At 44.4% G+C, this 132,204-nt stretch overlaps 3 protein-coding genes, 1 long non-coding RNA gene and 3 other non-coding genes across 9 annotated transcripts in view; 6 read left to right on the top strand and 1 right to left on the bottom strand.

The window, feature by feature from the left end:
• LIPG (lipase G, endothelial type) overlaps positions 1–5,691 on the bottom strand; it is a 39,655-nt gene extending 33,964 nt beyond the window's left edge. The window contains exon 1 of the mRNA XM_032212693.1: positions 5,520–5,691. Within this exon, the coding sequence (XP_032068584.1) occupies positions 5,520–5,610 (91 nt within the window). The 5' untranslated portion in view covers positions 5,611–5,691. The remainder of the gene's footprint in view (positions 1–5,519) is intronic.
• Positions 5,692–32,880: 27,189 nt separating this feature from the next.
• On the top strand, positions 32,881–43,226 carry LOC116506075 (60S ribosomal protein L17). Of its 3 annotated transcripts, none has more exons than XM_032213681.1 (7): positions 32,881–32,938; positions 34,647–34,699; positions 34,791–34,831; positions 37,259–37,393; positions 38,413–38,511; positions 41,525–41,716; positions 43,132–43,226. In XM_032213681.1, exons 2-7 carry the CDS (start codon positions 34,660–34,662, stop codon positions 43,177–43,179), a joined length of 555 nt encoding a protein of 184 aa, XP_032069572.1. In that variant the 5' UTR covers positions 32,881–32,938; positions 34,647–34,659; the 3' UTR covers positions 43,180–43,226. The 3 variants fall into 3 exon arrangements, with proteins under 3 accessions (XP_032069572.1, XP_032069574.1, XP_032069573.1); XM_032213683.1 differs by lacking the exon at positions 32,881–32,938 and adding an exon at positions 33,040–33,064; XM_032213682.1 differs by lacking the exon at positions 32,881–32,938 and adding an exon at positions 33,768–33,792.
• LOC116506889 lies at positions 34,495–34,562 on the top strand. Its single transcript, XR_004255097.1, has one exon. It is a non-coding gene; the product is annotated as a small nucleolar RNA SNORD58 (small nucleolar RNA).
• On the top strand, positions 36,788–36,856 carry LOC116506886. The gene has a single exon (XR_004255095.1). It is a non-coding gene; the product is annotated as a small nucleolar RNA SNORD58 (small nucleolar RNA).
• Positions 38,277–38,342, top strand: LOC116506884. Its single transcript, XR_004255093.1, has one exon. It is a non-coding gene; the product is annotated as a small nucleolar RNA SNORD58 (small nucleolar RNA).
• Positions 43,227–59,833: 16,607 nt separating the features above from the next.
• Positions 59,834–81,932, top strand: LOC116506076 (UPF0729 protein C18orf32 homolog). Its single transcript, XM_032213684.1, has 3 exons — positions 59,834–59,908; positions 73,330–73,578; positions 81,108–81,932. Exons 2-3 carry the CDS (start codon positions 73,360–73,362, stop codon positions 81,180–81,182), a joined length of 294 nt encoding a protein of 97 aa, XP_032069575.1. The 5' UTR covers positions 59,834–59,908; positions 73,330–73,359; the 3' UTR covers positions 81,183–81,932.
• Positions 81,933–85,156: 3,224 nt separating this feature from the next.
• Positions 85,157–116,777, top strand: LOC116505378. The gene is made up of 3 exons (XR_004254932.1): positions 85,157–85,592; positions 104,347–104,393; positions 116,590–116,777. It is a non-coding gene; the product is annotated as an uncharacterized LOC116505378 (long non-coding RNA).
• Positions 116,778–132,204: the final 15,427 nt, after the last annotated feature.

The raw sequence follows: 132,204 nt of genomic DNA on the forward strand, positions 1-132,204 counted from the left end.
TCACTAAGTGAATTGTTGTAGGTCGAGGATTACCTGCACTCGATAATATTATATTATTGATTATATATTATATTAGGAACACTTGATCCACATCAGGGCTGTGGTTGATCTCAGGGAGGCTAGGTGGGTGTGTCCAACTGGGTGGGTGTGGCCAACTGGATGGACCACTCCCCAAACTGCTGGCATGTTTCCTCTTTGCATTAGGTTGATCAGGCCGAAGCCAGGCTGGCTCATAGTTTCCCCTTCGCATTGGGTAGACCGGGCGAAAGCCATACGGGCTGGCCCCTTACATTTCCCAGGATGGCCCCAAGGGCCGGATGTGACCACATCGTGGGCCGGTCCCGGCCCACGGGCCTTGAGTTTGATACCCCTGATCTAGATAGACTTGCTTCTGACCAATGCCGGTTCTCCTCCTTTTGAGCCGAGGTGGCGCAGTGGTTAGGGTGCAGTACTGCAGACCACTTCAGCTGACTGTTATCTGCAGTTCAGCGGTTCTAATCTCACCGGCTCAAGGTTGACTCAGCCTTCCATCCTTCCGAGGTGGGTGAAATGAGGACCCAGACGGTGGGGGCGATATGCTGACTCTATAAACCGCTTAGAGAGGGCTGAAAGCTCTATGAAGCGGTATATAAGTCTAACTAAGATTAAGATTAAGATTTAGTTTACCGTATATACTCGAGTATAGGCCGACCCGAATATAAGCCGAGGCACCTAATTTTACCACAAAAAACTGGAAAAGTTATTGACTCGAGTATAAGCCTAGGGTGGGAAATGCAGCAGCTACCGGTAAATTTCAAAAATAAAAATAGATACCAATAATGTTTTTGAATATTTATTTCAAAGAAAAACAGTAAACTAGCGGTGTATTCAATGAAATACTTCACTCACCTCATGATGCTGATGTCCCGCTGTGATGATGATGTCCCGTGCAGCCGCGGGAGCGATGTCCCGCCTCCTATGACACACGGCACAGTGATTCCTATCATTGGATCACTGTACCAGAGGAGGTGGGACATCGCTATGTGGCTGCTTGCCATAACAAGGAGGAGGTGGGACATCGTTGCAGAGCGGCAGGAGGGGGAGGAAGGGGAATCGTAAGACAGCCCTGCATTACATTAGAACGTGAGGAGGGGGGATGGTGCGGTGCGCACTGCGCGGCAAACTGACACAGAGGGAGGGGAAACTCACAGGGGCACTGGGCCATTCACGAGTGTCACCCAGCGGCATGGCCCCGCCCCTTTTTCTCCTCCATTTCGGGCAAATTTTTCACTGACTCGAGTATAAGCCGAGGCGGCTTTTTTCAGCCCAAAAAGTGGGCTGAAAAACTAGGCTTATACTCGAGTATATACAGTATTTGTATGCCGTCCTTCTCTGGGAGGGACTCAGGGCGGCGAACAACTCAAAAGGGGAAAAGGGGATACAAACACAATACACGTAATTAAAATACACAAGAGTCATACAACCATACAAGTCGAGAGGGGAGGGGAACTCATCAAGCCCAGGCCTGCCGGCACAGCCAGGTTTTGACGGCTTTCCGGAAGGCCTGGAGAGAGGTGAGGGTCCGGATCTCCGCGGGGAGTTCATTCCAAAGGGCCGGAGCTGCTACAGAGAAGGCCCTCCCCCGGGTAGTAGCCAGATGGCATTGGCTGGTAGACGGAACCCGGAGGAGGCCGACCCTGTGCAATCTAACGGGTCTATGGGAGGTAATTGGCAGCAGGCGGTCTCTCAAGTACCCAGGTCCAATACCTGCTATTGCTATTGCTATTTGAGCAAAAGTCGAAGGCAGTCTTTTTTGTGACTTTGAGCCTGAGAAGCGTCACGTGGATTTCTTAATTTGCAAATAGATAACAGAAGCTGAAATAGCAATTTACAACTGCAATTAAGGGTTATTACACTATCTTATAGTTGCAGCTGGATTTTCTGTTGCTCTCCTACCCCTCATGCTTACAAAACCTGTTGAACAGCCTCGACTCAACCCACATCAGAAGAGGCAATCTTTCCTGAAGGTGACTTCTCCAAAGTACTCTCACAATCCCAAGAATACAGGTAGCCCTCGACCAGAATGGAGTCCAAAATTTCTGTTCTTAAGTGAGACATTGGTTAAGGGTTTCTCCCACACCCCACACCCCAATTTTACAACCTTTCTTGTCATAGTTGTGGGTTTTTCTTAAATTTGAAAAAGGGCTGCAACTGAAGCCACTTTATTTTAATTCACCTTCCTCTTATTTTTTTTTTTAATAAAAGTACATATTTTAAACACATACACCCATAAACAAAACAGAAATGTGGATTAAAACAACAAAGGAACCAAACGTTCTAACTAACTTTTAACTGCTATGTCTTAATTTATCTTAACTATATCTTATCTTATCTCTCTCTCCTAATGCTTCTATTACATCACTGTTTTAGGTTTCCTTAATTCTTGTTTCTGTCTTCTAACCATTTGTTCCACGTTGGATAATATTCTGATTCCTCCCTTCCTTGTATTTCTTTCGTCAGTTTGTCCATCTCCGCACATTCTAAAATCTTCCTTTGGTACCAGATTGTTTTTTTCCTATTTTGGGCATACGTTATTCTCGCCGCAGTTATAATTATGCAGGATCTTGTCATAGTCGTTAAGTGAATCACAGCAGCTGACAAAATGAACAACCCAGTTGTTAAATGAATCCTGCTCCCCCATGGACTTGGCTTGTCAGAAGGTTGCCAAAGGGGATCGCATGACCTCAGGACAGAGCGACGGTCATAAATATGAACCAGTTGCCAAGCATCTGGATTTTTGATCACACAAATCATGGGGATGGCTGCCAAGTGTGTAACTGTGAAGAATGGTCATACATCACTTTTTTCCACTGCCGTAACTTTGAACAGTGACGAGATGAACTGTCGTAAGTCGAGGACTATCTGCAGCGAGGCCAATAGAAGGACTAACCAATGACGCATGAAGTACACTTATTCCCTGGGGCAACACTTTAAGTACAGTTAAGCAACAGTATAAATCAGTGCACTCTAATAAAACCCCAAGGGAAGATGTGTCAGGCCAGGGGTGTCCAACTCAATTTCATTGAGGGCCACATCAGGTTGTGTTTGGACGGGAGGGGGGCAGGGGGCGCGGCCAGCTTGACATCACTCATGTGAGGTGGGGCACCAGTGGTGAGCTGATACTCTGCCATTAAAAATGGGCTTCCAAGCTCCGTTTTTGGCTGCAATGGCCTCCTGCAAAAGTGGAGTGGCCCTCCCGAAATCCGTTTTCACTGGCCTAGGCACTGTGGGCCCGTCCTTTACTGTTTTCAGGGCAGCCCCATGGGCCGAATCCGACCCCCAGGCTTTAAGTTTGACACTCCTGTATTAGGCTCAATTGGCAAAGGAATCCACCCTCATCTCAATCTCAACTCAGTTTTCATCTAAACCATGGTTTATGGCACTAATAATGTGGTGGCTATGACATTGCAGACCATCAACTGCAGAATTTGTTCAAGCTGATCAAGCCCTACACGAGCCAAAAAAAACCAAAACATTGTGGAATAGCATGCATTAGAAATGCATTAGAAATCTACATCTACATCTCTCCAAAATTCTGAATTTTGCCGCAAGACACTGCATTTGCCAATAGCCCTGCACTTCTGAGGATCTGCTGAGAACGAATAAAATGAATGAAATGAAATGAATGAATGAATTCCAATGGGGAAATAAAAACACCAGGAGAACCTATTGAGCAGACCATTGAATTCAATGAGAGTTTGTTTGCCATAAGACAATTTAAAAAATGAGGCATCGCTCACGGTTTTTTTTTTTGCTATTGTTGACAACGCAATTTAACGCCTCTTCCAAAGGAGCTTAAACTACCCTTTCGCTACCCTTTCTAGCTATAGTTGGGTTGATAACATCTCCAACTATTTGAAATCCTTGAATCTATTACTATAAATCAAGCGGGGGGATCAGCCAAGGTCACCAAACACCTGACTAAAATAAGACCACCGCTAGCGTTACCCTATATTTAGACGCGATCGTATCATTCTGCTTGTCACATCGTCCGATTTGCTTGCTCGGGTCTTAGGGCAACTACTCTATACTCTACTCTACTCCACTCTATAGCGGTTGCTTCCCTTAAACGTGGTTTGACCTGGGCTTAGCGCACAGGCAGCGCATTCAATGACTCTTTAACTCCCAAGACGGGGTACAGAATCATGGCCTTTGCGCTCCCATCCCCCCCCCAAAAAAACCCATACAAAACCCACCAAGAGTTTGAAGGGGGGGGGGGCAATACTGTATAAATGGCACATCAAGGACACGTGGCTTCAAACGCTTAACAAAAAAAAACCCCAATCTTGCAAACCTTTCCTGGTCAAAGTGGCAGAAAAATTCCCCTTCTACTTTGTCTAAGGAAGAGATTCGCCGCGAGTGGGTCCGAGCGGGGAGGTTTTACGCCAAAGGCGGCTCCATCCAACCCCGCCGTTCTCCAAGGGGGGGGGGGGTGTTCCTTCGCCCGGTGATCAAACCCGGGTTGGCTCGCGTTCTCACGCGCATCGCGCGCGCCTCTTCTCCCAGGTGAGGAGTCACCGATCTCTTGACCGCTCCCCTCCTCTCCATCTCCCCCACCCTGACGCCCCCCCCCCAAGGATCCCTTGTGGGGTGGGGTGGGGGAAATAGCCTCAAGTTGTGACCAAGCGGGGACTCACCCACAGAACCCTCGATCCGCCTTGCCTTCCCCCTTCCTGCGTCCACCGGGTGCCTCGCTGTGGACTGGCGACCCCCTCGCCCTCAATTCCCACCTCCATCTGCCCTCCCTCGACCGCCAAAGGATTCCTTGTCGGGGGGAAATAGCTTCAGGTTGTGATCAAGCGGGGACTCATCCACAGAAGCCCCGATCCGCCTTGCCTTCCCCCTTCCGCGCCCACCGAGTGCCTGGCTGGGGACTGGCGACCCTCCTCAATTCCCCCTCCATCTGCTCCCCTCAAAGGATCTCTTGTCGGGGGGAAATAGCTTCAAGTTTTGATCAAGTGGGGACTCATCCACAGAAGCCCCGATCCACCTTGCCTTCCCCCTCCCGCGTCCACCGAGTGCCTGGCTGGGGACTGGCGACCCTCCTCAATTCCCCCTCCATTTGCCCTCCCTCGACCCCCAAAGGATCCCTTGTCGGGGGGAAATAGCTTCAAGTTTTGATCAAGTGGGGACTCATCCACAGAAGCCCCGATCCGCCTTGCCATTCCCCTTTCCTCGCCCACCGGGTGCCTGGCTGGGGACTGGCGACCTTTTCGGAGGACCCGCGAAGGGAGAGAGAGCGCAGGCTGGGATCCGTTCCGACCTAACCGGGAAGCCTTCCCAATGAACCGTGCCTGACCGTGGGTCTCCCACCACCACCACCTCCAGCCTGGCCGGGCGGGGGCATCCGAGGACACGCGGAGCTTCCCCGCAAGCTCTCCCGGGACGCGCGGCTGGCCGACGGGCATCTCCTCCCCAACCCCCAGGCAGGGCTTCCAAGGCGCCCGATCGCCCTGGGCGACGCCGCGGCTGCAGGTTACCTTCGCTGCGCTCCGATGCGGCTCCGGATGGGTCGCCGGCGCCGCTCCAGAGGCTCAGCCAGAGGTGCACCAGGGACAGCCAAAGGCGCATCGCTCCTCTCCGGGCGCCGCGAGGGCTTCGTTCGGCTGGCGGGACTGGGCTGGGCTGGGCTAGCGATCAGTCCCGGAGCAACGTGGGCAGCGCGAGGGGAAGAGGAGCCGTCCGCGCGCGAGATCGTCCCCCGGAGCAAGAGCGGCGGCAGCCCAGGCGGAGGCTCTTTCTTCGGCGGGGCTGCAAGAGGAGGCGGGGGTCTTTTCTAAATAACCGAGTGGGGGCGTCACCTGACCCATGGCCAGAGGGGGAAGGGACTCCCGAGGCTTCGGCTCCCGGGCGCTGATTGGTCACGCCTCCCTGACGTCGAGCGAAAGCCGGCCAAAAGTCTCAATGGAGCTGCACACACCCACCGGCAGGAGAGGGGGGGGGGAACCGGGCCGGGAGAGAGGGGGGACGTGAGACGGGGAGGCGAGATCAGCCCCTTCAACCGGGGAGAAGCAAGGCGTGTCTGTGGAGGATCCGGTAGCTCTGGGACTGTCGGTGAGATCTCTCTCTCTCTCTCTCTCTCTCTCTCTCTCTCTCTCTCTCTCTCTCTCTCTCTCTCTCTCTCTCTCTCACACACACACACACACACACACACACACACACACACAGAGCGCACAAGAAACAGGGGGCCTCTGGGACTGTCGGTGGGACACTTCTTGGAGGCGATTCAGTTCACACACATACACACACACACACAAAGGGAGAGAGAGAGAGGGAGAGAGAGAGAGAGAGAGAGAGAGAGAGAAGCAGGGGGTCTCTGGGACTGTCAGTGGGACACTGCTTGGATGCCGGCTCATCGTTCACGCGCACACACACACACACACACACACACACACACAGAAAGACACACGCACACACAGCGTGTGTGAGAAATGCTTGCAGGAGGGGTGGTCCCCCATCCACGACTTGTTGGGGATCTAGTGGGGAAGTGTGAAAAGGTGGATAAGAGGGACTTTCATCTGAAGCTTAGAGATCTTCAGATGAAGGTCCAGAGGGCTTTGGTTGGTGGAAGTGCGGGGGTCCCATCCCTGAGCAGTGAGCAGAGGGAGGGAGTGAACTCAGGCTCCATAAAGCCAACACAGTTCTGGGCTGCATAAAATTAAGAGGGATAGAATCAAGATCACGTGAAGTGTTAATACCACTTTATAATCCCTTGGTAAGGCCACACTTGGGATAATGCATCCAGTTTTGGTCACCAAGATGTAAAAAAAAAGATGTGGAGACTCTAGAAAGAGTGTAGAGAAGAGCAATAAAGATGATTAGGGGACTGGAGACTAAAACATATGAAGAACAGTTGCAGGAACTGGGTATATCTAGTTTAATGAAAAGAAGGACCAGGGGAGACATGATAGCAGTGTTCCAATATCTCAGGGGCTGCCACAAAGAAGAGGGAATCAAACTATTCTCCAAGGCACCTGAGAGTAGAACAGGAAGCAATGGGTGGAAACTAATCAAGGAGGGAAGCAACTTAGAACTGAGGAGAAATTTCCTGGCGGTTAGAGCAATTAATCAGTGGAACAACTTGCCTCCAGAAGTTGTGAATGCCCCAACACTGGAAGTCTTTAAGAAAATGTTGGATAGCCATTTGTCTGGAATGGTATAGGGCTTCCTGCCTAGGCAGGGGGTTGGACTAGAAGACCTCCAAGGTCCCTTCCAACTCTGCTATTGTATTGTATTGTATTGTAGCTTTTTGGAGCTATTCTCCAAAGCACCTGAAGGCAGGACAAGAAACAATAGATGGAAACTAATCAAGGAGAGAAGCAACTCACTTCACAGATGTCTCACAGGGACAGCAATTTTGGGCTCAATTATGGTCGTAAGTGAGGAATAACTACTTTTTTTAACCAGTAGTATGGGACAGGGTTAAAGTTTCCTTTTGCCCACTTCTGGGGCATTTCTTTGAACTTTCCATCTTAGCCTGGGATGCCTTGGTTATCTCTGTCCAAGAACAAGCTGCCCCACAGCCCTGCTTAGTCAAGGTCATCCAGCTGCAAGGGAATCCAAAAGAGACTGGGTTATCATCACACTCCTGTCCCTGCAGATAATGTTGGTGCCACTCAAGTAGATTAACTTCCACCAAGGTCCTCCTGGTTTTTCTTCAAAGTTGAAAGAAAAAGATTGGGGCAGAGGGGAGAGAGAAAGAAAGAGGGGGGGAGAGAAGAGAAGGAGAGGCTAGAAGAAAAAAGCCAGGGAGGAGAGGAGAGAGAAGGAAAGAAAGAAAGAAGAGAGAGAGGGAAGAGGGGAGGGAGGGAGGAAAGAGAGAGAGAGAGAAAGAAAACATTAGACAGGAGGCAGGGAAAGAGGGAAGGAAGGAAGGAGAGAGAAAGAGAAAGAGGGAAAGGGAGGGTGGTGGGGAGGGAGAGAGGGAGACAGAAAGAAAGAAAAAGAAAGAGGGAGAAAGAAAGAAAGAAAACTAGACACAGAGATAGGAGGCAGGGAAAAAGAGGGAAAGGGGAGAAAGAAAAATGAGGGAGAACAAAAGGTAAGGAAGGAAAGGAAGAAGGAAGAAAGGAAGGAGAGAGAGAGGGAAAGGAAGAGAGGATGGATAGGGAGAGAGAAAGAAAGAGAGAGAGAGAGAAAAGAAAAAGAAAACTAGATACACAGACAGGAGGCAGGGAAAGAGAGGGAGAGGGGGAAAGAAAGAAAAGAGGGAGGGAGGGAGGGAGGGAGGGAGGGAAGGAAGGAAGGAAGGAAGGAAGGAAGGAAGGAAGGAAGGAAGGAAGGAAAAAATAAATAGCAGGAAGGGAAGGGAAAACCCTGTATGTGGAAATCCAAAGAGCATTTTGGTCAAGGTCACCTCAACCCTGGTAGTGTTCTTTACAATGGCTTTTCATCCATCCATCACACTACTGGAGACCCAGTTTCTGACACAGGTGGTTTCCATTGATGTGCATTCTTTTTTCCAGCAAGGCAACCTGCTTTCAACAGGGCCTTTCAATGCTATTTATGACACGGTTTGCTTCCATTCTTGTTCATTTGCAAGCCAATTAAATTCTACTTAAAAAGTGCCCCACATCTTTTCTTCCCATGTTTGCTGGGGAAACTGCGTAATAGGATATTAGGTTCCTGACACTGAGCTGTACGGCTGCAAAAGGTTTTTTTTTTTTTTAATTCTTATAATGGATTAGAAAGGGATGTGGTGACTCAATGGCTAAGACACTGAGCTTGTCAATCAGAAAGGTTGGCAGTTCGGCGGTCCGAATCCCTAGCATCACGTAACAGAGTGAGCTGCCGTTACTTGTGCCAGCTTCTGCCAACCTAGCTGTTCAAAAGCATGTAAAATTAGAAAAGTAGAAAAAATAGGAACCACCTTTGGTGGGAAGGTTCCGTGCGCCTTCAGCATTTAGTCAGGCTGGCCACATGACCATGGAGATGTATTCGGATAGCGCCAGCTCTTCGGCTTTGAAACAGAGATGAGCACCACCCCCTAGAGCAGTGTTTCTCAACCTTGGCAACTTGAAAATGTCCGGACTTCAACTCCCAGAATGCCCCAGCCAGCATTCGCTGGCTGGGGAATTCTGGGAGTTGAAGTCCAGACATCTTCAAGTTGCCAAGGTTGAGAAACACTGCCCTAGAGTAAGGAACGACCTGCACATACGTTCGAGGGGAACTTTTACTTTTAATGAACGAGAAACCTTCCATTTCTTCCAAGTAAAACATACAAAGAAGTGTCAATCTTTTCAAAAAAATACTGTACTCCAGTGAACACTGAAGGTGGAGATCAGGAGGAGGTGCTTAGAGGGAATGCTGGTTAAATTTGGGGGACAGTGGATGGAAAAGGAAACTGGAAAAGGAGCCCTTTATGATTTATTTTGCTGATGTCTGAATCTGGGAATGCAACTTCCGAGAGCGATTGCTTTCAGATCTAATTTTCAGATGTAATTTTTTAGGGCTATAACCTGGGAAAATGCATCTCCAAATACAGATGGTCAGTCCTCAACCTATTGCCACAATTGAGCGCAACATTTCCATTGCTAAGCAAGACATTTTAAAGTGGGTTTTTGCACATTTGGGTCACAGCCGTTCAGCAAGTCACTTCAGTCATTGAGTGAATCATACGATTGTTAAGCAAATCCATTATTCCCCATTAACTTTTCTTTTTGTCCAAAGGCAGCTGGGAAGGTCACTTACCAGGGGCGTTTGTGAAAGATGGCTCAGTCACTAAATGGCACAGTCATTAAGTGAGACATCGTGTGACCGTGCTTGACTTCCAACGTTAGTTCTTCTAAAAATCATTAAATCACCCACAGTCTCTAAGCCCCTCGTGTGACCATGACTCACGACTTCCTGACGGCTTCGCCTTTGATCTGCTCGTCCAAAGCCAGTGGTGAAGATTGCAAATGGTGATCAAAAGACTGGGGAACATTGCAACCCTGATAAATATGTGCCAAGCACCTAAATCACACTCATGTGGGTGCGGGGACATAGCAACAGTCACGAGTTCTAGGAGTGATTGAAGAACTGACAGGATAACAGAGTTGGAAGGGACCATGGAGGTCTTCTAGTACAACCTTAGTATTGGGCACTATCTAATAAAATGAAATTCAGTGGTGAAAAGAGTAAGGTTCTACATTTAGGCAAGAAAAACAAAATGCACAGGTACAGTATATGTGGAACCTTGCTCAATAGTAGTAACTGTGAGAGGGATCTTGGAGTCCTAGTGGACAACCATTTAAATATGAACCAGCAGTGTGCAGCAGCTGCCAAAAAAGCCAACACAGTTCTAGGCTGCATCAACAGAGGGATAGAATCAAGATCACGTGAAGTGTTAATACCACTTTATAAGGCCTTGGTAAGGTCACACTTGGAATACTGCATTCAGTTTTGGTCGCAACGATGTAGAAAAGATGTGGAGACTCTAGAAAGAGTGCAGAGAAGAGCAACAAAGATGATTAGGGGATTGAGGGCTAAAACATATGAGGAACAGTTGCAAGAACTGGGTATGTCTAGTTTAATGAAAAGAAGGACTAGGGGAGACATGATAGCAGTGTTCCAATATCTCAGGGGTTGCCACAAAGAAGAGGGAGTTCAACTATTCTCCAAGGCACCTGAGGGTAGAACAAGAAGCAATGGGTGGAAACTAATCAAGGAGAGAAGCAACTTAGAACTGAGGAGAAATTTCCTGACGGTGAGAACAATTAATCAATGGAGCAGCTTGTCTCCAGAAGTTGTGAATGCTCCAACACTGGAAGTCTTTAAGAAGATGTTGGATAGCCATTTGTCTGGAATGGTATAGGGTTTCCTGCCTAGGCAGGGGGCTGGACTAGAAGACCTCCAAAGTCCCTTCCAACTCTGCTATAGTATTGTATTGTATTGTAACCTTCTGCTCAAGCTAGAGACCCTATACCTGTGATAGCTGACCTTTTCCGGACCGAATGCTCAAAGCACACACAATATACAATCCATGCGCAGCCCCACACATGCGCCCTGCCCCCCGCACATGCGTGTGTGTGCCCCGCATGTGCCCCACCCTATGCATGCACAACAGAGACCCAAAGACCAGCTGGCCCATGGGAGGTGCATGCGCATACGTGGCGGAGCTGAACTGAGGCAACAGCTCACGTGCCCACAGAGAGGGCGCTGCATGCCACCTCTGACACATGTGCCATAGGTTCACCATCATGGCCCTTTACCATTTCAGATAAGTGGCTGTCCAGTCTCTTCTTAAAAGCCTCCAATGATGGAGCACCCACAACTTCTGGAGGCAAGTCGTTCCGCTGGTTAAATTGTCCTCACTGTTAGGAAATTTCTCCTTAGTTCTAGGTTGCTTCTCTCCTGGATTAGTTTCCATCCATTGCTTCTTGTTCTGCCTTCAGGTGATTTGGAGAATAGCTTGACTCCCTCTTCTCTGTGGCAATTGTTAAGCAAGACGGTTGTTGAGTGGGTCACACACAATTTTACAACATTTTTGCCATGGTTGTTAAGTGAATCACTGCAGTTGTTTAATGAGTCATGCAGTCATTAGGTGCATTCAGCTTCCCCCACTGATTTTGCTTGTTGGAAGCCAGCTGGGAAAGTCACAAATGAAGAATTCTTTGGAAAAATGCACAGAAAGATAATAGAATATGAATATGAAGACGTATGTATACTAGGAGACTTTAATGCCATTGCAAACAATGAATTAGACTACAAATCCACAAAAATGAACAAGAAACCAAGGAAAACCCTCCCCAAAATATTCCTCACAATGGTGGATGAATTAAATTTGCAAGATGCTTGGAGAATAAGACACTGGAAAGAAAGACAGTGTACATTTTACTCAAATAGACACCTGTCGTGGCTAAGAATAGATATTATGTGGATGTCAACACATAAGATTGACATAGAAACAAGCCCTTGGGCTGATGATAATCCAATAACAGTGACCTGGAAGGGATAGAGGAAAAAGGCGAGATGAACATTAAACTCAAATATATTGAATAAAAAAGCTTCCAGCAATATATGGAAAAAGAACTGACATACTTTTTCAAAGAAAATAGAAAAGAAGACACAACACTGTGAAACATATGGGATACATGTAAAGCATATATCAGAGGACTTGCAATACATATCTAGGAAAAAAGAACAGATAGAAGAGACAAGTGCAAAAGAAATTGGAACAGGAGTATATAAGAGGCTGGAGACAGAGTTACAGAGAAATCCACAAAATAAAAAGGTCAAAAATATGATGGAACTACAAAAACATAAACTGAATTTGATAAAATGAAGATTTGGCAAACAAAATAAAATTGACAAGACAAAACGTCTTCGAAAATGCAAATAAGCCAGGGCGTTATAACTCTTATACCAAGAGAAGAGTTCCGATTTACAGCAAGTAAAGAACTATAGACCAATTTCATTATTAAATGTGGATTACAAAATTTTTGTGTCAATAATGGCGGAAAGAATGAAGAGACTTTTAAACAAATTTATACATATAGACCAAAATGGGTTCCTACCTAAGAGACAGATCAGAGATAATGTGCAGATTGTACTGAACACTCTAGGGCAGTGGTTCTCAACCTGTGGGTCGGGACCCCTTTGGGGGTTGAACAACCCTTTCACAGGGGTCGCCTAAGACCATCGGAAAACACATATTTTTGATGGTCTTAGGAACTGAGACACCAATTTTATGGTTGGGGGTCACCACAACATGAGGAACTGTATTAAAGGGTCGCGACATTGGGAAGGTTGAGAACCACTGCTCTGGAGTACAATGAAGCTCATCCAGAGAAACAAACGGCGCTGCTATTTTTGCATGACCCGTCAAAACCGCGGTCCACAAAAGCGCGATCGACGAAAGCGCGCATTTGACGTCATCACAGCGCGACGAAAAAAATTAAAAATTGAAATAAAAATAAAATTAAAGCAAGCCGATTCACATAAAGGTAAGGGTTAGGGTTAGGGTTAGGGTTAGGGTTAGGGTTAGGGTTAGGGTTAGGGTTAGGGTTAGGGTTAGGGTTAGGGTTAGGGTTAGGTTAAGGGTTAGGGTTAGGTTTAGAGCGTTAGGGTTACGTTTAGCGTTAGGTTAAGGGTTAGTGTTAGGTTTAGCATTAGGTTAACGGTTAGGTTTAGGGTTAGATTTAGGCTTAGGTTAAGGGTTAGGTTTAGGGTTAGGTTTAGGGTTAGGTTTAGGGTTAGGGTTAGGGTTAGGTTTGGGGGGGTTAGGGTAAGGTTTTCGCTTTATTTTTACATTTTTCGATCACAGCGCGATGTTTTCGTCGCGCTGTGATGACATCAAATGCGCGCTTTCGTCGACCGTGATTTTGTCCTCCACAGTTTTGTGGTGGAACCCTATTTTTGAACATGCAAAAGGCTTTTGATAACGTAAGCTGGCAATTTATGATAATGCAGTTACAAATGATGGATTTTGGTGAGGGGTTTATGCATATGATCAAAACTATTTATAATGATCAATCAGCAAAGTAAATGGTGATATAACTGAAAAAGTGGTAATCACGAAGGGAACTGGGCAAGGGTGTCCATTATTGCCACTACTATTTATATTGACATTAGAGACCCGGAACAGAGAAATAAGACAGAGCAAAGAAACAAAAGGAATGAGAATCAAAAAGAAGAATATAAACTACAAGCATTTGCTGATGATTTAGTGTTTATTATGGAGGATCTGATAGAAACAGGGCTGAAACTAATTGAAACAATAGAGGAATATGGTGAACACATAACAGAAAAACAGAAAAGAGAATTAATGGGAAAATTGGATATACAACACAAGAGCCGAGGTGGCGCAGTGGTTAGAGTGCAGTACTGCAGGCCACTTCAGCTGACTGCTATCTGCAGTTCGGCAGTTCAAATCTCACCGGCTCAAGGTTGACTCAGCCTTCCATCCTTCTGAGGTGGGTAAAATGAGGACCCAGACTGTGGGGGCGATATGCTGACTCTGTAAACCGCTTAGAGAGGTCTAAAAGCCATATGAAGCGGTATATAAGTCTAACTGCTATTGCTATTGCTATTGCTATTGCTAACACTGGTGAGTTGCAGGCGGTACACTCCAGTACAAGAGTACCAGTGCCTGCCAGGAGCACTGGGTACCATTCTGGTATGGTGCTCCGGAGGACCCACCTACCTGCCCTAGTTCCTTACCTGTATTTGAAGGAAACGGGCCATCTGCGCACACACATGCAGTGTACAGTGCCTGCGCAATGCTCCGCTGAATAGCTGGAGCATTGTGGCGGCGTCGCGGACCATTGCAGGAGTAAGGATGCATGTGTGCACTGCACATGTGCATGTGCTGCACGCGTGCATGCACTGCCATGTGTGCGCATGATGTGCATATGTGCATGCTGCACATGTGTGCACACTGCACATGTGCACACATGCTACACGCATTCATATGGTGGCTGCCAGGCCCCATTGTACCCGTGACCCGTCAAAACCGCGCTCGACTAAGCCGCGCCCGATTAAACCGCGTCGCTGACATCATCAACAGGGCGACAACAGCCAGCGTGGAGAAAGAAGGGCGCTTTAAATATCGCTTTGAAAGAAAGCCGATTCAACTTAAGGTAAGGGTTAGGGTTAGGGTTAGCTTTAGGGTTAGCTTTAGGGTTAGGTTTAGGGTTAGGTTAAGGGTTAGGTTTAGGATTAGGTTTAGGATTAGGTTTAGGGGGGTTAGGTTAGGGTTAGGGGTTAATTTTAGGTTTAGGGTTTACAGCGTGCTTCTGTCTCCGTGCTGTTGTCGCCCTGTTGATGACGTCAGCGACGCGGTTTAGTCGGGCGCGGTTTAGTCAGGCGCAGTTTTGTGGTGGAACCCATTGTACCATACTGGTTGCAACGGGATCCAGAATCCACCACTGATATACAGCTACTGAAAAATGTGAAATATCTAGTTATTCAATTGACATCAAGATGTGTAATAATAAAGGAGGATAATTATTATAAGTTGAGAAAACAAATAGAAGTAGACTTGGAAAGATTGGAGGAATCTGCAACTATCATTAATGGGAAGAATAGCTGTAATAAAGATGACCATATTACCAAGAATTTTATATCTATTGCAAACAATACCAATAAAGTTAAGAGAAAACGAATTCTGAAAATATTAATAAAATAGTGTGGAAATACAATGGCGGGGGGGGAGGGAAGCAAGAATTAATATAACAATTTTACAAGTAAGTATCAGAGGTGGGTTTGGATTAACAAATCGGGAATCGTATTATCAAGCAGCAGCATTAACTTGGATGAAAGAATGGATTTTATTGAAAAACACAAGATTATTGACTTTGGAGGGACATGATTTACAATTAGGTTGGCACGCATTTTTGTGGCACGGTAAAAGTAAGGTGCATGGCTATTTCCAGACACACTGTGTAAGGAATGGATTATTAATATCATGGAAAAAAGTAAAAGGAAAACACTACTTAGAAATACCAATGTGGCTTTCAACAATGGAAGCATTGACACACCCAAATATCAGTAGTACAAAGAATATTATTAGATACAAAGTTATTTTAACAGAAAAGGGGGAATTAAAACAAAAAAAAAGAGTTAGAAGAACAAGGGATTGATATAGATTGGTTTTCACAATTGCAAATGCAATCAAGATAGGAAAAAGACAAGAGGGAGTTTGGCTTTAATTAAGATAGCTCAGAGCTGGATAAGATACTCATTGGAACCAGTGGTGGGTTTCAAATTGTTTTAGAACTTCTTCTGTAGGTGTGGCCTCCTTTGTGGGAGTGGCTTGCCAGCCATGTGACTGGGGTGGGGGTGGCTTGCCAGCCATGTGACCGGGTGGGAGTGACTTGCCAGCCATGTGACTGGGTGGGCGTAGCCAACTTGTAAAATGTGGTGAAACTCACTTAACAACGCTCTTGCTTAGCAACCAAAATGTTGGCTCAGAAACTCTGGCATTTGAAGTGTGCAAGTCTTAAAGCTGTCAAGTTACAGGACCCTTGCACTCCTAACCCTTTAGAAAAAAAAACCCAGGGGTGTTCAAATTTGACAGCTTTAAGACTTGTGGAGTTCAACTCCCAAAATTCCTCCTCCAGTCATGTTGGCTCAGGAACTCTGGCATTGAAGCATGCAAGTCTTAAAGCTGTCAAGTTACAAGACCCTTGCACCCCTAACCCTTTAGAAAAAAAAACCCAGGGGTGTTCAAACTTGACAGCTTTAAGACTTCTGAACTTCAACTCCCAGAATTCCTCCTCTCTCTCTTCATCTTGATGATGTGCGGATGGACGGGGGGAGGGAGCTGGAACCGGTTCTAAACGGCACTGTAGATTTGTGGAACTTCTTCTATAGAAGAGTTTAGAACTGGCAGGAACCCACCCCTGATTGGAACAGAAGAAAGAATGGTTAAGAGATTATACAACTATCTATTAAGAATTAGATTAGAAGAAGAAGTGGTTAAGGATACAATGATAGCATGGGCAAATAATTTTGGTTACACGATTGAGCTAGAACAATGGCAACAACTATGGGAAAGGAATTACAAATTAACTATGTCAACAGCATATAAAGAAAATTTATACAAAATGTTTTATAGATGGCACATGCCACCTGAAAAATTAGCAAAGATGCTTAAAAGTAAATCAGAGAAATGTTGGAAAAGTCAACCTTGTACGGGCTCATATTATCATATGCAGTGGACGTATGCAGAAGCAAGGAACTATTGGACTAAAATAAGATCATGATTAGAGAAAATGTTACAGCAAAATATAGAGTTTAGACCGGAGACATTATTATTGGGTATATTTCCAGATAAATATAATAAAGAAGACACCTATTTGGCAGCGAGAATTGTATTTGCACAACATTGGAAATTAAATAAGATACCAACGGAAGAAGAGATAATAAAAAAATTTTAGACTGTGCAGAGATGAACAAATTAACTTTGAGAATAAAGAATAAAGAGGAATCGGTGTACTTCAAGACATGTGGAAGATTCTATGGCTGGTTAGAGAAAGAAATCTAGAAAAGAAAGTAAGACAGAGATAGAGAACCTAGATGAAACACTATTAAATGAAAAAGGGGGGAAGAGGAGGAAAATAGAAAAGAATGTATTAACACACAAATATATGTTCAAGAATGAGACATAGATAAAAAAAATAGTTAGGACATGATAGTGAAGAAAAGAGAATGGGAAATGATAAGTATAAAACTGTAATTGGGCTTGCGGGAATACCATCCCCAAAATACACCAGTTGTGAGATGAAAAGAGAAAACCACAACAACAGAAAAGGAAAGGAAGAGAGGAGGAGAGGAGAGGGAAAGAGAGGGAAGGAAGAAAGAGGAAAGGAAAGGAAGGTTGGAAGGGATAGAAAGAGAAGGAGAGAGGGTAGGAAGGGGAAGAGGAAAAGAGAAGTATAGGAGAGGCAATGGAAGAAGGAAAGGGAAAGGAGAGGAGGAAGGAAGGAAGTAGAGAAGGGAGGGAGGGAGAAAAGAAAGGAAAAGTAGAGTGGTGATAATACAAAATAGGTACATGGGATGGTAAGCAAAACAACCCAGAATGTATATTTTAACCTTTCATATGGAAAATAATGTGTAAAAGTGGTAAATATAAATAAGAATAATAACTATGTGACTGTATACCTGTAATTGTATGTAAGATTAAAAATAAAAATCAAACTTTAAAAAAAGAAAGTCACAAATGGTGATCCCATCACCCCAGGACACAGCAGCCATCATACGTATATGCCAAGTGCCAGAATTTTGATCATGTGACCATGGGGAATGCTGTGACAGTCATAAATGTGAGGACTGGCTGTAAGCCACTTTTTTCAGATTGTTACTAAACAAATGGTTGTAAGTCAGAGAGAGAGAGAGAGAGTTACAGATGAGAGATAGATCGAGAGATGATAGAGAGCAAAAGAAAAAGAAAGAAAGAAAGAAAGAAAGAGGGAAGGAGGGAGGGAGGGAGGGAGGGAGGGAAAGACAAGGTAATGTGTCATCAAACCTCTGCCAATTGTGAATGTGAATTTGTAAAATGTGAATGTTTAGGGTTTTCTGCCTAAGCAGGGGATTGGACTAGAAGACCTCCAAGGTTCCTTCCAACTATTCTATTCTATTCTATTCTATTCTATTCTATTCTATTCTATTCCATTCCATTCCATTCCATTCTATTCTAACTTCTGGTCCCAACTAGGGGGTCAACCATGGTTGATTACTTACTTTAATCTGTACTCAAATTGATCGATTGATTATATACTATCAAGCCATTTTCAACTGAGACCAATAACTCACCGGATTATCTATATATCAATATATTTTCTAATTATTAATATATCCTGACTCCATTCCCTATACTGAGCAGGTGGTTGGGCAGGATGAACCCAGAAGCAAATTCTAAAATATTATGATTCTCTGGTTAACAACTGCATAGTTTTATGCTTTGGGCTTTTATAATCTAAAATAATTAGAACTTGAAAATAGATGTATTAAGATTAATCAACCTATTTTCAATCTGTAAATAATCCAACGCAGTAAAAGCTTGGCGCTTAAAGCTGCTGATTGTTAATATTTAGCTGTCCAATCTGGGGATACTCTGAAAAACATAATAGGTGGGGAACTTTTAATATCTGAGTTTTTATTTAGAAGGGATGATTCCCCCCCCCCACTGTCTTTGAACTGACTTCAGTGTACATTGATTTTTCCAAAGATGCTGCGTTTTCCCCCTTTTCCCTCTCTCCTTTCCCAATGTTTTTGTTTTCTCCCAAGACAGACAACGAGGAATAAAGAGCACATGAGGATTTAGGCAGCCTGGTTGCCAAGCAAACCGTCTATCGTCCCTTTCTACCCCACCTAATCTGGTTTTCAGAAAGATGGAAAGAAAGAATTTTACAGCCAGGAGCAAGAGGCTGGAGAATGAATGGGGGGGGGACGGGACGGGGACAGAGAAGGCTGGCTTTGACTGCAAATAACCCCAGACAGACATAAAGTGAGGTCTTCAAAAGGGCAGCGAGAGGCTTATGCTGGCTCAGAAGTAAACTTATTCTGACTGCGAAAGCATTGTTTTTTAAAAAAAAAGCCGGGGAGAGCAGAAATTTGACAGGGTCTGTTAGCTGCAATTTATTTATTTAGCGTATGGCAAATACATGGACTTATACTAGTTCAAATGTTAATGTCCAGTCCATGCAGCCATTCAAGGACAAGGTAGTCTATGCAGGAGTGGGATTGAAAAGTTTTAGCAACCAGTTCTCTGCCCGGTAGCTGGGTGGGCATGGCCATGGGGGTGTGGCCTAGTTGGCTTCCTGCACCACATTTTCACCCTCCCCAGGCTCCAGAGGCTTTCCTTAAGCCTCCGGGAGGGTGAAAATAGCCTCTCCCAGCTCTGGACGCCCATCAGAGGCTGGAAATAGGCCTGTTTCTGGACTTCTGGTACTTCCAGCAAGCCCATTTTTTGCCGTCCTTAGGCCTTGGAGGCTGTCTTTGAGTCTCCGGGAGGGTGAAAACGGTTTTCCCCGGGCTCGGGAGGCCGGAAACAGGCCAGTTTTGGACTTCCGGTACTTTCAGTAGGCCGTTTTTTCACCCTTCTTAGGCTCTGGAGGCTTTTCTTAAGCCTCCGGGAGGGTGAAAACAGCCTCTCCCAGCTCTGGATGCCCATCAGAGGCTGGAAATAGGCCTGTTTCTGGACTTCCGGTACTTCCAGCAAGCCCATTTTTTGCCGTCCTTAGGCCTTGGAGGCTGTCTTTGAGTCTCCGGGAGGGTGAAAAGGGTTTTTCCCGGGCTCGGAAGGCCGGAAACAGGCCAGTTTTTGGACTTCCGATACTTTCAGTAGGCCCGTTTTTCACCCTTCTTAGGCTCCGGAGGCTTTCCTTGAGCCTCCGGGAGGGTGAAAAAGGACTTCCCTGGGCTCCAGACTGGAAAAAGGCCAGTTTCCTGACTTCCAGTACTTCTGGTAGGCCTGTTATTTGCCCTCCCAGAGCCTCCCTGTGTGCCCTGCACTTACCTGGCACCCAAAATGGGCCGTGTGGAGGGGAGGCGTAGGCGGGGGTCAGCCAGTCTTTGCAACTACCGGTTCGGTGAACCAGATTAAAATTAACATCCAGTTTGCCCGAACTGGTCCGAACTGACTGAATCCCACCCCTGGGTCTATGTTGAAAAAAATCAGACATTGGGCCAGTGATGAATGTATTTTAATCTCCTTATGTACACGGAGAGCAAATACACCAAAGACAAATTCCTTGTGTGTCCAATCACACTTGGCCAAAAAACTATTCTATTCTATTCTATTCTATTCTATTCTATTCTATTCTATTCTATTCTATTCTATTCTATTCTATTGGGCTTTCCACTATGTGTTGATGTCAAAGTTGTTAAGCAGCTGTTGAGCGAGTGCCAGAGAGGGCCTCCTGGATATAAACCTGTCAATTGATAAGATGAGGAAGATCAGCGTGCACAGCAGTGGTTGCAGGCGGTACGCTCCAGTATGGGCGTCCCGGAGCCTGCCCGGAGCACCGGGTACAGGGGTGGGTTTCAACCGGTTCACACCGGTCCCTGCGATCCGGTTGGTCGCCGAACCCGGAAGTAAGTAACTTCCGGGAACGGCGAAGCTCCCCCCCCCCGCGCCCGCGCCCGCTCCTTACCCGTTTTTTACGAATTCTGCGCTTCCACGCATGCGCAGAACGCATACAGCGCCTGCGCGATCCTCCAGGAGCAGCTGGAGCATCGCGCAGACGCTAGTACACATGCGCGCGCCGCGTGCGTGCGTGAGGATGGCGTGTGCGTGCGCGAGGACGCCGCACGTGTGCGCGAGGACGCCGCATTCGTGTGCCAGGACGCCGCACACATGCGCGAGGATGCCGCACGTGTGCGCCAGGACGCCGCACGCGTGCGCGAGGACACCGCCGGCCTCGTTCCAACCGAACCGGTTGGAACGGGGCGAGAAACCCACCCCTGACCGGGTACCATTCCGGTATGGTGCTCTTGAGGGCCCACCCGCCCACCCGCGCTCCTTACCTGACTTTAAAGTCTTCAGCGCTTCCACGCATGCGCAGGGTGTGTATAGTGCCTGCGTGATGCTCCGCTGAGCAGCTGGAGCGTCGCGGAGGCTCGCGGAGGCGCCGCTGGACAGTACAACGCATGCATGCGTCCATGTGGATGATGCTGGGCCCATTCCAACCGGTTCGGTTGGAACGGGATACGGAACCCACCACTGGTGCACAGGAAGAAGTAGGTAACATGGAAAAATAGTACAAGTAGGAGAGCAATTGAGCCCCAAATTTTGGTTGCTGAGTGAGACATTCATTAAGGAATTTTCTTTGCCCCATTTTGCAACCTGTCTTGCCACTGTTGTGAAATGAATCACTGCAGTTGTTAACTTGGTAATATGGTTGCTAAGTGACTCCAGCTTCCCCATTGGTTTTACTTGTCAGAAGGTCATAAAAGGGGATTACATACCCCGGGACATTGCAACCCGTCATAAGTATGAACCAGTTGTCAAGCGTCTGAATTTTCATCCTGTGATCATAGGGATGCTTCAACAGTTGTGAAAGACGGTCACAAGTCATTTTTTTTAGTGTCATTGTAACTTCAAACGGTCATTAAATGAACTGTTATAAATCGAGGACTATTGGCTGAATAAACAACAATATACACAATGATGTTCCTGTACCAGTCTCCAAGCTGATGCCATTCAGATCTACACCAGCATGACAGGAGAGAGGCCAATTTTAGCCTAGCATGTCTGAATGGTGTCCACACAGGGAAAAGCTGGAATAATGGAAGATATTTTCCATGGATTTGAAAACACAGGTAGTTCTCGACTTACAACAGTTCATTTAGTGACCATTCAAAGTTACAACATCACTGAAAAAAGTGACTTATGACCATTTATCAAACTTACAACCGTAGCATTCCTATGATCATGTGATCAAAATTCAAATGATTGGCAACGGGTTCCTTCTTATGACCGTTGCTATATCCCAAGGTCATGTGATCATCTTTTGCAAGCAAAATCAATGGGGAAGCCAGACTCACTTAACAACTACAGTATCTTAGTAACTTATCAACAGCAATGATTCACTTAACAACTGTGGGAAGAAAGGTCCTAAAATTGGGGAAAATTCATTTAACAAATGTTTCACTTAGCGACAGGAATTTGGGGCCCGATTGTCATAAATCAAGGACTGCCTGTACAGTAAGGAATTTCCCAATGGACATCATTAATTTGGGCTGGATTGGACCCTTTAAAAAAAATTAATTTATTTTTATACAGTATAAATAATCCATTTTGCATTAACCAGTGCATCATCTGGGGATACATATTTTGCACCAATATTCAAATACAATCTTATTCATAATTTAATCTCATCTTAGCTTAATTTCCAATACCTTAAGTATCTAATATTATAACAACCCCATTGTAATTTTTTTAAATCTATCCTTGAAGGGCACTTTTTTTACTTTATTCAGAAATAAAAACCACCAAAATCATCCGAACCTTTTGCTATAATGAAAGGACCTTCTTAGTTTGCAAATCGCAAATAGGTATCCAAATTTGGACAGAAAGGGAACTGTATGGGACTAGATGGAAATATGAGGCTTACCTCTGCGGAAAATATGTTGGAATACGTTCAGAGAACATGCTAAATTCATAAACTCCCTCTTTTTATTTCAACTTTCCCTGAGAGGTCATATAATCATACCAAGTAATGTTGAGACAAGCCAGGCATGCTTTAACAAGGATTTTTGAAAAATGGATTCAGGGGATTCCTAGGAAGTGGGAATCTTAAAAAGCTTTTCAAATTTGGATTGGCGGTACGGTAAACCTGATTTATCCCAGCAAAGGGTGTGCCTTCCCTGATATTTGCTCATGCTCTTTGCTTTACTGTCTCTCCTTGAACGATCTTGAATTTCCTGAAATGGTTTAGGGAGAACTGACAAACCTGGTTCTCTGTCTATTGTCATGCCTGTGTGTTCAGGTGCGCCGATGAAATTCTCTTGACCCAGAGACCTCCTTGGGGGGAAAAGGAACATCACATCAGCCACTGTGACTTTCAAGAGCCTCCGTAAATCCAGTAAACACAGATGGATGTGAGGGGGAGGAGGAGGAGGAAGAGGAGGAGGAATAGATTGAAGATATATAAAAAGGTAAAGGTAAAGGTTCCCCTCGCACATATGTGCTCGTTGTTCCCGACTTTAGGGGACGGTTCTCATCTCCGTTTCAAAGCCAAAGAGCCAGCACTGTCTGAAGACGTCTCCATGGTCATGTGGCTGGCATATCTTAATGCGAAGGCACACAGAACGCTGTTATCTTCCTACCAAAGTTGGTTCCTATTTTTCTATTTGCATTTTTGACGTGCTTTCGAACTGCTAGGTTGGCAGAAGCTGGGACAAATAACAGGAGCTCACTCCGTTATACGGCACTATGCAGTGGAGCAGAGGTGGATTCCTATTGGTTTGGACTGGTTCGGTCAAACCGGTACTAACTTGGCAGCCTGGGTCACTGGAACCAGCAGCGACCCATGCCTGCCACGCCCACAAACCAGTTCCCCTTCAGCAGCGCCATCTTGATTTTTGGTTCTGTGCATGTGCAGAACAATTTTCGCTGTAAAAATTTATTTTTTTCCTTTCGTAACATTTTGCGCATGCACAGACCTTTTTAGATGCGAATGCCCATTTGGCATGTGCACGAGCGAAGTGATCACGCGCACACAAAATTTTTTGATCGTGCAAAATTTTTTGATCGTGCAAAATTTTTTGCACGCGGAATGCCAGCAGTAACCCACCCTGGAACAGAGGGGAAAACAAAAGACTACTACAGGTGGTCCTTACAGCCATTTGTTTAATGACCGTTTGAAGTTACAACAGCACTGAAAAAAAGTGACATATGACCATTTTTCACACTTATGAATTTTGCAGCATCCACACAGCATGCGATCAAAATTTGGTCGCTTGGCAACTGGCATGAACAATATTTATGACGGCTGCAGTGCCCTATGGTCATGTGATCCCCTTTTGCGACCTTCTGACAAGAAATTCAATGGGGAAGCAAGATTCACTTAACAACCGAGTTATTAACTTAACATCTGCAATGATTCTCTTAACAACTGTGACAAGAAAGGTTATAAAATGGGAGAAAACTCACTTAACACAAAAATTGTTTTGTCATGACACCAACTGACCTCATGTAGTTCTTTAAAATATAATATGGTGTACTAGGTTTTTGGTGATATAAATATATTAAAATCCTTGACTTACAACCACAATTGGGCCATAGTTCTGTGGCTAAGCAAGGCAGTTGTTAAGTGAGGAGCACCTGATTTTATGACCTTTTTGCCATGGTTGTTAAGTGAATCACAGTAGTTGTTAAGCGACCCACACAGTCACTAAGCAAATCCAGCTTCCCTCATTGAGGTTTTTTTTGTCAGAAATTGATTGGGAAGGACGCAAATGGTGATCATGTGACCCTTGGGCACTGCCGCCATCTTAAAGACATGCCAGTTGCCAAGCAACCAAATTCTGATCATGTGACCCATGGGGATGCTGCAACAGTCATAAGTGTGAGAACCGGTTGTAGGTTGCTTTTTTTCAGTGCTGTGATAACTGGTCACAATGAATAAGTTGGGGAATATCTGGGTATGAAATCAGCCTTTACTGATTATAAACCATGATTTATTGCTTTTTCATTCAAGAGATCCATGATAGCGAACCAATGGCACACGCGCCACAGCTGGCATGCGGAGCCATTTGTTAGGGCACGCGAGGCGTTGCCCTGTCAGCTCCAGTGTTCATGCGCACGCTGTCCAGCTAACTTTGGCCTTCTTTTAAGGCTGTTTCTTTTAAGCGCGAAAAACATGCCCTACGGGCAAATCGGAAGTTCAGGAACGGACTTCCGGTTTGCTTATAGGGCCGTTTTTTGCCCTCCAGAGCCTTCAAGAGGCTTCCCTAAAGGCTCCGGAGGACGAAAAACGACCCTATGACAAAACCGGAAGTGACGGTTCCCGAACTTCTGGGTAGTCTATAAAGCCATTTTTCGCCCTCCAGAGGCTTCAGGGAAAGTCCTGAAGCCTCCAGAGGGCCTCTTGTGGGGTGGGGGGAGGCTGTTTTCTCTCTCTCCAGGCTCCTAGAAAGCCTCTGGAGGCTGGGGAGGGCAAAAAAAGCATGGCAAAAGGAAGGGGGTAGCGCTGTGGAAGGTCTCACACATAGCATTATGGGTGTGGGCACGCTTGTGCATGACACCCCCCCGCCCCCCCACCCCCCCGCTTTGGGCACACAATCCAAAAACAGTTAGCCATCACTGCAATAGATCATGAATAACTAAGCCAATGCTTCGTCTGACAATTAATCTTGGTTTATATGTGAAAATAACCTGTGTATGCCAGTGGTGGATTCTGGATCCCGTTGCAACCAGTACAGTTGCAACATGGCCTAGCGTCCATTACATGAATGCGCACAGCAGGCGCATGCATCCTTACCTCTTGTGATGCCTCCGCGAACCTCTGCGACACTCCAGCTGCTTGGTGGAGCGTTGCACAGCACCATGCGCTCCGTGCACATGCATGGAAGCGCCGAAGAGCTCAAATACAGGTAAGGAGCTCAGGAGGGCAGGTGGGCCCTCCGGAGCACCATACCGGAATGGTACTCGATGCTCCGGGCAGGCACAAGTATGCCCATACCGGGGCGTACCGCCTGCAAGCCACCACTGGTGTATGCCGAACATCTCATAAGTCTTCAGAATTGTACAAGTCGTCCTCAACTTACAACAGTTCATTTAGTGACCGTTCGAAGTTATTTTTTGCACTGCAAAAAGTGACACAGCCATTTTTCATATATGCGACCATTGCAGCATCCCCTTGGTCACGTGATTTACATTCCGGCATTTGACAACTGGTTCATATTTGTGACGGTTGCAGGGTCCCACATGATCCCCTTGCGTGACCTTTTGACAAGCAAAATCAATGGGGAAACCAGATTCACTTAACAACCATGTGATTCACTTAACCACTGCAGTGATTCACTTAAGGACTGTGTCAAAAAAAAGTGAGACAAAACTCACTTAACAAACATTTCACTTAGCGACAGAAAATTTTGGGCTCAACTGAGGTCGTAAGTCGAGGACCAGCTCAATTTGAAGCCATCCCAAATTCTCTTAACTGGAAATTTGGGGTGGCTTCAGATACAAGTAGCTTAAGGCAGTGTTTCTCAACCTTGGCAACTTGAAGATGTCCGGACTTCAACTCCCAGAATTCCCCAGCCAGCTGGCTGGGGAATTCTGGGAGTTGAAGTCCGGACATCTTCAAGTTGCCAAGGTTGAGAAACACTGGCTTAAGGGACTTGAATCCCGATGTTCTCGTGCTCTGTGAAAGCGAAATGAGAGTTTATAAAATGATCCTGAGAGAGAACGAGGGAGGGGCACTAGAATCCAGAAACAAAATTCTGAATTAACCCCAAAAGATACACAAAGAGATCCCGGAGAGGACTACAAGTACAGCGATGGCATGAAAAGGCTTGCCTTCTGCCACTCCTAAGGCAGGCCCAACAGATCCACCCCTTGGAATTGAGAATGATTGATAATTAACTTCGGTTAGCTAACACGGATTCTCACTGGAGCTCGAAGCTGTGTTATTCCCAGATTGATTTGCGTCAATCATTCCTTTGTGAAGTCAGTGGCGTGCTTAATTTTTCTTAGAAATGCAAACTTGCCCCCAGCGGTAGGAGCCTTTGAGGGGTGTGTGTGAGGGGATGGAGGGGGGAGGTGGTCAATAGGAAATCCATGGAAGGATTGGATGTACTACTAGAACACGACAAATTTGCCATTTTAGTATGGAAATTTGTATGGAAATTTGAGTATGGAAAAGAACATGAGGCAGACCCAGAATAAGATGGAGAGACAATATCAGAGAGACACTACAACAGCATCAAATAACAGTGATTGAGGCCACCAGATATGGGGGGAGGAGGAGGAGGAGGAAGAGGAGGAGGAGGAAGAGGGGAGGAGGAAGAGGGGAGGAGGAAGAGGGGAGGGGGAGGGGGGGAAGGAGGAGGAGGAAGAGGGGGAAAAGGAGGAGGGGGAAGGAGGAAGAGGAAGAGGGGAGGAGGAGGAGGGGGAAGGAGGAGGAGGAAGAGGGGGAAAAGGAGGAGGAGGGGCGAAGGAGGAGGAAGAGGGGGAGGAGGAGGGGGAGGAGGAGAGGGGGAGGAAGAGGAGGGGGGAGGAGGAGGAGGGGGGAGGAAGAGGAGGAGAAGGAGGAGGAGGAATAGAAATTTGATTCTTGAGTTTCTCTCCCTAACAGTTACTTAGCTTTGTCTAACCTGGTAACTTCCAGAATGTTCTTCTAGATTAGGAACTCTTGTTATTTCCAATCGACAGAACCAAACGCAGATGTGGCTGGGCAATATGGGATTCGTAGTCCAATGCCTGGTTTCCAGAAAGCTGCATTACACTTTATTACAGTATAACTGAATGGCAATAAGACTATTTCTTTTTTTTTCTTTTTTTTTTTTTAGTTTTCTTTAATTTAAAAAAATTATTTCTCTCTCCTGAGAGGAGAGGATTCAGGATTCTGTAGTGACACCTGTCCCGCCATAAGCTACAAATAGTCCTCGGCTTATGATCAGTCACTAAGTGGCCATTTGAAGTTATGATGGACCTATCCAGGGCTATTTACAATTTGGTTCTGAAGTTCCAATAGCAAGTTTCCCTCATAGTCGAGTGAATATATTTTGTACACTCAGCAACTTAGCCCTTATTTATGGCTTTTTGTAGCATAGCACAGTCACAAGATGGCATTTTATGATGTTTTTGGCAAAAACCATCATTTACTTCCAGTTTTGGGCAAAACTAGCCTATGGTTTTTTTTTACAACTGTCAACATAAATGATTTACACACACACACACACACACACACACACACACACACACACCATAAAAGCAGGCTGGTCACATGACAAGCCACTTTTCGACCCATCATGGCTGGCTCCATTATGGTCACAAGTTGAGGACCTACCTCTATGTAGCCAGCCAGCTACATTGTAAGAAAACAATTTGAAGCTTTAATGGCACAGTGGTTAGAGTGCAGTATTGCAAATAAACTCTGCCCGCTGCCACAAGTTCAATCCTGACCGGGTCAAGGTTGACTCAGCCTTCTATCCTTCCGAGGTTGGTAAAATGAGGACGCAGATGGTTGGGGGCAATAGGCTGACTCTGTAAACCACTTAGAAAGGGCTGTAAAAGCACTGTGAAGACATATATTAGTCCTATTGCTATTTCATGGTTTTCCTTTGAAGTGCCATTAAGGTAGCCCAAGGGGTCGGAGCCCTATCTCCCTCCATCAGCAGGGTTACATGGAGGACCACAGGTAAAAAGCATCCTTAGAAGAGAGCTACTGGCAATTGAAGGTAGCAAACCAGATACTTCAAGGGGGTGTCTCCAGGGCATGGAGACCTTGAGGGTTTCTGGGAGACAGAGATTGAGATCAGCTATCTGTCCTATAGCCTCACGTGCAAATTGCATGCCACTCTTTAACTAAAGCAATTTATTGTACCCTATTGTTTGGTTCCAGGTTACAGCGTAAAAATAATCTCCTTTGGAAGTTTTTTTTTTTAAATGAATGTATTGATTAGATTTGTTATCCTGCCTTTGTTACTTTATAAGTAACTCAATGAGACAAACATACATAAATAATGCTCCTTCCTTCTCCTATTTTCTCAACAACTTTATTTTAGATATGTTAACTCAAAGGACCATCACTTATTATCAATGTGTCTGCAACTGCAAATATTTATTTTTATTTCCCTTCTGCATTTTTTATATATAATTCAAGGTGGCAAACCAAAGTAATATTTCTTCTTCTTCCCATTTTCAAAAACAACCGCCATCCTGTGAAGTGGGTTGGGTTTGAGAAACAGTGACTGGCCCAAAGTCACCTAGATGGCTTTCATGCCTAAGGCAAGTCTAGAACGCACCGTCTATTAGTCTAGTGGTAGTTTAATCATTAAATCAAAATATGCTCTACAAAATATAAACAATATATATACAACAGTAGTGCTATTTAGCCGGTTCTATCTGGTTTGGGCGAACTGGTAGCGGTAGAAGTCGGAGCAGGGGTGAAATTCAGCAGGTTCTGAGAACCGGTAGCGGAAACTTTTAGTAGTTGAGAGAACTGGCAAATAGCAGTAATTCCAGCATTAACCCACCCATGATTGGGACCCTTGCTCTACGGATAATTGAGCTGGGCCAGAGAACAGAAGCTTCAATATCAATCATTAGCTGTTCAATACAGGGATGTGCAGTCAGGGGAGGCAGAGCCTCACCACTGTCATCATGAAAAGAAAAAAAAATGTAAAGGGAAAAAGGCAAGAGCTGAGGTCAGGCTGAGCTAGTTGCTGCCAGAGTCACCATGGAGGACTTTGCTTAGTGCTTAACTGTTTAAAAAAAGCCTCTAAAAAAGCATCATCCACGGTGACTCTGGCAGCAACTAGCCGTGCCTGACCTCAGCTCTTGCCTTTTTCCTTTTACATTTTTTTCTTTTCATGATGACAGGCAGGAGCAGAGATGAAATCCTCTCTGAAACAGCTGGAAAAGGTAAGTGTGGGTCGGAGGGAGGGGGGAAATTTAAACTTCATCCTCCTGGTGCAGGTGTGGGTGTGTGTGTGTTTGAGAGAGGGGGGAGGGAGGGAGAGAGGGAGGAAGGAGGGGAAGGGAGAAGAAAAAGAAAAACTTATTTAGCAAAGGAAAAAAAAACCCAAATGCTGTCACTTTAAATCGGAACTGAGCATGCCTGGCTGTGGAATTCTGGGAGTTGAAGTCCACAAGTCTAAAAAAAATTGCTGCCTCACCAGCCATAAACCTCACCGCACGTCACTGGTTCAATACAAGGAGAAGGGGAATGTGTAAAATAAGGAAATGAATACCCTTACCTTCTGTAAGTTGCATTACAGCTGCCCACAGCTTGTAGTTCAGTTTGTTATGATACAGCATCACACACCCCCATGAACAGAGACCAGCTGAGCGCGCACACTGCAAAATTCTATGGTTTGCTCAACCATGATTCGCTAAATAAATCATGATTCATAACTTCACATTAAAGCATAAAACAGAGCTTCTGGGCCACAATGGTTGGATTCACACTAAGTGACGCCAAACTAAAAAAGGCAGGTTATGGTGAGTCCATGTCAAGGGGGAAAAAAATCCATTCCTGGCATTCTAATGAAATTGTGTGGTTTCCATAATGCAACTAAAGGCAATTTTTAAAAAGAAGTACACGTTTAATGAATCAGAAGAAGTAAAATTAATGCAGATCTATTTACTGTACGGTTTCCGAGATTTTTAGAATGGAAAAGTGAGAGTGCTGTAGAAGTAGAAAGTTTATTGTTAGGGGAACAATGACAAAATGACAAATTCATAGTAAACACCGCCATCCTGTGGCAGATTGTTAATTGACTCATGTCTGAAAAAAAAAATTGCAATAATTAAGGTGACCAGATTTTCAGATTGGTAAAGAGGGACACCTTTGACTGGGGGTGGGGGCTTGATTAAAAAATTTATACGGAGCAACAAAAATTTTCATACAATGCAAAAATAGTATTGTAATTTTTTTTTATTTCAACATAAGTACAATTTACAAATATAAATTGTAACTGTTGCCAAACATCAAAATTTTGATCACGTGACCATGAGGATGCTGCAACGGTCGCTAAGTGTGAAAATGGTCGCTAAGTGTGAAAAATGGTCATCAGTCACTTTTTTCAATGCCATTGTAACTTTGGTCACTATACCACCTTTCTTGCCACAGTTCTTAAGTGAATAAATGCAGCTGGTAAGTTAGTAACATAAGTGAATCTGGTTTCCCCATTTGACTTTGTCAAAAGGTGATTATATAATGGCAAGTATACAAATATACTTTGTATATTTCAAGGTTCAGCGGCTAAGACATAGTTTGGCGGTTTGAATCTCTAGTGCCACATAATTGAGTGAGCTCCCGTTATTTGTCCCAGCTTCTGCCAACCTAGCAGTTCAAAAGCATGTAAAATGCAAGCAGAAACATAGAAAAATCCTTCGGTGGGAAGGTAACAGCGTTCCATGCGCCTTCTGCGTTTAGTCATGCCGGCCACATGAACACGGAAACGTCTTCAGATAATGCTGACTTTTCAGCTTTGAAACTGAAAGAAATGTCCTTCTGGGTTTGGCTCCAAGTGGGGAAAAAGACACTGGAGACATGGAGGCTGCTTGGAAAGATGGTTTATTGGTGGACAGGACCACATGGCTTGAGCCCTGAACAGAAAAGGTGATCACATGCTTCAATGTTGGTGGAGAAGAAGAGAAGGGAGAGAAAGAAGAGCTGAGATGCTGAAAGTCCCTGGTTTTATGCCCTCTCTGGTCTTTGATCTTGAGCTTGTATTCTGATTGGTTGTCAGACTCCCATGGGGCCATGCAGGGACATCTCTCTAGGCTGCGTTTTGAATCCAGGTTTGGTTCTGCGTTTTGAATCCAGGTTTGGTTGAGTTGTCAGATGCCATGTGGTCAGTTGAGTAAAGGGCCAATATTATCATGCCTTAATCCCATCCCCCTGGAGCTGAAGTGGAGAACTCTTTATTATGTAAAGGGACTAGCTTGGCCTTCTTAATGGCCCATTGACAAAGGGGGGGGGGGAGGAAGGAAGCTGCAGTAAGTTTCTCTTTAAAACGTTTCTCCCTTTCACATCCAGGGAAATATAATATTCTGCCTTTTCAACATTTCCTAGGATATTTCATTTCTCTGGGAGAGGGCTGGGTGATAACTTTCCACACTGTGATGAATACCATCCCCCAGAGTCAGGAACGACTAGCACATGTGTGCAAGGGGAACCTTTATCTTACCTATACAAATATATTTCTGTTGCACTTTCAAGGCACTTAATTGAAGGAACAAATCATAGTTGAGTAAAGTGCATATTACCTGGCTTATATATCAGTTTTATCCTATTATTTTAAAAACCTGTTTACTATTTAATTAAAAAAAGCTTCCAAAGAAGGTTTAGACTGGATCCAAATAGTAGAATGAACAATAATTTACTTTGCATAAAAAGTGGCATGCAATGGCGTTATTTGTGTAACAGCAGACATGTGAGATGGTTGGATTCATTAACTGGCCTGCTACAGTTTAGTGAGTCATATTCTGAGTTAGAGTTAGCTGGGGAATTCTGGGAGTTGAAGTCCACAAGTGTTAAATTCACCCAGGTTGAGAAACACTGCTCCACATCAATACAGGTAATCCTCAATTTAAAACAGCCCATTTTAATGACCATTCGAAGTTACAACAGCACTCAGAAAAGTCAAATATGCCCATTTTCCACACTTACCACCATTGCAATATCCCCATGGTCATGTGATCAAAATTCAGCCGCTTGGCAAAAGATTCATACTTACGACGGTTGCAGTGTCCTGTGGTCATGAAATCACCTCCAGCGACTCTCTGACAAGCAAAGTCAATGGAGTCACTTAACAAGCATGTTGCTCACTGAACAGCTGCCCTGATTCACTTAACAACTGGGGCAAGCAAGGTTGTAACATGGAGTAAAACTCACTTAACAACGATTTTTCACAATAGCAGAAATTAGGGGCTCAATTATGTAGTTGAGGACTACTTATATGTTCTAATTTTTCTAACAGTTTTCCTGATTTCATTACAGCTTAATTTTTTCTTTAGAAACTGTACTGCCAGGGAAGTTCATCAGAGAACAGCAAACAATGATCAATTCAGTATCAATGCAACAACTTCCGCCATTGATATGCATTCCCATAAAGAAGCTACACGACCCCTGGAAATCTTCTTCGCTTCATTCTTGATAAGGGAATTTCTCGACGGTCCCTTTCTAGTCCGCTTCGGCGGAGTAATGACGTCAGCTCGGGGAGACTCGGAAGTGACGCATACGCCACCCAGAATCCTCTGCCCTTCCTTTTTCCCGGCGGTGGTGGCCGTCTTAAGGTGAGCATTACAGCGCTGCGCCGGGCCTTCGGTTTTATCCGTGGTCGTGGGGCGCCATCCACTTATGAGCCCCTCTGAAACCGGCCCGTACCGAGAAGGGAGGGCTCAAGATGGACGACCGTTGCGGTATTTCCACGTTTTGGGAACGGGGAAGAGGGAAAGTGGACGAATGGAAACGGGAATGGGGGGAATGTTGTGAACAAGTGCCCCGGATGTAAGTCGATGGAAGAAACCATTCCGTTTTGGATAAAAGGGAGGGTGGCATTTCTGCATATCATTTTTCCTCCCGCGGAGGAATAATTTTGCAGCCGTCGAGAGGGTGGGATGCAGGCGTATCTTCTGTTTGCGTTGCCCCAAAAGCAATGGACGTTGACGTTGGCATCTCTAGGGTAAAGCTAGGGTTCTCCACGTGTTGTTGAGTTGCAACTCCTAGTAGGGCTCATCCTGGAGTTGGCTGTCTGGAAGCTCCTGAAAATTGCAATTTAGGAAGGGAGGGGGAGGAGAGGATGCTGTCATTGTATCATCCTTTTCCCATAGAAAAGGGTTAAAGATGCATAAATGCAATCTTGAGGTTACACGGGTCGTTACTTTTATTGATTCTAAGAATTTGGGCCTTTTAAAGTTTCTCGTGTGATGATTTGCAGGGCTGAGAGATTATAGATGCCACGGTCTTAAATTGGAAAGACTAAATTTCAAGGAAATCTGGGTGAGAAGAAAATACTAGTTCAACACACTTTTTTGGGGAATTGGTACCTTTTGCAATGCAGATCTCTCCGATATTGAACGGATTTCCTAAGTAGAAAAAGGACTGGTTTGTGGAGAGAAGAGGGAATGTAAACATTTTGGGCTGTAATGTATGTATACAGTATGTTAAATCTGAGCTAATCAAACACAGATGGGTCTTTGTATAACAGACCACAGAGAGTTAAACTGTATTATAACGAGTGTACTAGGTTGGGTCACAAAAATGCTAAGACAATGCTGAGTTTCCTCAATCATAATTTATTCTGACATTGACTCAGGGTACTGTAGTTTTTACCTTGCTGACCTCAAAAGGTGAAGCAGGAATGGACTTAATACTCAAATAGGAGGCTTCAAATAAATAGCAAGACTGATTAATTTTTTTATTAAGTACCAAAGAAAAAACTTTGAAGATATTGGCAAAAAACCTGCCTCTTTCAAGGAAATTATATAGACGGATCCATCAAATCACCAGAATCCAAGTTCAGTTTTGCACATTCCACTTTCCCTAGTAGAATGTGCCAATCAAGCTGTCTTATAATTTTAATTCTATTTTGTGTTGGCTTGACATTTAAAATAGGAACAGAAAAATAAAAAACTATTTACCATTGTTTTAATAACCCATCAGTGTAACATTTTAATTCATGGCATTTAATTAAAACCTTCTGATTCTAGGATAATCCAATCGAGATATAACAAGGATGAAATTTTACAGTTTTGCAATTCTTTTATAAATCTTACAATTTTATATGTGACTCGTTAAGGGGAAAGGGACACTGGGTGGGATAGGGTGTTCTTTAGGGTGAAACCAGAAGCTGCGGTGATGACTATCTTAGGACACCTTTGGATGTAAATAATGAAAATACTATCAATTCTGAGCAGCTTTTTTTCTAGCAGCATAGGAAGGCATACATCAGTTACTATTTCAAGTCTGAAACACATTGTTTTGTTTCCAAATTTTGCCTAGGTGAGCTTTGAAAATGGTCCGCTACTCACTCGACCCAGAGAACCCCACAAAATGTAAGTAACTTTCTCAAGAGTTTATTTCACAGGTTTCGGTCACAGGATCAAAAAAAAAAAGTTTTAACTTTTGCTTGTTTTCTTCTTGTAGCATGCAAGTCCAGGGGTTCCAACCTCCGGGTCCATTTCAAGGTGCGTAATTTGGGTCTTGCCTCTGGCAATATGAGGAATGGGTAGAAGTGTAAACAGGTAGTCCTCAACTTGGAACAATTTGTTTAGCGACTGCTCAAAAGACAAAATGGGACTGAAAAAAGTGACTTATCACCTTTTCTCATGCTTACGACCGTTGCAGCCATGGTCAGAATTTAGATGCTTGCCAACTAACTTATATTTACGATGGTTGCAGTCTTCTAGGACCATGTGATCATTTTTGCAACCTTCTCACAAGCAACATCCATGGGGTCAATTGTGCTACTAACTTAAAGTTACAGTGGCACTGAAAACAGTAACTGATGACCTTTTCTTCATACTTAACAATTACTGCAGCATCCCCATGGTCATAATTTGGACGCTTGGCCAACTGGCTTATATTGATGACGGTTACAAGTCTCCCAGGATCGAGTGATCATGTTTTTTTAAGCTTCTAGCACAGGGGTGTCCAAACTTGGGAACTTTAAGACTTGTGGACTTTAACTCCCAGAATTCCCCTTGCTGGTTGGGGAATTCTGGGAGTTGAAGTCCACAAGTCTTAAAAGTTCCCAAATTTGGATACCCCCTGTTCTAGCAAGCAAAGCCACTAGGGAAAGCAGAATGACACTTAACTATGTTACTAACTCAAGACTTCATTGATTCTTTTAACAACTGTGGCAAGAAAGATTGTATAATGGCGGCCCCAAACTCACTTAGCGGCTGTCTCGCTTAGCAACAGAAACATTGGGCTCGATTGATTGTAAATTGAGAACTACCTGTATTTTAATAGGGAGTTCATTGCCTTAGATCAGTGGTGATGCCATGACCCTTTAATACAGTTCCTCATGTTGTGACCCCAACCATAAAATTATTTTATGTTTTCCATATTTTTTTGAAAATATATGTTTTCTGATGGTCTTAGGCGACCCCTGTGAAAGGGGCATTTGACCCCCAAAGGGGTCCCGACCCACAGGTTGAGAACAACTGCCTTAGATTGTGTTCAGTCTCAGGAGTAGTAACTTTCTAATTCCGTTCTCATTTGCCGGAAGGCACTATATGCTCCCTGTCCATAGAGACTTCACTAATTAGCAGTTCTGGTTTTTGTTCCTCAGAGATCTCATCGGTGGGAAAGCTCCATAATACTGGTAGTCCTCTACTTACAACCGCAGTTGAGCCCAACATTTTTGTTGGTTCAATGAAACATTTGTTAAATGAGCTTTGCCCCATTTTACGATTTTTCTTGCCATAGTTGCTAAGTGAATCACTGCAATTGTTAAGTTAGTCGCATGGTTGTTAAGTGAATCTGGCTTCCCCTTTGACTTTGCTTGTCAGAAGATCACAAAAAGTGAACACATGACCCTGGGGATGCTGCAACCGTCATAAATATGAGTCGGTTGCTAAGCATCCGTATTTTGGTTACATGACGATAGTGAAAAATAGTCATAAGTGACAAACGGTCATAAGTCACTGTTTTAGTGCTGCTATAACTGAATGGTTACTAAATGAACTGTTATAAGTTGAGGACTTCCTGTAGATGCATTCCCCCCCCTTTTTCCCCCCATTGCTTTTCTCACTTACACTTTCCTTATATCTTTCATGATTATTGTTGTTTTGGGGGCAAAATAATTGGGGTAGTGCTTAAGGCACTGGCCTAGAAACCAGGAGATTGTGAGTTCTAGTTTCACCTTAGGTATGAAAGCCACAGTGCTGTTGTTAGAGGGGAAAAAGAAGAGGAGTGTTAATGTACATTTGCCTTCAGTTATTTTTAAAGAATTAAAAGTGAGATCAAATTCTAATAAAATAAAACTTGTCTTAATATGACACTTCCTTCATTGATTTTCCCATGGTAAGGCAGCCAGTTAATAATGGTTCTTGGATTGCCTGTTTGAAATTCCTGGGATCAACTAATATGGAGCATAATTGTTTATTTTGAGGAGCAGAGGGGAACTTATGTCGTAACTGCAGTGATGACCATCTTAGGACACCTTTGGATTTGTCATGAAAACAATTAAACTGGATCTGAGCAGTTGCTTCTTAACAAAATTATTTTGCACTTTCTCTACAGCATCATTTAAGGGGACTTTAAGGTTATAAACTTCACCCATATGGCAACAACCACTTGATCAGCTTCCTTTGGGGTTACCAGACCCACTGACAAAAGCATGTTTTTGGGGCTTTTCAGAAAAGTTTTTAAAAGGGTGGAGCCCAACTGTACTTCAGCAAGAAGGATAATTCCATACAGAAGGGGCCACCACTGAGAAGCCTCACAATCCTACCAGATGTACATCCCTAATCGATGGGCCGCATAAAATACCCTGCTTTCCCATTCTGGTGGGTTGGGTGGATGTAATAATTGTTGTAGTGCGATCCCAAGCCATGTAGGGCTTTAAAAGTGATAATCAGCACCTTGAATTGTTCCATTTTCTTTAGAACACGCGTGAGACTGCCCAAGCTATCAAGGGGATGCACATCCGGAAGGCCACCAAATATTTAAAGGACGTGACTCTGAAGAAGCAGTGCGTTCCATTCCGGCGTTACAACGGGGGTGTTGGCAGGTGTGCACAGGTATGGCTCTGAAACAGCTTAGGTGTGTGTGCGCAGATCTGTGCGAATAATATAGATTTCAGGAAAAATTCTTAACGAGCAATTATTTCAGGTCTAGAGAGGAGAATAGCAATAAATGACACTAAATTTTTCGTATCTTGTTGGAGTTTTGAGTTTAGAGATTGGAGTTTTGATGTGTCCCCAAAGTTGCTTTTGTGGTAGGAAATAGAGGGTATTTCTTTAGTGCAGGGTTTTCCCAACCTTGGCGATTTCTAAGATACAAGACTTCAATTATGCTGGCTGGTGGATTCTGGGAATTGAAGTTCCTGCATCTTAAAAGTTGCAAGGTTGGGAAACCCTGATTTAGTGCATGTGGTAAAAAGTATCTCTGGATTATATTGTCCTTTGTTTTTGTAGGCTTTCATTGTTTATATCTGGATGCCTGAGCTGGAAAGATAAAGGCAGATATATTATTTGGATTTTATATAAAACCTTGGTAAAATTTAAGTACTGTGTTTTTTGGTCTGTAAGACCCCACCTTTTGGTTTTGATCACCACCACCTATGGCTGTCTCTGTGTGCCCCATTTTCAGCCTGTTCCAGATGGTGGCAATCCCCACAGCCTGGAACAGCTGATTGTTGGTATTTCGGGATGCTGATCCAACCGCCCATCAGCTGCTCGCGCTAAATCGGACTGTGCTGAAGCTGACCAGGCTGTTTGCTGCAAGGAGGCAAATTGCTGAGAGGCAGAGGCAGATTTTCTTTATTTTTTTCCTCCCCAAAAGCTAGGTGCATCTTATGGCCCAGAGGGTCTTATAGTGCAAAAAATATGGTAGATTCTCAAGTTGTTTGGATGTGATGTAGTATTTAGAATCTTTTCTGTGTTCCCTCACTCATTTTTAGGGTTGCTGTGATGACTTTCTTAGGACACCTTTGGATTAACCATGAAAATAACCTTGATTCTGAGCAACCTGTAAAAGCTGAAAGCTTGAGAACGTCTTTATTGACAGGGAAATTGACGTTACTTTTCTCCTCTTGCAGGCCAAGCAGTGGGGTTGGACCCAGGGCCGTTGGCCAAAAAAGAGTGCCGAGTTCCTCCTGCACATGCTCAAAAATGCAGAGAGCAATGCTGAGCTGAAGGTAAAACATTAAATGCTGGATTTCGTGTAATGTTAACTATATCAGAGGCCTGCTCGACCTTTGGGGCACCAGGGACCCAATTCAGTGGGGAGAATTTTTTCCCGTGGTTTCTCATGCTGCCTGCATCGCACGGATGGGAGCTTTGTTTGTTTGTGTGGCCCAGTTTCTGGCATTCCACGGACCGGGGATTTGGAACCTCTGAACTATATTGTGACTATATTGTGGCGTTTGCTACTCCCAAGTCCATTTTTGTAGAGATAAAGATACTTTTACAGATTATGAAAAGAAAGCAGCAAAAGGAAAGCAAGATCTGAGCCAAAAAGGCGCGAACATATCAAATGTTTGCCCAGCACCCTCACCCCAACCCAATGACCAATCTGCAACTCCTTAAGATGTTGTGTGGGGTGCATCTTCAAAAAGCCTCATTCAGTTGGTATGCAGAGATGGTTGACCTTCACCAAGCCCAAACACGGGGCCATCAGCCTGCACGGAAGATCTTCTGGTGGGAACCAAACTCCCTCCTGATAATTCCTTCAGCACCATAAATTCCTCATCCCAAATACCTCAACCCCCCTCCCTCCCTGTTTCTATGGCAGCCGAAAGGAAGCAAAGTAGAGGCTGGCACAAGTAATTGTGTGAATTGAGTTTCTAGCAAGTGTTCTGAGTTCTAATGGAAATCCCCTCCGTTTTGCATTCATTGGGGAATGGTTAGCAAGGAAGAACAATGTTATATGGGCAGTCCTTGACTTATGACCACAATTGAGGCCCAAAGTTGTTTTTAAGTGAGACATTTGTTAAGTGGGTTTTGCCCCATTTTACGACCATTCTTGCCTCAGCTGTTAAGTGAATCACTACAGTTAACATTAGTAACCCACCCGGTTGTTAAGTGAATCTGGCTTCCCCCTTGACTTGGCTTGTCAGAAGGTCGCCAACGGTGATCACAGGACACCACGACTGTCATATATTTCAACCCGTTGCTAAGCATCCGATTTTTGCTCTCAGAGATCATTGGGATGCTGTAAAGGTAAGCGTGAAAAATGAGTCACTTTTTTCAGTGTTGTTGTAACTTTCAACAGTCACTAATTGAACTGTTGTAAGTTGAGGACTACCTGTAATCAACTCAAGAGCAAAGAGAAACTTAAGAGGCTTATTCTTTTCCAGGTCTTTCTCAGCTGTGGTATCTGAGATTCTAACTGCAGTGCTTAAAGCTAGGACATTATAGGTCAGTGATGGCTGACCTTTTTTTGGATCATGTGCCAAAAGTGGGGGGAGCGCAGAGGGGTTACACGCGGGCGTACCCACACCCATAATGCTGTGTGCACAAACCTCCCACCCCCCCGCCAACTCCAGAAGCTTCCTAGGAGCCTGTAGAGGGTGAAAACACACACGCACACATATGCCCTCTGGAGCCTTCAGGGGAGCCGCCTAAGGGCTCCGGAGAGTGAAAAATGGTCCTACAAGCAAACCGGAAGCCTCCAGAGGTGAAAAACGGCCTTAAAAGATGGCTGAAGTCAGCTGGCCAGCGCATGCATGCGTGCTGGAGCTGACAGTGCAACACCTCGCGTGCCCTAACAAATGGCTCCACATGTCACCTGTGGCATGCGTGCCATAGGTTCGCCATCATGGTTATAGGTAGTCCTCAACTTACAACCATTTGTTTAGCGACCAAATATACAATAGCATTTTATAAGAAGTAAGTGCAACTTCGCACACCAAACATCTGTCAGGCCCCCAGAGTCAAGTGATGAGAATTCGGGCAGTTCGCAACTAGCATGTATTTACAATCGCGGCACCATCGTGTGATTTCCCAACCAGCTTTCAACAAGCCAAATCAATGGGAGAAGCTGGATTCAGTTAACAACCACACGATTCACTTAACAACTGCAGGGATTTGCTTCAGTGGCAGAACAGCTTGTAAAACTGAGCACAACAGCTCACTTCACGACAGAAATCCTGGCCCCCCAATTGTGGTTGTAGATCAAAGGCTTACCTGTACTTTAGATTTTTGCTCAATGGAATAAAGTGAAATAATTCCAGAAGAGGATGGTGACCATGTTGAATGGGAAGCAAAGATACAGGTGAAGCTTGAAAAATTAGAATATTGTGCAAAAATTCATTTATTTCAGTAATGCAACTTAAAAGGTGAAACTAATATATGAGATAGACTCATTACATGCAAAACAAGATAGTTCTAAATGGTGATTTGTCATAATTGTGATGATTATGGCTTACAGCTCATGAAAACCCCAAATCTACAATCTCAGAAAATTAGAATATTGTGAAAAGGTGCAATATTCTAGGCTCAAAGTGTCCCACTCAAAGTTGCGTTAACTTTTGCATGATATTCTAATTTTTGAGGTTCACCTATGTATATTTTATTTATAATATAAGGGAGAAGGGAAGATCTTGTAGAGTAGAAGAGACTTTAAGGGAAGGATTGCTGAATATGAAATTGAAGGGAAACTGCCTTCAATGTTAGAGGCAACCATGGTCATTTATTGGAATAATTGGCATAAATATGGATTATACTACATTATAATTAAAAATAAGAGTTTTGGTCCTTTCTCTAGGTAATTGTGACTGGGATTTGAGAAAAGATATGTAGACCAGGAGCATCAAACTCGATTTCATCAGGGTTGTGTTCAGCTCAACGTGTTTGAGGGGGGCTGTGGTGGCCCAAGTGCTCTGCCAGCAAAAACAGGCTCCCAAGCTCAATTTTCGACTGCGAGGGTCTCCTGCAACCCTCTGCCAGTGAAAACGGAGCTCAGGAGGGGCGCATGAACTTGCAGAAGGTGGCAGGAGGCCATGGCAGCTGAAAACAGAGCTTGGGAGTTTGTTTTCTCTGGCAGGAGCATTGCGGGCCCATCCTCCACTGTTTCCAGGGCAGCCCCGTGGGCCAGATCTAAGTACCCCGCTGGCCGAATCTGGGCTTTGAATTTGACACCCCTGATTTAGACTGAACTGTTGCAAATTGTGTTGTAAAACGAGCTTTCCAAAATGTTTTCCCCTCCAGGGTCTGGATGTCGATTCTCTGGTAATTGAGCACATCCAGGTTAACAAAGCCCCCAAAATGCGGAGGCGCACTTACCGAGCTCACGGGCGCATCAATCCGTACATGAGTTCTCCCTGCCACATTGAAATGATCCTCACAGAAAAGGAGCAGATTGTCCCTAAGCCAGAAGAAGAAGTTGCTCAAAAGAAGAAGGTAAGGCACCCCCTCCCTCCCACCAAGATTTGATAGAGAGCCACCGAGAATTTGTTTTAAGATGGGCAGCCATAAAAATGTTTTAATGAATAAACAAACCTTTTTTAAGTGAGCGGAGGGAGCCGCTTTGGTGCATTCAATAATTAAAACTTTTGCCAGTCATCCCAATTTGGTCACTTAGGAAAGAACGACTCCTCGACTCAGTGAAAGTATGCTTTTATTAACGCAAGTATTACTAATGCAAGTACTAATTACAAGTAGTTACAATGTGGCAAAGCTCCCTGGTTAAATTTTCCTTTTCACATCTTTCCCCCTGCTTATCTCACGTTGTCCAATAAACATTCAAATTGTTTTGGTTACAGCCCATCTTGGCAGCCTGATAGGGTTGCATTCCGTTCCCAGGCTCTTGACCTTGAGGCAGCCACTTGGTGTGGCAGGAGGGGCAGGAAGAGTAGTTTCGATTCCCCCTAGTGCCCTTCCCCCATAGGCTATGTGGCAGATTGGCTTCTGGCGAAGCATGGCTGGAGCACCCAGATGACAGTCCTGGCAACTTGTTTAAATATTTTATTTTAGACATGTTGACTTAGGTCAATCTGTTAAAAGGGCCATAATTTATTATCCGTGTCCTTGCAACTGCAGATATGCATACACAAACACACACACACACACACACGTATTTCACCTTTATTATTTTTATCAATAATTGCAAGATGGCAAACATACCTAATACTCCCCCCTCCTCCCTTTTTTCACAACCACCACCCTATGAGGTGGGTTAGGCTGAGACAGATTGACTGGCCCAAAGTCATCCAGCTTTCATGCCTAAGGCAGAAGTCAGAGGCTCAGTATCTTTCACACTCAACAAAGTGTTTCCATGTATAAAGTGCCTTGCAATGGGATTCATTATCCCAACAGCCTAAAGCGGTGCTGCCTAATTGTAGCCATTTTATCATGTGTGAAGTTCAACTGTGCTAGCTAGGGTTTTCTGAGAGTTGAAGTCCGTATCTTAAAGTGGATAAGGTTTGGAAACACTGGCATAAAGATTCAAAAATATAGTGATTTATGAAGTCTAATAGGAATTTTAAAATATCTAATTTCATACAATATCAAAAAGGGAATCTTAATTTCCTTTTTTTTTTTAAATTCTCCAGCATATTCATGCCTTGTTTGTAGCAAGAATCAAAAGCTCCTTTGCATATAAACACATGAATTACCCTGCTGTGTGTATGTTTTACGGCTTGCATGAAAAACTAACTGGGATTGATTGCCTTCATGCTTGCTAAAAATGTGAATTCTGGCTTGATGTGATGCGTAAATGCATTTCATGGCTGATTAGTGACTTATTGGAACATTCTGCAAATGTATTATGATTGTGGCAAATTGGTACTGATTTGTTGCATTATCTTTTTTTCCAGATATCCCAAAAGAAATTGAAGAAGCAGAAACTAATGGCTCGGGAATAAACATTGATGCAACTTACAAATAAAACTGCAATTTTATTTCAAATTTCTGCAACTTTCTCTGTAATTTTTTGAGAAGACTATACTTCACAGTTGAGCTTAGTTTTAACTGAGCTTCTTTTAAATATGACATAAATGTAACAATATTTTTTCAAATATAACTGCTCTGGGGCAGATATCAAATTCCATTTTCTTGCTTCTTGGGTTGCTTGGAAATGTGATACATTGGCTGGTGAATTAGTTGTAATATTTGGCCATTCAACTTATCATTTCTTTCTCCGTAATACAGCAGCAATATTTCCCAAAGCTAGAATAATGCAGGTAATCTTCAATTTAGAACTATTCATTTGAAATTACAGTGACATTGAAAAAAGTTATTTATGATCATTTTTCACACAATAGTTGCAGCATCCTCATGATCACACATGATCAAAATTTGGAAGCTTAGCAAATGATTCATGTTTATGACGATTGCAGTGTCCTGGGGTCATGGGATCCCCTTTTGTGACCTGCTGACCAGCCAAGTCAATGGAGAAACCCGATTCACTTAAGTAATTATGTTACAAATTTAACAACTGCAGCAATTCACTTAACCACTGTGACAAGAAAAGTCCTAAAATGCGCCAAAACTCAAGGACTGTCTCAGCAACAAAAATGTTGTGCTCAATTGTCATAAGTCAAGGTCTATCGTACCACAATTCTGAAAAAGAGAAATGAGTAGCCTTTCCATAGGAGTGATAAGAGTATTCCTCCTTTTAATTAATAAAACAACTGAATTTAAATGTTAGTTTTGCAAACAGTGGCTGTAAAACTCTTTTTCCCTTAAAAAAAAATCCAGCAGCAATTGTTTCCACAATGAGGCACAACTTAAGAATGTTATTTAGAACAGACCTGCTGACAGAAAAGGTTTAAAAGATTTTTCTCACGTGAAAACCAGGTGATGGAACAAGCAGTTCAGCCTGTTAGTAGGTCATTATTAGGACTTCCCATTGATTGACATCCAACCTGTCAAAGAGTTGAATCATTTAAATTTGCTGTTCAATGAATGCACAAGGCAGCTGTTTGTCCTAAGGGAAGAGCTTATTGGATAATTTTCTGAACAGGTGTGTACAATACAAACATGTTTTTTCTTGGCAACATTCTGAGAGGAAGTTTGGTCTAGGACTAGGTGGTTTAAGGCACTGGGCTAGAAACTAAGAAACTTGAGTTCTAGTCCTGCCTTAAACATGAAAGCTGGCTGGATGACTGGTGACAGTCCAGTTTACAGGGTGGTTGTGGGGAAAAGAGAAAGAGTAAGAGTTATGTTTTCTGTCTTAAATTTATAATAAAGCACTTTTTAAAAAAAAAACACAAACCAGTCCTCCCAGAAATAATCTGGTTTGCATATGCAAATGGCATGTTCAAAAGATAAAATTAACAGGCCTACTAAAGATTGTTAATAATAAATATGCAAGATTTGTTTTGGTACATTCCGCAGTATGAAAGGTCCTTCGGGATTAAGACTTGAATGGTGGCTAGCTGTAATCCCAAAGGCTCATAAACATACTATATGTGTGGCCATTAATAGAGACATTGCTTGCTAGGGATACTGAATCTGTAGTAATTCAAACAAAAATATCTCTTTGGTGCCTTTTATTGGTCAGCTGCATTTTGCATCCCAGACGCAGCTGAAAACAGGGCATGCTTCCCCTATTTGGAACGCTGTCTAAATCGGTGTTTTTTTCAAATGCTGGTTATGGGATTCTGGGAGTGGAAATCCATTTTAAATTTCCCAGGAACACTGGTTAAATTAAATAAGGTTGCAGGGATGTTGCTGAAGCTTTGATCTAACACTTAACAGTGATACATCGATAACTCAAAATAGCCATAAAAGTTAACAGCCAGCTATGGTGACTAATGTGAAGAGCCTAAGGAAGGGATCCATTTTCCAGATACCGTTTCCCCAAAAATAAGACCTCCCTGAATAATAAGCCCAATCGGGCTTTTGAGCGCATGTGCTAAAATAAGCCTTCCCCTAAAATATTTAAACGTATGCACAGGTGGTCCCCACCATTTCCTGGGGGGGGGGGAAGAAACATGGCGCATGCACCCCACATGCACCTGCCATCCACGTGGAACAGCCTCGTGGAGGCCGCTGCCGCTATCGCGCCCCTTCCCGCAAAAAGAGCGTGAGGTCCAGCGACACTAAGCCTGGCCAGAATGTGCCAGAAACTGAGACAGAACTTCCGGTCCTCTCTGGATCAGATGATCCGTGGGCTGAGATTAAGGGGCCTCCTGCACCTCAAAAATAATGAGACCTCCCTGAAAACAAGGCCAAGCTTATTTCGGGGGTCAAAAGAAAATAAGACCCTGTCTTATTTTGTGGGAAACACAGTATAATTTTCTTAGTGGGGCCCTAAAAATCCGTCCTTGAATTGTCTTACAAAAACTGAATTTATCTTTAAACGTACAATGATACGTAGCGATTCCACATCTGGGTATTTTGTTAAGTGTCAGGGCAGTGATCAAGTGTCCAAGCAATTGGTTCTATTTGATCCAGAGCAGTGGTGGGTACTCGTGCAAGCTGGGAGCAGCGGCCACCGTACCGGAACGGTGTTTTGGAGGCTTGCCCACCCGCCCCCGTTCCTTGCCTGTATTTAAGCCAACTGGGCCATTTGTGCACGCACACGCAGCGTACGGCGCCTGCACAACCTCCGTGGAGCTGCTGGAGCATTGCAGGACGTTGGGTGCGCGTACGTGCGCAGCGTGTCTCCAAGGTGGACGCCCAGCCCCATAACGGTTGCGACGGGATTCAGAACCCACCACTGATCCAGAGACAATAAACACACCAGTCAATAAAGGGATTTTAATCTTTATTATTAGTTCAAGCAGAGTTAAAAGGATACCATAAAACGCATACATACCACACAATATGATACCCAAAATCTCTTACAAACTGCCAGGATCTCCTTAATAATGACAGCAGAGATATCTTAAGAACAGGCAGTTTTCTGCCATACTCAATGCTAAATTCTGTACAGAAACTTCTCACAATCTACCAGAACTACAAAAAAAATTTTTTATCAAAACCTGACACCTAGGTTTGACTAGTATATGACTCAAAAGTATTGAAATTGTTAAACATTTACATAAAAAAATAAAAATTAAGCAGGGCAGCTAAAAACGACCCTTAAATTTCTAGACTTTTCTTAATACGGAGGAGAAAGCAAACCATGTTCTTAAACTTGAAATACATTCCACCCCTAATGTATTTTAACTTCCCTTCATGTTGCTTAGTATGATCCCCAGTTTTCAAATAGTAAATTGTACATTTACATGCAATCATTTCACGTTAACATGCGAAGGATGCATCAATATAACCATTCGAAAAATAATTAGCAATAGCAATAGCAGTTAGACTTATATACCGCTTCATAGGGCTTTCAGCCCTCTCTAAGCGGTTTACAGAGTCAGCATATCGCCCCCACAGTCTGGGTCCTCATTTCACCCACCTCGGAAGGATGGAAGACTGAGTCAACCCTGAGCCGGTGAGATTAGAACCGCTGAACTGCAGATAACAGTCAGCTGAAGTGACCTGCAGTACTGCACCCTAGCCACTGCGCCACCTCGGCTATGTGGCTATTGGATGCTATGCCAAATTTAAAATATTGGTCATAATTAGCCTCCATTGTTTATATATATAGAAATAGAAATGTATTATAAGATTAAAAATACAAATATAAAAGTTAAGCTACGAGAAGAAAGAAAGGTGAAAAAGGAAAGAAAGAAAGAAAAAGTAATGACTTCCAACTTTTTCCAGTAGAATATAAAAAAAAATTACAACCTCAACCTTTTGCGTTATATTTCCAAATTCCTTTTGTGTCCAATCACACTTGGCCAATAAAGAATTCTATTCTATTCTATTCTATTCTATTCTATTCTATTCTATTCTGTTCTATTCCATTCTATTTAATTCTACTCTACTCTACTCTACTCTACTCTAAGTCAGTGTTTTTCAACCTTTTTTGTGCAAAGGCACACTTTTTTCATGAAAAAAATCACGAGGCACACCACCATTAGAAAATGTTAAAAAAATTTAACTCTGTGCCTATATTGACTATATATAAAGTAATTTTCCCACGGCACACCTTACACTATGTCACGGCACACTAGTGTGCCACGGCACAGTGGTTGAAAAACACTGCTCTAAGCCATGTCTATAGCAACATCATTCTAATTGTCAAAACCTAAAAGCAAAGTTTCATCTTTTTTTTTTTAATTTGACAAAAGTATAAATTGCTGACTCTATAAAATTGGCAATTGGTCCGGAAAACAAACAAAAGCCATGAGACGTTCTTCCCGCCTATATTTTAAAGACAAAGTAACGGGAAACATCCGTAACGTATTTGGTGAATCAATGGCCCGATCTGAGCAAGGGGGGCTGTTGTTGTTTCCCCCTCCCTGTGCTCTGCTTTCGGGACGGTCTTCCCCCCCCCCCCCCCACATCAGGAAGGTTTGGTTGGGCAGGTTCTTACCATATGACCAGATTCTCCACAGTAAAAACACAGTCCCAGGTCCCGGCGCCTCTGCCTTTCCCTAGCTGTTGTCGATCTCCTTCTCGGTCTTCTTGGCGTGTGCTCCTCTTCTTCCGATTCGGTTCCTGCCGCCGAGGGTGGGGAACAGGCTATGTATCGAGATCTCGAGCTCGGTCCTTCCGGATGTCTGAAAAACCATTGAACGTCTCCCAGAAATGTCTCGATAAAGATACAGCGCTGATATAACTGGTCCAACCTCTGGGGGGCTCCTTGTAGTCTCAGTTCATCCTCTATTTCCGGGGCCAGTCCGTCTCTAAACCTAGAAATCAGCCATGTTTCACAGTCCAGTCCTACTGCAAGTAATTTGAATTGGTCTATGTACCACCTGATCCCTTGGTTACCCTGGTTAAGCTGTGTGATCCGGTGGATAACTGGTACCGGGTCACTGAAATAATCTCTGAAGTTATCCATGAAATCCTGGTAGTTGTCCATGATTGGGTCATTCTGTTCGATGATTAAACGTGCCCACTGAGCCGCCGAGGCCTTTAACAGGCTTAATATGAAGGATACCTTTGAGCGGTCCGTCGGAAACGCAGCCGGCTGGATCCTCATGAACAACTCGCATTGAGTGATGAAGATTCTCATCTTTGATTTTCCTCCAAATCTTTCTGGCAAACTCACCGGGCTTATGTGAAAAACGGGTTGCACCACTAGAGTGGCTGGAGCGGGTGTGAGGTTTATGTTTTGTACCCCTAGCATTAGCTGATGTACATTTTGTGGCAAATTCCCCACTTCATTCTGCAGTCTAAACTGATGCTGTAGACCAACGGCCATTAAACCTTGGTTTGCTGTTGCTGCTGCTGCTTGGGAGAAGGTCGCCATCCTGGTCACTGTCCTTGCTCCTGGGGAATAAATGTTAATGAGATTGGGAAGATTAATGTCAGGCATGAACAACTGCAGTAGATTCACACTGTGAGAAGTTTAAACTAGCTGCTTTATTGTTCCTTAGATACCTACAGTATTTTACAGGAATCTTCCCAGACTTCCTTCCATGAAGGAAATTAGCACCCACCTCTCTACTAGAAAAATGAAATATCCTAGGAAATATTAAAAAGGCAGAATATTATATTTCCCTGGATGAGAAATGGAAAAACCTGTTTTTTAGGTTCCACCACAAAACCGCGGTAGACTAAAGCGCGCTCAACGAAAGCGCGTACGTGATGTCATCACAGCGCGACGAAAACATCGCGCTGTGAGCGGTAAATTTAAAATTAAAGCAAAAACCTTACCCTAACCCCCCCCAAACCTAACCCTAAACCTAACCCTAAACCTAACCCTTAACCTAACCCTAAACCTAACCCTAAACCTAACCCTTAACCTAACGCTAAACCTAACGCTAACCCTTAACCTAACCCTAAACCTAACCCTAACGCTTAACGTAACCCTAAACCTAACCCTTAACCTAACCCTAACCCTAACCCTAACCCTTACCTTTATGTGAATCGGCTTGCTTTAATTTTATTTTAATTTTAATTTAATTTATTTTTAATTTTTTTCGTCGTGCTGCTGATGACGTCAGGTACACGCTTTAATCGGGCGCGCTTTAGTGGACCGCAGTTTTGACGGGTCACGGTTTTTTAGGCGGGGAACAGACTTACTGTAAGGCCTGCAGCCATCTTTTCTTTTGGATCTTTGGCCTGCCACGCTTTCTATTGTTCTACTGTGTATTTTCTATTGTGGGAAAATGGGAGGGGGGATTGTATGGAGTGAGATTCTATGTAGCCAAAACAAAATTCCTTCTAGAAAGCCAAGGTCATCCTTTGTCTTTGCACCTCTGCATCTGACTGGAACTGGATGGGTGGAAGCTGCCAGAATGGCAGTGGAAGATTGGACCATGTGATGGACTTGTGAGTGTGTGTGTGGGGGGGGGGGCAAGATCTTGAACTTTCAACTGGGTGGGGAAAACCAGGAAGCTTTCAGAGTTGGGTTTTCTCAGATGTGGCAACATGGCTCTCTTAATAAATTGGAACTTTGAGCAATACTTTGCCTTGCACTCCAATTTACTTTTGGATGCTATTTGGAACCTGACATTCACTCTTAGTAGCCCCCCCCCCCCCCGACATTATCAATGGGCCATGGAGGCCTAGGCCCGTCTATTCTACATAACAAATATCTACCTCCTTCATGCAGAACCATTTCATTGCCCTTCCTTGCACCACCCACCTTCAACCAAATGTAGCACACAGACAACCTACAAAGCTAGCTATGACCTCTGACAGCAACCAATCAGAATACTCTTCCTGTGCCCCAGGAAGTTCAAAGCCCAGAGAGGGCATAAAACTCAGGGACTCTCAGCATCTCTTCCCTTTTCACCCAGGAGCTCCAAGCCATGGGATCCTGTCCACCATTAAACCATCTTTCCAAAGAGCCTCCCAGTTTCCAAAGAAAAACCCAGTTTCACCAAATTGGATGTCATGAAAAAAGGCAAAACCAGAACTTTACAATTTCTAGCCTGGTACCGTTAAACGTTACACAAAACCTCCTCTCTACAAAAAGATTGTTAGCCCTTCCTTTCCATGGCTTTTTTAAAAAAAAGGAAGGAAAGAAAAATACACACAATTGACAACAATCTGCTACCTTGGCAAGCGCAAGGAGAACCAAATGCACAAACTGAATTTTATCTTAAAGCTCACAAAGCAGAAGCATATCAAGCTTCATCTCTTTTATTCCTTTGTATAATTGTACAAAAAGTACAAATATCGTCCACTTTTTTTACACACTAAATTTCCAGCCACTGCCTAATCTCCAGTAGGAAATTGGAAGCACATACTATATATTACCCAATCCCTAGCCATTTCTAACTGGTGAAGCCATAACTGGACTAAAGTGTGACGTGGATAGACAACCTGGTATGTCTCCCTGAGTTCCATCCCTCTCATCCAGAACACAGACTACAGAATAACAGAGTTGGAAGGGACCTTTGGGACGGAGTCCTTTGGGATTGGGCGGCATAGAAATTTAATAAATTCAATTCAATTCAATTCAAACTCCACTCAAGCAGGAGACACTATACCATTCCGGACAAATGGCTTAAAGCAGGGATCTCCAACCTTGGCAACTTTAAGACTTTGTGGTGTAGGAGGTTATCACCCAGCCCTCTCCCAGAAAAATTTCCTGCATCAGGAATTAAATCTTCAAAGTGTGCCAACTCATGCTGGCATGACACCGGTCGGATCACCCTGTTTAATATTTGAGCCACTGGCCTCCAGATGTTTGTGCTGGGCCCACTAGGAATATAATTCTGGCCACACTACCCTTGTCGGAAGATTTTCTTCCCCACTATCAGTGTATTGTCCCTGGATCCCATCTTTGTTGTCAATAACGTTTTGCAATGTATCAAGGCACTGATCAAATCAAAGGGCAATTGGTCCTCTCGGATCCAGAAACAATAGGCACAGCAGAAAGCAAGGGATTATAAGCGTTATCATTTGATCAAATGAAGGATCAGATGATGGAATGGTGAAGATGAAGTCCTGTGGATCAGAGGATAGGTGACTGGTTGAGATAGGACCCAGATATGGATGGAATGGACGTGAGAGTGCGGAATATGAATTCTGACAAAACATTTTCTCTTATCTTCATTTCTTTGCCTTGACAATTAAGAGCTTGGCTCCTTTCCTGTTTCTCTCATTGCAGAGGGAAGCGGGGGGAGTGGAAGGGGGGGTGTTGCTGCCTCAGACAAAAGTTTTAAACTGCTTTCACTTTTCTCTGTGGAGGGAGGGGGGGTTGCGGGGTCGCTGCCTCAGATAAAAACTGTTCCTTCTTTTATTCTGCTCTGCAATAGGAAGGGGGGGGATGCACATTAACAGCAAGACAGAAGTTAGCACCTTAAAACCACTAGCCAGGATATTAGGAACAAGAATAGCTTGCATATAAGAAAAAACCCCAAAACCCACATAGCTGGCACACTTGGCAAGATACCCATGACCTGGGGTGAAAAACAGGTGATGTGACACTTAGCTATTTAACATAACAAGAGTAAGGGTTTGGGGGGGGGGGCTGAAATCCAAATAAGTAATCAATATTATCTATTAAATTTTGGGGAATAAATTTAAAAATGACACTTTCAGTTGCATACAAGGAAAACCAGTACAAAATGTTTTATAGATGGCACCTGGCACCAACAAGGTTAGCTAAAATTTTAACAAATACCTCCCCCAAATGCTGGAAATGCGAACTAATACACGGAACATGTTATCATTTATGGTGGACCTGTGAGGAGGCAAAAATTTTTTGTAAAAGGATCAAAAATTGGCTGGAGGCAATAACGGGTTAAAATAGACTGGAAACCTGAAGTTTTTTTTCTTAGGAATTATGTCGGTGAAATACAAAAAAGAAATCCAGTATTTAACACTACATATAATTACGGCCGCAAGGAATGCCTTTGCCCAGAAATGGAAAAACAAATTAATCCCAAGCGAAGATGAAATAATAAGAAAGATTATGGACTGTGCTGAAATGGATAAACTAACCAAAGAAATCCAGGGAAAGGAAGAATGAGAATTCTACCAGATATGGGATAAACGGTATAGGTGGATGGAGGAAAGAAACTAAAATCAATGAAAGAATATAACAAAACTCAAAAATAATAGTTATGAGTAAAATAAGAGGGTTAAGAATGGTGAAATCCAAATGAAATACAATAGAAGGGGAAATAATATAAGGTGAGCGGTATCGATTGATGATTGCTATTATAAAAAACAGGAAGTTCCTGTTCATACTGTATTGTATAAATGTGGTGTACATCTAACTTTTGTGTGTGTGTATCTTACATGTTTGTTAATTTAAAAAAATTATCTATTATGCATGCATTATTAGGGGAAGGACAGAGGATTGAATGCGGCCATCCTTTGACTATAAAAACAGCTGTAAAATCCTAATCTTGGCCCTTGGTTAGCTTTTCAAACTGGGCTCCTTGTATCTTGGTACCAAAATAAAAGTATAATTCTGGATCACACCTTGTGTCCGGTGACTTATCGGCTTCGACACCAAACAAGAGCCCAGTTTTGGGGACAACACAAGCAAACAGATGCAAAAGCATAGCAAAAAAGACATACATACCAAGTAAGATGATAACCAAATGTCTTACAGACTGACAGTAGCTCCTTACTGATGAGAGCAGAGATGCTGCAGAGATGGCCAGTTTCCACAATGCCCAATGCTGATCTGCACAGAAGCTACCAACAAATAACCCCAAAGTTGTTGTTTTTTTTAATCAAACCTTGGGACCAGGACTTCAGAGCCTTGATGCAGTCAGCAGAGTAGAAGACCTAACCTTGACTGTCTGACACGTAATCTTGGGAGGGGAATCAAAAGTCAGAGACGTACACAGCGGGAAAAGCTTCGAAGCTATGAGAATATCCCTCCCTCTTCTCTTTTATTTAATAAACAAGGGTGGGGAAAAAACCCCCAAGCAGGCTGGCTCAGAAGGAGCTCTAAAGTTCTAGATTTTTCCTAACCTGTAGGAAGTTATCACCCAGCCCTCTCCCAGAAAAAAATGAAATATCCTAGGAAATATTGAAAAGCCAGAATATTTCTCTGGATGTGAAAAGGAAGAAACATGTTTTAAAAGACAGAATAGCTTCCTGCAGCTTCCTGCCCATCCCCCTTTGTCAATGAGCCATTAAAGCCTGAGCTAGTCCACTTTATATAATAAAGAGTTCTCCCCTTCAGCTCCAGAGTGATGGGATTAAGGCATGATAATATTGGCCCTTTACTCAACTGACCACATCTGAGAACTCAACCAAATCTGGATTCAAAACGCAGCCTAGAGAGTTGCCCCTGCATGGCCCCATGGGAGTCTGACAACCAATCAGAATACAAGATCAAGATCAAAGGGCAATGAGGGCATAAAACCAGGGACTCGGCTTCTCTCCTCTCCTCTTCTCCACCAATATTGAAGCATGTGATTTACCTTTTCTGTTCAAGCCATGTGATCTTGTCCACCATTAAAACCATCTTTCCAAGCAGCCTCCATGTATCCAGTGTCTTTTTCCCCACTTGGAGCCGAACCCAGAAGGACATTTCTTTCATCAGCGGACTTCAACTCCTGGAATTCCCCATGGCTGGCTGGGGAATTCTGGGAGTTGAAATCTACAAGTCTTAAGGTTGGAGACCACTGACTCAGTCAGCCCTGACCAAGTTGTGTGTGCAAGTTGTGTGTTTTTATTAATCAAGAAATTAATCAAAGCCCTCCCACTCAAAATAGCCTTGGGCAAACTGATCTCCCTAGACTGCCTTCCAGGCACGCCCTTAAGAGTAAATGTTGAGCTGTGTCTTAAAGTTGTTAAGATTGGAGAAACACGGCTTAAATACCTCCAGTATTAGAACACTCACAGCTTCTGGTGTTCCACTGATTAGTTGTTATAACTGTCTAGAAATTTCTCCTTAATTCTAGAGATTGCATCTCCTGCTGAAATACACCATGTAAATGAGATGAAGAGTGTGGAAGAGAGGAGAAAGGCTAGAGGAAGAAGAGAGGGTTAGGAGAGAAGGAACAGAGGGAAAAGAGGAAGAGAGAAAGAAGGAGTGGAAAGAGGAGAGAGAAGGAGAGGGGAAGGGGAAGTAGAGAAGAGAAGGATGACAGAGGGAAGAAAGGAGGTAGGGAGGTGGAAAGACGGAAAAGAAAGTGATGGATAGGGTATAAATATGGTGTATGGAGAGCAGAAGAGCCGATGATAGTTCTTGGAGGTTGATGGTAAGACCAATTGACATAATATTTAATAATACAAAATAGTGTTGGTTATGTAATGGTATACATGTGGTTATTTGTATGAAAATGAAAAAAAAAAATGTTATTAAAAAATAAATAAAAATTCTAGGTTGCATCTCTCTTTGATAAAAGCCAACTGATTTTTTTCCAAAATAATCACTTCTTTGGCTTGTGGCTTTACCTTTCTCTGAGTGGCTACTAATTGCTCCCAGACATTATGGAACACAGTGAGAAAGATCCACCTTAGTCCACCTACTAACTCTTACTCCTTTCTCTCTCTCTCTCTTTCCCAGAAACTGCATTCATTTAAGCCCTCCATCAGGAATTAAATCTTCAAATTGTGCCAACTCATGCTGGCATGACACCAGTCGGATCACCCCGTTTAATATTTGAGCCATTGGCCTCCAGATGTTTGTGCTGGGCCCACTAGGAATATAATTCTGGCCACACCACCCTTGTTCGGAAGATTTTCTTCCCCACTATCAGCGTATTGTCGCTGGATCCCATCTTTGTTGTCAATAATGTTTTGCAATGTATCAAAGGCACTGATCAAATCAAAGGGCAATTGGTCCTCTCGGATCCAGAAACAATAGGTATAGCAGAAAACAAGGGATTATAAGCGTTATCATTTGCTCAAGTGAAGGATCAGATGATGGAATGATGAAGATGAAGTCCTGTGGATCAGAGGATAGGTGACTGGTTGAGATAGGACCCAGATATGGATGGAATGGACGTGAGAGTGCGGAATATGAATTCTGACAAAACATTTTCTCTTATCTTCATTTCTTTGCCTTGACAATTAAGAGCTTGGCTCCTTTCCTGTCTCTCTCACTGCAGAAGGAAGCGGGGGGGGGGAGTGGAAGGGGGGGTGTTGCTGCCTCAGACAAAAGTTTTAAACTGCTTTTACTTTTCTCTGTGGAGGGAGGGGGGGTTGCGGGGTCGCTGCCGCAGATAAAAACTGTTCCTTCTTTTATTCTGCTCTGCAATAGGAAGGGGGGGGATGCACATTAACAGCAAGACAGAAGTTAGCACCTTAAAACCACTAGCCAGGATATTAGGAACAAGAATAGCTCACTTATAACAAAACCCCCAAAACCCACATAGCTGGCACACTTGGCAAGATACCCATGACCTGGGGTGAAAAACAGGTGACGTGGCACTTAGCTATTTAACATAACAAGCGTAAGGGTTGGGGGGGGGGGGGGCTGAAATCCAAATAACCAATCAATATTATCTATTAAATTTTGGGGAATAAATTTAAAAAGGACACTTTCAGTTGCATACAAGGAAAACCAGTACAAAATGTTTTACAGATGGCACCTGGCACCAACAAGGTTAGCTAAAATTTTAACAAACACCTCCCCAAAATGCTGGAAATGCGAATCAATACACGGAACATATTATCATTTATGGTGGACCTGTGAGGAGGAGGCAAAAAGTTTTTGGAAAAGAATCAAAAATTCGCTGGAGCAATAACGGGCTAAAATAGAATGGAAACCTGAAGTTTTTTTATTAGGAATTATGTTGGTGAAATACAAAAAAGAAATCCAGTATTTAATGCTACATATAATTACGGCCGCAAGGATTGCCTTTGCCCAGAAATGGAAAAACAAATTAATCCCAAGCGAAGATGAAATAATAAGAAAGATTATGGACTGTGCTGAAATGGATAATCCAGGGAAGGGAAGAATCAGAATTCTACCAGATATGGGATAAATGGTATAAGTGGATGGAGGAAAGAAACTAAAATCAATGAAAGAGTATAACAAAACTCAAAAATAATAGTTATGAGTAAAATACGAGGGTTAAGAATGGTGAAATCCAAATGAAATACAATAGAAGGGGAAATAATATAAGGTGAGCGGTATCGATTGATGATTGCTATTATAAAAAACAGGAAGTTCCTGTTCATACTGTATTGTATAAATGTGGTGTACATCTAACTTTTGTATGTGTGTATCTTACATGTTTGTTAATTTAAAAAAATTATCTATTATGCATGCATTATTAGGGGAAGGACAGAGGATTGAATGCGGCCATCCTTTGACTATAAAAACAGCTGTAAAATCCTAATCTTGGCCCTTGGTTAGCTTTTCAAACTGGGCTCCTTGTATCTTGGTACCAAAATAAAAGTATAATTCTGGATCACACCTTGTGTCCGGTGACTTATCAGCTTCGACACCAAACAAGAGCCCAGTTTTGGGGACAACATAAGCAAAGAGATGTAAAAGCATAGCATAAAAGACATACATACCAAGTAAGATGATAACCAAATGTCTTACAGACTGACAGGAGCTCCTTAATGACGAGAGCAGAGGTGCTGCAGAGACGGCCAGTTTCCACAATGCCCAATGCTGATCTGCGCAGAAGCTACCAACAAATAACCCCAAAGTTTTTTTTTTTAATCAAACCTTGGGACCAGGCCTTCAGAGCCTTGATGCAGTCAGCAGAGTACAAGACCTAACCTTGACTGTCTGACTCGTAATCTTGGGAGGGGAATCAAAAGTCAGAGACGTTCACAGCGGGAAAAGCTGTGAAGCTATGAGAATATCTCTCCCTCTTCTCTTTTATTTAATAAACAAGGGTGGAAAAAAAAAACCCAAGCAGGCTGGCTCAGAAGGAGCTCTAAAGTTCTAGATTTTTCCCAACTTAAAGGAGAAATCAAAACGTATCACTAAAATAAAGTAGAATAAAAGATGGATTAAAAAAATATAAGAATGAAGATGTGGCATAAAAAGGATCGTTAGAAGCTTGCTTAAAAGAAATGTCTTCAGCCTCTAACCACAAGATGTTCTAGCCCACGTCCTGTGGGAAGTTATCATCCAGCCCTCTCCCAGAAAAATGAAATATCCTAGGAAATATTGAAAAGACAGAATATTTCTCTGGATGTGAAAAGAAAGTAACATGCTTTAAAAGACAGAATAGTTGCCTGTAACTTCCTGCCCATCCACACTTCGTCAATAGGCCATTGAGAAGGCCAGGCTAGCCCACTTTACATAATAAAGACTTCTCCACTGCAGCTGTAGGGGGAAGGGATATTACTGAACTCTCCACATGGCATCTGAGAACTCATCTATGGATTCAAAACAGCCTAGAGAGTAGCCCCCTGCATGGCACCATGGGAGTCTGACAACCAATCAGAATACATTTCTTACACAGGAACAGGAAACAGAGAGGTGGGACTAAATGGGGTATAAAAAGCCTAGCAAGCCCCTCCCTCAGCTCTTCTCTTCTTCTCCATCAACATTGAATCATGTGATCACCTTTTCTGTTCAGGGCTCAAGCCATGTGGTCCTGTCCAACAATAAACCATCTTTCCAAGCAGCCTCCATGTCTTCAGTGTCTTCTTCCCGACTTGGAGCTGAACCCAGAAGGACATTTCTTTCAACAGTCCCTATGTCAAAAGTCTAAACCATAAGGTTCAGATAAAGTTCATTAATGACACGTAGTCCATACCTGTAACAAAAGAAGACCCTCATCTCCTTATAAGGCTTTCTCCTCAAGGTAACCACTAAGAAATGTGTTAAGTGTTTCCGTGTTACGCTGCCTTTGAGAATGTATAAGAATGCGTGCTTCGATAATGAAGGTTGTTCAGAACTTGCAATGCTAAGCCATGGGCTAGCTTTCTGAACCTGGCTGCCAAATAAACCTTTCCTATATCCTGAGAAGTCTAAAGCCTGTCATTTTCTGCAACAAAACCTCTCGAAATAACAATGGTCTTCCGCATTGTCTACCCTGGGAACATTTTGTTGTATTTCTGGATTTCCTCATGCAATCCTTAAAGATGAGAGTAGCCCTCACAGCAGTCTAAAAAGCAAATGGAGTATCACATTTGGGCAATAGGTACAGTGATGTCCTTATGGCATCATCTTTTTAAAAATGTAATCCACATACTGGAATTTCAAGAATTGGAAGGGCTGCAAGTGCTGTTAATTCTACTCCTTAAACATTCAAGATCTGCTTCCCTATAACTTAATCCATCATGTAGGTGTGCTACACATTTTCAGGACTGGAAGAGTGTAAAAATACAGTCCTACACTAGAAAGATGCTTCAGAACTGGGCATTTCCACCTGATGAAATCATCTTGCTAGTTGCACACTCACTAATACATTGTGTTTCTTCTTGGATGTTCTTAAAACCGAAGTGGCTTGCTGGGGAATTTTGGGACTTGAAGTCTAGACATCTTAAAGTTGCCAAGGTTGAGAAACACTGTCTAGTGTCTTAACCTTTTCCACTTTTCATCTAAAAAGCACAGTGCTCAAAATTGGCTCTAACACGTAAAAGATGGCTTGATCAATGTAATGTGGACAACACAATGTCAAATTTGCATTACAAGTTGTATATAAATTTGTATTTCGAGGGTGGAGAGAACTGCACAAGCTTTGTCTGCAGCAAATCTAAATTCCAAGCCTCTTCTGCCATTATTTCACTCTCCAAACATTGCAGGAAAAATACCAAGGTGTGTGTGTGTGTGAGAGAGAGAGAGGGAGGGAGGGAGGGAGGGACAGACAGACAGACAGACAGACAGACTCTTAATCGCCTGTGAATCTTTCATCAGCAACATGGCCTGCATCTCTTGTTTCTCCGGAATTTTTGAATTTTTCTTTTTTCGCCCCTTGCAATACTCCAGTAAAAAAAATATTGAGATAACTATTGAGATAGGAAAAGGCGGCGGCATTGCTGGCAAGAGGTAAGAAAAAAAAACTGTGGAACACACACACACACACACACACACACACACACACACACACGCCCCTGAGAAGTTGCTGGCTTTAAGGAAAAAATGTGAGACACACACACAACACACATATGTGTGTTGTGTGTGTATAGTTGTCCCTTAAGGCCAGGGGTCTCCTAGCTTGGCCACTTGAAGACTTGTAGACTTCAACTCCCAGAATTCCTCAGCCAGCAAAGCTTGAAGACTTGTGGACTTCAACTCCCAGAATTCCTCAGCCAGCAAAACTTGAAGACTTGTGGACTTCAACTCCCAGAATTCCTCAGCCAGCAAAGCTTGAAGACTTGTGGACTTCAACTCCCAGAATTCCTCAGCCAGCAAAGCTTGAAGACTTGTGGACTTCAACTCCCAGAATTCCTCAGCCAGCAAAGCTTGAAGACTTGTGGACTTTGCTGGCTGAGGAATTCTGGGAGTTGAAGTCCACAAGTCTTCAAGTGGCTTCAAGTGGCTAAGTTTCGAGATCCCTGCTTTAAAGGACTTAGTGGCTGCAAAAGCGCATCGCTCTGAGCGCACGCGCGACCCGAGGCCGCTCTGCCTCGCCTGTCATGTTGCTCCCCGCAGGAGCCGCGTCAGGGCGGAGCCTTTCCCTTGCGTCACGCGCCTCCTCCTCTCCCATTGGTGGTCGCGAAGTGACGTTTCTTTTCTTTCGTCTTTCCCGGAAGTGAAGCGGCTTCCCTCTTCATACCTGGAATCGTTGGAGGTTCGCGCAGGTAAGTGAGACGCGGGGGGGGGGGGTCAGGTGAGGGGGGGGGAAACCTAAGCGCCGTTCTTCCTTCCTGTCGCCTTCTGGCTAATGCGTCCCTCTCGGAGGCCAAGGTGAAGCCCCCAACCGATTTGAATGTTTTGTTTGAAACGGTCACTTTAAAAGTGTGTGGGAGGGGCAGGTTTCCCTTTAAATCAGAGAATCAGAATGGAGCTGGAAAGGGACCTTGGAGGTCTTCTAGTCCAGCCCCCTGCTCATTATAGGAGAACTTATAATATTTCAGATGTGACTATCTAGTCTCTTCTTAAAAAGCTCCAGTGATGAGTTCCACTGGTTAATTGTCTTCCCTGTTAGGAAGTTTCTCCTTAGTTTCAGGTTGCTTCTCTCCAATGGATTAGTTTCCATCCATTGTTTCTTATCCTGCCTTCTGGTGCTTTGAAAAATAAGTTGGAACACCCCCCCTTTTTTGGGGGGGTAGCAGCTCCTCAAATACTGGAACACTGTTATCATGTCCTTTTTGTTGTGACTTCGGCTTCACAAAATCACAAAGCAGACTCCTTTTCTCGACACCCCCCCCCCCTTTTTATTACGCTAATGTGAATTCCTCTCTTTCACATCCAGCAAAGTCCCGGCAAACAGTCTTTCAAGGGTGAATTTGTAACCACAGAACTTATCAGGCTTGGAGAGCTGCCAGGCCGATATCTTTGCAACACCCGTATAACAAAATAATTGGCAAGGAGTTTCTGAGAGTCAGGAACAAATCTTCACACTAATTAATTGAACTAATAGTCTCCTGCAAACTCCACTCCCCTTTCACTCCTCCCTATGGGAGAGGCCATTCATCGTCCATCTCTGCCTTTACTCCTGAGTCGACCCTTGTTCCTTAACTGTTCCCTTCTCCTGGCAGCTCTGTGCATGTGCACATCAGGAACAGGCTCCAGCTGTTCTTCTGCCCCACTGATCTCCGACTCCGAAGGCAGCTGATAACTGTTGGACAGCCCTGGCCCCATCTCTCCCTCCAAGACAGAGCGCTCATCAGAGGTTTCCCCAGGCTCCAGTGCAGGCCCATCTTCCTCCCCAATCTCCTCACTGTCTGAGTCTGCCACCAGCTCCGCTGGCTGCTGGCAGGCCACAACACTTTTCTCTTGACTAGCCTTAAAGCTGTCAAGTTTGAACACCCCTGGGGTTTTTTTCCTAAAGGGTTAGGGGTGCAAGGGTCTTGTAACTTGACAGCTTTAAGACTTGCGTGCTTCAAATGCCAGAGTTTCTGAGCCAACATTTTGGTTGCTAAGCAAGAGCATTGTTAAGTTAGTTTCACCACATTTTACAAGTTGGCCACGCCCATCCAGTCACATGATTACCAAGCCACTCCCACCTGGTCACATGGCTGGCAAGCCACTCCCACAAAGCAGGCCACACCTACAGAAGCGGTTCTAAAAAAATTTGAAACCCACCACTGTAATGTGGTGACCAAAACTGGATACAGTATTCCAGGTGGGGTCTTACTAAGGATTTATAAAAGCGGTGTTAATACTTCACATGATTTTGGTTCTTTGCTTGTTTATACAACCAAGGATTGTATTAGCTTTTTTGGCTTCCACCGCACACTGCTATATTTACGTGATCCTCCAGTAGGACTCCAAGGTCCCTCTCACAGGTACTGTTTTGAAACCAGATTTCACCTAATCTGAAGTTGTGTTTTTGGTTTTCCCTGCCCAGGTGTGCAACCTTGCTTTTCTCCACCTTAAATTTCACTTTGTTGGAATGGACCCATTGTTCAAGTCTGTCAAGATCTTTTTTGGATCCTGAGCTTGTCTTCTGGGGAATTGGCTATTCCTGACAGTTTAGTGTCGTCTGCAAATTTGAGAGGTTGCTTTCGATCATTGAATGACCTCAATATGAAAGCTCATCCCTGCTGGCTTCCTTCCTTCCTATCTCTGTCTGTTTATCTATCTGTCTACCTGTCTCTATCTCTCCATCTATGGCTTTTCAATTAATAATATATTAATTTGTGCTCATTAATAGAATAGAATAGAATTCTTTATTGGCCAAGTGTGATTGGACACGCAAGGAATTTGTCTTTGGTACATATGCTTTCAGTGTACATAAAAAGACAAGATACATTTGTCAAGAATCATAAGGTACAACACTTAATGATAGTCATAGGGTACAAATAAGCAATCAGGAAACTATCAATATGAATCTTAAGGATACAAGCAACAGTTACATTATAGTTCATTAATAAACCATGATCATTAATCATTACTGATGATAAGACTAAGAATCAAAAAAGACACTTGTGATAGTGTTTCAGAAAACTGGGAATTGAAATCCCCTCATCTTAAAAGTTGCCAAGTTTGAAAAACACGGGTGACTTTACCCCCCGATCATTATTAGAAGCCAATGACAATAAAAATTAAGCTGGTTGAAAATATAGGCATGGCCATGGAGTTTTATGAGCCGAGGTGGCGCAGTGGTTAGGGTGCAGTACTGCAGGCCACTTCAGCTGACTGTTATCTGCAGTTCAGCGGTTCTAATCTCACCGGCTCAAGGTTGACTCAGCCTTCCATCCTTCCGAGGTGGGTGAAATGAGGACCCAGACTGTGGGGGCGATATGCTGACTCTGTAAAACGCTTAGAGAGGGCTGAAAGCCCTATGAAGCGGTATATAAGTCTAACTGCTATTGCTATTGCTATTTATCGACAATGTTATAGGAGCAATTTTCTATTTTTCTCCAAGCAGTATTGACAACTTCATACTTCAGCCTACAGCCCCAGGGTTTACTGGTGGTCTCCCATCCAAGGTTTAAGCAAGCCAGATCCTGGTTAGCTTTTTTTTTTTTTTTTTGAATATGGCAAAGGTGGAGAATTGTCATTCACTGTGATGCTAGTACGTGCTTCATTTACTTCATGATTCCCTCCTCCAATTTTTCCACAGAATAAAAATCCTGTAATATCCCAAAGGTGCTTTTTTTTTTTTTTTTTTTTTTTAAGATTTTATTGGTAAAAAGAAAATACAACATCCATAACTTGTAACAAACAATATAACTACATTTCGAGGTATTCCCATATTATCAAATCATTATAAACATCAAAGGTTAGGTATCTTTCCCTCCCTCTTTTCTTCCCTCCCCCCCTTACTTCCTTCTCCCCTGCCTTCCCTCCTTTCTTTTCTCCTTTCCTCCTTTCCTTCCCCGTCCTTTCTCTCCCTCGGTCCCCCCCTCCTTCTCACATACCTTTCCTCCTTCCCTGCCTCTTTCCCTCCTCCTTCCTTTTAATCTCCCTCCTTTCCTCCCTCCTTCCCTCCTTCCTTTCAACTCTCCTTCTCTCTTTCTTTCCCTCCCTCTTTCCCTCTTTACTACCCTCTTCTCTTCCCTCCCTCCTTCCTTCCCCAGTTTTTCCTCTTTCTCCTCTCCTTCTTTCTTCCCACCTTCTTTCCCTTCTCTTCTTTCTCTTCCTCCTCTTTATCCTTTCCCCCTTCTTCTGCCTTTCCTATTCCTCTCCTTTCTCCTCTCCATCCTGACTTCCCTACTGCCCTCCCTCCCTCCCTTCTAACCTTTATTACATTTGCATGTTTTCCTCTACTGAGGACAACCTGGTTTTCTTTCCCTTTCCTTGCTTGAAGAGGCAAGGATTATAAGTCCTCTCGCCTCATCTAAAATGAAGTTTGATCGCTAATTTTATGCAGGTAATTATAGCGGATTTCCTATCAGCTTTTTAAAGTTTTCCCAACATTGTAGCGTAACAAAATTGCTCGACGGTGGGTTCTCGCCCCTGATACATTTCTCCTTTCGTTTATCTCTCAGTTGTTGTATATTGTTCATTTGAGTTATTAGTTTAATCGTATTAGGTTAGTCAGCTATCTCTTTTTATGTCTAGGTCTTCACTGACTCATCAAGCCATTTGTATAGCTTCTCCCAGACTGTATAAAAGTCTGTGTCTTCTTTGTCATTAATTCGCATCGTCAGTCTGTTCATTTCTGCTAGTTCTAAAATTTTATTCATCACCATAGTGTTGGTGGGGGCATTTTCACTCTTCCAGCACTGTGCGTAAACAATCCTTGACGCTGTCAGAATATGGACTAGGAGGTATTGGTCAGATTTGCAAATTTTTTGATCTATTATTCCTAATAAGAAAGTTTCCGGCTTAAGGCATAGTTTAATTGACAGGATTCCATTCAGCCATCCTAGTATTTGCTTCCAATATGCTTTGGCTACCGGACACGTCCACCACATATGGTAGTACGTGCCCAGCACCGTTTTACATTTCCAGCATATGGCCGAAACTTTTGAAGACATTTTCGCCAGTCTTGTCGGTGGAAGATGCCAGCGGTAGAACATTTTATATATATTTTCTTTATAGGCCGTCGACTTTGTCAGTTTTAGGTTCCATTCCCAGACTCTTTCCCAGTCGTCTTGGTCTATTGTGTGGCCAATGTTTTGGGCCCAGGTTACCATGACTTCTTTTACCCTTTCTGCTTCCGTTTTTCGAATCAGTAAGCAGTTGTATATTTTTGAAATTAATTTCTCATCTGGTCCAATTAAAATTTTATCTAATTCCTGGTTCTTGTTCTGGAAGCCAGGTTGTGCTAGATCGAATTTGTGTTTGTTTTGAATTTGGAGATATGGCCACCAATCAATGTTTATTCCCTTATCAGCCAAATTTTCCCTGGGATTTAGTTTGTTTTGGTCGTCTAGCAACTGTTGGTAGGTAACAATTTTATCCAAGTTTATCAAATTCGGGTATATCAGGGCTTCCGTCGGAGATATCCATTTAGGTAGTTGCGTGTAGTATCTCCTTCTAATTTCGAGCCAGTCCTTAATCAATACCCCCCTTAAATGGTGACTACTAAAATAATTGTGAATTTTATTTCCCTCGCACCATAGGTAGTTATGCCACCCGTATTGCAGGTCGTGGCCCTCTATTGTTAAGATTCTTTTATTAGCTAACATTACCCATTCTTTTATCCACATAGTTGTTGCTGCTTGATGATATGTTTTCCATTCCGGTAATCCCATTCCCCCTTGAGTTCTTTTATCCTGCAGGTGCATATATTTTATTCTGGGCTTTTTACCATTCCATATAAAGTTTCGAATCATTTTGTCCAAATCATTATAAAATTTTTCCCCTAGCTTGACCGGTGCCGTTTGAAATAGGTAGAGGATTTTTGGCAGAACATTCATTTTAATTACTGCGACTCTTCCCATCAGTGATAGTTGTAGTTTTGACCAGGTTTTTAAGTCCTTTTGGGTATTCTGTAACAACTTATCATAGTTGTCTTCTTTTATGGAAGAGCATTTCGCAGACAGCCAGATCCCTAAATACTTAATTTTTTTAGTTACCTTTAATTCCATTGTTTCCTCTAGTTCTCCAATCTGGTTTTTGGGGAAGTTTTTTATAATCATTTTTGTTTTTTCCTTGTTTATTTTTAAACCGGCCACACACCCAAAGTTCTCAATGTCCTTCATCAAATTCGGTCCTGAAAGTAAGGGGTCTTCTACGATAAAGACCATGTCATCCGCGAAGGCCTGTACTTTATATTGTTCTCTTTTTATGGTCAAGCCCCTAATTTCCTGATTTGATCTTATCCGATTTAAAAGGACCTCTAGTGACGTAATAAATAGTAGTGGGGAGAGCGGGCACCCTTGTCTAACACCCTTTCCAATTTGTATCCTCTCCGTTAGTTCCCCATTGACTATAATATTTGCAGATTGCCGTGAATATATAGATTCTATAATCCTAATAAATTTATCGCCAAATTTCATCATTTTTAGTTGAGTGGTTAGAAAGTTCCAATCTAGGTTATCAAAGGCTTTCTGAGCGTCGACAAAGATTAATGCGAGTTGTTTCTCGGATCTTGTTTGATAGAATTCCAGGGTATCAATTATTATTCTTGTATTGTTTCTAATATGTCTTTTTGGGAGAAAGCCGTTTTGATCCGAGTATATACTCTGATTTAATATTATTTTTAGTCTTTCCGCCAATATTGATACAAAGATTTTGTAATCTGCATTTAACAGGGATATGGGTCTATAATTTTGGACCTTGCTACTGTCCGCCTCTTCCTTTGGTATTAGGGTGATGTAAGCTTCCCCCCATGATTTTGGGACCCTACCGTTTTGTAATGCCTCATTACATAGTTCTAATAGTTTGTCTTCTATGGTATTTTGAAGTTTTTTATATATTTCCGACGGAAGCCCATCCGGCCCAGGTGTTTTATTGTTTTTTTGTTTTTGAATGGCCTTTTTCAGTTCTTCTTGTGTGATTTCTTTATCGAGCATCTCTCTCATCTCCTCCGACAAGACTGGAAGCTTCTGCTTTATAAGGTATTTTCTAATGTCTTGTTCATTAATTTCGTCTTGTTTATATAGTTTCCTATAATAGTTCTGTACTATCTTTTTCTTTTCTCCTATTTCTTGTTTCAAATTCCCCTCCTCGTCATACAGTTGTTTAATAATTCTTTTGACCTTCTCCTTTCTTATTTTGTGGGCCAACCATCTCCCAGTTTTATTTGCATGTTCAAAATAATTCTGCTTCATTCTCTTAATGTTTTGTGCTATTTCCTCTTGAGAGATCAAATTTATTTGGTGTTTAATTAACTCTCCTTTTTCCCTGTGTCTACTATTTTCTGGCTCTTTCTGGGTCAGCAGTTCCGTCTCTCTTAATTCTTTGTTCAGTGTATTAAGTTTTTCCCTGTATATTTTGTTTCTTCTTATTATATAGGCTATGGATATTCCCCTCACAACTGCCTTCATCGTGTCCCAAACATTTTGTATTGAGGTCTGCTCTTTACTGTTTTCTTTAAAGAAGTAGCCCAATTCCTTTTCTATTTGTTGTACAAATTGTTTCTCTTGTAGTATGTTCTGGTTTAATGTCCACCTAGCTTTTATCCTTGCCTTCCCTTTCCATTGCCATAAGACTGGGTGATGATCGGCCCACTTGTTGGTTATTATTTCAATATTTACAGTATCCATGAGTAGCTCCGAGTTTGACCAAACCATGTCGATACGGGACCATGAATTATGTGGATGGGAGTAAAACGTGTACTGTTGCATCTTGTCATTCATTGCTCGCCAGACATCATAAAGATCTAAATCCTTCACCATATTTACATAGGCAGACAGTAGTTTCCTTCTTGTGCTTTTCTTGTGAGTACCCTTATAGTCCATCTTACCGTCTGCTATAGCGTTGAAATCCCCTAGAATACATATATTTTGCCACTCTATTTCATTTATCCTCTTATATAGATTAATATAAAATCTCTCTTGTTTTTGATTTGGGGCATAGATTCCAACTAGTAAAAATTTTTTCCCACCATTAATTATCTCCACCATTAATACCCTACCGTCTTTGTCTGCATATATTAATTTGGGGTTCAACCATTCTTTTATATACATTACAATTCCTCTTTTTCTGGTTTGTGCTGACGAGCAGAATGTTTTACCTAGTTTTGGACAGACCAACAGGTTATTGTATTTTTCTTTAATGTGTGTGCTTTTTCAAGAGGCAACTGGACTTGCTTCTTCAGCTCTGAATCATTTCCCCACCATCCAGTCAGAGCCAAAAAAGCACCTTTCGGACAACCGTAACTTGGATGACTGAGAATCTCCATAAACCCAGTGATATATTTTGATAAAACAATAAAAGTCATTAAAAACAACCCTGTGAGGCGGGCTGAGCTGAGAGAGAGAGAGAGAGAGAGAGAGGCTTCGTAGCATGTCAAATGATCTGTGGGTGGATTTGAATCTGGGTCTGCCAGGTTCCAGTCCAACATTTTAATTACTCTTCCATGCGAGCAACATAGTAATAAAATACAACGTACATACATTTTATGTTGATATTTCATATAGGAGTTATAATCAGGGGTGGGTTCTAGCTGGCGTTACTACCGGTTTGCTCGTGGGCGTGCTTCGTGCGCATGTGCAGTTCAATAGAAATTGTTCTGCGCATGCACAGAACTCAAAAACAAGATGGCGGTGGCGACTGTGGTGACTGGTTCTGGGACCCAGGCCGCAGGGGTGGGTTTCAACCGGTTCGCGGCGGTCCCTGCGAACCGGTTGGTCGGCGAACTTGGAAGTAAGTAACTTCTGGGAACGGCGAAGGGTGCGCCCGCCCGCCCGCGGTCCTTACCCGGTTTTGACGAGTTCTGCGCTTCCATGCATGCGCAGGACGCATACAGCGCCTGCGCGATCCTCCAGGAGCAGCTGGAGCGTCGCGCAGACGCTAGTACACATGTGTGCACTGCGCGCATGCACGAGGACGCCACCGGCCCGGTTCCAACCGAACCAGTTGGAACGGGGCGAGAAACCCACCCCTGCCAGGCCAGCATACCCCTACCGGGCCGAACCAGTAAGAACCCACGTCTGCTTATAACGCATAAGAAGAAACATTCTATATTTGATTTGTAGTGATGGATGGATGACAGGCAATGATTGTCAGCTTTTTGAATTTTTATTTTGAGGACTTTTTTGCAATTGGTTTTTTGCCATTTTTTAGGATGAAATTTCCAGACCCATTTTCTTTTCTTTACAGTGATGCATTTATTGTACTTTTTCCTCTTCTTTAGCCTGGTATAATGTTATGATGTTTTAAAATCCATGGAGTTATTCTTGCTTCTAACTTCTAAACCTGATTACCTCCGGTTTGGTCTAGTTAACTAATTAAGATCGCAACCCTCTTTTCAGTAGTTGGTGCACAACTCAGATGTAGACCGAGGAAACATGAATAGGAGCAAGCTATAATTAACTGACTGCATTGTCTCAGGGCAGCCAATCGTTGCTGTTTTCATCAAAATTGCGTCCCTACCTGAACCGGGAGGCACTCGCAACAGTCACTCATGCCCTCATGACCTCAAGACTGGACTACTGCAATGCGCTCTACATGGAGCAGCCCTTGAAGAGCATTCAGAGACTTCAGCTCGTCCAGAATGCAGCCGCACGAGCGATTGTGGGTGCACCTTGGTACACCCACGTTACACCTATCCTCCGCGAGCTGCACTGGTTGCCTATTGGTCTCCGGATACCCTTCAAGGTGCTAGTCGTCACTTATAAAGCCCTTCATGGTATTGGACCTGGGTACTTGAGAGACCGCCTGCTGCCAATTACTTCCCAAAGACCCATTAGATCACACAGAGTAGGCCTCCTCCGGGTTCCGTCTACCAGCCAATGTCATCTGGCCACTACCCGGGGTAGGGCCTTCTCTGTGGCGGCTCCGGCCCTTTGAAACGAACTCCCCGCAGAGATTCGGACCCTCACCTCTCTCCAGGCCTTCCGAAAAGCCGTTAAAACCTGGCTGTGTCGGCAGGCCTGGGGTCGATGAGTTCCCTTCCCCTCTCGAATCGTGTGTCTGTTGGTTGTTTTTAAATGTTTAGTTTAGTTTAGTTTATTAACATTTATAGGCCGCCCTTTTCCCTGAGGGGACTCAGGGCGGCTCACATAAAATCAGGGGAGGGGGATACAAACAATGACATAGACACACATAAGTAAAAATAATGAGCAACATTCATTCATCATTCGGGAGGGGCGACTATCTTTGTCCCCAGGCCTGACGGGCTAGCCAGATCTTAAGGGCTATGCGGAAGGCCTGGACGGTGGTGAGAGTACGAATCTCCACGGGGAGCTCGTTCCAAAGGGTCGGAGCTACTACTGAGAAGGCCCTCCTCCTTGTAGTTGCCAGCCGGCATTGGCTGGCAGATGGAATTCGGAGGAGGCCCAATCTATGAGATCTAATTGGTCGCAGGGAGGTAATTGGCAGAAGGCGGTCTCTCAAGTACGCAGATCCACTACCATGAAGGGCTTTATGGGTGACTAGTAGCACCTTGAAGCGCACCCGGAGATCGACAGGTAGCCAGCGCAGCTCGCGGAGGATAGGTGTTATGTGGGTGAACCGAGGTGCACCCACGATCACTCGCGCGGCCGCGTTCTGGACTAGCTGAAGTCGCCGGATGCTCTTCAAGGGCAGCCCCATGTAGAGCATATTGCAGTATTCCAGCCTAGAGGTCACAAGGGCCCGAGTGACTGTTGTGAGAGCCTCCCGATTCAGGTAGGGTCGCAACTGGCGCACCAGGCGAACCTGGGCGAATGCCCCCCTGGTCACAGCCGTCAGATGGTGGTCAAAGGATAGCTGTGGATCCAGGAGGACTCCCAAGTTGCGAACCCTCTCTGAGGGGTGTAAAATTTGACCCCCCAGCCTGAGTGATGGAATATTGGTCGAATCTTTGGGAGGGAAGCACAACAGCCACTCGGTCTTTTCTGGGTTGAGTACAAGCTTGTTAGCCCTCATCCAGTCCATAACGGCCTCAAGGCCTCGGCTCATCACGTCTGCCGCTTCATTGAGTTGGCACGGGGCGGACAGATACAACTGGGTATCGTCCGCATATTGATGGTATCTTATCCCGTGCCTGCGGATGATCTCTCCCAGCGGTTTCATGTAGATGTTGAATAGTAGGGGGGATAAGACCGAACCCTGAGGCACCCCATATATTAGGGGCCTAGGGGTCGATCTCTGCCCCCCCACTAACACCGACTGCGACCTGTCCGAGAGGTAGGAGGAGAACCACCGCAACACGGTGCCTCCCACTCCCACCTCCCGCAGTCGTCGCAGAAGGATACCATGGTCGATGGTATCGAAAGCCGCTGAGAGGTCAAGGAGAACCAGGATGGAGGGATGTCCTCCATCTCTGGCTCTCCAAAGATCATCGGTCAATGCGACCAAAGCGGTTTCTATGCTGTAACCGGGTCTGAAGCCTGACTGGAAGGGGTCAAGGTAGTTTGCTTCATCCAAGGACCGCTGGAGCTGGAAGGCCACCACCTTCTCAACAACCTTCCCAAGAAAGGGAAGGTTGGAGACTGGACGATAGTTATTAAGAACAGCTGGATCCAGAGATGGCTTCTTCAGGAGGGGTCTCACCACCGCCGCTTTTAGCGCGGCGGGGAAGTTCCCCTCCCGAAGAGAGGCGGTAACAACCGCCTGGATCCAGCCTCGTGTTACCTCACTGCTGTTAGTAGCCAGCCATGAGGGACACGGGTCCAGTACACAGGTGGAGGCACTTACCGCCCTCATGGCCTTGTCCACATGCCCTGTACTTTGGTAGTTTTTGTGTTTTTCCCTTCCCCTCCTTGAGTTTGTGCGCCGCCCTGAGTCCCGCCGGGAATAGGGCGGCATATAAATAAAATGAAACTCGAACTTGAAAATGCAAATAAAACTGAAATGTTGCAACTCTCTGTAACGGTGTCTTGGCTTTTAAAAACTAAAACAGTGTAATAATTGCATTTAAACATATGAAAAGCAAAACATTTGAACAAGTTGTGATCTAGAACCCCAAAATAGAAAGAAAAAAATTATTCATTCCCATTTATAATAAAAATAATCACTGTTTTCCTTGGAGAGCAGTTACTGTTAGAGACCTGGGTCACTACCATCCCTTTATCAATTTTTGATTGGCATCGTTAAACGTCTATGGAGATTCTCAGCCATCCAGGTTATGGTTGTCCCAAAAGTGCTTTTTTTCAAGTGGCAACTGGATTTTCTGGGGTTTTTTTTGAAGATGTTTTCGCTTCTCATCCAAAAAGCTTCTTCAGCTCTGAACGGGGTGATGGGGAATGGAAGGTTTTATACCCCTTGCAGACAGCTTTGCATTCTTTTGATTGGCTGACAAACAGGTTCGTAGGATACACTTCTAACTAATCGAAAATAAGTCATTGGCTGTCAGAACATCACTCTGAAATCTCTCGGCCAGATGTAATCATTTTATATCATACAAAATGGTAGCTGGCAGTCCAGGGTGTGTTTTGTATGTTTGTGAAAGGTCAACAAATTAGCCGTAACCATATAATTGAAGTCTTGCATGGCCGCCACCCCGAGGGTTATGGGAGTTGAAGTCCAACCTTTGTACAATGCTTCTGCTCTACATGGGGCAGCCCTTGAAGAGTATTCGGCGACTTCAGCTTGTCCAGAATGCAGCCGCGCGAGCGATTGTGGGTGCACCTCGATTCACCCACGTAACACCTATCCTCCGCGAGCTGCACTGGCTGCCTATTGGTCTCCGGATACGCTTCAAGGCGCTAGTCGTCACTTATAAAGCCCTTCATGGTATTGGACCTGGGTACTTGAGAGACCGCCTGCTGCCAATTACCTCCACCAGACCGATTAGATCCCACAGATTAGGCCTCCTCCGAATTCCATCCGCCGGCCAGTGTCGACTGGCAACTACCCGGAGGAAAGCCTTCTCTGTGGCTGCTCCGACCCTCTGGAACGAACTCCCCGTGGAGATTCGCACCCTCACCACCGTCCAGGCCTTCCGCAAGGTCCTTAAAACCTGGCTGTTCCGACAGGCCTGGGGCTAAAGAATCATTGTCCCTATCTCAAATGGTATGATTGTTGCGCTTTTTAATTATGTATTGTTTTGTGTTGTTGTCAACGGTCTGTATCCCCCTTCCCTTGCTTGAGTTGTGAGCCGCCCTGAGTCCCTTCAGGGAAAAGGGCGGCATACAAATGAAATAAAACTCTAAAACTCTGAAACTTTTCAAGGTGGAAAAGGTTAAACAATTTTAATAAGGGAACAAATGAAAACTGGTATATATATATGCAGTGACGTCTTGTTGAAAAATGAAGGAATAAGATCTCTGTTTGAAGTTATGAAATGCAAGGACAATAATGAACATAAGTATACTTTCTGGAAAAAAATAATGCTAATGTTAATTGAATATATATTGAAGAATGAAAATGAGGTTTTTAGTTATACTAGATGAAACGTTTGAGACGGTAAATATTATTCGAGGATGTAGATGTTAAAACACTTGTAACCAAACGACATGCTGCATGTGATGATGGTTTTTTTTTCCTTTCTTTTTTCTTTTTTTCTCTTTTTGTGTGTGTGTTTTTTTAAAATTTTATTTCATTGTTGTGTCTATTAAATATATAACAGAGAGATACGGGGTGTGTGTGGGGGGGGGAAACGTAGTAGGGATGGATTGCCACAGGTAGGGGAATAAGAAACGATACTAAATTATAATCTATTAAATGAAACAATGAATGTATAAGAATGATAAATGTTAAAACTCCTGTAATCAAATGACATATCAGTGTTTCCCAACCTTGGCAACTTGAAGATGTCTGGACTTCAACTCCCAGAATTCCCCAGCCAGCGAATGCCAAGGTTGCCAAGGTTGAGAAACACTGCTGTATGTGACAATGGGCTTTGTTGTTTTTTTTCTCTCTCTTTTCTTTTTTCTTTTCTGCTTTTCTTTTTCTATTGTTGTGTGTATATGTTGTCTATGTAACAAAAATAATAAAAAAAATTCTATAAAAAAAAAGGTGGAAAAGGTTTCCATACATACGGATTTGGAAAGGGTATTCCCCCCCCCCCCAAATTGGTGAGGATGAACCTTATCTACCTAATGGTTTCAACCTGTTGCATTTCTTCCTCCAGCACATTTTTAAAGCACGCTACAGAAGAACCATGGTGTGCATTCCGTGCATCGTCATTCCAGTTCTGCTGTGGGTCTACAAACGGTTCCTGGAGCCATATCTTTATCCCTTCATCTCTCCATTCGTGAAGCGCATTTGGCCCAAGAAAGCAGTTCAGGAAACGGCAAAGCAAGACCAAAAGAACAGCTCTGAAAATGGGCACGATTTCGTGAAGCAGGATTCCTTCAACGATCAGCCAGAACTTTATAAAGTAAGTATTACCCAAGCGAAACGTTTCTGTCTACCCGCATTTTTCGGAGTATAAGACGCACCAAGATTTTGAAGAGGCAAATTAAAAAAGAAGTTTTTGTACTTTGCAGTCCTCCCCAAAACAGTCCTTTTTTTGCAAAAACGGGCCCATTTTTTGCCAAAAAAGCATGAATAGCTTTCAGGAGGCTTGGAGAGTGTTCCTGGGGGCTGGGGCCTCCCCAAAACAAGCAAAAAACGGCCCATTTCCCATGAAAACGGGCCTGTTTTTTGTCTTAAAAAAAGGGCATGAATAGCCTTTAGGAGACTTATGGAGTGCTCCTGGGGGCTGGGGAGCGGGCAAAACCAAGAAAAAAACGGCCCGTTTTTCACTCATTTTTGGAATGGAATGGAATGGAATTTTATTATTTATATGCCGCCCTTCTCCGGGAGGACTCAGGGCGGCGAACAATTCAAAAGGGGAAAAAGGGGAACATAAAAACGAAATACAAATAATAAAAATAAGCAACAGCCACACAACCATACATGTCACCCCCAGGCCTGCCGGCAAAGCCAGGTTTTGACGGCTTTTCGGAAGGCCTGGAGAGAGGTGAGGGTCCGAATCCCTGCAGGGAGTTCATTCCAGAGGGCCGGAGCTGCCACAGAGAAGGCCCTCCCCTGGGTAATAGCCAGGTGGCATTGGCTGGTAGATGGAACCCGGAGGAGGCCAACCCTGTGAGATCTAATGGGTCTGTGGGAGGTAATTGGCAGCAGGTGGTCTCTCAATTTTTGCCCTCCCCAGCCCCCAGGAGCATTCTGGAAGACCTCCTACGGCCATTTTTGCAAAGGGAGCGGGATTTCTGTAGGCCCAAAAGTCTGTATTCAGTGTATAAGACACACCCAGATTTTCACCCTCTTTTTTGAGGGAAAAAAGTGCATCTTACAGTCAAAATATACAGTATGTTTTGAGGAGCCCCGTTAGAAATGGATAAGAATAAAATACAGGTAGTCCTCAACTTACGACCACAATTAAGTCCCAAAATTTCTGTTGTTAAGTGAAACATTTGTTAAATGACTTTGGCTCCATTTTAAGATTTTTCTTGGCACCGTTGCTAAGTGAATCACTGCAGTTCGTAAATTTGTAACACAATTGTTGAGTGAAACTGGTTTCCCCCTTGACTTTGATCGTCAGAACGTGACAAAAGGGGATTACGTGCCCCCCGTCATAAATAGGAACCAGCTGCCAGGCATCTGAATTTTGATCACATGACCATGGGAATGCTGCAGTGGTTGTAAGTGTAAAAAATGGTCACAAGTCGCTTTTTTGACTGCCGCCGTAACTCTGAACGGTCACTAAATGAACTCTTGTAAGGACTTCCAGTAGAAACTTTATTCATTTAGTCAGTTGACCATATCAGATAGATGAAATTAATGCAGGTAGTCCTCGACTTATGACCGCAGTTGAGCCCCAAATTTCCATTGCTAAGACGTTTAAGTAAGTTGTGCCTCATTTTGTAATCTTTCTTTTGCCACAGTTAAGCGAAACATGCAGTCATAATTCAGTGATGCAGTCCTTAAGTGAATCTCGCTTTCCCCATTGACTTTGCTTATCGGAAGCTGTCTGGGGAAATTGCTAATGGGGATCTGATGACCCCAGGACAGCACAGCTGTCATACATGCCAGTTTTCAAGCTCCTGAATTTTGATCACCAGATGTAGAATAGAATGAATATTTATTTATTTATTTATTAGACTTATATACCACTTCATAGGGCTTTCAGCCCTCTCTAAGCGGTTTACAAAATGTTTTAGCAAATTGAGTCAGCAACTTGCCCCCATAGTCCGGGTCCTCATTTCACCCACCTCGGAAGGATGGAAGGCTGAGTCGATCTTGAGCCGGTGAGATTTGAACCGCTGAACTGCAAATCACAGTCAGCTAAAGTGGCCTGCAGTACTGCACCCTAACCACTGCGCCACCTCGGCTCTAATAATAAGCTGGAAGGGACCTTGGAGGTCTTCTAGTCCTGCCCCCTGCTCAAGCAGGAGAACTTATACCATTTCAGATAGGTGACTGTCTAGACCAGGGGTGTCAAACTCGATTTTATTGAGGGGCGCATCAGGGTTGTGTTTGACCTTGGAGGGGGGGGGGCTGGAATGGGCATGGTGAGGGTGGGCATGGCCAGCTTGACATCACTCATGTTGGTGCTTGTGGTGGCCCACGCACTCTGCCAGAGGAAATGGGCTCCCAAGCTCCATTTTTGGCTGCGATGGCCTCCTGCAACCCTCTGCCAGTGAAAATGGACATTAGGAGAACCCGCATACAGCCCCTCTGTTTTAGCTGGCAGAGGCATCGAGGGCCAGATCCAGCCCCCGGGCTTTGAGTTTAACACCCCCCTAGACTTTTCTTAAAAGCATCCAGTGATGGAGCACCCACAATTTCTGAAGGCAACTTGTTCCACTGGTTAATTGTCCTCACTGTTAGGAAGTTTTTCCTTGATTCCCGGTTGCTTCTTTCTTTGATTAGTTTCCAACCATTGTTTCTTGTCCTGTTCTCTGGTGCTTTGGAGAATAATTTGACACCCCCCCCCCCTCTTCTTTTCCCATGGCCATGGAGATGCTGCAACATTTGTAAGAGTGAAAACTGCTCATGTCCCCTTTTTCAGTGCTGCTGCAATTTCGAACAGTCACTAAACTAATGGTTGTAAGTCAAGGACTATCTGTACACAGGCCCCAACAGATGCAAAGAAAACAATAGGATCACAAAAGGGATATGTGATTCATGCGGGTTTGCTGGTTGCAAACAGGTCTTGCTTGCTTAATGCAGTGATTCTGATAGACCAGTTTCTCTGTTTTTCATTCCTGCATGAGCCATGCATTCCTTGGAGGATAGCAATAGCACTTATATACCGCTTTACAGCCCTCTCTAAGCGGTTTACAGAGTCAGCCTATTGCCCCCAACAATCTGGGCCCTCATTTTACCCCACCTCGGAAGGATGGAAGGTTGACTCAACCTTGATCTGGTGAGACCCGAACTGCCAAATTGCAGTCAGCTGGCAGTCAGCAGAATTAGCCTGCAGTATTGCACTCTAATTACTGTGTCACTGTGGCTCTTAGGTATCTGGAACATACCTAAGAAAAGGAAGCTATTCATTTTGAATTTTGCTCTGGGATGAATTTTAAGCTTGAAGGCTTTGGCGGTGGTCTCATTCACTACCTGTAATTTTTTTCTCTGCTGTTTACATCTTGCGCATATTTACCAATGTGTTCTGACCCCCCCTCGTCCCACAACAACACACATTCTGAGCCAGAGATAAGTTACGGCATTTAATTAACAGACAGACAGGTCCTTGGCAGCAAACCAGCACAGACAAGCTTGGGCAGCAATAAACACAGATAAGGCTTAACAGCAATCCCGCCTGCCAAGCTCATAGTAATGTCCTCTGACATTCAATCCTGCGTTGACTTCTGCAAAGAGGGGCGTGTGCACAAGGAGTCTTTTTATAGTCTGGAGAGGAGCCTAATGACCACCAGCTGAGTGCAATTACCTCCTGTAACTGCGCAACTGCTCCTGACGCCTAGTAGCTCTTCGATGGCGTGCATCCAGGAACAACTCACTACTGGCATCCGGATCACTCTCCCTTCTCTCCGCCCCACTTGTCCAAGGCTCAGGTGCCTCCTCTGGTGGCCAACCAGCCTCTCTGCACCCTGCTCAGAGTTGGAACACTGTCCAGGGTCCTCCACATCCTCCAGAGCTGACTCATCGGGCCCCTCGCTATCGGAGTCTGGTTGCAGCTCCAACGGCTCCTGCTGGGCCACAACGTCAATGAATATTCATAATGGAATGGAGATTGCCTCTTAAGTTAAGGCCACACAAATGCTGCAGAGAATTGGAAGCAGCTTGGCTTTGCAGTGGTTGAAGCCCTCGACAAGCTTGGATGTACTGTACAAGCATCCTGTTTAAAATGCTTGTGTGAAAGCAAATATCATTGTGCTTTAGGATGAGGATTAGCAACATCGGGCCTATAGGTGCCAGGATGTCTGGCTGCGCCTAAACAGTGCTTGCCGTCTCCAAAATAATACTATTAATAATTAACAACCGTCATTAGTATCATTAACAATTAATTATTAAATAATATTAATAATTTATAGTCCATGGACTGAGCCACTCTTAAATTTTCTTTATTGTCGCACATGAGCGACATTTCTCTTCCCCCCCCCCATTTTGTAAACGATTTCGGTTTTAGGGTTTGAAGGGGTGAATTGAAAACCATAAGCTTTGTTGAAGTTGAAAACCCTCTGCATTCTGTCCCATCATCCCCAACCATTTTCCTCTGGGAAGCTTAAAACACAGATTGTTTTAGCCAGCTTCCCCCACCAAATAAGCGGGAAAATTATCCCACTCTGCTCAGGTGACATCGCTGGTCCTGTGTCGTGGGGTGCAAATGCCCTCTTCTTACTTCATCTCGAGATGTAGCCTTTGCCTGCAAGATATTACTTTCTGTGGTTTTAATAGAATTCCAGGGATAGGCGTACTGTACCCCGGGTGGGATCCTAACGGTTTAACAACCGGTTCGCTTCGCTCGTGCACACACCGAACCTGCCGGATGGCCGCTGTGTGCGCGTGTACAATTTACCGAAATCTCACCTTAGGCAATACCGCTGGCGAAGAAAACAGCTGAGGCATGGCAAATCACTTTGCTGCGCCAATCAGCTGGACTTCGTAATAGGAAATATACACTATATTGCCAAAAGTATTCGCTCACCTGCCTTTACTCGCATATGAACTCACTGTACGTGACATCCCGTTCCTAATCCATAGGGTTCAATACGACGTCGGTCCACCCTTTGCAGCTATAACAGCTTCATCTCTTCTGGGAAGGCTGTCCACAAGGTTTAGGAGTGTGTTGATGGGAATTTTTGACCATTCTTCCAGAAGCGCATTTGTGCGGTCACACACTGATGTTGGATGAGTTTACGTGGCCTACCACTTTGCGGCTGAGTTGCTGTCGTTCCCAAACACTTCCCCGTTCTTATAATACAGCTGACAGTTGACTGTGGAATATTTAGGAGCGAGGAAATGTCACCACTGGATTTGTTGCACAGGTGGCATCCTATCACAGTTCCACGCTGGAATTCACTGAGCTCCTGAGAGCGACCCATCCTTTCACCAATGTTTGTAAAAACAGTCTGCATGCCTAGGTACTTGATTTTATACACCTCTGGCCATGGAAGTGATTGGAACACCTGATTCTGATTATTTGAATGGGTGAGCAAATACTTTTGGCAATATAGTGTAGGTGATTATAGTGCAGGGGAGGGCGAGAGGGCCCACTTCAAAGTTGGAGCAAACCGGTTCACTCCCAGCTGATAGTCGGAGCACCAGTCCACCCGAACTGGTAGAATCCCAGCCCTGGGCATACATGGCTGCAAGTGAAGTGGCTTAAGCATATTACAGGTTGTCCTTGACCTATGACCGTAATGGAGCCTGGATGGCCATTATAAGTCATGGTAGTCATATGTTGAGACACTCACGTGACAGATCCAATTCTGCAACCTTTTTTGTGTTGGTTATTAAGAGGTTGCTGTGGCTGTAAAGTGAATGCAGCAGTTGCTAAGCAAATGTTCGTCACTAAGCGAGTCAAAGCATTCCCGGGGGTGTCTTCTGCTGGCAAAAGACATTATACATCACATCATGTAACCTTGGAGCACTACACCCTTTAACGACAAAGGTTAGGCAGTTACCAAGAGCCTGAAATATAGCAATAGCAATAGCAGTTAGACTTATATACCGCTTTATAGGGCTTTCAGCCCTCTCTAAGCGGTTTACAGAGTCAGCATATTGCCCCCAACAACAATCCGGGTCTTCATTTTACCCACCTCGGAAGGATGGAAGGCTGAGTCAACCCTGAGCCGGTGAGATTTGAACAGCCGAACTGCAGAACTGCAGTCGGCGAAGTAGCCTGCAGTGCTGCATTTAACCACTGCGCCACCTCGGCTCTTATGGCCATGGGGTTGCAAGTTCTGGGTTTGCAGCCTTTGGAACTGGTTCATAAGTACCTTTTGGGGGGGAGGTCTGTCATAACTTGGAACGGTCATTAACAATAAAGTTATGACTCTAATTAATGATGACTCCAACTCAGCTCCCTTCTATCCCCAAGGCTGTCTTAAGCCTGATGTAAAATGGGACCCCAACCTGAGCTGTGGACCAGTAACCCTCCCCCCCCCTCCCCCCGTGCCCGGCCCGGTCTGTAGAAAAATTGTCTTCCATCAGACTAATCCTTGGTGCCGAAACAGTTGGGGAACTACTTGTTCTGATCTAAGCTTCCTGAGAAAGCATAAATTACAATCTTATTCTGAAAAACCCTCTTTTATTTGTACGGCTGGAAATCATGGTCATTCCCAGTCCGCAGGGCTTCACAAACAATCCGTGAAGATTCCGACAGATGCCTGCTCGAGTTGCCATAGTCTTTCAGGGGAATGTTGATAAACACCCAACTTATCTCCCTTTGGATGCTGCCAGAGTCCTAATTGCCAAATGCAGAGCAAGGCCAAATAGAACTTTTCAAAGCTTGAACTGACCCGATGAACTAATTGCTTCCTGCAGCTCACATCCTTTTCGCTCCTCTTTTACGTCTTATGGGAGGGTCCCCGTGACCCGTCAAAACTGCGGAGGACAAAATCGCGATCGACGAAAGCGCGCATGTGACGTCATCACAGCGCGACGAAAAAAATTAAAAATTTAAATAAAATTCAAATTAAACCAAGCCAATTCACATAAAGGTAAGGGTTAGGGTTAGGGTTAGGTTAAGGGTTAGGGTTAGGTTTAGAGCATTAGCGTTACGTTTAGCGTTAGGTTAAGGGTTAGCGTTAGGTTTAGCGTTACGTTAACGGTTAGGTTTAGGGTTAGATTTAGGGTTAGGTTAAGGGTTAGGTTTAGGGTTAGGTTTGGGGGGGTTAGGGTAAGGTTTTCGCTTTATTTTTACATTTTTCGATCACAGCGCGATGTTTTCGTCGCGCTGTGATGACGTCAAATGCGCGCTTTCATCGAGCGCGATTTTGTACTCCGCGGTTTTGTGGTGGAACCGAGGGTCCCATCATCTCCAAGCCTTACTCCCAAGTCGACCCTGTTTTCTTAACTGTTCTTGCCTTCTGGCAGCTCTGCGCATGCGCATACTGGGAACAGGCTCCTGCTGTTCTTTTGCCTCGCTGATGTCAGACTCCGGGGGCTTCGGAGGCAGCAAATAACTACCAGATGGCCTGGGCCCCCTGTCTGCCTCTGTCACAGAGCCCTCATCCGAGCCTTCCCCAGAATCCAGGACGGGCCCATGTTCCTCCCCAACCTCCTCACTGTCCGAATCTGCTGCCAGTTCTTTTGGTTGCTGGTGGGCCACAATACCACTGATCTAAAAGGAGCCTGATCTTTTTTTAGGACCAAGAAAGGCATCTTAAGCGCAGCTAGTCACTATTCTGGTTTTTCTCTTTCAAAACTGTGATGGAATGAATGTGAATTTAACCATCTCCTTCCCCCCCCCCCCCTTCCCTCCCTGTCTTTCAGACCAAAAGTAATGGCATTGCAAACGGATTTTCTGGAATTGGACCCAAAGAAGACTCTGTCAAAAAAACAGATTAGTCACGCTTCTGCTGTGGGATCAAGGCTGTTATAGGAAATGAACTCACAGTGTTGTCCCCACATGGATATTTTACTGATTGCACATTTATCTGAATGGAAATTTGGAATATGTATAGACAACCATCACCCGAAGGAGACTTGGAATAATTCTAGCTGTGTCCTTGAAAATAGTTTTTAATACATTGTCTTGCTGTTGTTGAAAATTGGGGGGGACTGGAACCCTAACGTGCAGTGCAATTGAAGAGTGTTAACAGTTTTAGTGTCCATTTTATTAAAACCGTAACTGTCAACTTTGCTACTTGTTTAAAAAAAAAATTCCTAAAATCCTTCATTGATGATGACTCCTAGGTTTGTTTGTTTTTTTAAGCAAGAGATCATACTTACAGTAGCTAAAAAGAAAGCAGCATTGTAAATATTTGCACACTAATGATGAATGTATTGATAAGCTACTAATTTGCTTTTTCTAAATTAGCATCTACAGAGCTGCCCTTTTGCTGATTCCTCACGATGGTATAGAAAACTTTTAAAAAGCAGATATTATACATGGAGAAGACAATACCAATACAATGCCACAAAGGGAAAAATGTCCTTTTAAAAAAGTTTTTAAACTTCTAAAGGAGGGGAAAAAAAGCTAAAGCGGATAAACAAACATAACTCTTTATGCAAATTCCTGTATTTTGGTTGATAATGTCTGCCTCCCTAATTAGAATAACTCCCAAGACTGCCATAGCAAATAAACCTTACTGCTTATATTGTTGTAACTGTATTATTTTGTCTGCAATGTAGATTTTCAGTTGCTGCATTCTAAGATCCATGTATGTTTTTCATAAAGTAATAGAGAAGTGCTGTCTCCCATATGAAGTAAAGATTGCACTTTAGGACATGCTCATGACTTCCTTTTCAATTCAAGGCATTTTTACAGAGAACAGATGGGTGAATAGGAAATGTTCCCTGCGGATAGAGAGTTCATTATTAATCTGCGATCTGTTTTAGTGAATAAGCAGATTACAACTCTTTGCCTAGGAAAATGCAAATTTAACTGATTTAGAATTTGAATAAAGTGTGGAAGCAATAGACACATTATGTTCTGAGTCCCACTTCTCTCCCTCTCCCCTTTTTTTCATACCAAAGTTAATAGCAATAGCAGTTATAGCAATAGCAGTTGGACTTATATACCGCTTCATAGAGCTTTCAGCCCTCTCTAAGCGGTTTACAGAGTCAGCATATCGCCCCAACAACAATCCAGGTCCTCATTTCACCCACCTCGGAAGGATGGAAGGCTGAGTCAACCCTGAGCCGGTGAGATTTGAACAGCCGAACTGCAGAACTGCAGTCAGCTGAAGTAGCCTGCAGTGCTGCATTTAACCACTGCGCCACCTCGGTGTAGGTTAAAAACACACCAGTTAAGTGGAGCTTGTTGTCTTCTTGCACTCTGGAAGTTGAAGTCCATATATCTTCAAAATTGAAAATTGTTTGGCCCTGTATTAAATGCCATTCAAAATACCTAGTTTTGCTGCAGATATAATGGGCATTTCTGGAATTGGATAAGTGGACTGGTGGGGTGAGTGCTAGGCATTCCCGACTCTAGGGGGCGGTGCTTATCTCCATTTCAAAGCCGAAGAGCCAGCGCTGTTCGAAGATGTCTCCGTAGTCATGTGGCTATCATGACTAAATGCCGAAGGTGCACGGAACGCTGTTACCTTCCCTCCTATTTTTGGAACCAAAAATAGGAACCGTAGGTGGTTCCTATTTTTCTACTTACATTTTTACATGCTTTTGAACTGCTAGGTTGGCAGAAGCTGGAACAAATAACGGGAGCTCACCCAGTTATGCAAGGCTAGGGTTTCAAACTGCCAAACTGCCAACCTTTCTTGATTGACAAGCTCATTGTCTTAGCCACTGAGCCACCATGTCCCTTTAACATACAGGTAGTCCTCAGCTTTTACAACATTACAACTTTAATGACCATTCAAAAATATAAGTCACTGGGGAAAAAAGTCCTTGCACTTACAATTGTCACTGCATCCCCAGTCACATGATCAACATTTTGGCACATGGCAACCGGTATACATTTATGACATTTGACCCTGGGAGGGCAATTTTAGTCTAGGCTGTCTATGGAGCTTCTCAATCACTCAGATCATGATTGTCCCAAGGCAACTGGACTTTGTTTTTTCCCCTTTTGAAGGCATTTCACTTCTCATCCAAGAAGCTCCTTCTGCTCTGACAGTATAGTGGGGAATGGAAGGATTTATATTCCTTGCAGACAGCTGGTCATTTGCATCCTTTTAAGAGGTCCATGAAGCACTTAGAGGTTAGTCTGTGTCTTCAGGGTCACCTGAGCAGTGCTCTTGATTCCTGTAGTTTGCATTTTTTCAAAGAAACCCATTCCTGCTCCCACACCATTCCAAGGGTGTCCATCCCAAATTGTATAGCCAAAAATCTGTAGAGATTCTCTGTCATCCAGGTCATGGTTGTCCCAAAAGTGCTTTTTCAGGAGGCAACTGGACTTCCTTGGTTTTTTTCCCCCTTTTCCTTCAATGACCCTCTAAACTTTAGAGCAGTGGTAGTTAACCTGGTCCCTACCGCCCACTTGTAGGTGTTCCAGTTTTCATGGTGGGTGGTAGGGGCTTTGTCTAATACTGAAGCCCTTTCCTTTTTTAAATTTAATTGACTTCCCTACTTTATAAATCACCATTACTGTGGAACCGGTGGGCGGTTAGAAAATTTTACTACTAACAGAGATACAAAAGTGGGCGGTAGGTATAAAAAGGTTGACTACCCCTGCTTTAGTGCCTAAAGGATGCAAATGACCAGCTGTCTGCGAGGAGTATAAATCCTTCCATTCCCCACTATCCTGTGTCAGTGCTGAAGCAGCTTCTTGGATGAGAAACGAAACATCTTCAAAAGGGGAAAAAAACAAGAAAGTCCAGTAGCCTCCTGAAAAAGCACTTTTGGGACAACCCTGACCTGGATGACGAAGAATCTCTACAGACTTTTATCTATACAATTTGGGATGAACACCCTTTGAATGGTGTGGGAGCAGGAATGGATTTCCAGAGGGGAAAAAATTTGCAGACTACAGGAAGCAGGAGCACCACTCAAGTTACCCTGAGGACACAGATATAAACCTCCCAAGTGGCCTCAATGACTCTCTAAAAGGATGCAAAATGACCAGCTGTCTGCAAGGAGTATAAATCCTTCCATTCCTCACCATCCAGTCAGAGCTGAAGAAGCTTCTTGGATGAGAAGCGAAACATCTTCAAAAGGAAAAAAAAAAACAACCCAAAGTCCAGTTGCCTTCTGAAAAGGCACTTTTGGAACAACCCTGACCTGGATGACGAAGAATCCCTAGTCCCAAATATTTGTCTTTTGAAAAGACAACTGGACTTTCTTGGGAGTTCCCCTCCCCCCTTGAAAACATTTTGCTTCTGGTCTAAGAAGCTTCTTGGATGAGAAGCAAAACATTTTAAAGTCTCACTGTCCCCATTTATTGGTACCCATTTCCTGTGTTTTTATTCACGTTTATTCTTATTCCTGGTTATCTTGTACATGAGTGACAAATCAACCAACCAACCAACCAACTAAACCTAAGAAAGTCCCATTGTCTTTTGAAACACCTTTGGGGATCCCACAAGGCTGTTTTGCTGTCTGTTGTGTGTTCATTTGCAGGGAAATGGACTTGTCTTTTAGTTACATCAACTTGCCCCTCTGTGAAATGGGCTTCACCTGGGACATTAGACGGTATGTCTCAAAACGTTGAGTTTGCATTTGCAAAACCAGGCCACTCCTAGTCCCACTAGGGCAAACCCACTAGAGCAGTGTTTCTCAACCTTGGCAACTTGAAGATGTCCGGACTTCAACTCCCAGAATTCCCCAGCCAGCAAATGCTGGCTGGGGAATTCTGGGAGTTGAAGTCCGGACATCTTCAAGTTGCCAAGGTTGAGAAACACTGCACTAGAGGCGTCGAAGTGTTTAAACAAGCAGCTCTTAACGCTGCAGGTCGCCTAGGAAACAACGCGGCTTCTGCGTAGGCTGGAGAACGTGAAATCACTCCAACTGCGAGCTCAGGAGGACTTCATTTCCCGGCATGCAGTTCCAGTTCCACGTGATCGACCGGAGCCCTCCGGGTACGTGACCTCCGCGAAGTCGCCCCCTCCCCCGCCCTCGAAGAAGGGACAAGTGGTGACGACGTGAAAAGATGGAGATCGCCGGCGGAGGGCGTGGCTAGAAAACGGCCGCGCGCAGGGGGTGGGTGGGAAATCCGGGCGTCGGGAGCGCGCACAGTGGCAACTCGGCGGTGGAGACGCGCGACAGGTCCCAGAAGAGATCCGGGTGGGGGGCCGCGCGTGGAGAGAGAGAGGGTGACAGGGTGCACCGCTTTTTTCTTCCCCCAGGAAACCGGAGCCGGTGAGTCGGTACCGCCGGAAGGGGTTGTTAACGGGGCCGGGTGTCCTCTTTTTTGCCCCGCTAGCCTTGGAAAGATGGGGCCGGGGGGGGACATGGACCATTGGGGAAGGCAGCGGGTCGGGGAGAGCGGGGCTAGCAAATGGTTGCTGCAGGGGAAGAAGAAATCCCGGTGACCCCGGAATATCCCCCCCTCCCTTCCCCCCTCCCCCAGCGGAGGTCCTACATCTCCAAAAGTGCTAAGCGAGCTATTTGGGTCCAGACATTGCTTGACCAACACGGGTTTTAGTGCTTCGTGTGCTATGTGAGCTTAAACCCCGGTGTATTTAGCACGTGTGGACGCATTCCCTGTTTAACCCAGCAGCCCTTTAAGAGACCTAGGCAGACACCCCTCCAGTGGAGGGCAGCCTGGGATGGGGGTGGGGGGGTTGTTGTCACATCTTCCACGATTCAGTGTGCGTTTCCCTTGGGGTGTTGTGTCAAGCCAGGCAACACTTTATTGTAAAAGCCTGAGCCCCGGTTTTTTTGGTTGTATTGATATTTATGGTCTTAATTTTTCTTGCCCTCTTGAGAGGTAGATAAAATATGAATTAATTTGGCTGTATGTATATGCAAGGGATGCAGTGGCTCAGTGGCTAAGATGCTGAGGTTGTCAGAAAAGTTGGCAGTTCGAATCCCTAGTGCCTCGTAATGGAACGAGCTCCCGTTACTTGTCCCAGCTTCTGCCAACCCTAGCAGTTCGAAAGCAAGTAAAAATGCAAGTAGAAAAAAATAGGAACCACCTTTGGCCCATTCCGTGCACATTCGGCATTTAGTCATGCCGGCCACATGACCACAGAGGCGTCTTCGGACAGCGCTGGCTCTTCGGCTTTGAAACGGAGATAAGACCGCCCCCTAAAGTCGGGAACGACTAGCACATATATGCAAGGGGAACCTTTACCTTTATGTATATAGGTATGGTGCCTGTACTGGTTCTAACTGTTTTTATATGTATATAGGTTCACCGCTCTGAATCACTTGTCTGAGATGGGTGGTTGTAGAAGTTGAATAAGCAAACCGTGTTGAAACCACTTAACTGGGTTTATTGATGGGATCAGTATTTCAGATAGTGCAGCTTGAGTTAATCTGGAGTAAAATGGCATAAAATCCAACTGTAAATCATGTGACCATAGGGATGCTAAGATGGTCTTAAGTGTGAAAAATGGTCATAACTTTGAACAATCTTTGAACAATCACTACATGAACTGTTGTAAATCAAGGATTATTCGTACTTATTGTGGATTCTGGGTTCTCCTTGAGCTCTGCTCGAAGCAGTAAATATGTTGCTGGTCACTGACCCAATGGTACTGTTCCAAAAGGCAACTGGACTTTTCTTGTTTTTTTTTCCTTTAAAAATGTTTTCGCTTCGTATCCAAGACGCTTCTTCAGTTCTGAGAAACAAAACATTTTCAAAGAAAAACCCCCCAAGAAAAGTCCAATTGTCTTTGGGAAAAGTCCCATTGGGACAGCCATGACTTGATTGAGAATCTCCATAGACCTAGTTATCACTGCTATAATCAGTTCTGTTGGGATTTGATCTGAGCTGGAGAGCTCAGGGCTGTCCTGCCTCTGAAAGGTTAAAGGTCACATGAATATAAACATAATCATCAATCCCAGAATGATGGTCTTTGGGGAGGGCCACAGCATCCATATCAAGGAAAGCTGAATTGCAGATTGAATTTGGAATCAGAAAGCACAACAGAGGCAAACCTGACTGGTTGTGGCCTCCTTTGCATAACATGCTAAAACATATCGGTAATTGGTTTGAAGTTAACCTACTATATGGATAGTGTGATTTGTAAATTGTTTAATTTAAATTTTTGAACCTGGCCACTAGCTTTGTGGACCCAGTCAATGCCAAATGTGAATTCAAATGCTACCCTGTTTCCCTGAAAATAAGATCTCCCTGGATAATAAGCCCAATCGGGCTTTTGAGCGCATGCACTAAAATAACCCCTACCCGAAAATATTGCAACACAGCAGCAGCCATGAGGTGACCACACTCACCGCCTCCTGCACCTCAAAAATAATAAGACCTCCCCGAAAATAAAGCCAAGTGCTTATCTCGGGGGTCAAAAGAAAATAAGACCCTGTCTTATTTTTGGGGAAACACGGTAGTTCTTTTCTCCAAGCTCCGTCCACTTGGAGCTGGGAAGTCATATATCAACGCTAAGAAAAGAATAACTGGTGTGGAACTGTGGCCTCATTTTTATGGTTTTTCCTTTGAGTGTTCTGTGTGTAAATAAAACTCCAGAAAAAAGAAATTTTCATGGCAATTAGGTTCATGCACCTCCAAAGTCTAGATAAGATATGTAGAGATAATCCATAACTAGGGTCATGTAGGGTAAAATGTTATTAAGTTCAGTGAATCAAAAAAAATAACCAGACCATTGAACTAATTCTGGAAACTTGAATTAGTTTGTGATATGAACACAATTGTTTTATTGAGTCATTGAGGCTGTGGGAGATTTGAAAACCTATCCTGGTGTGCACATCAAGCCCAAGTTAATGTGAAGGCAATGTGTAGCCATGATTAAGCAGAGAAATCACCCTTTTGCTTCCTTCTGAAATGTCTTTGAGAAAAGATCCCTTATATCACAATCCAGTCTTCCCTACCATAAACTAATTTGGGGGAACCTATACGTGGCCTTGTATTTCTAAGAGTTTGTTGCATAAAATAGGTACATGTGGCTTAAACCTTATGCTTATCGTCCTGGTAATTTATTTTTATTTTTTGTGTATTTATTTTTTATATATCCTGGTTTTATTTTATAAATAACTCATGGTGGCAAACATATCCAACACACCTCCTTCCCCCTCTCCTTTTCCCCCACATAGCAACCCTGTGAGGTAGGCTGAGAAAGAGAGACTGGCCCAAAATCACCCAGCTGTTTTCATGGTTAGGGCAAAATTTGAACTTACCATCTCCCCCTTTCTAGTATGATGCCTTAACCACTAGACCAAACTGGTTAGTCTCCCTTGGGCCACAAGTTTGACACTCCTGTCCTAAGCCATTTCAGTATTGTTTTTTTTTTTAATTAAAAAAGGCTCTTGGTTGCCTAAAAGTTGCATGCTCTGTGTTCAATCATTTCCTGCCATGCGGGTTTCTTGATTTATTTAGTGTATGGCATATCATACATGGACTAGCAATATACATATATGATGATTTCACCTTAATTAGTAACACAACAAAATATAAATGTTAAAAAGATCTTGTGTTCAATTATCAATGTCTAGGCCTGTGATGGCGTACCTATGGCACACGTGCCCAAAGTAGCACACAGAGCCATGTCGCCTGGCATGCGCAGCCTCGCCTGTTCCTCTTTTGGGTTTCTGGCACGCATGCACACTTGACAATCAGGTGGCCTTTGTCCGTGCGGCATGCCAGAAACTGGAAGAGCTGGCCTTTTGTTTTCCAGCGTTAACATGTGTGCCAGCCAGCTGATCGTCACACGTGTTAGGAATATAATCTAACAGTTGGTTTGGCAATATATAAATCATGTAACAATGTTGTACCTGTTTCTTTAAATCATACTGTAAAATGTGATTGGTTGCTGTTTTCCTCAATCGGCCATAAGAGGGAGCCAGAACAACTGTTAGCTCTGTTCATTAGATGCTGGGCTGATCTGATCTGAGCGCCGTGAGCTATTGTAAGTTTTGCAACTGTTAGCAGACTTTGAGTTCTGAACTGATTATATGATACTGGACAATGTTATTTGGATTATCCCTTAACTGAAAGACATTGATGACTGTCTGTCTTTTATCCGTGTATGACTTGGACTGTTTGATGGACTCTGATACCTTTATTTCCATGAAAGTAAAAGCCTATTTAAACTGCAGTGTCTCTGTATGCTGGTTTGTATGTTCTACAACACAACTCTCACAACGCTTCGCTGAACGTACTCGCTCTCCCAACGGGGAGCTTACCTAACAACACGCGCATATGTGCCAGTAACTGGAAGACTAGCTGGCAAGTGTGCATGAGCCGAGGTGGCACAGTGGTTAAATGCAGCACTGCAGGCTACTTCAGCTGACTGCAGTTCTGCAGTTCGACTGTTCAAATCTCACCGGCTCAAGGTTGACTCAGCCTTCCATCTTTCCGAGGTGGGTAAAATGAGGACCCGGATTGTTGGGGGCAATATGCTGACTCTGTAAACCACTTAGAGAGGGCTGAAAGCCCTATGAAGCGGTATATAAGTCTAACTGCTGTTGCTATTGCTATACGTGTGCCGGAAACTGGAAGTTCATTTTCCTGCAGGTGCATGCCATCTGGACAGCTCCTCTTCCGGGTTGTGGCCCCGATGAGTGCACACACGCACTCCCTTTTCGGCACTTGGTGCCGAAAAGGTTCACCATCACAGGTCTAGGCCACTAACCACTGAAGCACAGCATCATTTATATATATATAAAAGAATCAGATATTGGACCAGTATACAGCTGGGTCAAGATTTGTTCTACAGTTTGATGTGGGACCCTGCAGTCACAGTGAAGGAAGGATGCTATACCTTCTTTATACAGGTGCGAATCCTATTCAGGGTTGTCCGTTGCTGATGTAATTTAAAGTTTGGCATCTTTTTTGTGGGGGCATTTATATGTCTTCCTATGTTCCATATTCCTATGGAGTTCTACAAATTATATGCCAACTCGTGTATGTAACATTTTCTGTTCTGTAGAATTTCTTCTGTTTATTTTAATAGTGGGAAAAAGCAAGAATTGTGCTGCTTAGTTTTTTTAAATCCTCCTTGATCACTCACTGCTTTTTTCTGGATGGTTAGTGAACTATTCCTAATATAGTCTTGAAAATATGAAATAATCTTCATAGTCTCATAATCTACAAGGTTACTTTAACAAACATTTTCATTTTATGTACATTTCTTTCTCTGCTACTTGCTATGTTTCTGTTGCTGCCAATTCCTTCTTTCAGAATCTTTCTAGAAATATGTATTTTAAAATTTAAACGTGAGGTTTAATATGAATATGTCTCCACTTAGGAGAAGGGGTGACATCTGTGCTCTTGCATTCTTCTATCATCTGTTCCAAAGAGAGATTATGCAAGGAAAGAATTAGTTTAGTCCCTTGACAATTAGTTTAAACAGAACAGGTAGCTGATTTTACATGGTTACTTTGCATGTGACGTCTATGAGACTAGAATTTGCAATTATGGTTGTGAATTGTCTATAAAAATAACACTGCATCTTAGAAGATTAACGATTTTATCATTTACCTAGAATCCTGATATGCAGGATTATGTATAATGAAATGCCTTACAATCTTGCATTATATCATTAACTTTATTCGATTGATTAAACAAAACAATTTGCAGCTATTTTCACCATGACCTGTAGACCTCTTTTTCAGCTACGCTACCATAGTGCTCAAATTACAATCAGTTATTTAGTGATCTTTCAATGTTACAGCAGCACTGAAAAAGTGACTGATGACCGTTTTTCACACTTTGTCTGTCGCGGCATCCCCATAATCATGTGATCAAAATTGGGGCACTTGTAACTGGCGTGTCTTTATGAGAGTTGCAGTGTCCCGGGTTCAGTAATCCCCATGTGTTATCTTCTCAGCCGATTTCTAACAAGCAAAAATCAATGACAGAAACCAGATTTGCTTAACGGCTGCACGATCCATTTAGCAACTGCAGTGATTTGCTTAACTGGCATAAAGATAATAAAATCGTGCATCACTCAGTTAGCAACTGTTTTGTTTAGCATTCTGGGCTCCATTGTGGTCATAAGTCAAGGACCAGCAGAACTTTCACGATGGCTGAAAATGAATTGATTCAATCAGTGTAGAATTAATTTCTACTGTACAAATATGTATAAGTCGCTGGATACCCGTACTTCGTGACAAAACTCTGTGATCAGGCAATGCAGGAGAAGTCCAGTTCAATACGTTGCCTCAGTGGTGGTCGGTGATTGAAACACATAAGGGAATATTGCTCTCTCGGTCTTAAGTCCGGAAACAGTTCCATGGGTGGAAGGCGTAGACATTTTGGTGAGGTACCAACATTTAGTACTATAAGGAGCCTCAGATTGCTCCTGAGTGAAGGAGTGAAGCATCTGCCAGTTTGAACAGAGGTAACGGAATGTTTGGCAACTGGCAGTTGGAACAGAGTTCTTTTTAAGGGGGGAGGGGGGTTAGAACTCCTTAGCATCAAAGTGTGTTAATTACTGCATAAGAAAAACTAATAATCTGATGGTCATTTCGAAAAATCCTTTCTTAGCAAGTACCTAGAAGCCAAGAGGAACATATGTGCCAAATTTCAAGTTTGTAGGCTTTATGGTTCTGGAGATTTCGTGATGAGTGGGTGGTATTTGGCTTTTATATACTGTATTTTTCGGAGTACAAGACGCATCTTTTTTCCTCAGAAAAGAGACTGAAAATCTGGGTGCATCTTATACACTGAATACAGCAACTTACCTACTCTCTCTCTCCCTACCTATCTACTGTATTTCTCTATCTCTTTCTCTCTCTATCCCTCTACCTACCTACCTACACACACACACACTCTCCCTACCTACTGTATTTCTCTATCCCTTTATCTACCTACCTAACTACACTCTCTCTCTCCCTACCTATCTACTGTATTTCTCTATCTCTTTCTCTCTCTATCCCTCTACCTCCTACCTACACACACACACTCTCTCTCCCTCTCTCTCTATTTCTCTCTCTCTCTATCCCTTTCTCTACCTACCTACCTAACTACTCTCCCTACCTACCTACTGTATTTCTCTCTCTTTCCTTGTCTATCCTCTACCTACCTACCTACTTTTTTTAAAAAAATTGCCTCTTCAAAACCTTGGTGCGTCTTATACTCCGATGCGTCTTATACTCCGAAAAATATGGTATATAGATAATAGCAGTCTCCAATCTTCCCAGCTTGGCAGACCAACAGAGGACGCAGCAACGGGCTGATGGGGGAGAGGGGATGGTTTCAGGTGTGCCGCCCTCGCCTTCACAAATGCAGTGTTGCACGTTGCTTCTGTGGCCCATTTCTGAATGAGCCGCGGCCTGGCACTGAGTCATGAACTGGGGGTTGGGGATCCCTGATATAGAACATACCTCCTTAGTACATTAAGGTACAGTTGCAACAGTTTATTTAGTGATCGTTCAAAGTTACAACAGCACTGAAAAAAGTGATTTATGACCATTTTTCACACTTATGACTGTTGGAGTATCCCCCATGATCACATGATCAAAATTCAGATGCTTGGCAACTGGTTCATACTTATGACTGTTGCAGTGTCTCAGGGTCACGTGATCACTTCTTGTGACCTTTTGACAAGTGAAGTCAATGGGGAAGACAGATTCGCTTAACAACCAGGTTAGTAACTCATCAACTGCAGTGATTCACTTAACAACTGTGGCAGGATATGTCGTAAAACAGGGCAAAACTCAAATTCTCACAAGAGCATAAATTTGGGGCTCAATTGCGGTCATAAGTCAAAGGACTAATCCCTTCTATCTCACAAACAAAATTGTGGAGATGCCAGGATGTCTATGGAAATTCTCAGTCATTGAGGTCATAGTTGTCTGTGAAAATGTTTCGCTTCTCATCCATGAAGCTTCTTCAGTTCTTCTGAATTTGGAGGAGGAGCGAAATGTTTTCAAGGGGAAAAACCCAAGAAAGCTTAGCTGCCTTTTGAAAAAGCACCTTTGGGAGGTATGACATTACTCTTTAAACAGCATTGTCCTTAAACAGCATTTCTTCGAGGGATATTGTGAGGATCATATTCCTACACTGGGAGTTTCCAATTGTATAGGACACAATAGGATAACTGGAAGAAATCTGCAGGTGAAACTCGAAAAATTAGAATACCGTGCAAAAGTTCATTTATTTCAGTAATGCAACTTAAAAGGTGAAACTAATATATGAGATAGACTCATTACATGCAAAGCAAGATAGTTCAAGCTGTGATTTGTCATAATTGTGATGATTAGGGTTAGGCTTACCATCTCAGAAAATTAGAATATTGCATGCAATCAATAAAACAAGTATTGTACATAGAACAATATCGGACCTCTGAAAAGTATAAGCATGCATATGTACTCAGTACTTGGTTTGGGCCCCTTTTGCAGCAATTACTGCCTCAATGCGGCGTGGCATGGAAGCTATCAGCCTGTGGCACTGCTGAAGTGTTATGGAAGACCAGGATGCTTCACTAGCGGCCTTCAGCTCTTCTGCATTGTTCGGTCTCATGTCTCTCATCTTTCTTTTGGCAATGCCCCATAGATTCTGTATGGGGTTCAGGTCAGGCAAGTTTGCTGGCCAATCAAGCACAGTAATCCCACAGTCATTGAACCAGGTTTTGGTGCTTTTGGCAGTGTGGGCAGGTGCCAAGTCCTGCTGGAAAATGTAGTCACCTTCCCCATAAAGCTCGTTTGCGGAAGGAAGCATGAAGTGCTCCAAAATCTGGTTGACGGCTGCGTTGACCCTGGTCTTAATGAAGCACACTGGACCATCACCAGCAGATGACACGGCTCCCCAAATCAACATAGACTGTGGAAACTTCACACTGGACTTCAAGCATCTTGCAGTGTGTGCCTCTCCATTCTTCCTCCATACTCTGGGTCCTTGGTTTTCAAATGAGATGCAAAAGTTGCTCTCATCAGAAAAGAGGACTTTGGACCACTGAGCAACAGACCAGGTCTGTTTTTCTTTAGCCCAGGTAAGATGCTTCTGACGTTGTTTGTTGTTCAGGAGTGGCTTGACAAGAGGAATATGACATTTGAAGCCCATGTCCAGGATCTGCCTGTGTGTGGTGGCTCTTGATGCACTGACTCCAGCCTCAGTCCACTCCTTGTGAAAGTCCCCAACACTTTTGAATGGCCTTTTCCTGGCAATCCTCTCCAGGCTGCGGTCATCCCTGCTGCTTGTGCACCTTTTTCTTCTTTTTCTCACACTTTTCCCTTCCACATAACTTTCTATTAATGTGCTTTGATACAGCACTTTGGGAACATCCAACTTCTTTTGCAATTACCTTTTGAGGCTTTCCCTCCTTATGGAGGGTGTCAATGATGGTTTTCTGCACAACTGTCAGGTCAGCAGTCTTTCCCATGATTGTGATTCCTACTGAACCAGTCTGAGAAACCATTTAAAGGCCCAGGAACCCTTTGCAGGTGTTATGGCTTAATTAGCTGATTAGAGTGGGACACTTTGAGCCTAGAATATTGCACCTTTTCACAATATTCTAATTTTCTGAGATTGTGGATTTGGGGTTTTCATGAGCTGTAAACCATAATTATCACAATTATGACAAATCACGGCTTGAACTATCTTGCTTTGCATGTCATGAGTCTATCTCATATATTAGTTTCACCTTTTAAGTTGCATTACTGAAATAAATGAACTTTTGCACAATATTCTAATTTTTCGAGTTTCACCTGTAGTGCAGTATGTTCTGACCTAGGCTTCCTTAAAAAGCATGAAGCAAAGTCCGGGTCCCAGCAAAACCTCTTTTATTTGCACGGCTGTGAATTCCTTTCACTCACAGTCAGCAAGCCTTGGCAAACAGTCTTTCAGAGGAATATTTATGAACAAGAACCTTATCTTGCTTGGCAAGCTGCCAGATAATTAGTTTCCAAATGCAGGGCAAAGCAACACTTGGTACTGAGTCTCTTAGAGTCACAGACTTTCCACTTTCGAAACGACTGAAGGAACGAATTGTTTCCTGCAAAAGGCCACTCCCCATTCACTCCTCTTTTGTTTCCTATGGGAGGGGCCAATCACCTCCAAGGTGTGGCTTTACTCCTTAGTTGTTCGTGTCTGCTGGCAGCTCTGCGCCGTGGCACGACAAAACCGCGCTCGACTAAAGCGCGCCCGATTAAACCGCGTCGCTGACAACATCAACAGGGCGACAACAGCGAGCGCGGAGAAAGAAGGGCGCTTTAAATAGCGCTTTGAAAGCAAGCCGATTCAAGTTAAGGTAAGGGTTAGGTTTAGGGTTAGGTTTAGGGTTAGGGTTAGGTTAAGGGTTAGGATTAGGATTAGGATTAGGATTAGGATTAGGTTTAGCGTTAGGTTAAGGGTTAGGGTTAGGGTTAGGTTTAGGGTTAGGTTAAGGGTTAGGTTTCGGATTAGGTTTAGGGAGGTTAGATTTAGGTTTAGGGGTTAATTTTAGGTTTAGCGTTTACAGTGTGCTTTTTTCTCCGTGCTGTTGTCGCGCTGTGATGATGTCAGCTACGCGGTTTCGTCGAGCGCCCTTTAGTCGAACGTGGTTTTGTGGTGGAACCGCTCTGCGCATGCGCACACTGGGAACAGGCTCCAGTTGTTCTTCTGCCTCACTGCTTGTCTAGCTCCCTCTCTGCCTCCGACGCAGAGCCCTCATCTTAGCTTCCCTCAGCCCCCAGGACTGGCCCACGTTCCTCCCCAACCTCCTCACTGTCCGATTCTGCTGCCAGCTCCGCAGGCTGCTGGGGGCCACAACACAGTAGCTGAAATCTAAGAATGACGAAGCCAGTGGCAAAATTGGGGCACATTGATAAGGGTAGTGCATACAAGCTTTGCATTGTATAATGTTGTTTACAGTTTATAAACATTTGTCAGTTCATTATTAGAAAGAATGCCTGTTGCATAATGTGATAATCTGCTCGCTGTGTTGATTAGTTCTCTTCTGCTGGATCCTTGATGCAAGATGTTACACATTACCTTTGAGCCATGAGAATTGGCTTAATGTCGTTTTTTGTTCCCCTATATCTTTTGAATAAGATATTTACGAAGTACGTGCAGTTTGAGACTGCTTTCCAATGTTTCCTTTAATAGCAATTAAAGGAGGCTTATATATGCAGTGGTAAAACATCTATCTTTTTTTTTAGCATAGCAGAGTCTGGACCAAGAAATAGAAGCGTTCTCATTTCTAATGCTTCTCTTATTACCAAGTCAGTGCATAGTATACATTTATTGTAGGGAAAGGAAACTATTTACCCTATTTTTCAGAGTATAAGTCACACCTTTCCTCCTCCTAAAAGAGCGTGGAAATATTGGTGCATTTTATACACCGAATGCAGCTATTTTTGGCCTCCTGGAGCCCCACCCCCACATCCCATTTTGGCAAAAAAACGGAGGCGTTTTTGCCTTCCCCCACCCTCCAGAAGCACTTTGCAGGCTTCAGCAGGGCTGGGGGAAGGCAAAAATGCCCCCATTTTTGTAGAAAATGGACTGTTTTCCACAAAAAGTCTGAAGCCTGCAGAACAGTAGTTCTCAACCTTCCTAATGCCATGACCCTTTAATACAGTTCCTCATATTGTGGTGGTCTCCAACCATAGAATTTTTGTTGCTACTCTATAACTGTAATTTTGCTACTGTTATGAATCATAATGTAAATATCTGATATGCAGGATGTATTTTTATTGTTATAAATTGAACATAATTAAAGCATAGTGATTAATCACAAAAACAATATGTAATTATATATTGTGAAATATTTCTTAATATATCTATATATTAAGAGAATATATATTTTTCTTTCTCTCTCTCTCTCTCTCTCTCTCTCTCTCTCTCGCTCTTTGTCTCCCCCCTCTCTGTCTCTCTCCTCCCTCCCCCATCTCTATCACTCTGTGTGTTTGTCTGTCTGTCTCTCTCTCTGTGTCTCTGTCTGTCTGTGTGTCTCTCTGTCTCTCCCCTCCCTCCCCCATCTCTGTCACTCTGTGTGTTTGTCTGTCTGTCTCTCAATCTCTCTGTGTCTCTGTCTGTCTGTGTGTCTCTCTGTCTCTCCCCTCCCTCCCCCATCTCTGTCACTCTGTGTGTGTGTGTGTGTGCCTGTCTGTCCCTCTCATGCACATAGACACACATACTGTGGTCACCTTTAATCCCAAGTTAAAAGTACCTGGCAGCGGCATTTTTCCCTGGGGGAAAGTCTCTGAGGTTGTAATTTACCGGGTGTGCGCACACCACGCGCCTATGTTTTCAACAACGTGGAGCCACGGTGAGGCTCTGCGTGGCTGGTGATGACTCCGGAGCCCATCCGGGAAGATGAGGAACACGAGGGGACCCCTCCCGCCACGTATGGGCTCCGGACCCCACACATCTTTCACAGCCGTTTCATTTCCGATTGGGGGGGATCCATGCAGAGGATTTCTCCCCCCCCCAATTGGAAACGAAGCTGTGCCCTCCCCCTGCCCAGCCTGCCCGATGAAGCGGCGGGGGCAGCGTGTTGCTGGGCGATGGGAAGGGTGAAGGAGGGTGTGGCGCTGCTGCCCTTGCCTCTGGGACTCTTCTTGCGGGACATGCTGCCTGGCGCTGTTTCAGGGCGCCCCGGCCGCCAGCTCCTCTACACGCAGCCCGGCTCCTAGCACCGCCGGCATCCCATCCGGTGCCCGTCCTTGGCAGCACGGATGGGTTCCGGACCCCACACATCTTTCACAGCTGCCTCATTTCCAATTGGGGGGATTCATGCAGAGGATTTCTTCCCCCCCCCCCAATTGGAAATGTGGTGGCTGTGAAAGACAAGGCAGCACTTTGTCAGAGTGAGAACACTTTCCCGCCATTACAAAGTCTCCGAGGCTGTAACTGTACGGGTTGTGCGCGCACACCTATGTTTTCTATGGCGTGGAGCCGTGGCGACGCTCTGCGTGGCTGGCGATGACTCCGGAGCCCATCCGTGGAGGGTTTTGAGGAACGCAAGGTGGAGTTTAAAGTTTAGAGTTCCGATGGTCTTAGTGACCCCTGTGAAAAGGTTGTTCGATCCCCAAAGGGGTTGCGACCCACAAGTTGAGAACTGCTGCTCTAGAGGCTGGGGAGGAGAAAAACCTCTTTTTCTTACTTACCTCTTCGAAATCTTGGTGCATCTTATACACCGGTGCGTCTTATAGTCCAAACAATAGGGTAATTCATTTTAAAACATATCTTCTTGTTACACACATCTTTTCTCTACCCTTCAATTCCATTTAAGGTGAAGCCTTAAATATATAATAATTTAATTATACACCAATAACTTACACATACAAATGTGTATTTTCAAATTATTAAAGCAGCCATGTCTTTCTCTCATGGCTGTTTTAAGACATCTCTTTTTCACTGTCTTCACATGTAAAAGTATTTCACTCTGTATGTATCAGATCATCTCTTTCCATTTAGTTCAATGCCCATAGTATTTTAGCTAAAGAGGAAGTTAATGATGAAAAAGATACCTAGGTAAAGAATAAATTCCAGCAATAGTATATGCTGGTAAAGCCATATCCCAAAAGGGGATGGATGTGTTCCTTCTTTCTTTCTTTCTTTTCTTTTCTTTCTTTCTTTCTTTCTTTCTTTCTTTCTTTCTTTCTTTCTTTCTCTCTCTCTCTCTCTCTCTCTCTCTCTCTCTCCCCCCCCCCCCTCTTTCTTTGTTGTGACATTGACACAAAATTAGGCTGCTTGTTGCCAAGCTTTTCCTAATATCTTAAAACTTTTCATTTGTTCAAGCACACTCTTCCTTGGAACGAATTCTACGGTAGATACTACTTGAAGGTGTGTGAACTTCACATCCCTGGGGGATTCTGGGAGTTGAAGTCCACACATCTTCAAGTTGCCAAGGTTGTGAAACTCTGCACCTTGACAAACTATGGCTTCTGCTTCAGTTCACAACATAAACCCCGTTATAGTTTAACTCACAGTATGTGTGCATAGCATATTACTTTCCTTGCTGCCCTAAAAGTTGTCAACGAAACCATGGAAATCACGTAGGAACAACCCCCCCCCCCCCCCCCGGGAGTCCTTGTTCCCTCAAGTGATTGAAACATGGTGATCTACAGGCCTAAATTCCCCATTTGCTGCACATAAATTTTTAGAGACTAAAAATTGGATAAATTCTCCCACCCCTCTATTCATTCTGGCAGAAATGACAGCCACAGACACAGCAGCTGGTTGCCAAGGATACCCCACTTGCATTTCTGTGGCTTCCCAGCCAAAATATGCCAGTTGACATCTTGTTGTTGAAACAACATGTTTTCTATTCTGAATTTTTAAAAAAAGAAAACATTCCAAAGGAAGAAAATTGAATCACGACAGGAAGTGTATGATTGATTCAGGCTGGCATTTTTTTATTTAAGGATACATTAGCTTGTTCAGAAGAGCCGAGGTGGCGCAGTGGTTAGAGCGCTGTACTGCAGGCCACTTCAGCTGACTGTGATCTGCAGTTTGGCTGTTCAAATCTCACCGGCTCAGGGTTGACTCAGCCTTCCATCCTTCCGAGGTGGGTAAAATGACCCAGACTGTGGGGGCGATATGCTGACTTTGTAAACCGCTTAGAGAGGGCTGAAAGCCCTATGAAGCGGTATATAAGTCTAACTGCTATTGCTATTCAGGAATACAATTCTATAACTCTCAGTTATGGAATCAATATAATATATATAATTATATAGAGTCAATATATCTATGAAGTTATATAAAGGTTCAAGTACGGATTAGGCGAAACGTGGCTCAAAAACTCACTGTGGGAGAGATAGAATAGAATAACAGAGTTGGAAGGGACCTTGGAGGTCTTCTAGTCCAACCCCCTGCCTAGACAGGAAAGCCTAAACCACTTCAGACAAATGGCTATCTAACATCTTCTTAAAGACTTCCAGTGCTGGAGCATTCACAACTTCTGGAGGCAAGTTGTTCCACTGATTAATTGTTCTATCAGGAAATTTCTGCTCAGTTCTAAGTTGCTTCTCTCCTTGATTAATTTCCATCCATTGCTGGGGAGGATCTTGGAGTCCTAGTTGATGATCACTTAAATATCAGCCAGCAGTGTGCGGCAACAGTCAATAAAGCTAGTACAATCCTTTGTTGTGTGACAGAGACAGAATTAAGATCACATGAATTATTAGTCCCATTTTATTAAGCCTTAGTGAGGCCACACATGGAATACTGCATCCAGTTTTGGCCGCCACATTATGAAAAAGATGTTGAGACTTTGGAAGAAGTGTAAAAAAAAGCAACTAAGATGATCAAAGGCGTGGAGACTGAAACATGCGGGTTTGGCTAATCTAGAAAAAAGAAGGAGTAGGGATGGCATAATAGCAGGATTCCAGTATTTGAGAAGTTGCCACAAAGAAGAGGGGGTCAACTTGTTTACCAAAGCACCTATAGGCAGGACAAGAAACAATGGATGAAAACTCATCAAGGAGGGAAGCAACCTGAAATTAAGGAGAAATTTCCTGACAGTGAGGACAATTAACCAGTGGAACAGAAGTTGCCTTCAGAAGTTGTAGATGCTTCATGACTGGAAGTTTTTAAGAAGAAACTGGACAGAATACCTGTCTGAAATGGTATATCGCAGGGGTGTCAAACTCGCGGCCTGCTGTCCAGATGCGTCCCATGCTGGCTCTGCCTCCACCCAGTTTAGCGAAGGGAAAACGTCCCGATACGTCACGTGTCAGGTGCTGCTTCATTTAATAATCAGGAAAGAAACCACTCAACTCCATTTGTTGAAATTAAGTGTACTTTTACTAATTACAAACGAATAGTAGCGAAGCGAAGCTGAGTCTGGTTAATTGGGCGCAAAAGCAAAGAATATCATGTATAGGTCAATCCCCTCCCCTTGACACCCCAGTCCATAGTCCAATTATAATTCACCCAACTGTCAGGTGGGAGATATCTTCAAAAAACATCATCAGGGTGGAATGCTGGACAGTTAACCTTGGCGGGAAACTCCCTTCCTCCACATGCGCAATGAGATGGTCAGGACAGTTTCTAGAATATTCCTCCAGCACACAATGATTCCCCTCCCAAGTACCATGCCCCCCTCCCCGTTTCAATGGCAGCCGAAGCAGCAGCAAGGCAGATATCACATGATGATGCCGAGACGACGCGAATTTGACACCCCTGCTTGAGCAGGAGGCTGCACTAGAAGACCTCCAAGATCCCTTCCAGCTCTATTCTGATTGCTAAGTATAGCAAAGTAACTATAGGTAGTCACTTAACAACCTTGTTACTAACTAATAATTGCAGTGATCCATTTAACTGTGGCAAGAAAGGTCATAAATGGGCAGAACACACTTAACAAATGCCTTGCATAACAATAGAAATTTTGGGCTCAATTGTGGCCGTAAATTGAAGACTACCAGTACTTAGCTCTTTAACTCAGCCATAATCCAGTGTTAAATTATCTGTAAAAATAATATTTGCAGAACTGAAAGATGGTATTCAAGATATTTAAATATGTTGATTGTGTGGCCGATATAATTTATCTAAGAGGCAGCAGAACTTCCTACATCTGTGTGATATTGCAATAATCACATATAACATTAAGCTGCTGTTGCTGATAAACCTTGGCCTCTTAAAACATTTTATTAAAAAAAGAGAAAAAATGTCTAGATCACTAATATACATCCCTTACATAGTTATAGTTACATCATATATATATGGCGTCTTTTCCCATGTAAGATTGAGATTGTCTTGGCAGCGTTTCGGCGAGGTCTCATATAATATTTGTGTGTGTGTATTGAGAGAGAAAGAGAGAGTTATACCTATGAACATTTTGCTTTATCTTACAATAAGAATTAATGGAAACATGTATCCAAAATAGTATAAGACAGTATTTCTCAACCTTGGGCACTTGAGATATGGACTTCAACTCTTTTTCAGCCAGCAAGGGAGTTGAACTCCACACCTCTTCAAGTGGTCAAGAAATACTGGTATATGGCATCTAGAACACTAAATGCATAAAACTCCTAGAAAACAGGTTTTAGATGCAGTGCTCTTTGTAAATTTAGCCTCCAATTCTTGGCATGTAATTTGGATTCACTTTGTAATGTATATTAAACTTACAGTTCTTGCTATACATTTTAAACTACTGTAAACTCTTTGAAGCTTTTTTTTTCGCTCTGAAGTTGTATTTCTTGGTATCATGAAGCAAAGAGGAGACTTAAAAGATGCTGGGTGTCAATAATTAACACATTTCAATCACAAAACCTTTTTTTTTTAGAAACATAGAATCACTTTATTGTAAAAAAAAACCACTCTGCATTCCAGAGATTGGCAGCTTATTGCTCACAAACCAATTTTGCAAAGTGGTTTAGCAAACAAGATTGAGGCTGTGAAATTCAGATTTGAGGGTTGAATTCTAAAACCAGTGTTTCTTAATCTTGGCTCCTTTAAGGTGTGTGAACTTCAACTCCCAGAATTTCCCCCGGAAGTGTGAAAAATAGTTATGTCACTTTTTTTCAGCCTAACTTTAAACCGTCACTAAGCAAATGGTTGTAAATCAAGGACTACCTGTATGCTGATTTCATTTGTAGCTCTCCTGTGAATATATCCAAGCTTTGGAAATACTACTTGTAGCACTGCAGCCTCAGCTGATACAACTTCCTTGTGCAAAAGAGAGACGTGGTAGATATGTTATTTAAATTAGCTTCTAGAATTCTTTGATATATCATGACAAAAAGCCGTTAACACTTTCGTAACAGTGCCTGATGGTAATGTTTGCAATAGCATTAAACAGTTTGCGGCAGGATGCATTAGAGTGTTAAAGAAAAATTACCATAGTTTTCGGAGTATAAGACGCACCCCCTCTAAAAGAAAATTTGGGTGCGTCTTATACACTGAATGTAGCCCCACCCACCCCAACCTTTGGCCTCTGTCTCCCAGCAATTTACCTCTTGGCAGCAAACGAAAGGCTTGCAGAGGCTTCAATAAGCTATGGCAATCCCTGCAGCCTGTAACAGCTGATGATTGGGAGAAATTGAAAGTGAAACTTGCTGTTTGCTCCACTTGGCAAATTGCTGGGAGGCAGATTTTTTTTTTCTTGTGCTAATCAGGCTGTTTGCTGCAAGGAGGTAAGTCAACAACTATAAATGCCTATAAAATGTTCAAATTATTAGACTTATTTTTAAAGACTGCTTTATTATTATTCTAGACAACTTAACAAAATGAAGAAGCTTTTTAAAATAAATGCTTGATCTGAAGAGGCCCCGTGCTATTGTTTTAAAAAGTGCTGTTCTTTTAAATAGCAGAGAATAACTATACTTCCAGGAAGCACATCACTTTTATTATTTATTTATTTTATTTTATTTATTTGTCTTGTATGCCGCCCACTCCCGAAGGACTCCGGGCGGTTCACAATAGACAAGGGAAGGGGGAAGACTAGACAAAGACAACACTTCAAAAACAAAACCGCAACATTCACAATTTCCGCGGGGCTGGATGTTTCACAGCCCCCCCGGCCTGCTGGAGCAGCCAGGACTTGGTGGCTTTGCGGAAAGCCGGGAGGGTCGTAAGGGTCCGGAGCTCGACAGGGAGATCATTCCAGAGGGCTGGAGCTGCAACAGAGAAGGCTCTCCCCCGGGGGGGTCGCCAGCCGACATTGGCTGGCGGATGGAATCCGGAGGAGACCTAACCTGTGAGATCTGATCGGTCTATGGGAGGTAATTGGCAGGAGGCGGTCTCTCAGGTACCCAGGTCCGATGTCACAGCATCTGTACAAGTATAGCCTGAAATATAACACTACAGTGTATATTGTCTGTGCTGTTTGTTGCAAGGGGGCAAATTGCTGAGAGGCAAAGACAGATACTATTCCCTTGTTTTCCTCCCCAAAATCTAGGTGTGTATTATACTTCGGAGCGTCTTATACACCGAACAATATGGTACCCATTAACCATTTAGCAATTCTGGATGGGTTGTGAGGATGACTTTCTTTACAATGCATTACAATGAGGACATCCATATCTTGACTGACATAATTAACAATAAAAGCTTGATCTTTGTGCTTGATTCACTTCATAATAGTTGTTGTCGGTTTCTCTTCTACAGGAAGGCTGAAATTCACCAAGCAAGACAATCAATCTGAAATTCAGAAGGTAAGAAGGATTTGTGTGTGTGTGTGTGGGGGGGGTGGTTATATAAAAAGTTTTACGATCTTCAAATAGGATGTTTGTATAAGAAACATCTGTACATTGAGGCACAGCAATAAAATAACGTATTGGAGGTGACTGCTGAAATGAAACATTTGCTTTCCGGCTTTTTGTGGGCCTCCCAACTTTATTGTTGATTTTGTGTAGCCGGGTCACGTTTTTAGCCATATCATACTTTACAGGAAGCAAGTAAGTGAATTTCTCATTCATATTCTCCCAAACAATTCTGTTAATTTAATCTGCAGGAATAGTATTAGTTTTAACATTATGCTTCAAGAGATGTACCAGAGGGTTCCACCACAAATGCGCGAACGACAAAAGCGCGCCTGACTAAACCGCGGTGACAAAACCGCGCCGACGAATGAGCGCTGAAGCGCGCCGACAACAGCGCGCCGACAGAAGCGCGCTGTAACCCTAACCCTAACCCTAAACCTAACCCTAAATCTAACCCTAAACCTAACCCTAAACCTGTCGGCACGCTTTTGACATCGCGGTTTTAGCGCCGCGGTTTTGTCGGCGCGCTTTTGACGTTCGCGCATTTGTCGGGTCACGGTACCAGAGTGTCACTGTTTGCAAGGTTTTTGTACAGCCTTATGATTCATTTGGGTTTAAATTTCTCCCTCATTATTCCAGATACGATCTTTTCTAACTTCAAATATTTGCTTCCTTTGTACCTCATCCAAAACATGATGAGAAAAGCACAGCAATTCTTGCTTACCTCTGTGCCCCCTTTAAAAGAAGAAGCAAAGCTTTAATCTCTCGGCTTTATTACTACTGTACAGAAGGTTCTTTGCTTTCCTTTAGATGGAAAATAATTGGAGGATTACATAGATGGACTATAACTGTGTGGCGTAAAGTGTAAGGGTAAAAGTTACCCCTATCCAGTCCAGAGGTGGTATTCAGCAGGTTCTGACCAATAGCAATAGCAGTTAGACTTATATACCGCTTCATAGGGCTTTCAGCCCTCTCTAAGCGGTTTACAGAGTCAGCATATTGCCCCCAACAATCCGGGTCCTCATTATACCCACCTTGGAAGGATGGAAGGCTGAGTCAACCCTGAGCCGGTGAGATTTGAACAGCCGAACTGCAGAACTGCAGTCAGCTGAAGTAGCCTGCAGTGCTGCATTTAACCACTGCGCCACCTCGGCTCTCCAGTTTTGGAGAACCGGTAGTGGACATTTTGAGTAGTTTGGAGAACCGGTAAATGCAAGCTCTGGCTGGCCCTGCCCCCATCTATTCTCTGCCTCCCAAGTCTCAGCTGATGGGGAGGAAATGAGGATTTTGCAGAATCCTTCCACTGGAGTGGGGAGGAAATGGAGATTTCACAGTATACTTCCCCTGCCACGCTCACCAAACCACGTCCACCAAGCCATGCCACGCCCACCATGCCACACCCACAGAACCGGTAGTAAAAAAAATTGAATCCCACCACTGATCCAGTTGTATCTGCCCTGGCGGGGGGGGGGGGGGCAGTGCTTAACTCCATTTCCTAGGTGAGCGTTGTCCAAAGAGCCGAGGTGGCGCAGTGGTTAGGGTGCAGTACTGCAGGCCACTTCAGCTGACTGTTATCTGCAGTTCAGCGGTTCTAATCTCACCGGCTCAAGGTTGACTCAGCCTTCCATCCTTCCGAGGTGGGTGAAATGAGGACCCAGACAGTGGGGGCAATATGCTGACTCTGTAAACCGCTTAGAGAGGACTGAAAGCCCTATGAAGCGGTATATAAGTCTAACTGCTATTGCTATTGCTATGTTCCATGGTCATGTGGTTGGCTTAACTATACACCGAAGCTCACGGAATGCTGTTACCTTCCCACCAAAGTGGTACCTATTTATCTACTTGCTTTCGAATTGCTCGGTGGGCAGGAGCTAGGCAAGGAGCAGGAATCACCCAGTTGTGCAATGCTTGAGTCTCAAAGGGCCAACTTTTCAATCCAGAATCCCATCGGTAGACCAAGGTGGCCCCATATGGCATAATGGCATTGGACTAGAGCAGAGGTGGGCCACTACCGGGCCATGGGCTAATTGCCATTGGCCTGCATGAGTGGCTGGCCGGTGTGCGCAACTCTGCACAGTCCCATTCACACGAGCCTCATCATGGGTGCTTACTGCCCCATTCACGTGAGCGCCGCCACAAATGTTGTGAGCACGAATGCACGCACACATGTGCTTTGCCCTTCCCACACAATCATCCCTTCTTTTCCCCCTTCCTCCATTCCGTGTCACAACCAGGAAAAGGTTGGGGAACTCTGGACTGGAGCCTCCAAATATATGTTTAGTGGAAAGCCAAGCACTTTGTGCTTTATTTTATTTTTTTGTTTTCCTTTCCAAGAGAATTCGTGTTGAGGAACTCTGAGGACGAATAAGCCTCTATTAAATATTTATTGAACATCATAGTATTGAATCCTCCTCCTTGGATGATCTCAACCGGACATTGAGATTAAAACCTGTATGTTGGCTTGCTTCTATGATTTAACAGATGACAACCCTGCTCTTAGAACTGACATGTTAAATACATAAATGTTTTAGAATTTCAATACATGCATTTGGTTTGGATATAAAATCCATATGATAACATTCTGGGAATTCTTGGGAGAATTGCATTTCCATCAATGTCATGCTTTTAGAAACTTTGGATCTTTTAAGGAATAATTCAAGACACGTCTCTAAGTCTGCCAGACAATGCTAGCTAACCTAATTAAGTGCTTGCATGTCCCAGAGGTAATACAATACAATACAACATAACATAATAGCAGAGATGGAAGGGACCTTGGAGGTCTTCTAGTCCAATCCCCTGCCTAGGCAGGAAACCCTATACCGTTCCAAACAAATGGCTATCCAGTTAAATAGTTCTGCTTTCTCTCTGTTGCTTGTCACCTTCTTGCCACTTTCTCCCAGCAATGGACCAATGGACCAATTGTTTCCTTAATGTTTTTCTTGTTTTTAACATGTTGGAAGAAACTTTTTTTTGTTATTTTTTACTTTTGTGGCAAGCCTTTCTTCATTGTGAGCCTTAGCTTTCCTTACTTCAACTTTATAGGCTCGGGCTATTTGCTGATATTCTGCCTTAGTTATGTCCCCCTCTTTCCACTTTTTATACTTGGGGTAGATTCTTGATCGATGGGTAGAGATTAATTGTACGTTTTCCAGAAGAGGGGGAGGGAATGGTCACACGTGGGTTGTTGTCAAAGCCTGATTGGTCCAAGACTGAGAGAAAACGCTTAAATACTGGTGCCTTCCATTCCTATCCCAGTTTCCTCTCAGTCTTTTCTGGTCCAAGAACTGTTGAGAATTACTGGTAGGATTACTTTATTCAATTTGGTCTTATTTGGTTTAATTGGGCATTTAAAAGATTTCTAAATTACTAAATTCAGCAGCTGCGGCCCCAAGGGACAGTTCACTGCCCCGGGCGGTGGGGGAGGGCCCAGTGGGGCATGCTGCCTCCCGCCCGCAGGCCCAGAGTCTCAGCCCGTCCCCGGGTGCGGGGGTGCCAGATCTCCTTTCAGCTGCTGGAGAGGCTGCCTTCTCCTTTAAATAGCCAGGAGAGGCAAGAGAATCGGCTCGGACTGCTACGAGCATTCCTGGGGGAGGGGGAGCGTGCCTGAGAGCCGCGTGGCCTCCCCCGTCCTTGCCTCCCGTCCTTGCCTGCCTCAGCACGGCCTTTCAATGGGCCATCGGAGCCGCAGATCGAAAATGAAAGTTCCGGCGGCCATGTTGGCTTGGTCGCCACGTGTGCGAGGACCGGGCCTCGACCCAGGTCCATTGGCTGGTGCGGTCTCTTCCTTGGCATGGCAGGCAGCAGAGAAAGCAGGCCCAGGTCCCGGTGGGGCCTACAGTGGCTTGGAATCCTCCATTCCTTCCGGCTGGACGCGTAAGTGGGGAAATGGAGGGGGGGCTTGGAGTTTCCCCAGGGCCAGGTGGCAGACCTGGCGGCAGGTGAGAAAGCCCTTGCAGGGGGAGGGGGAGGGTGTTTCCCCCCCCCCCCCATGTCTTCCTCTGCCCTGAAGTCCTTCTCGTGGGAGGAGGTCAGGGGCTGCACTGTGCAGGGACAGTATTGTGGCTCAGAGGTTTTCACATTGCAATTAACATAAGGTCTAAATAGCTTGAAATAGACCTATACTAGTCTCCCTTTATTATAAGGCTAGCTGATGAGAGCTAAATGGATTGTAATAGGCTATACGAGTCTCCCTTATTTGTTTATCAGCTCAAATACAAATATATATATATATATATATATATATATATATATATATATATATATATATATATATATATATATATATATATACATACATACATACATACATGCATATATGTACAAACGCACTTCACAACTGTGCTTAATTCGATGCCAGTAAGGGATGACTAGCAGATGAGAACTTAAGGGCTTGCAATATTGGTCTTCCTTTTGCTACTGGTGCCCGGGGATTCTACCCGGGCCTACTCTGGGTTGGCTCTGCCTTCCTCCTTCAGAGGTTAGCCATTTGGGAACTGTTGTTCTGTGGGGCCCAACAGAGGGCCGTGCACATTTCTGGGGACTTGCATCAGATCTACATGTATGAGCCTTTGACCTTTATCCCAGGGTCTGGGGTTGGTCCCGCCTCAGGCCTTTTTTCCCCCCCAAATCACTCCTAGGGGTTGGTTTTCCTGCCCTGGGGTTCCCAGGCAGGTTTCCCCTTCCTTCCAGGTAGAGTGGGGTCCCTCTCTCCCTCCCCCACTCAGGGGATCCAGGGGGTGGTGGTGAGTCGAGGGTCTTAACCCGTGTGCAGGTAGGCTCTCCCGGGGCCTGGTTTTGCCTATGGTGGTACAGAGGATTAGATGGTTCTCCGCCGCGCCCATCGTTGGGCTATGTTCCCCCCTACTTGATCCGCGGTCAATGATGAAATTGGAAATTTGCTAGGAAAATAAAGTGGACTAAAAGTTAATGAATAAATAAATAAATAAGTAAATAATAATGATAATTTAAAAAAAAAAAAAAAAAAAAACCATTTCTATTGAGGCCAGGGGTTCTTCCTGGCCTGCTTAGATCTGTAGCATTCCCCTTTGGAGATTGAGTTCCAAGATGCCAGGTGGTGAGTTTCTGTTGCAGGCTAATCCGACCTTTGTTATGTAGAGTAGACCGGCTCAGGCGTTTTAATCGCAGCTGTGGCCCTGGATGGGCCCATCTCTGGGCGTCTTGGCTCAGACTGTTTGCTGTGCCTGGGGCAGGCTCGGTGCATGGCCAGCTGGTGGGGGGGACCTTGATGCCTCCGCCCACTGATCCTGGCAGGACCACGTTCTGCCACGGCCATGGTCTGGAAAGAGATCTCGACTCCTCCCTTGGCACGGAGGCGCTGACCATTCAGTGGACGCATTCCTCCGACTTGTCTGGGGGCCTGGGCCTTTGGCTCTAGAGTAACTGGGCCCTTGCCTGGGCGATTCAGTTGCAGTCCGTCACCTTCTAGTGGCTGCCCTGGTTTCATCGGGCGCGCTGAGCTTCTAAGATGTCCTCCCGTTGCCGCTACGGGGGTCGCCCTCTGCGGACTCAACTCCCGGTAGTTTCGTCAGGCCTCGGTCAGTGACTGGGGCAGCGCCGGGAGCGCTTTCACGTCCCAGGGAGCCTCGCCGCCTGGGTCTCTTCTGACTCGGGGCAGCCCGCCCTTCCTCCCTGGGGCGACCGGGGCTCGCTCAAGTTTGCGTCCAGGATGCTGACCACTTCGGTCACGTCGTCCGGGCTTCATTGCCGGCGTCACTGACTGAGGACCGGCTCGGCCCGCTGTCTCTGGATGACCATGCCTTCGAGAGGACTGACCCCTTGGGGGGGGGGGGCTCTTCCCGGTCCGAGGATGGAGACACGGGACAGTTCGCCCACTTGTGACGGCTGAGCCGGATCTAAATCTTCTTTGTCATGTGCCGGCATGGATTTCCGATTCTGTCAATAATCTTGCATTTTTCTCTTCCATTTGTAGGCAGTTCTCCAGCTCATCCCTCAGGAGCGCCTACGGCTCCCTCCTCTGGTCCAGACGGTCCAGCCACAAGGGGGGGGGCAGCACCCCTTCCGCTCGGGGGGGGGCTTGACCTCGGGTCGTCCCATTGGAGGCCATCAGCCGCTAGGCGTGTTCTCAGAGCGGCCGGCATTGGACGCTTGGGCACGGGCCTCTGCTTGCCTCGCTCCCGCGTTGGTTCTCTCCTCCCCGCCGGCTCTTTGGGGGATCCCTCCGTCCCGGGGCCGGGGGGGGGGGCTGCTACCCGGTGGTTCAGGCCATTGCCCTTCTCTTCGGCCTTCAGGGAGTGCAGATGACTCCTCCGGATGACCGGGCCTGGAGCGCCTCTCGCATCTGTCTGCGGTTCGGACGGGTGGCCGGAAGGCTTAGCGGGCCCTCTTGTTTCTGCACCGCTCTAGTGCACAGGCGGGGAGAGCGTTCTCCCCCCTTTCGGTCCTTCGGGGTTTCAGACAGGAGGCCCCTGGCCTGGTGGCTCTTCGGGGGGCTTATCTTCGTTCCTCGGCTCTGGCCGGTCATCGCGGGTCCCTGGGGTTCCCCCCCCCGGGGCTTTTCCCTTGGTCTGGTCTCCGTTCTCCGGATTTCACTAAGGCCTGGCGGCCCGGGCGGCTTGTCCGCGCCCCATCCTGGGGGCTCTGATTCCTTGGCGGGCTAGCCTATTCAGGTCTTCGGTTATTTAGCGCCTGTTCTAGGAGCTCGGAGCCCCGTCCTGTTCCTCGGCTGGCTTCTCCGGCGTCCACCTCTTCCCTTTCCGCTTGCCTGGTGTCGGTCATAGGCTCCATGTCAGGGGAGGGGGTGAGTCTGTCCAGGAGCTCCACCTCGGCCTATGCCCGCTGGCGTAGGGCCTTAGGGATGTTGTTCGGTTTCAACCTCCCTCTATCAGATCGGGCGAGATGTTCCTTGAGCAGGGATAGTCCCGCCCGCCGGACCCTTGGACTCTCCTGGGGAGCCTCGTCCTGGTTAGGGGGCTCCCGGTTCGCTCTCGGCAGGTGGTCGCTTTCGGGGCTTACCCTTCGTCACTGGTATGGCACTAGTGCTGTCCTGCTGGGCTCTGCGCTTCCCTTGGGCCCCGTAGCTGGGCATCGCGTGACCTCCCGTTGGCACGGGGACCGCTCAGGCCCTCATCTGTCGGGGGGGGGGTCTTCTCCAGCCCTCGACCGGAATGCTCGGGACTGGACGTCTGGGCGGTGGGGCCTCTGTTGCCCCCAGAGTCGAGAATCTCCCCGGGCTCTCCTGTCTCCGGGCGGCTCGGCAGCATCGGGCGGCCCTGACCAGGGGAGCGGGCCTACTCCCTCAGTCGTCGGTTCTTCTTTTTTGGCGGATCTGTCGACAGTTCGACACTCCCTTGCTCGCCACGTGTTCTATTCCTCCCTGGGGTTTCACCCATTTCCTATCCTGATCTGTGGAGGGCGCAAGCGCCCTCGAAAGGAGGTGACCTGCGGTCTCGGTATGGGGCCTCCCGTCCCCCTGGTTCCATGGGGACCCTGACCATGGGGGTGGGCCATTAGGACCTAGGGGCCTTGGTTCGCGGACCTCGTCCAGCTGTCGGTGGCCCCCCGCGGAGGCGCCCGCGGGAAGGGTGGGCCTGGCAGCGGGGGGTGGTGGTCCTGCTTCGCCTGATCCCTGGGGTTGCATCCGGCCCATGACTCTTGTCTGGCAGCTGTTGGAGGCTGCTCTAGCCAACGGGGTCACTCTCGACTAGGGATGCCTGGGGGCCTTACGGACCGCGGCTGCGGTTCCACCTGGGTATCGTCCGGCGGTGTTATCCGCCTGGCCTCCCCTGGCTTCGCCTGGCAGGGCACCTTTCTCTCAAACGTCAGGAGTTCCTGCAGGAGGGGCCTGACTTCGGAAATCCACAAGATTGTGCCGCCTGGTGGCGGAATTGTTTCAGCCCTGGAGGGGGTGGGGGTTCTCCCTCTCTCAGGTCCCCCTGATCGAGCTTCTCGGTAGGGGGCGGCTTCTGGGTTTCCCTCGGTCCGCGGGTTCCCCGTGTGTTCTTCCCCCTTGTGCTCAGGGGGGGCTTCTTCGAATCTCTTCGGTATGCTCGTCGGCTGGCTCCCTTGTGGCGGTTGTCTCCGCCCGGGTACGTGGAGTTGGGCACCCTGCTCTGAGGTCGTTCCCGTCGCCTCCAAGGGGCGGGGCGAGGCTTCGCCTTGCTCGTGCCTTCTTCCCGTAGGTGGCCACTTCCTTCGCTAAGCTCTGGCATTGGTTGGGCGCGCACCGCGCCCTGCGGCTCCTTTGCCAGCGGACCGAGGGGTCCGTAGGTCGAGCCCTTGTGGACTGTTCCTCCAGCCGGGGGTCACTGGGTTCGAGCGTGTCTTCAGCCACAGTTGGCGTCGGCTGCGCCGGGCCATTGCGGAAGCCCTCGGGGTTTCGGGTCGACGGGCCAGTCCCGTCAGAGTTCGCGGCCCAGCCTGTTAGGAGCGACACGAGCGTGGCCTCGGGGGCCGCGGGGGGGGCCAGTTGAGGCCGTCTGTCGCGCGGCCTCTGGATTCCCCGGCTTCTTCCTCCGGCGCTATGGTCTGGGAGCTTTGCAGATGCGAGTGTGTCCTTGGTGGCGGGACCCTCTGGGGGTGGCGGTTGAGGCTCCCCTTGGGCCCTGGTGATTCTCGTTCTCCCTCCCTGGGACGGTAGCTTGGGTATGTCCCACGTGTGACCATTCCCTCCCCCTCTTCTGGAAAAAGGACGTTGGTCTTACCTGAGCGTCTATTTTCAGAAGGGGGAGGGAATGGTCACAACCCGCCCTGAGACCTTTCCGTCGGGGCCAAGGGGAGGGCCCGGGTGGTTCCCGGGGGTTTTGTTGTGTGTGTTTTTTTGTCTTTTCAGTTCTACCGTTCGCCTTCGAGGAAACTGGGATAGGAATGGAAGGCACCAGTATTTAAGCGTTTTCTCTCAGTCTTGGACCAATCAGGCTTTGACAACAACCCACGTGTGACCATTCCCTCCCCCTTCTGAAAATAGACGCTCAGGTAAGACCAACGTCCTATCTCTATTTCTTTTTTTTACCCACACATATTCTAAATTTCAATTAAATATGACAAGCTTTTGTCCTCTTTTATACTAAAGCATTAATAAATGATGACTAAGAATGTCTGTTGTAAATAGAAAAAGAAGGTTCTATTAGCATATTTGACTCTACCAGTGAGGTCCTAATTTCATTTGGCATGAACCATTTCTGAATAATTTTTTTTAACATACACACTGTTTTTGTTCATTAATAGTAATCAAGTATTGCTGAATTCCAAGATATTATCATTAACAGCTAGCTATTAACTTTCATCCCAGGCCATTTATTTTTTATTGAAAATTTTAGAAATACAAAACTTTTACAAATGTTTCGCTCCCCACCCGCCTTCCCCACCCGAACACCCCCCAAACTTCCCCTCCCCCTCCCGACTTCCCAGAACCAATACAGGGTATAAATCTTTAACAAAGATATTCTACAATAAACTTAAAGAAACTTAGTATCATCTTTCATTTGAGCTTTAACTCCTCTTTGCTAGGCTAACTCTAAACAGATTATATCATTCCTTGTTTCTTCAGTCCTAAACTATCTGGAATTTCTTAGTCCCATATTTATTTTGAGTATAGTCAATCCATCTTCTCCACTCCAGTTTATATCTCTCATTTGAGTGATCCTTGAGATAGGCTGATATTTTAGCCATCTCTGCTAGGTTTGTTACTTTTAATGTCTATTCTTGAATAGTAGGCAAATCTTCCTTCTTCCAGTATTGCGCCAACAACAGTCTTGTTGTACATTTTATTTTTGACGCCCTAACTGTAGAACGAGGAACGCGGTGGCTCAAGAGGCTAAGACACTGAGCTTGTCGATCGGAAAGGTTGACAGTTCGGTGGTTCAAATCCCTAGTGCTGCATAACGGAGTGAGGTCCCGTTACTTGTCCCAGCTTCTGCCAACCCAGCAGTTTGAATGTAAAAAATGCAAGTAGAAAAATAGGAACCACCTTTGGTGGGAAGGTAACAGCGTTCCATGCGCCTTCGACATTTAGTCATGCCAGCCACATGACCACGGAGACGTCTTCAGACAGCCCTGGCTCTTCGGCTTTGAAATGGAGATGAACACCGCCCCCTAGAGTCAGGAACGACTAGCACATATGTGCAAGGGGAACGTTTACCTTTATCTTAACAGTAGAACCTCACACTTGTCTCCTTTAAATTTCAGTGTTATTTTAAGCCTATTAGTCTAATACAGTAACCTAATTGCCATTCGACAGCTTTCTAGTGCCCAGGTAGTCCTTGACTAATGACCACAGTTGAGCCCAAAATTTCCATAGCTAAACAAGACAGTTGTTAGGTGAGTTTTGCCCCATTTTTATGTCCTTTCTTGCCACGGTTGCTAAGCGAATTGTGGCAGTTCTCAAGCTAGTAACATGGTTGTTAAGTGAATCTGATTTCCCCTTGACTTTGCTGCCAGAAGGTCGCTAAAGGTGGTCGTCACATGACTCCGGGATGCAACCGTCATAAATGTGAGTCAATTGCCAAGCATCCGAGTTTTGATCGTGTGGCCACGGGATGCTGCAACCACCACAAGTGTGAAAAAAGGGTCATAAGTCATTTTTTCCAGAGCTGTTATTACTTCAGTCATTCAACAAAAGGTTGTAAGTTGAGGACCACCTGTATTAGCTATTCTACTCCCTTTGGTGTTGTTTTCAAATTACGGTAAGCTCTAGCTAATAACTTTCAATTGCAGCAAATTGCATCTCTGGAGATATCCTTGAGGATGAGCAAAACGTCTGTCTCATGAAACCATACACTTTGTACCATTACAACTACTACATTTACACCAAAGGTGGCAACTGGACTTTTTTTGTTTCTTTCCTTCAGGACATTTCGCTTCCCATCCAAGGAGCTTCTTCAGCTCTGACTGAATAGCGGGGAGTGGAAGGATGGAGAATGGACCATCCGCCATCTAGTCAGAGCTGAAGAAGCTTCTTGGATGAGAAGCGAAGCATCTTCAAAGAAGCAACAAGAAAGTCCCAGTTGCCTCCCCAAAAAAGCACCTTTGGATGCTGGATGACTGAGAATCTCTACCAGTGGTGGGATTCAAATAATTTAACAACCGGTTCTCTGCCCTAATGACCATCTGGGTAGGTGGGGCTCAGTGGTCATGTGACTGGGTGGGCGTGGCCAACTCAAGGTCACTCAGGTGGATGGGCGCTTGGCCTTAGCTGTTACAATGTAATAAGGGTTAAGCGGAGAGGCAGTTTCTGTAAGCAGGTCAATGAAGATCAGGCTAGAAACAACCCCAGAATGATTCCTTCCTGCCTTCCTTACAGGATTAGCCCTGCAAAGTGGGGAAAAAACAAAAGGAGATTTCTTCCAACAACCGGTTCTCTGAATTACTTAGAAAGTTACCAACCGGTTCTCCCGAATAGGTGCGAACTGGCTGAATCCCACCACTGATCTCTACACACTTCTAACAGTTGTACCACTAAAAACAAGCATTACAATGAGGAAAAATTATTCTCATTTTTGTGATAAGTTCTTAATTTGAGCTCTTTTTTCTTTTTTTTCTTTTTGAAGGAAGATTTGGGGATTTTTGATTTTGGTGCTCTGCATTGTGGTTTTATAACTCTTTGTTTTTATAGTACTTAGTATGTACTGGTATTGGGACGCAGTGGCTCAGTGGCTAAGACGCTGAATTTGTTGAACAGAAGGGTCGGCAATTCAGTGGTCCGAATCCCTAGCGCCGCCTAACGGGGTGAGCTCCCGTTCCTTGTCCCAGCTTCTGCCAACCTAGCAGTTTGAAAGCACGTAAAAAATGCAAGTAGACAAATAGGAACCACCTTTGGTGGGACGGTAACAGCGTTCCGTGAGCCTTTGGCATTGAGTCATGCCGGCCACATGACCACAGAGACATCTTCAGACAGTGCTGGCTCTTCAGCTTTGAAACGGAGATGAGCACCGCCCCCTAGAGTCGGGAACAACTAGCACATATGTGCAAGGGGAACCTTTACCTTACTGAAACTTAATTTGGATATATTTTTTTTTCTTTTTAAGGAAGATTCTTGGGATTTCTTATTTAGGGCTCTGCGTTGTGGTTTTATAACTCTTGTTTTTTATAGCACTTGGTATGTACCAGTATTTCCAGATGTACTTTAGGTGACGATGTCCTTGTATTTTCACTTTCCTCAATCCGTTTGCAGGCTTTTCATCGATGACATGAAACCTTAAAAACTGAAGACTGGGTTAATGAGAAGATGGGAGCAGCAAGCAGCAGCATTCATGACCTCCCAGAAAATGAATATTTAAAGAAACTGTCAGGACGAGAAGCCATCTCTGAGAATGACCCGTTTTGGAATCAGTTGCTTTCTTTTAGCTTTACTATCCCAACAAACAGGTAAGTGTTATACAAGTGTACATTCAACAATAATATTTAATAGTGACAGCAGAACGCCTAGATTCTGTAATACTGTTGTGCCATAGAGCAGGGGGTCTTCGACCTTGGCAATTTTAAGACTTGTGGACTTCAATTCCCAGAGTTCCTCAGCCAACTTTGCTTTGCTGGCTGAGGAATTCTGGGACTTGCAGTCCACAAGTCTTAAAATTGCCAAGATTGGAGACCCCTGCCATAGAGTGTCATCCTTGTTAACTCTGAAGACTCTTTTTGACTTACAACCACAACTGAGCCCAAATTTTCTGTTGCTAAGCAAGACAACATTAAGTTAGTCTTGCCCCATTTTACGACCTTTATGCCACAGTTGTTAAGTGAAGCACTGCAGTTGTGAAGTGGATCTTGCAATTGTTAAGCAAATCTGGCCTCCCCCCCCCCAATTGACTTTACTTGTCAGAAACGAGCTAACAGGATTAATGCTGATACATGACCCCAGGACTGTACAAATGTCATAAGTACATGCCAGTTGCCAAGTGCCTAAATTTGGGTTACATAGCCATGGATATGCTGCAATGGTCATAAGTGTGAAAACTGGTTGTAAGTCACTTTTTTCCATGCCAATGTAACTTCAAACGATCACTAAAAGAATAGTTGTAAATTGAGGATTATTTTACAATCCGTGTCTTTGCATTAAATTATAATATATTATTATAATTATATGTAATTATTATATATTTTCGGAGTATAAGACGCACCTTTTTACCCACTGCGAGAGCATGGAAATGTTGGTGTGTCTTATACACCGAATACAGCCATTTTTGGCCTCCTGAAGCCCCATTTCCGCATCCCATTTTTGCAAAAAACGGGCCATTTTTCGCAAAAACTGAGGCCCTTTTGCTGTCCCTCAGCCCCCAGCAGCACTCTGCAGGTTTCAGCATACCGCATGGCTGGGGCAAGGGAAAAATGCCTGTTTTTACCAAAAAAAAAACCAGGCAAAAAATGGACCGTTTTTCGCAAAAATTGAAGGCTTTTTGCGTTGCCTCAGCCCTGCTGAAACCTGCAGAGTGCTCCTGGGGGCTGAGGGATGGCAAAAACTTTTTTTCTTACTTACCTCTTCGAAATGTTGGTGCATCTTATACACTGGTGCATCTTATCGTCTGAAAAATGCGGTATTTATTTTCCTTCCTTGCTCGTAATACTAGAACCCAGATCCATCCGATGAATGGTTGGTTTGTGGACTGATAAAAGGAAGGATTTCTTGCACACTGAGCCTCTGAACTTCCCAGTTCAAAATCATTCTATGTGATCACTGACGTGTATAACAGAGATATTGATTAAATGACAGCCTGCAGATAGTTGGTTTCATGGAAGCAAGCCTGCAGCTCTCTTTCAAATACTTCCTCCTCCCCATTTTAGGATGCCAGCTGTGTATTTTAGGTGGTAAATATGAGTAGTCCTTGACTTATGACCAGTCGCTTAGGGACTGAAGTTATGATGGGTCATGAAAACCTGAATTTGAAGTTCCGATATCCGGGCTCCCTCCCCTGCAGTCACATGACTACATCTGGGGCATTTGGCAACTGACTCACATTTATGGCTGTTTGTAGTGTCTTGCAGTTGTATCAGAGGTGGTATTCAGCCAGTTTGCTCCGGTTTGGGTGAACCAGTAGCGGCGGCTGCGGGAGACTCCGCCCACCCACCTTGGTGTAATGCACAAGCACTGCACATGTGCAGAAGGTGGTACATATGCGCCAATGAGCGCGCACTCACATTTGTGGCTGGTAGGGAAGGTAAGTGAATCCCATTGTTGGTTCATATGACCACAATTTACAACGTTTTCGCTAGAAACTGGCATATTGTTTTTTTAATAACCCTAACTGCTTAACGGCTGCAATGTTCAGTTGTGAGTGTCTGATTTGCTTAATGACAGTCATAAACTCAGGCACAATTACGTACTAATCCACTTTAAGATGGTCTTATCACTTACGACAAAAAATGGGAGTTCAGTTGCAGTCTGGAGGACTACCTTAAAACTCAATCCTTTTAGATCTTTCCCTGCCTATATATTAGAATTATTTCTTCTCATTTTGGGGTCGTTATTTTTTAAAACGTGTGTGGTTAATGTTACTGTACTATTTGCTCTTAATTCTGATTGTTCCTGCTTCTCTGATACGGGCAGCTTTCGTCCTATTTCTTAATCTTATTATACTGTGAACAAGCAAATATATTCAGTTTCAGCACCTCTGAGTGCTCAATATAGAAAAGACAAGATACATTCTTCAAGAATCATAAGGTACAGCACTTAATGATAATGATAGGGTACAAATAAGCAATCAGGAAACAATATTAATATAAATCGTAAGGATACAAGCAACAAAGTCACAGTCATACAGTCATAAGTGGGAGGAGATGGGTGAGAGGAACGATGAGAAGACTAATAATAATAGTAATGCAGCCTTAGTGGTTTGATAGTGTTGAGGGAATTATTTGTTTAGCAGAGTGATGGCGTTTGGGGAAAAAACTGTCCTTTTGTCTAGTTGTCTTGGTGTGCAGTGCCCTATAGTGTCATTTTGAGGGTAGGAGTTGAAACAATTTATGTCTAAGGTGTTTTTCACGGCTCTCTTTATGTGTGTTTATATTTGTTTAACAGTACGTTTTATATTGTAATTATATATATTGTGTTTAAATATGACTTGAGAATCAAAAAGGGTCAGAAAAATGTCTTGAACCACTAGATGGTGCTGATGGATGGTAGCTGAGTAATTTAGTTTTGGAGTGGATGTTACAATGGCGCAGTTAGAATACTTCAAACATAAATTGTTTCCTTAATGAAATACCAGTTGCCGAGAATTGCAGTTGTATATACTATGTGTATGTTTTGCTGTTGTACTCAAGCTGGGATATTTTCTCAGCGCACACATTTCTAATGAAATAGATACAGACCCTCTTTCTTATCTCTTCTAAATCCTTCTGGATTTAGAACCAGCCCTGCTGTGCAATCTGAATGGTTTCTAAATCCATTCCGCAGGCAGATCACTGGTTTGTCCTCACCTGAAAGTGTTACAGGGAGCAGAGAGAAGGATGGGAACACAGGAAGGTGGGGTTTGTTTACCTGGCACTAAACCGGGACTAAGCATTCAACCTGGGAACTGGGTATGTCTAGTTTGATGAAAAGAAGGACTAGGGGAGACATGACAGTAGTGTTCCAATATCTCAGGGGCTGCCCCAAAGAAGAGCGAGTGAAACTATTCTCCAAAGCACCTGAAGGCAAGACAAGAAACAATAGATGGAAACTAATCAAGGAAAGAAGCAACCTAGAACTAAGGGGAAATTTCCTGACAGTTAAAAACAATTAATCAGTAGAACAACCTGCCTCCAGAAGTTGTGAATTCTCCAACACTGGAAGTTTTTAAGAAGATGTTGGATATCCATTTAGCTGAAGTGGTGTAGGGTTTCCTTCCTAAGCAGGGGGTTGGACTAGAAGACCTCCAAGGTCCCTCCCAACTCTTTTATTCTATTCTATTGTATTCTAACCTGAGATTCTAAGGACTTTTTTTCGTTGCATGCTTTTAAGATTGCAACAACCCACCAGACAGAAATGGGTGCCTAATGTCCCATTGTTTTTCATTGGGTGGGGGCTTGGATGGGGGATAAGATAAGCCTTCCTCTTCTGCCATCTCCATACAGACTTTGAGAGGGTTACATGTTACAACTGCATTCACAAGAGTCCTAGCTGCTTCCTGAACGAAGTGGACCCTCTGGATCAGCGATCACCAACTTGTGGTCCATGGACCATTGGTGGTCCGTGAGAAAATTTTGGTCGTCCGCAGAAAAATTATTTGCATTTTTTATATTACATTAAATCAGGGGTCATCAAACTATGGCCTCTGGACCAGATATGTGCAGTGAATGTTTGTTTTGGTGCAGAGAGTCTTCTCCTCCAGGGTTTTTTTTTTGTAGGGGTGGGGGGGGGGAGAAATTCTGACTTGGGGTCTGCTTCAGCCTCCTGGTAGGGGACTTTGGGCAAAAGCTGGAGGGATGTGCTGCTGGTGGCGAAGAGCCAGAAGGCCTTGTTCCAGTGGAACTGCATCATGGCCTGGAACTGGCTGATCATCTCAGCCCAGTGAGCCTTCAGGGGCCGGTATCTGGCCTTGTCCTCCCGCAGGTCTTCCGGCTGCTTGGAAAGCCTATGCTCATAGTCCTCAGTGAGGTGCTTCTGCTGAGCCTCCTTCTCGGTCAGATCCAAGTTGAACTGAGCTGTTTTGCCAACCCTTTCTCCTGGTGGCTGCTTAGCTCCAGCAACTGTTTCTTGTTGGAGCCCTAAGGAGCCCGGGGAGGGGGGCAGGCGAGGAGTGGCTGGGAAGGAAGTGGTGAATAGAGGCCGGCAAGTCTCCCATCGATTTGAATGACATCAAGTTAGCTATGTCCACCCAGTTACATGACCACCTAGCCAGTCATTAAGCAGATCATATTAGTGGTCGTGGGATTTAAAATTATGAATTTAGGGTTCTACCACAAAACCGCGGTAGACTAAAGCACGCTTGCCGAAAGCGCGTACCTGACGTCATCACAGCGCGACGAAAACATCACGCTGTGAGCGGTAAAGTTAAAATTAACGCGAAAACCTTATCCTAACCCCCCCAAACCTAACCCTAAACCTAACCCTAAACCTAACCCTTAACCTACCCTAAACCTAACCCTAAACCTAACCCTTAACCTAACGCTAAACCTAACACTAACCCTAAACCTAACCCTAACCCTAACGCTTAACGTAACCCTAAACCTAACCCTAACCCTTAACCTAACCCTAACCCTAACCCTAACCCTTACCTTTATGTGAATCGGCTTGCTTTAAAAGCGCTTTTTAAAGCGCCCTTTTTTCTCCGCGGTCGTATTTGTTGCGCTGCTGATGACGTCAGGTACGCGCTTTAATCGGGCGCGCTTTAGTGGACCGCGGTTTTGTCGTGCCACGGAATTTAGTGGTGCCTGAGGTCCAAAAGGTTGGTGATCCCTGCTCTGGATACCAAAAAGTTGCTCATCAGGGCTTGGCATTCCATCTGGATCACTCTGTTTTGTTATTCTGTCTTCCTGAATTTTTCCAAGGTATCGCTATAAATGATTATATTTATCAGGCTACATGATGCATTGCATGTATGGGAACCGTTCTTGTTAAGTGAGTTTGTTTAAACAGTAATGGTTTCCCTACATAATCCTAAGATTAACCCAAGTCTTCTTGACCATAAACAAACTTTCCTTAGCGCCTCTCGGGGATATCAGGCCTTAAAATGGCAATTATTCATTTGTGTGTTCATTGTTTAGATTAGTCTTCTGCCTACTCTGCACTTTATTTTTAATTCAAGTGACACACTGTTTTTTTGTCTTGGGTGAGTAATAATCAGTCGATAATAAGTTGACCAAATGAGTTGCCCAATATATATTAAAGAGGGTGAGATAGAAATATAATGCAATAATAATTGTTCTGACCTCGGCTTCCCCAAAAAGCACGAGGCAGAGAGTCCTGGTCCCGACAAAACCCCTTTTATTAAACAAATGTGAATTCCTCTCATTCACATTTAGCAAAGGCCTGGCAAACAGTCTTTCAAAGGAGAATTTATGACAACAGACCTTATTGGAAAGCTGCCATGTAAATATTTTCCAAAGGAAGTGCTGTGCAAGGAAAAAACTGGGCACAGGGTCTCTGAGATTCACGGACAGATCTTCCCATTCCTGAAACAAACAAAGGAACAAATTATTTCCTACAAAAGTCCCCTCCCCTTTCGCTCCCCTTTTATTTCCTATGGGAGGAGCCATTCGCCCTCCACCTGTGGCTTTACTCCCAAGTCGACCCTGATTTCTGAGCTGTTTTTTTTCTTCTGGCAGCTCTGCGCATGCGCACACTGGGAACAGGCTCCAACTGTTCCTCTGCCTCACTGCTGTCTAGCTCTGAAGGCCGCTGATAACTGCCAGACGGCCTTGGTCCCCTCTCTGCCTCCAGCCCAGAGCCCTTGTCCGAGCCTTCCTCAGCCTCCAGAACTGGCCCATGTTCCTCCCCAACCTCCTCACTCTCCAACTCTGCTGCCAGCTCCGCTGGCCACTGGTGGGCCACAAGAATAATGTTTTTACACAGTCTGCTTTATATGAATCAATATAATAGAAGCAGGATAATACCTTCATTTTTCCATCCATCCATCCATCCATCCATCCATCCATCCATCCAACTTGTATGCCGTTCATCTCTGCAAGGGCAACTCTGTCCATTCATGGTATCATGGATGCAGCTGAAGGAATGAATTTCTTCCATCTACCTGTATTTTCTGACCATCCAATTCTGTTTTAGAGGGATGAAGTGTGTGAATAGGGATACACTTAGAAGACACACACACAAAAAAACCCCAGGTTCCCTTACAACAGTAAAACTGTGCTTATGTAGGATTGATGGATTTTTTTTTAAAGGGCTAAGTTGCTGATAAGAACAAGTTGCCTTGTGGCGAATCCATTTTTTAGATATGAATTGATTGACCGTGTAAAGATACCATAATTTCACAACCGGAAACTATTAGGATTCATTTAATTCCCACCTGCCATTTAACTATCCTGGAAGAGAATGTTTCCTCCAAGTAACTAACGGAGGAACTTTTCCTCCCAAGAACCTAACCTCGAGGTAACTCCAAGTATTCAGTGACGGTGGGGAGATTACCTCCCAGCCTCTTGTGCTTTACTTTTATGAAAGTAGCATACCTGTTTTAATATAGAATTGCATTTTTAAAAACCATGTAGGTAGGATGAAAGACAGAATCCGGGGGTGGGGGGGAGGTGGTGGCAAGAGAGGAATCAGGCTGGAATCTGGTTTCAATAAATGGTCTAAATTTGGATAGATGGAAGGATCAATAAATGAATGAATGGAGTAAATCTGGGGTGTCAAACTCAAGGCTCGTGGGCCACATTCAGCCCGTGATGTAGTCGCATCCAGCCCATGGGGCTGTCCTGGAGATGTGGAGACTCTAGAAAGAATGCAACAAGGATGATTAGGGGACTGGATTAGTCCACCCAGTCGGCCATGCACAGTGAGTGGCATCAAACTGGCCACGCCCACCCAGTCAGCCATGCATAGTGAGTGGCATCAAACTGGCCACGCCCACCCAGTCGGCCATGCACAGTGAGTGGCATCAAGCTGCCCACACCCACCCAGTTAGCCATGCACAGTGAGTGGCATCAAGCTGGCCACGCCCATCCAGTCGGCCGTGCACAGTGAGTAGCATCAAGCTCACCACGCCCATCCAGTCGGCCATGCACAGTGAGTGGCATCAAGCTGGCCACGCCCATCCAGTCGGCCATGCACAGTGAGTGGCATCAAGCTGGCCAGGCCCACCCAGTTGGCCATGCACAGTGAATGGCATCAAGCTAGCCACGCCCATCCAGTCAGCCATGCACAGTGAGTAGCATCAAGCTGGCCACGCCCACTCAGTTGGCCATGTCCATCCGGCCCACCAAGGTCAACCACAGCCCTGATGTGGCCTTCAATGAAATTGAGTTTAACACCCCTGGTCTAAACCTAAGTCTTCTTGACTCTTATCAAGCACCAATTTAGTGCTGGCTGTTAGTTGATCGATTATTTGTGTGTATGAGTATGAACAATAAATCAGCTTAACTAGAGCTTCACATGTGGCCCTGATTCTTTGTGCCCAGTTTCTGATTACCATGTACACAGAGCTCAGCTTATTTACCCTCTTTAGTGGTGACGTTTTCTGCCCTACCTGCTCTTCTGATGCTATTTGTGCTTAATTTGTGATCTTTACTGAAGTATCTTTATCTCTATCCTGCTTTTTCCAGTGGTGGGATTCAGTCAGTTGGCACTTATTCGGGAGAACCGGTTGTTGGAAGAAATCTTCTTTTGTTTTTTCCCACTTTACAGGCCTAATCCTGTAAGGAAGGCAGGAAACATTCTGGTGCTGTTTCTAGCCTGATCTTTATTGCCCTGCAATAAAGAAACTGCCTCTCTAGTTAACCCTTCTTACATTGGAACAGCCAAGGCAAAGCGCCCATCGACCTGAGTGACCTTGAGTTGGCCACGCCCACCCGGTCACATGACCACAAAGTCACACCTACCCAATTGGTCATCAGGGCAGAGAACCGGTTGTTAAATTATTTGAATCCCACCACTGGCTATTTCCTCATGTTAACATTGCATGAAGGGTGGGAGGAAAGACTCCTTGGGTCTTGATTACTTCTGTGGCATTCAGGTAGTCCTCGACTTACAACAGTTTGTTTAGTGACCGTTCAAAGTTACAACGGCACCGAAAAATGTGGTTTAGGACACATTTTTATGTCCTTTGCAGCCTTTCCCCCCCTGATCACGTGAAATTCCGGCACTTGACAGCTGATTCCTATTTATGACCGTCACAGTGTCCCAAGGTCATGTGATCTCCTTTTGCGATCTTCTGATAATGGGGAAGCCAGATTCAGTTGACAAGCAAGTCGTCCGCTGCAGTGATTCACTTAACAACTGTGGCAAGAAAAGTCGTAAAATGGGGCAAAACTCACTTAACAAAGGTTTCAACAGAAACATTAACAGCAGAGAATTTGGGCTCGATTGTGGTTGTTAAGTGGAGGACTACCTGTACTTGCTCTTACACATGGGTGTATTGTTTTTGTTGCTGGAAAGTATCAAATCTAAAGCTGAATTTGCTTTTTTTTTAAAAAAAAAAAACACACACAATATGCTTCCCTGAATGCATTTTGTTTCACTTTGTTCTTTCCCCCTGGGTTTTTACAAAAGGTTGGTCGAAGAACAGGACGTCTGACCCCTTAATGGAAAATCTTAAAAATAGCTAACTTTCATGTTGCTTTAATACAGGGTTTTTTAAAAGAAAGGGAATGCGATAAATTACTGGGAGGTTTTACGCATTTCATTGTTAGTTTCCTGTGGATAGTTTATAATATAGTCTGTATAATTTCATAATATGACTGGAGGGAATGGGACAATTATTTTGTATGTGTGTGAAGGATCATAAGGAAGGTATAATTAAAGCACTATAATATCCATGGAAGTTACTTTTGAAGACTCATTTAAGGCTAAAAGATAAAAGGTAAAGGTTCCCCTTGTACATATGTGTTAGTCGTTCCCGACTCTAGGGGGTGATGCTCATCTCCGTTTCAAAGCTGAAGAGCCAGTGCTGTCCAAAGACATCTCCGTGGTCATGTGGCCGGCATGACTCAACGCCAAAGGCACACGGAACACTGTTACCTTCCCACCAAAGGTGGCTCCTATTTTTTCTACTTGCGTTTTTACGTGCTTTCGAACTGCTAGATTGCCAGAAGCGGGGACAAGTAATGGGAGCTCACTCCGTTACGTGGCGCTAGGGATTTGTACCGCCAAGCGGCCGACCTTTCTGATCGATAAGCTCAGCGTCTTAGCCACTGAGCCACCGCGTCCCTCATAAAAAAGATAAGACTAGGATTAAGAATAAGTTGGGGTATTTAGCTTATTTTTGCATGCAAATTACATAATAAATGTCCCTTACTAAGGAATTGTATAAAGCAGTATTTCTCAACCTTGGCAGCTTTCGTGTGGGTGGACTTTTAACTCCCAGAATTCCCCAGCCAGTGTAGTGTTGAAGTCCACCCATCTTAAAAGCTGCCAAAGTTGAGAAACACTGACATACAGCAAAATGATAAATATTTATGTTCAGTATCTTTTTTCCCCCTGTGATGATGTCTGTGTCTTGTTTTAAAAGAACTGATACTGTGCGGACAGTTGTTGCACTTTTAGATATCTTCAGACTGCTTGGGTGGTTCTTGGCTGGGCTCTGGATTTGTGCAGAGGTCAGAGGGAGTTCAAGTGTGACTTTTGGACAAAAAGATTCAAAACTATTTCCTTTACGACAGTCCACAGATAATAGCAAAGTTTGTTGTGCCTACTTATCTTGGAAGACAGAAGTGATTGACTAGCTGTGGACGAGGAAATGGATTTTCCCTGCCTTGATAGTGGGAGATGGCCGAAGGCAATTTTTTTTCTGCCCCGTTGAACTGAAAAAGCTTAATAGGAAGGAGTGGTCCCAGCCTTGTAATACTCGAAAGGAACCAGCACAAGGCTTTTGAGATGAGGAGGGGATAAGAGAACATAACAAAATGACAGAGTTGGAAGAGACCTTGGAGGTCTTCTAGTCCAACCCTAGCTCAAGCATGAAACCCTATAGCCGTGATGGCGAACCTATGGCACGTGTGCCACAGGTGGCATGCGGAGCCATTTGTCAGGGCACGCGAAGCTTGCCCTGTCAACTGACTTCGGCCTTATTTTGAGGCCATTTTTCGCACTCCGGAGGCTTCCCTGAAGGCTCCGGAGGGCAAAAAACGACCCTATGAGCAAACCGGAAGTCTGTTCCCGGATTTCTGGTTTGCCCGTAGGGCCAGTTTTTCGCGCTCCAGAGGGTTCAGGGAAGTTCCTGATGCCTACGGAGGGCCTGGGGGGGGGGGGGAGGCTGTTTTGTTTCCTGAAACTCCGCCCCTTCACCAAAATGGCTGTGCATAGCTTTTGGAAGGCTTTCAGAGAGCTCCTGGGGGCTGGGGAGGACAGAAATGAGCGAAAAATGGCCCGTTTTTGCCCTCCTCAGCCCCCAGCAACCCTCTATAAGCTTCCTAAAGGCTATCAATGCCCTTTTCCTTTTGAAAAAAACAGCCCTGTTTTCCCCCAAAATGGGCCATTTTTTGCTCGTTTTTGCCCTCCATCCACCCCCAGGAACACTCTACAAGCCTCCTAAGGGCGATTCTTGACCTTTTTTGGGGAAAAAACAGCCCATTTTTGTGAAAAACAAGCCATTTTTGGAGGTTTGCAGAGTGCAAAAACTTTTTTAAAAAAATTTTCCTCTTCAAAACCTTACTGCGTCTTATACTCTGAAAAATATGGTATGTCCCCAAACCCATCGATTTATTCTGGGAAGCAAGGCTTCCAATGGGCACGGCAAAGCACCCACAAACTGTTAGTGTCAGTTTAAGGCAAATTAAAAGGTTGCTTAATTCAACCTCATTTTGACCGTTTAGTCATTTTCTGCTGCTAAATGTTGTGAAACATTTAATGTTAATAAACTCCGTGAGATATGATAGTTATCATAAACTCTGCAAAGATTTGCCAAGAAACAGCAGCAGCAGCAACAACAGCAAACACCCCCTCAGTTAACCCCAGAATGGCTTTATCAGAAAGAATGCAAATGTATAAATATACACAGCGGAGAACACAAATCCTTTGGAAATTGTCTTTTAAATTGCCTCTTGCATTGGTAAACAAAACTCACTTCCCTTGAGGATGGATGTTGGAACACTTTTTAACATTATCCCTGCAGTCATGCTGCTTATGGCAAGATAAGAAAACATTTTTAGCTCTCTGTTGTCCAGGCATGAAAAGCCTTGCATTAGTTGGTGCTTATGGCATCCATGGACACCAATTAGCAATCAAAAGACACGATGAAAACTCCAGAATATGTAGACAGATTTAACTACAGTGTCAACTGGGAAACTAAGCATCCTAGTCCTGGCGAACCTATGGCGCGCATGCCAGAGGTGGCACACAGAGCCCTCTTTGCTGGCACATGCGCATTTCTTTCATGAGCTTCTCTTTCCCTACCAATGACGAAACAGAAGCTCACAAAAGAAAAAGATCTTACCTCTTGCCACACTGCCAGTGTTGGGATGCCCTGCCTCCTACCGGCCAGCTAGTCTTCAGGTGTCTGCTGCTTGTGCATGCGCATACCTTTAAATTTGAGCATGCATGCGCAGTTTGGGCCCTTGGTGTTAAAAGATTCACCATCACTGTCCTAGACCAAGCCAAGTCCAAAACCACCAGAGAATTCCTGGAAACCTGGCATTCAAGACAAATCAGCCATCAACTGGCACATTGAGGTAAACAATATCTACACACCATTCAAAAGAGACAGTCAAAAAGCCAACAAGGAAACCAAGAAGACTAAAGCACCTCCTCAACAGAAACCAACACCCAAATAAGGAGAGAATTAACACGAGGATTAATTCTAGACGAACAATCAGGAAGTATCTACCAGACTCCAAACGGAACTACCAAATAAGCTAACAGTGAAGAACAGCCCAATCAAGGAACCATCAAGACCATTCCCACTAATACTTCCACTAACAGGACAAGCCACTAATATATAAAAGGAGAGCAAACCCCACTCTCTATTAGCACTGATGGTGCTACTTAGTATGGTAAAAAAATGTCTTCAAGAAAACAAGCTCAGACAGCACCAAGGACCCCAAATGACATTATTTTCCCTGTAGAAGAGAAGAGAGTAGCAGTTCAGGACTGTGCCATCAACCGGACACATAATTTGTTTTCATGTTAGTTCCCTGGGAGGAATCCAAGAAGATAGTTTCTCAGTGTCTTTTTTTGTCAAAGGCTTCCTATTGGTGAGGCTATTTACGCTTCCTGCTTAAAAAAACAAAACTTCATTAATAGGGTCAAATCCATAGCGTCTTTAGTTGTTAAGTTTGGGTGTCCCCCCCCCCCCACATGTATCTCTGCTGAGTACACTTTTGTGCTTGAAAAAATACCACTTACCCCCTGTGCTAGAAAGTTTTTCAAAAGCAGCTTGAAGTTTAACAGTGCCACACTATGGAGTAATGAAAAGGACCTATATTGAAGAAACTCGTGGTTTTTTTATTTTTATTTTTTTTGCTTGGTACTGATTCATTTCAACGGAACAGTGCCTTTGCAGGGGTTATGACGCACAGGAAATGTAATAAATATGAAGTGTTAGTCTGCTGCTTTCATGCCACTTCATGAATCTTTGTAGATGACACATGGGCTTATTTTCTGTCCAAATAGGCAGAATCTTTGCCTTTGTAGTTCTCCCAGAAATCAAACGCACCTTTCCCCCCCCCCCTTCCAAAATGTAGCCATTATTATTATTATTGCCTGACAGTTGACTTGGAAAGTTTGCCTTTGGTGCCCAAAGACAGTTGTGTCTTGTCAACACTCTGAAAGGTTAGTTATCCAGCTCTTAGCAGGGGGAGACGATTTCGTGTTAATTGTCCACATACTAAAACTACATGCGTGTAAGCAATTCATTCATAATAGGTTGATAATAACATTAAGTCCTCACTGAGTAACTGGGGCCATCTATTATGGAAAGTGGTTTGTAAAACTATAATCCTGTAGGCACGTATGATAAGACTTTGTATATGCCGTGCTGTTGTTATACTTTTTAAAAATCTTTTCCTTTTTAAAAAAAATCCACGTTCATTTTCCTTGTTCTTTTAATTAAATTTAAGACTCCCTCACTTTATAGGAAGGTACTATGATTATACCTTATATAAAGAATTGATTATACCTTAAAGATAAAGTTTCCCCTTGAATAGCAATAGCAATAGCAGTTAGACTTATATACCGCTTCATAGGGCTTTCAGCCCTCTTAAGCGGTTTACAGAGTCAGCATATCGCCTCCACAGTCTGGGTCCTCATTTCACCCACCTCGGAAGGATGGAAGGCTGAGTCAACCTTGAGCCGCTGAACTGCAGATAACAGCTGAAGTGCCTGCAGTACTGCACCCTAACCACTGCGCCACCTCGGCTCTTGAACATATGTGCTAGTTGTTTCCAACTCTAGGGGGCAGTGCTTATCTCCGTTTCAAAGCCAAAGAGCCAGCGCTGTCCAAAGACGTCTCCGTGGTCATGCGGCCGGCATGACTAAAAGCCAAAGGCTCACGGAACGCTCTTACCTTCCCACCAAAGGTGCTCCCTATTTTTCTACTTGCATTTTACGTGCTTTCGAACTGTTAGGTTGGCAGAAGCTGGGACAAGTAACGGGAGCTCACTCCGTTATGCGGCGCAAGGGATTCGAACTGTGGAATTGCCAGTCTTCTGATCGAAAACCTCAGTCTCCTATCCACTGAGCTTAATTGGATATTCCAATACCTTATTGGAAGCTATTACGATGAAATGCATTCCTTTTGATAACTTTTACTTCAATATCGCACTTTGGTTAAATAATGAATACAAACGTTGTTTTTCTTATTTACTGTTGCATTTGTTTGAAAATAGGAATAATTCAACATGCCACAATGAATGTGGGATGGAGAAGGTGGAATATGTTTGAATGTATAAGACTCTGAGAAGGGATTCTGGATACTGTATATGCCTTGCTAATTTTGGATCCAGCTGTACTAAATAATATTTTACTGTGGAGATCCAAGCCATTGATTGGGTCCAGATATGATAGTAAGCTACAATTTATTCAACAAACTAAACACACTAAACCATGACAATTGTGGCTGATTGCATTGTGCCACTTAAGCGCTTGAAATAATATTCAGAAATGAGGACAAACTTTATTAAAGTTAAGATGCAATTGTACAGTTTTTAAAAAAAAGACATTTAGATATTTAATTGCTTGTTATATTGCTTTTTTTCAATGAAAATGTGTGGGTTCCCCATCTCCCCCAGCATTCTGTGACTGTCCTTTTGGAGTCCTTAATGCTCTCTGCACTTTTATTTTCTTTTTGGCTTGGAGACATTTTATAACCTATCTAGGTAACATCATCAGACTTAGTGAGTCTGGGGTTGGCTCCCTGTTATATACAGTAACTCAGAGGTCCCAAAATAGATCCTAAGGCAGTGTTTCTCAACCTTGGCAACTTGAAGATGTCCGGACTTCAACTCCCAGAATTCACCAGCCAGCATTCGCTGGCTGGGAATTCTGGGAGTTGAAGTCCGGACATCTTCAAGTTGCCAAGGTTGAGAAACACTGCTCTAGGCCACCGAAAAACCTCTCGCCACGGAACTGGTTTGCAGTACGTTGTTCTGACAGTGTTGGTGAAGGTGTGGTTTTCTCCTTGATTAGGGTATTGTTTTCTGCTTGATTGTCTGGTGTTCATCCCTACATATCTGGGCGTTGGCTGCCACAGAGGATGTCTTCTGATCTTTTGTTTCCTTCTTAGCGTTTTGAGTCTCTTGAAATGTACGTAAATATAGTTTTATATCTGTGTGTAAGGATGACTGGTTTATCCAAATGCCAAGCTCCCAGGAATTCCTGAGTGATTTTTGGATTTAGCTTAGTCTAGGACTGTAGGAAGTTAAAACCCACCGCTCTCCTAGAAAATGAAATATTTTAGGAAATATTAAAAAGGCAGAATATTTCCCCTAAAAAGAGAAGTAGAAACTCAGAGAGGCAGAAAGTCTGCTTCCCCCACCTTTGTCAATGGGCCATTAATGCCTGGGGCAGTCTATTCTGCATAACAAAGATCTACCCCCCTTCAGGCAGAGCCATTTAATTGCCCTTCATTGCACCACCCACCATGTTTCAGCCAAACTTAGCTCACAGACAACCTACACAGCTAGCTATGACCTCTGACAGCAACCAATCAGGATCCTCTTCCTGTGCCCCAGGAAGTTCAAAGCCCAGAGAGGGCATAAAACCCAGGGA

The sequence above is a fragment of the Thamnophis elegans genome, chromosome 3 (genome assembly GCF_009769535.1).
Source record: "Thamnophis elegans isolate rThaEle1 chromosome 3, rThaEle1.pri, whole genome shotgun sequence".
Classification (NCBI taxonomy): Eukaryota; Metazoa; Chordata; class Lepidosauria; order Squamata; family Colubridae; genus Thamnophis; species Thamnophis elegans.

Excerpts from the sequence above, each read along its gene's own strand:
- LOC116506075 (XM_032213681.1), top strand. The coding sequence starts at position 34,660 with ATGGTCCGCTACTCACTCGACCCAGAGAACCCCACAAAAT. Across the intron at positions 34,832-37,258 it reads ACCTCCGGGTCCATTTCAAG|AACACGCGTGAGACTGCCCA; the intron begins GTGCGTAATTTG and ends CATTTTCTTTAG. Across the intron at positions 41,717-43,131 it reads AAGTTGCTCAAAAGAAGAAG|ATATCCCAAAAGAAATTGAA; the intron begins GTAAGGCACCCC and ends CTTTTTTTCCAG.
- LOC116506076 (XM_032213684.1), top strand. The coding sequence starts at position 73,360 with ATGGTGTGCATTCCGTGCATCGTCATTCCAGTTCTGCTGTGGGTCTAC. Across the intron at positions 73,579-81,107 it reads ATCAGCCAGAACTTTATAAA|ACCAAAAGTAATGGCATTGC; the intron begins GTAAGTATTACC and ends CCTGTCTTTCAG.